Source organism: Bufo bufo, chromosome 1, assembly GCF_905171765.1.
Source record: "Bufo bufo chromosome 1, aBufBuf1.1, whole genome shotgun sequence".
NCBI classification, from domain to species: Eukaryota; Metazoa; Chordata; class Amphibia; order Anura; family Bufonidae; genus Bufo; species Bufo bufo.
In genome coordinates, this window is record NC_053389.1 from 208,582,377 (window position 1) to 208,726,555 (window position 144,179).

General features: G+C 42.5%; 1 protein-coding gene across 1 annotated transcript; it reads right to left on the minus strand.

Moving 5' to 3' along the window:
• Nucleotides 1–12,451: 12,451 nt before the first annotated feature.
• Nucleotides 12,452–83,058, minus strand: CACNG7 (calcium voltage-gated channel auxiliary subunit gamma 7). The gene is made up of 5 exons (XM_040434706.1): nucleotides 82,854–83,058; nucleotides 68,643–68,729; nucleotides 44,418–44,558; nucleotides 15,505–15,650; nucleotides 12,452–12,709 (listed from the first exon to the last, which is right to left on the minus strand). The coding sequence occupies exons 1-5, from the start codon at nucleotides 83,047–83,049 to the stop codon at nucleotides 12,452–12,454; spliced, it is 828 nt and encodes a 275-aa protein (XP_040290640.1). The 5' UTR covers nucleotides 83,050–83,058.
• Nucleotides 83,059–144,179: the final 61,121 nt, after the last annotated feature.

Sequence of the window (144,179 nt, forward strand, 5' to 3'; positions counted from 1 at the left end):
GATGTGTGGTGTGAGATTACATCTTTTTAACCGATCTGTGACCACCAATACACCTTTTTACGGTGGCCCAGCCTAAGTGGCCCCCTGTGCAGTGGGCGGCAGGAGCTAACTTCTTATATGAAAGTTGGGCTCCTGTGCTTCTGCCGATTTGGGCTGTTTAACCCCATAAATGGCGTGGTCAATAGTGTCCCTGGCATCTAAGTGGGTTAGAGGGAGGGAGCTTCCTCTTTCAGGCATCGCCATCCTACATATAAGATCATGGGGTGTCAATGTCCTAGTATGGCAGCCTAGAGGTGTAGGCTGATAGTGCTTGTCAGTATAGTACTGACAGTATGTAGTACACTTTACTACATAAGTGGTGCATTGTACTATGTGAGCGATCAAAGGATCACATGTGAGATTCCCCTTGTGGGACTAACAAGTGGTAAAAATAAGATTTAAATAAAGTTTTACTAAATAAAAAAATCTCCACATTAGAAAAGATGTTTTTCAATGGAAATAAATTGCAAAAATAATAATCCCTTCACATATTTGGTATAGCCACATCTGTAACGACCCGCAATATACAGTTATCACATAATTCATCCCACACCATGAACGTTGTATTCACAAAAAAAAGAGAAAACAATCAAAAAATGATATGATGAATTGATGATACAGTAGGTACCCCAAAATGGTAACAATGAAAACGACAAGCCATCCTGCAAAAATCACGCCCTCGCACAGCTCCATATTAAAAATATTATGGGTCTTGGGATGTGGCAATGCAAAAACTGTTTCTCTTTTTTTTAAAGGGATTTTATTGTGCGAAAGTAATAAAATGTACTATATATATATATATACACAGTTGCAAGAAAAAGTATGTGAACCCTTTGGAATGATATGGATTTCTGCACAAATTGGTCATAAAATGTGATCTGATCTTCATCTAAGTCACAACAAAAGACAATCACAGTCTGCTTAAACTAATAGCACACAAATAATTAAATGTTACCATGTTTTTATTGAACACACCATGTAAACATTCACAGTGCAGGTGGAAAAAGTATGTGAACCCCTAGACTAAAGACATCTCCAAGAGCTAATTGGAGTGAGGTGTCAGCCAACTGGAGTCCAATCAATGAGATGAGATTGGAGGTGTTGGTAACAGCTGCCTGCCCTATAAAAAACACACACCAGTTCTGGGTTTGCTTTTCACAAGAAGCAATGCCTGATATGAATTATGCCTTGCACAAAAGAGCTCTCAGAAGACCTTAGATTAAGAATTGTTGACTTGCATAAAGCTGGAAAGGGGTATAAAAGTATCTCCAAAAGCCTTGCTGTTCATCAGTCCACGGTAAGACAAATTGTCTATAAATGGAGAACGTTCACCACTGCTACTACTCTCCCTAGGAGTGGCCGTCCTGTACAGATGACTGCAAGAGCACAGCACAGACTGTTCAATGAGGTGAAGAAGAATCCTAGAGTGTCAGCTAAAGACTTACAAAAGTCTCTGGCATATGCTAACATCCCTGTTAGCGAGTCTACAATACGTAAAACACTAAACAAGAATGGATTTCTTGGGAGGATACCACAGAGGAAGCCATTGCTGTCCAAAAAAAACATTACTGCACGTTTACAGTTTGCACAAGAGCACCTGGATGTTCCACAGCAGTACTGGCAAAATATTCTGTGGACAGATGAAACCAAAGTTGAGTTGTTTTGAAGAAACACACAACACTATGTGTGGAGAAAAAGAGGCACAGCACACCAACATCAAAACCTCATCCCAACTGTGAAGTATGGTGGTGGGGGCATCATGGTTTGGGGCTGCTTTGCTGCATCAGGGCCTGGACGGATTGCTATCATCGAAGGAAAAATGAATTCCCAAGTTTATCAATACATTTTGCAGGAGAACTTAAGGCCATCTGTCCACCAGCTGAAGCTCAACAGAAGATGGGTGTTGCAACAGGAGAACGACCCAAAGCGTAGAACTAAATCAACAACAGAATGGCTTAAACAGAAGAAAATACGCCTTCTGGAGTGGCACAATCAGAGTCCTGACCTCAACCCGATTGAGATGCTCCGGCATGACTTCAAGAAAGCGATTCACACCAGACATCCCAAGAATATTGCTGAACTGACACAGTTCTGTAAAGATAAATGGTCAAGAATTACTCCTGACCGTTGTGTAGGTCTGATCTGCAACTACAGGAAACGTTTGGTTGAAGTTATTGCTGCCAAAGGAGGTTCAACCAGTTATTAAATCCAAGGGTTCACATACTTTTTCCACCTGCACTGTGAATGTTTACATGGTGTGTTCAATAAAAACATGTCCCTTAAATTACGTGGGAAAGACTAAAAGGGAGCTGAGGAGGAGAGTGGGGGAGCACCTAGGAGATATCAGACATAAACGAGACAAACCCATGGCGAATCATGTACTTGAGTTCCATGGGGGTGATCCCAAATCCCTGGGATTCCAAATCATTGATATCATTCCTCCCTCTCCACGTAAGGGAGATTGGGATAAAAAGATCTTACAGAAGGAATGCCAGTGGATATACAGATTAAAAACATATAGTCTACATGGTCTTAACGAACAATTATCGTTCGGCTGTTTCCTGTAAAATAGGTGCTCCCCCGCGCATATCCTCCGTTTCTGAACTGCCCACTTGAACACGACTATTAAGTAGGATACACATTCCACAGCGCCCACTTAACCACGACTACTAATTTTCCTATAATCATCGTCTGTTTAGGGCCTCCACATAATAAATTCTTCTTTGGCCTTCTTCATCTACCCACTTTGGCACGACTATTAAATTTATAATGTCCGGCTATATGGGGTCTTCCCTCCTGAGGTGGCCCCCTTCTCTCTCTCCAAATAAACCAACTACCAATGGTGACTCAATTGCTATCATGTGTTCTGTCATAAATTAAAATATCGGATCAGAATTGATCCTATAGTAATTATTATGGTGCCGGAAGGGGGTGTATTTTGTAAACAAGTTTTCCCCCTGATGGTTTGTTAATATTTGGTCCGGCGGTACCTTGTCAATATATAAAGAATTATAATCCCTTTTTGTGTCTGGTTTGATCTAATTCCCCCCAGACCTCCCCTTTGTGTCCCCTTCCCCCTTTGCTAATGTTTGTCAAATGTTATATCATATTATCCATCTAATGATCGATTCCGGTTGAAATAGTATACAGAATTGAATAATACATTATAAACATGCTACTTCCTGTTATTTAAACATCATGATGACTGAAAACTAACTGTACAGCCTCACTGAATCTTCTAATCGCATGGTGGAACGCAATTTGCGTTCCAGAGTGACTTCCGGTTATCGGGACAGCATTATATGCGTCACTTCCGGTTTTATACATAATTTCCGGCCTGTGGAACGCATATGCGTTCCAAATCGGCGTTCACATGCTGTCTCAATGGGATTATCAACTGTGAGGTATCTTATGATTTTACAATGTGTCTTTCCTTAAATGTGGTATCACCGTGCCTATGAGGGATACTAATTATACTAGGAGAGATTACTTTGAATATCAATTTTCATCTATTTTGGGAACTAAATTGTTTAAGAGGGGAGGGACTAAATGGGGGTGGACACTTTATAAGGCGCTGATTTTGACCAGGATTTGGGGACACCGGTCATCTATTGCCTACATCTGGGCTTCTACTCCTGGAGGGTCTCGATTGAGGGACGCCAAATTTGAAAATCTCTATTATGAGACACTGCTGTTGGAGTATTGATCTCCACTTCCCCTGACGAACCAGTCAGAAGTCATACTGACTGGGGAAACGTAACATTGGGATTTGTGTTTTTGTATCTGTATGTGTTTTTCTAGTGTGTCTATCATGTCATATATTTTTGGTCAATTAGGATAGGGTGATATAGGGAGAGCTAGTTTAGGCACGAGGACAGGGAACCTCTACCTTTAAGGGGTGTCCCTGGGCTGAGTCTGTTTAGGGTCACGAAGGGATTTATGTAGGATAGGATTGTCTCTCTTACTATTGGATATCACAGTTTTGAGCTGTACTACTGCTATCACAACCTACAGACCACCACGATTATCACTAGTGCTAAATAATCATCTGAACGCTTCTTCCACCAGCACTAGATCTCCATTTAGCTATGGAGCACTACACCCATTGACATCTGAGCTAATCATCTTATTTCATTTTTACTGGTATTTCAGCAAACCGTGAGTAACCAATTAACCTGTTTATACTGGTTCAACAATGTGTGAATAATCACGATATACATATCTAGTATTTCAGCTAACCGTGAATTATCACGGAACATATATTATGTGAACCCATGTAAATAAGGTCATCAGTGAACTATAATATATTGTTTTCTATGTTTATTGGTCCTCAGCTGTGTCCCACACATAGAGTATCTCATGTGGGGGTAATCAATCCTACGGATTGCTCACTAGTCCTGCATATACATCTATTGTAATCTCGTATAGGTGTAACTGTAGCCACTTCCAATATACCTCTTTGCCATTGTATGACAGTATTTGTATTGTATGTCGACCTTCCTTGTATTTGTAGTTCGGCTGTAGGCCAGATTTTAATAGATTATTATTAAAAGGTATATTTTAATTGGGAAGGTGTTCCAGTATATATATTCAATAAAAACATGGTAACATTTAATTCTTTGTGTGTTATTAGTTTAAGCAGACTGTGATTGTTCATTGTTGTGACTTAGATGAAGATCAGATCACATTTTATGACCAATTTGTGCAGAAATTCATATCATTCCAAAGGGTTCACATACTTTTTTTTGCAACTGTATATATATATAACACAAGTGGCACTGCGCATGAGTAATGTGAATGACGGTATGCCAGCGGCTGTATGCCAGGGGCTGCATGCCAGCGGCTGTGGCGGTTATCCAGCATTCAAGTAAATAGAAAAGAAAATTCCACAGCTCTCCCAAAGGTAGTTCAAAAGTAGTGTTCTTTAATCACCAATGCAACGTTTTAGTACTCTTAGGCCTCATGCACATGACCGTTGTTTTATTCCGTGTCTGTTGTTCCGTTTTTCGTGATTTTCTGTGGACCCATTGACTTTCAATGGGTCCGTTGAAAACTCGGCTAATGCACCGTTTGTCTTCCGCGTCCATGATCCGTGGTTCCAGTCCTTCAAAAAAATATAACCTGTCCTATTTTTTTCATGGAAAACGGTTCACGGACCCATTCAAGTCAATGGGACCGTGAAAAAACGCGGAGGCACACAAGATTGTCATCCACGTCCGCGCGTCCGCATCCGTATTTTTCCTATAATTTGCATGGCAAACTTGACTTTGACTTTTTTTTACTTTCCTTCATGTCTGGTGATCCTCCAAAAATAAAGGAAGACACACGGAAACAAAAACGGAAACGGATCACGGAACAACGGAACCCCATTTTGCGGAACGGAACACAACAACGGTTGTGTGCATGAGGCCTTAGTGGGACTTTTGTCAAGCAGTATAAAGTTATGCCATTAAAAACCATAACTTGTCTTTCAAAAAAACTATTTTGATGGAATCGATGGAAAAATAAAAAAGTTACAGCTCTTGTTATGTGATGATGAAAAAATGAATGAAAAAAAATAAATGCTTGGACACTGAGGCCCAAAACAGGTTGGTAACTATGGGGTTAAAAAGAAGATATGGACACTTAAAATCCCTGAACATAAATAAACTTTCTAATTTCCAGATTAAGCCTTACGTTTTGCTCCAAAGTGCTTGATATATCCTACTATGTTGTCTAAGCATTAAAAGGTTTTTGCTCACCTCAAATCCAGAGATTCAGTTATGATATACCGTACTTCTTTTCTGCTTTTTTTTTCTGGATGAGGGCTTCATTATCGCTAAGTCGACACTAGGTGGAGTCATGATCCAACTTGTCCTCTCTATATATACTGAAAATGTCAAGTTCCAGCAAAGGGAGTAGGTTAAAAAAAAAGTGTGGAATAGAAGATAATGTTTCAGTCTGTCCAAAACTGAATTTCATTGTTTGCTTTTTGTTTTTAATAAAAACCCAACCCAGATTGGTATGTATATAATGACTGTGTAGAAGAAAGATACACACAGTGTAATATTTGACATGCTTAGACCTCCTCTCTAATATTTTGTTCATGAAAATTGCTTTAATGTTGACAATTCAGAAAATATTACCATGCATTCAATTGAACAAGGATAATATAAAAGATTAGCAGAATGAATTCAACGTTTCAGGGTGGCAACCACCCACATTATGTAAATATTGCATTCCATACAACAGATGTCCTTTCTGCCATTTATAAACTTTTTTTTGTGTCAAATAAATGTAATACTTAAAGGGATTCTCTGAGCATTTGGTCTAATTGGCATTTGGTCTAATTGGGGCATGGTGCTAACCTGTGGAGGGAAGCTTTCTTACATAGTAGTTATCGTTCCCAGATGCACCCCATGTCTCAACCAGATGTGGCCGCCTTTTTTCCCTATTTTGCTGTATTGACTATAATGCAACTAAACAAGAAAAGAAACCACGCATCCGGTCAGGACTTAGGCAGAAGAGCTTGCAGCACGGCAGCATTGGGGTAGCGAGGGAGGGTGAGTCCTAGGTAAAAGAGCTTTTCTCCAAAGGTTAGCACCATGCCCTAATTAGACCAAATGCCCAGAGAACCCCTTTAATAGGAAATGAAGAAAGTTATTGATGCTGTTTATTCAAGGTACACAACATTAAAAGTTTTCAGGTTTTATATAAATAAAGATTATCAGTAGTTATTGCAGAAACAAAAAACTTCAACAACTGTCTAATAAACTATGTGTACGGCCACATGGGGCAGTCGTGAGTAATGAAGACTGCACTGTTTAGTCAGTCTGCAAAGTTAAGAGCTGTGTGGTACCTTCAATACCACATAGCTATTAACAATGCATATCAACTAAACAATGCAGTCTTTAAGAGCCAGGTGCAGTTCATACAACTGCACAGTGCTCAACCGAAGCACAGCCACATGACTATGTCATGTGGTCATACCCTAATGGAGAAATTCAAGTCCTTCTCTCCAGAATTCTGCTTTCAAAAAGTTGTTTAATAGGGTAATTAGTAAACCTCCATTTGTGTTTCAGTTCTTCACCATTGTAAAGATATGTTTGTTCTAAGTTGAGAACTGGATACAGTTGAAGCCAGTCTAGCCAAGGATCTAAGCAGTTGTACAAGTACAGTAGTTTACCACAATGTATCAGTCTTTAGTACAGGATATTTGCTCTCTGAGCACTGTCTAGTAGACTAGTAGTCAGCAGCCTCCAGCTCTACAGCTGTTGCGAAACCACAATTCCGGGCATGCACGCTTGCTCGGCCCATCTCAAAACTGTCATAGATTTCAATTGAGAATGTTGGGAGTTGTAGCTACACAATAGCTGGAGTGCTGGAGGTTGCTGACCCCTATCCTAGACTAACACAATTTCAATCATTTTAGGAGTTTTGCAGCCCCCTAATGTAAACAACAAAGTTCTCATTCACTGAGAGCAAACTTATATTTTGAAAAAGATGAGGAACTGAAATACGATGAGAAAGTTGTAAAATTTTTCAAAATAATTATACTTAAAAGTAGAAAAACCCTTAAAATAGTTCAATGGGATTCACGACAAAAAAATGCACAACAGGACCTAAAATTTCATAATGGTTTGCTAAGGAACACATCTACCTGATCCTTCCTCATTTACATCTGTCTATAAGATATTGTCATCTATTTCTGCCAGTTACAATGATTCCGCCCATAATGTAATCACATACTATACAGAGCAGATGTTCCTTTCACATTTATACCGAGAAGTAAATGAAATGTCTTACAGGTTAGATGATGTGATAAAAACTAGGATAACAACAATGTAGCATAAACATCACATTATAAAAAGTCCATGGATGTAATGGCTTCCAGGTGTCATTATCTTTATCACGCACAATCAAGACTCTTCTATATTTTCATATTGTAAGATTATGCAAATTGTTACCGAGTTGCCGATACAGAATGAGGTTTATTTATGATACAAAGCATAATCAGATTCTGTTTCTTGAGACGCTTTCATATGTACCAGCCATACTAATCCTAAATTTGTCTAAGTAGCCTCAGGATAAGATTAGGGAACCTGATGTATTATCGCCATAATTTCTAATAAGAATAAAAGCGCTATTACAGTGCTGGGCATCATTCACATTATCTTGTCCACAAAATACATCTCTCTGTATTCATCATTTGTTAAAAGAGCACAAAGCGATGACATTGGAGGGCAGGGGTTCGTTAGTGCCCATTTTGTTCCTTTTTTTTCCAGTTCCCTCTGAAAATTGTGATCTAACCTACAAACAGCGCACAGGCATTCGGTGGATCCTATAGGTGAAGCAAATTGACGTCATTCTGTTGTGAGGAACTGTGTTGAAAAATGTCACTCGATACAAAATTGTGAAATAGTTTCAGAACAAGCAAAGCAAATTAGGTATGGCAATATCTGCCAAGCGTACCATTAAACCTGTACACCTACGTATTAGGGCATGGATTACGTTAGAATCCATCTAGGCTCCTATGGGAATTCCTATTTCATTTCTATCATCCCGTTCTCTGCTACTGACAGAGGAGGGGTATCAACTTCACATGCATGCATAGCAGCTACCACCATTCAAATCCTTCAAAGAACCAAATAGGTTGCTCAGTCTTAAATCCCAGTAACATTTCTACAAATGCTTGAACTGTAGAAGGCGGGATCATAATACAGTTTGTAAAATGAAAATGAAGCAATCTGTTTGGTCAGTTAGAGGTATGCATCATATATTACATATAATCTATCATTTTAGTGGGGATAACTTTTTTCCTCTTTTATTCCCACTCATTCATTTAAGAAATAATAGGTTATGAAAGCTCTGCTGTAACCTAAACTATAGCAAAAATATAATATCCTTAATTAGTAAGGAGAAAATTATCTTATCAATAATGATATGTCCAGAGGTCTTTAAGGACCTAATCAAAACGATTGGCAATGGTTGGCATTCAAGTAGCAAATGGAATTGTTCATTAGGACAAAAGTTGTCTTAATGGCTTGTTAGACCTGTGGTTGATACACAGGGGAATCTCCAGACTGGGAACCCTTGTATTAGACAGAGGATAGCCACTGCATAGTCTTTAATGGTTAATTATGGAAAGCTACATTTCCAGTGGGATTCACTGGCAGCTTCCAACAGCCAGCACCCACTGATCAGTTCAGTAAAAAAAAACTTTGATTTATGTTAAACATACCTCCAGTGATTACTGGATGGGAGGAGATGACCACAGGAAGGAGCAAAGATTGGGTGCAAAAAGAGCAGGGATTACAACCTCATTGCACCACAGGTCTAATTTACATATTTACCTCCTGACAGTCACATAAAAATTGGAAAAACCCTGCCAAAATGTCACTTTTTTATTGTAGATTGTTTAATGTGTGTCTGCAGTAAATCTTGTTGGCGCACAACTCAGGGACACAATTGCATTTTAACCCTTTAGTTAATTAATTTTTGCCTTAAGGACCAATAATATTTCCCCCCTTTAAAATGTTAAAATAACATAATTTTATTATTTATTATCATTAATGCCGCATTTCTATGAATATTTTTTTTACTACTTTTCCTTTCCTCCTGCAGGCTCTCAGCTCTGCAACTCCCCCCACCTCCCGGCCCTCCTCCCCCAGACTGAAGAGGGAGGGGTGACAACTTTAACTGCTCACATCTCTGTTTTGGTACTAGCTAGAGAGCTGGTATTCCAAGCTTTTATACAACACCAGAATGACAGCAATATCTTCAGTACAGAAATCAGATGCAGTGAATGTAGCTAAAAGTGAGGTTTTACCTGCAATTATTCCCAATTCGGTTTCTAACTGATTTCTCCTGTTTAGCTTGGACTTTAGCATTTGTCATTTTGGTCTTGTAAATGAAAAAACCTGGAATGCCAGCTTTCAAACAAGACCAGTTGTATGTTTCTAGCAGCTACCATTCAGTAGAATGCAGCATCTAAAGCAGCCCACCCCCCTCCACTTCTGCCCGAGCCCAGCTTGGGCAGATCAGTTAAGTACTTTTCCCACTGCCCGAGCTGAGCCAGAACACAACGGTTAGGTGGTTAAGAAAAACCTATCAAAACTCGAGAACAGAGACTCAGATCAACAAAAGAAAAAAAGCGTTTTAATCAGGCGAACCACAGCTATGCAAACAATTTGATAGGGCGGTCACTGGTGACAAATTCCCTTTAATCACTGACTAACAGGATGTTGTTAGAAGAATAGAGGGGCTGCAGTACGGTCACAGTCACTATGTTTACGTCAGCCGGTCACAGTCAAAGTGACGGTCACAGTCACTATGTTTACGTCTGCCATTTCCCCTCCCATACTCCTACTCCACACTGCAAGTACTAAGGAGGTCATTTATGACCATATATACGACACTTTTGTGGCATATATCTAGAGCAGATTCTGTTGCATGCCATTTCTTTCCCACTCACACCAGGTCTAAAAAAGTGGGTGTGGTGTGGATGGGGAAGCAGACGGGCATGCAGGCCCATCTCATTCATCATTTTCTACGGCTGGTTTTGGCGTAGTAAATAGTCTAAATGTAAGACAACAAGGAAGCTGTCTTACATTTAGAAGCGGCGCTGGATGCGCCGAAGTTATGTAGACGCACATCCTCTGCTAGCTATGGGGCTTATTAAGATCAGTGTTTAGATGCCTTTAAGTTCCATTCTCTTCCTTCTCTGCCTTGTTTTGATAGCATTTTTCAAGCTAGATTACACATTTGACTTTACAGACCAAGACTACATTTTCTAAGACTTTGCTATGTTGATCACCAGAGGTACACTTTAATTACTTTATATGTCAAACCTACATGAAGAATTAATTTGTACTTGAATGCCAATATATGTATTTTTATATATATATATATATATATATATATATATATATATATATATTCTGTAATGGCTTCCAGACATTGCATTATTTCATCACTATATCTCATGTTATATTTTTTACATTGCATTGATATATATATCAACTATCTATATACATTTCAGTGCTCTTTAGACACCATTATATTCTGCTCACTGCAGAAACAAATGTCTTCCGTGGATGAAAGGATATACAATGGGCAAAATGCAAGCCAGGCCTTTCCAAGTCCCTGTGAAAATCACAGCATTAAAATAATTACATCAGTCTATACATAATGTTTCTGTACATTATACCAACACTTGAGAATGTGTTGTAGGGATAGTGCAACGTGGGAAGATGCCTTTGACGTAGGTTGTCAGCTAACCTTCGGTATAGTCTATCTGTTTTGGTTCAGTGTGCAAGCAAATTTAAATTAAGACAATATACAGTATATGATTACTCTGATCTCTATGAATGTGGTGAACTGTGGGCTTTGCATTGTTGTCATCATTGGCAATGCAAAGAGCAAGATGTTCTAGACTGTTGATTAAACTACAGACACATAAACTATGCAGCCATGACAGGTCTATCAGATAATCGGACTCCAGACAGTGTCCTTCGTACCTTGTCAAGGGATCTCTGCTGGAGTGATGAGATTACATTGCATACTTTGCTTTTGTTTTTTAGTTTGTGTTTTCTAATAGGTTGAACGTTAACTGACAAATCATAAATTAGAAATATATCAATGGAAAGTGACAGATTCAAATGTGGTCCATAATCTACTGTAGCTAGCACAGTGAACATAAAACAGTAGCATATTTAAGACCTTAGATGACAACTTCCAAGATACTGCACCTGAAGAGGATGGGAAAGGTAGTCTATTAGGTCCAGTTTGTGGCCATGAAACTAGATGTTGAATCCATGTGAACACCACAAATCCACGAAATTTAAAATGTTTTTTTTTTCTTTTCTGAAATTAATTATGTAGCTTTGTTTTTTTTTTTTTTCTTCAATACTCTTTGTTGCTGGAGAGTTTTCATTTTGAGCACTTTCTTCTTATCAGTCTGCTTCACACTGCATTACAATAAAATGCTACAGAAAATGTCTTCTGTTTCTATTTTCCTTACATTTGTTCCATGTGAATCATTGAGGAAATTAGAAATATTTTATATAGTCAAAATTTTAGAATTGAATATCAATCTCCTTCAAAGTACTAAGAAATTTACTTTATAGAAAACGGAAGAAAGAAAAATATTATGATAGAGAGAAAATTTCTAAATAAAAGCGAGAACACAAAGTATAAAATTGGAGCATATGATATGGCTACATTATAGATTGATGTTGTGTAGGAAAATAAAATAATCCATGAAATGGTATATGAGCATAAGTTCTGCAAAATGAGAAGTAAAGGCTCACATTTTAAACGTATAATGTCTCTAGTTTAACAGACCATAAAGTTAAACTATGATGTCTGTATGGCAAGTTTTATCACAAAGAGATGTTTAGAACTTCCAAACAGTTTCCCTTTCATGGCGCTTTTAGCAGGGTGACGTTGATATGTGTATGTGGTCTGGGTACTTGATTGCTGGTGGATAGTTCTGAGTCATCTGGATTGACACATCGCTAGAGATTTCTGATGGGCTGCGTCCACGATGCCATACTTCAGGGTGTAGAAACTGACCTGAATAGTCTGAACAGTCGCTGAGACGAGGACGGTAGAAAGCTGGATGGGGGCGATACATCTCCTCTTCTGCATAACGTTTTGTGAATAAGTATACAGACATAACACCAGCACCCTTCAAAAACATAAAATGACAGTAATAGTAAACTTGAAAACATAACATAAAAAAGTACTAAGTTTAATTAAAAGACTTATTCATTATAAATCACTTTGTATTTGATCTTACTAGGGATAAGAGCTCTGTTGTGCTAGATACATTACTAGGCCTAATTCACCCTTCATTGATTTGATCAGTGATTTCCTTCAGTGATTGTGAAGGTACAATATAACTGGACAGATTTGCACCTGTTTTGTGTTCTTTACCTGTACCTGGATTTGGCTCCCAATCACTGATGGAAATCACTGACCAAATCATTGAAGTGTGAACTAAGCCTTAGTGAATTCGGTTGATGCAGTTCATTTCATATTAGGTCTACCCTGAAAGTAACCTAAAGGAAATGTGTCACCAACACTTTTATCTGCCAGTTAAAACCAGATAGTAACACATCTCCTATTTTCTAATCTATTTTCATTTTCTGATTGTAGATTTTTTCATTGTATTTCTTGGACATTATTATGGGAGCTGCCATCTTGGCTGAGCAATTAGAAAACATTAAGAAAATTGCTTTACGGCAGCCCCATGGTCCATAGACACAGTGTCAGGAGGGGACCCTATTGACTTCTATGAGAGAGTTTTCCAGGCATGATCTGTGACCTGTGCAGAGGTCATTGTACAAGGAAAGAATAGATAAGGTTTGACAATCACCTACTGTGAATGGTGGATCCTGACTTATTTATACATAGAGATTATGTAATTACAGAAAGGATTAGAATGAGTTAACAGCAGTAAAGTGATCTGTACAAACCAAGAAGTGGCGCCTATTTTTAGACATAGTGGCCATTGCAAAAATTGCAGGATTTTTTTGTTTTAGTTTAAATATTAAAAGTGAAAAAGGAAATTAAAAATAACATCATTAAAATTATTTAAAAATATGTTAAACATAAAGTGATTTAAACAGCAGATCATTTTCTGATGATACGTTCCCTTTAAAGGTCTAGTACTAATTTTCTGCCCATTGCTAGTATATGATTCCTTTTCTAAACATTTTTTGCTTGATATTAGCAGCAATGTCTTCTCTGACTCAGACTGAAGTCTGTGGGAGCAGAGCAAATACATTTCACTAACGCTACTGTTTTGAGATTTCATGAGCACAGCCATATTACAGCTGTTTGCAGCCTTCCAGCTAAATGAATTCATAGTGTGGCACCCATAGAATGTCTATAAGGTCATACTATAGCTCTATATAATTAGCTGACTGTGAATGGACCTGCCATCTCTCATTTGGAGTTCCTGATAGCTTAGGACATGTTGTGTTTAGCAACAGTTCAGATGGTGCAGTACTGCATGGTGGCCTTTTTTCACTTGGTGCGGTGCTGCGCGGAGGCCATTGTTACTGTGGTGCTGTGCTGGTGGGTAGGTGGGGCCCAGTGCCGGGGTGGCATTACGAGGCAGCAGGGGTTCTGTTTGGCTGCTGGGTCCCACTCCCGCCGTCTGCTGGGAAGTGCTGTGGTGCTGGTGGTCGCCGCGCAGTGCCGCGCCGGATTTTGGAGGTCGCAGCGCAAGTTTAGAGTAGGTGCCACTCAAAGAGGCAACCTTGATGCGGTGAGTGGGCTTATGCCTTTTGATCAAAATGTACTCTAATGCCTCTTGCATAAGCATGCAGTATAGGAGGCAGTACACTGAATATTGTGCTGAAAAGCGAGGTTAATTAGATCAAAGCATAGCTTGTGGATGTGCGATCCAGTTCTGTTTTTCTCCATTTGAAATATGTATATAGCTCCATATGCCTTTGGTTTCATATAGAGGCATATACCGTATATGGTGCCGGACAACAATGAAATAAAAGTGGTATGCTTCATTGGATCCCATACAATGGAATTATTCTCCCTAGAAGAATTCACTTTAGGAGGGAACAACTCCACATTGTAGTGCTTTAAAGACTGGAGGCATCATGCAATGGAATATGAAGAGTCTGACACTCTTTGGTATGCAGCAATAGAGGCTTTGTGTTCAAACAGGCAATTTCCATGTGCACAACTATGTGATGAGCAAACTTTTGGAAAAATCGATTTGGCTGCTTAGCAGAATTTTTATTTTAAAATTGGTGTATAACAAATTACTTTTTTTGTAAGTAGTAAGTGAAATGACAGGGAGTGGTGGAATCTGACAACAATATTACTAGTGATGAGCAGCATAGGCAATATTCGAATTTGCAATATTTTGCAAATTGTTGGCCAAATATTCGCCAAAAATTAGCAAATTCGAGAATTTGTGATCTCCAGTCATTGTTTACTTGATTGTGAAAAATCGGCAATGTAATAGATTTGCGATAAATTTGCGATAAATTTGCGATTAGAACATTCAACACTATTTGCGAATACGAATATATAGCACTATTCGAAATATTCGCAAATTCTCGAATTGGCGATATTTGTGATTAAAATTCACCATTCGAATATTCGCGCTTAACACTAAATATTACAGTGCAAAACAAAATTTTTTGTAAAATCATACTTACCATCATCCATTTGATTGCGAATAGCTGGCCGCCACCATCCTGCTTGTAGATCCAGCACAAAATCTTGCTCGGCCCGTGATGACATCATCACATCGGCCGGCGTGGTGATATCATACATCGCATTATGTGCATTATATGCAAAGCAGTTTTGTTATATACAGAGCTTTGTTTTATACTTTGCATGTGGATAGCCCTCATTGTCAAAAACTATTTAGCACAGTTATCTGTTTCAATACATACAATATTGTATTGGTTTTAAACATTTATCATTAACAAAATAATGATTACAAACCTCTTTTAGGAGGAACGAGGAAGCTGCGAAAGCAAAAGACCACCCATATCGGTATTGGAAGTACTGTTCAGAGCTACTGGGTCTGTTCATAACTTCATCATTGATACTGGAGATATAAAGCACCAAACCTACCACAAGGGAAAGGCCTGTAATATAATCACAACACAATTATAAGTAATAGTAAAACATTTGCTGATAATCCAATACAAAAAAGACTAGAGATGAGTGAAGTTTTTAAAAAATTTGATTCAGATGTTTCGCCAAATTTTTTCAAGAAATTCACTTCATTCCGAATTTATTTGTCATGAAGCACGTTAAATCAGCTGTATTCCGGCCTGCAGGTAGAGATCACTGTGCATTGTAGCAATATGGATAGCTAGTCCTTTCTGGTAGTGAAATGTGTGTCAGTATGACAGGCAGGTATCATACAGCAGTCCCCTGCAAAACCTGTGCCAAATGACTGTTTAGTGGAATAAACGAACAACATGGAGGCAGTGGCAAAAAAGTAGTGGAGGGTGAAAAAAGGTTCTTTTAAGCCATGTTGTGGCAGTGCAAAAATATGCTTTTAAATCCCTTCTGCTAGCTGTAAAATGAATGTGCGTCACAATTAGGCTCAGTTCTCAACACTTATTTGGTCAGTTGTAGGTCAAAAACAGAATAGGTGCAGATCTTTTCATGATACTTTATCAGTAACTACTGGAATTAACAGTAACTGCTGCAATTAACTGACCAAATAACTTGTGTGAATTTTGCCTTACAGGTCAATGTTAGCGTCAGGTATAAAGTACTTAACCGCGCAGTGGCCCAAGATTATACTATAGAGTGAATGAACTGTATCATTTTACACATAGATTGCTAGTTAACCTTTTCTGTTAGACACTGATTCCACATTTTACACTGTCTGCTGCTTCCACATACATTGATATATCTATTTTGTTAGCCACTGATACAAGTAGTGGCCCAGTCACAGGGTGGGGCATGTGTCAGCAGTAATTTTGTGCTTACATCACTGTTTACTTTTCCCTTCCTTTGATTTGTCAAAAGAACCCCCCCCCCCCCCCATAAAAAATAGATCTTGTCTATTGAGCATCCCCCTTCACATGGTCAGTAATTGATCAGTATTTGTAAGGCAAAAACAGGAATGGGTCTAAAACAGAGATGACATGTGAAGGAAATATTTGCATGTCTTCTGTGTTTTGGACCCACTCCTACTTTTGGCTTCCAAATCAAGATTAAATCCTGATGCAAAATACTGACCATGTGATTGAGGCCTTATGGATGCTCCAAAGACAGGATCCGTTGTGTTTTTCATTTTTCGGGTTCGTCTGACGGATTCAACAAAAGGTAAAATAAACAGTGACTTCAACAAGGCCAAACAGGGACACTAATGGCCCCAGAACAGACTGGTGAGAATGGCAACAGCATAAGGAGTCAACATAGTTGCCCAGTCACAGAGTGGTGAGCGTGGCAACAGCATGAGGAGTCAACACAGTAGCTCAATGACAGAGTGGTGGGGAGCATGGAAATAGCAGGATGAATCAACACAGTGACACAGTCACATAGTGGGGAGGTGAGACAGTACTGTCAGTAAAAGCACATGATGGTGGCAGTAGAATAAGATGGCAGCAGAGGCAGCAGGTGTGTGGCATCAGGCAGATGGCAGCATTAGAATTGTGGCTGAAGCACATGGCTAGAAGTAACAGGCCATATTTCACAATGTTCTGGTGAGGCAGCACATTGCAGTCACCGGTTTATGGAAATTCTGGCTGACCCATGCCTGATTAATCTTTATAAAGGTTAATTTCTCAACATTTTGTGTTGAAAGGTGATTTCTCTTTGAAGTAACTATGCCCCCCACCATGCTAAACAGCCACTAAGATTCCACACCAGTGGTTGGGCAGGAAAGTTTGTCCAGGGCAAACTCTGCCAGTTGCGGCCACAATTCAAGTTTGGCTGACCAGTAGTCCAGGGGATCTTGGATCTGTGGTGACAGGGTGAACTCCTAGTATGCCACCACCTGCTAGTTCAGGTTCTGCTTCACGTCATGCTGCTGCTGTGTGGTTTCTTCAGTAGGCAGGTGAAGAAACATGCCCATCAGAGACTCAAGTTGTTGCTGATTGAGTTGGTGCTACTCCTAGCCCCCCACCCCTCCTCCAGCAGTCATGGCAGTGGAGTGTGAGCACAGAGAGCACGGTCAGACCTTTGTGAGGATGTCTTTATAGTAGTTGAGTTTATCATCCCTCTCAGCAGGTGTAAAAAAGGCCTCCATTTTGTCCTGGTAGCGAGAGTCTAACATTGTGGGGAGCCAGTAGTCACCCCTCTGCCAAATGGTGATAATGCGTCTGTCACTAAACATGCAACTCAGAATGCATCTGGCCATTTGGAAATCAGAGGGATAACCTGTCTCTATCTCCACTGCATACAGCCATACTGGTTTGTCGAGGTCATCTGTATGGTATTCCTCATCACCCTCCAGCTCCTCAAGCTCCTTCTCCTCCTGTTCCTCTCCTGTTGCTTGGGCAGATAAACCACCTTTAATACCTACAATTCTTCCTCTTCCTCCTCTTCCATTAGTTTATCCCCCACAGGGCTTAGGTGGCCATGAGATGTAGGTGCCATGTCTCCTGTCTCCTGGCCAGCCAAATTTATCAGCATCTGCTCCAGGACATGAAGGTGTGGAATGACATCATTCATCCCATAGTCCTAGCAACTGACAAATAAAGGGCCTGAGCAGACAGCAGGTGTCACGCGAAAGCTGCCACTGGCTAACTTTGAAGTTACAAATGGGAGTACTCCTGTCCGCCTGCATCATCAAGTAATCCTTCATGGCCTTCCTCTGCTCATACAGTCGGTCCAACATGTGGAGTTCTAGCATGTGGAAATGTCAAATATGAGGCGCTTTTGGGGAACACCATTATGCCTTTGCTCAAGGAGGGCGTGTTTTGCACGGTAAGAGTGGCTGACGTGAATGCACAGTTTCCTGGTCATTTTTATGACGTTTTGCAGTTGGGTGAAAGACATCAGCAACGGGGATACAACCAGATTAGAGACATGCACCATGCAGGGCGCATGGGTCTGCTCTGCTTGACGCAGCGGCAACAGAATGTTCTTCAATTTTTCGGTAACCAGGGATCCGATTTTCAGTTGGCAATGGGACAGCCTGGATTTGATTTCTTGATGAAGGATGCATAAATGCATCCCTTTGAATCCAGAGGTAAAATATCTGTCTGGTTTGAAGCTGTTTGGGAGCTTCACTTATACAAGCTGCACTTATACAAGCATGCAAACAATGTGAGTTTGTGAAAGTTTGCGTGTTTGATTTGTATTAAGTGTGTGACTTTAGATTACGTGAGGGAGTATCTGTGAGAGCTAAATAATTTTTTGCATTGCTGAATGGCTATGTCTGACTTTATTGGACTCTATACCAAGTCTATACCAAGTCTATACCAAGTCTATACCAAGTCAGAGCAGTGTAGTATAGTTTTACACTGTGACTTTCTTTTGCTGCCAGGTTTATTGCATAGCAGCTGAGAGTATACTGTGATTCCTTTTTTGTTGTTGTTCTCTTCCTTCTCCAGGGTGTTGCACAGGTGAGTAATTAGGGTGTGGCTATCAAATTAGGAGAAGTTGAATAGCCAGTCTTGAGGGCAGCTCAGTCCTTTGAATCTAGAGGAAAAAAGCAGTCTGGTTTGAAGCTGTTTAGGAGCTGCACTTATACAAGCAGGCAAACAACGCAAGTTTGCAAGTGTTCGGGTGTTTGATTTCAAGTGTGTGTTTGTATTAAGTGAGCGACTTTAGATTACGTGACTTGAGATTCAGGGGCTTTAGGAGTGGACTACAGTAAATCAGTTTCTTATCACTGCACTGTATCATATTTATTCTCTTTTATTGTGAAAAATTGCATAATCCCCATTTAGTATGTGTTCCATTATTGACAGTGCAGTCCAGTGCACATCTTGTCTAATGTATGCAGTCCTGGAACAACTGTTTGAGGGTGCATATCTTTGTTCAAAATGTGAGCAAATTGCCCGTTTGGAATCTCACATTGTGTATCTAACCGGGCGAGTTTCAACAATGAGAAGCGTTGGCAATTTGGAACAGAGTTTGTTGCTCACTGAGCAGGCACTCTATGGGACAGATGTGGAGGAGGGTGGTAGCATGGAGACTCAGGAAAGTGAGGTAGCTAGCTGGGTAACAGTTAGAAAGCGGGGTAGAGGGAAGAGTGCCAGGGAGTCTAGCCCTGATCTGACACACCCCAACAGGTTTGGAAGGTTGGTAGATGAGGGGATGTCAGTTCAGGGAGAGCACTGATGCAGCCGGATACTTTCTCTGCCAGTCAAGGGAATGTCAGCTCCAGTAAGCAGGGGACTAGGGGCGAGGTAATGGGACTGGGGGAGGAATGGAAGGAGAGACTAGAACAGTTCATAAGGAAAGGTGTAGGGTAAAAAATATACATGAACTTCTCAATTATATGTATACTAATGCCAGATGCCTGACTAATAAAACCGGTGAACTGAGACATGGCTGGATAATAGCTATGACTAGGTGGTTAACAATCGTCAAAACTGGAGAGGGGGAGGGGTTTGGCTTTATGTAAAGTCATATCTAAAGCCCACACTCCCACACTCCGGAAGGATATAAATGAGGGACTTGAACATATGGAGTCACTGTGGGTAGAAATTCATGGAGGAAAAAACTATAATAAAATACTAATAGGAGTTTATTATAAGCCACTAGGGTTGAGCGAACCTGAACTGTAATGTTCGGGTTCGTACCGAACTTTAGGATTTTTGGACCCCGGACTCGAACCCGAACATTTCAGTAAAAGTTCGGGTTCGGTGTTCGGTGATTTCTTGGCGCTTTTTGAAAGGCTGCAGAGCAGCCAATCAACAAGCGTTTAACTCTGTGCATGGCTGTGATTGGCCAGTGCAGCATGTGACCCAGCCTCTATATAAGCTGGAGTCACGCAGCGCTGCACGTCACTCTGCTGTTACTAGTGTAGGGAGAGGATGCTGCTGCTGTGAGGGAGAGAATAGGAAAGAAACTTGAATCAGAACTGAAATTGAACTCAGCGATCTACATAGATTTAGTTGTGTGGGTGCAGTGCACAATCATTTTACCCTGCCCTGAGCCCAGTGACAGAGAAAAATAACTTTTATCAATCTGTTAGTTAGGTGGGCGGCAGCAGCCATTTTATGCAAGCTCAGTGCACCAGCACAGCATATGTGCTTTTTTGACATTGAAATCCAAACTTTAAATACTGCAATAATTATTTGGGTAAAAAAAAACACACCCATTTTAGGCAATATCCTAATTCTGGTGCCTTTGCAGCCTTAGTCAGTGTGCAATTTAAGCTAGAAATACAGCTATAATTTTCTGGGTTTTAAAAAACACCTTTTTTGGGCAAAATACTAAATTTTACAGCCCTTGCTGCATCTGTACATGTGAAATTCAAGCGTTATATACTGCTGTCATATTCTGTTAGTAAAAAAAACCTCCCATTTTGGGCAAAATATTTAATTTGCGGCCTTGTCTGCATCTGTCAGTGTGAAATTCAAGCGTTATATAATGCTGTCATATTCTGGTATTAAAAAAACACCCATTTTGGGCAAAAATCATAATTTGTGGCCTTGTCTGCATCTGTACATGTGAGATACACCCTTTAGATACTGTTATTCTATTCTGCTATTGAAAAAACACCCATTAGGACAAAATACTTACAGGGAGTGCAGAATTATTAGGCAAGTTGTATTTTTGAGGATTAATTTTATTATTGAACAACAACCATGTTCTCAATGAACCCAAAAAACTCATTAATATCAAAGCTGAATATTTTTGGAAGTAGTTTTTAGTTTGTTTTTAGTTTTAGCTATTTTAGGGGGATATCTGTGTGTGCAGGTGACTATTACTGTGCATAATTATTAGGCAACTTAACAAAAACAAATATATACCCATTTCAATTATTTATTTTTACCAGTGAAACCAATATAACATCTCAACATTCACAAATATACATTTCTGACATTCAAAAACAAAACAAAAACAAATCAGTGACCAATATAGCCACCTTTCTTTGCAAGGACACTCAAAAGCCTGCCATCCATGGATTCTGTCAGTGTTTTGATCTGTTCACCATCAACATTGCGTGCAGCAGCAACCACAGCCTCCCAGACACTGTTCAGAGAGGTGTACTGTTTTCCCTCCTTGTAAATCTCACATTTGATGATGGACCACAGGTTCTCAATAGGGTTCAGATCAGGTGAACAAGGAGGCCATGTCATTAGATTTTCTTCTTTTATACCCTTTCTTGCCAGCCACGCTGTGGAGTACTTGGACGCGTGTGATGGAGCATTGTCCTGCATGAAAATCATGTTTTTCTTGAAGGATGCAGACTTCTTCCTGTACCACTGCTTGAAGAAGGTGTCTTCCAGAAACTGGCAGTAGGACTGGGAGTTGAGCTTGACTCCATCCTCAACCCGAAAAGGCCCCACAAGCTCATCTTTGATGATACCAGCCCAAACCAGTACTCCACCTCCACCTTGCTGGCGTCTGAGTCGGACTGGAGCTCTCTGCCCTTTACCAATCCAGCCACGGGCCCATCCATCTGGCCCATCAAGACTCACTCTCATTTCATCAGTCCATAAAACCTTAGAAAAATCAGTCTTGAGATATTTCTTGGCCCAGTCTTGACGTTTCAGCTTGTGTGTCTTGTTCAGTGGTGGTCATCTTTCAGCCTTTCTTACCTTGGCCATGTCTCTGAGTATTGCACACCTTGTGCTTTTGGGCACTCCAGTGATGTTGCAGCTCTGAAATATGGCCAAACTGGTGGCAAGTGGCATCTTGGCAGCTGCACGCTTGACTTTTCTCAGTTCATGGGCAGTTATTTTGCGCCTTGGTTTTTCCACACGCTTCTTGCGACCCTGTTGACTATTTTGAATAAAACGCTTGATTGTTCGATGATCACGCTTCAGAAGCTTTGCAATTTTAAGAGTGCTGCATCCCTCTGCAAGATATCTCACTATTTTTGACTTTTCTGAGCCTGTCAAGTCCTTCTTTTGACCCATTTTGCCAAAGGAAAGGAAGTTGCCTAATAATTATGCACACCTAATATAGGGTGTTGATGTCATTAGACCACTACCCTTCTCATTACAGAGATGCACATCACCTAATATGCTTAATTAGTAGTAGGCTTTCGAGCCTATACAGCTTGGAGTAAGACAACATGCATAAAGAGGATGATGTGGTCAAAATACTCATTTGCCTAATAATTCTGCACTCCCTGTATTTTGCGGCCTTGTCTGCATCTGTACATGTGAAATTCAAGCGTTATATACTGCTGTCATATTCTGGTATTAAAAAAACACACATTTAGGGCAAAAATCTTAATTTTGCAGCCTTTGCTGCATATGTCATTGTGAGATTCACCCTTTAGATACTGTTGTTCTATTCTGCTGTTAAAAAATCACCTATATAGGGCAAAACACTTAATTTTGCAGCCTTTGCTGCATCTGTCATTGTGAGATACACGTGTTAGATACTGTTGTTCTATTCTATTAAAAAAACACCCATTTTGGGCAAGATCCTAAATTTGAGAAATATGAGGAGAGCGTCAAATAAGGGACGTGGCCCCGGTTGTGGTGCTGGTGGTCGAGCTCCTGTTGCAGTGGTCGATCTGTGCCAGCTACACGCACAAGTGAAACACCTTCCTAATGCGGCTCTTCAAATGGTGAGGCCAGAAGAAGTACAAGCGATAGTAGACTGGGTTGCTGACAGTGCCTCCAGTTCCTTCACATTGTCTCCCACCCAGTCTCCTGCTGAAAGATCAGAGTTGGCACCTGCAGCCGATGTCCATCAGTCTTTGACCTCAGCCCCTTGCAAATCAGCCAAGCAGTCTGAGCCCCACGTCATGCAGCAGTATCTTCTGCTTTTTGATGACTCTGTTAGCAGGGTTTCCCATGGCCATCCACCTAGCCCTGCCCCACTGGTGCCCAACCACTTATGTTTCAAGATGAGTACATGGGAGGACCATCGCAGCACGTCTCGGATGATGACGAAACACAGGTGCCAACTGCTGGGGCTTTCGAAAGTGTGCAGACCGACAAGGAGGGCAGGGGTGAAGACTGGGTGGAAGATGATGTGGAGGACGATGAGGTCCTCGACCCCCACATGTAATCAAGGTCATGCGAGTGACCAGTGTAGTTCGGAGGAAGAGGTGGTGGTCGCACAGGGCCACCAGCACAGCAGAAGAGGGAGCAGGGTGCAAAAGCGGAGGGGCCATCCCCTCGACAGTACGCCTGCTACTGCCCACCGCAGCAAGGGACCAAGCACACCAAAGCCAGCTCCAAGGAGTTCCCTGGTCTGGCAGTTCTAAAGACAATGTGCTGACGACAAGACACGAGTGGTTTGCACTCTGTGCAATCAGAGCCTGAAGCGAGGTATAAACGTTCTCAACCTGAGCACAACCTGCATGACCAGGCATCTAAGTGCAAAGCACGAGCTGCAGTGGAGTAGACACCTCAAAAACCAAGAAAGGCCTCTGGCTCCTCCTGCTTCCTCTGCTGCTGCAGTATCGGCCTCTTCATCCTCCACTGGAGTGACAGTGCCACCTGCCACCCCGCAAACAGAGGATCTGCTAGCAACACCAACACCTGGGTCACCAAGCATCTCCACAATGTCCCACGGAAGCGTTCAGCTCTCCATCTTACAAACACTGGAGCGAAAGAGGAAGTACCCCCCCTACCCACCCACGATCCCTGGCCCTGAATGCCAGCATTTCAAAATTACTGGCCTTTAAAATGCTGGCATTCCGTCTGGTGGAGACAGAGAGCTTTAAAAGCCTAATGTGGTGGCTGCCCCACAGTATGTCGTGCCCAGCCGCCACTACTTTTCCAGGCATGCCATCCCTTCCCTGCACAACCAAGTAGGGGACAAAATCAAGTGTGCACTGCGCAAAGCAATCTGTTGCATGGTGCACCTCACTACAGATACGTGGACCAGTAAGCACGGTCAGGGACGTTATATCTCCCTAACAGCACACTGGGTAAATGCAGTGGCGGCTGGGCCTGAGGCGGATAGCAGTTTGGCGCATGTCCTTCAACCACCGAGGATTGCAGGGCGCTTCAGTTTGCCTCCTGTTGCTTCCTCCTCCTACTCCGCTTCCTCATTCTCTACCGGCTCCTCATCCGGTCAGCGTAACACCTTCACCACCAACTTCAGCACAGCCAGGGGTAAACGACAGCGGGCAGTTTTAAAACGTATCTGTTTGGAGGACAAACTCCACACCACACAGGAGCTCTGGATGGGCCTTGAACAACAGACCGATGAGTGGATGAGTGGTTGGTGCCAGTGAGCCTCAAGCCGGGCCTGGTGGTGTGCAATAATGGGCGAAATCTCGTAGCAGCCCTGGGACTAGCCGGTTTGACGCACATCCCTTGCCTGGCGCATGTGCTGAATTTGCTGGTGCAGAGATTCCTTTAAAATGACGCCGATATGTCAGAGCTTCTGCATAAAGTGCGGGCCGTCTGTGCGCGCTTTCAGCGTTCTCATCCTGCTGCTGCTCACCTGTCAGCGCTGCAGCATAACTTCGGCCTTCCCGCTCACCTCCTCATATGCGACGTGCCCACAAGGTGGAACTCCACCTTGCACATGCTGGACAGACAATGCGAGCAGCAGCAGGCGATAGTGGAGTTTCAGCTGCAGCACGCACGGGTGAGTTGCTCTGCGGAACAGCACCACTTCAGCACCAATGACTGGGCCTCCATGCGAGACCTGTGTCCCTTGTTGCATTGTTTTGAGTACTCCATGGGCAGTGCCGATAACGCCGTTCTCAGCGTTACTATCCCACTTCTATGCCTCCTTGAAAAAACGCTGCTGGCGATGATGGAAGAGGATGTGGCACAGGAGGAGAAAGAGGGATAATTTCATATAGCTTCATATGACTAGCTCATGGCCATCACTGGTGCGTGGCTGGGGGAATACAGAGGACACAGACGATACACCTCCCACCGAGGACAGCTTTTCGTTGCCTCTGGGCAGCCTGGCACACATAAGGGATTACATGCTGCAGTGTCTCCGCAACGACCGCCGAGTTGCCCACATTCAATCTTGTGCTGATTACTGGGTGACCATGCTGCTGGATCCCCGTTACAAGGACAACGTTCCGTCCTTAATTCCCTCACTGGAGCGTGATCGTAAGATGCGTGAGTACAAGCGCACGCTGGTAGACGCGCTGCTGCTGGCATTCCCACCTGACAGCAGGGGCACAGTGGAAGCACAAGGCGAAGGCAGAGGAGGAAGAGGTCGTCAATACAGCTGGGGCACCTCAGAAGGCAGGGTTAGCATGGCCGACATGTGGAAAAGCTTTGTCAGCACGCCACAACAACCAGCACTACCAGCTGATATAGAACATCTTAGCAGGAGGCAGCATTTCACCAAAATGGTGGAGCAGTAGGTGTGCACACACCTACACGTACTGAATGACGGGTCTGCCCCCTTCAACTTCTGGGTCTCCAAATTGGCCACATGGCCTGAGCTTGCCCTTTACGCCTTGGAGGTGCTGGCCTGCCCTGCAGCCAGTGTATTATCTGAACGTGTGTTTAGCATGGCAGGGGTCATTATCACAGACAAGCGCAGCCGCCTGTCCACAGCCAATATGGACGAGCTCACATTCATTAAAATGAACCAGGCATGGATCCCACAGGACTTGTCCGTACCTTGTGCAGAATAGACATGTATACCGGCATTAACCAGCCTTTGTTATACTACAGCGCAATTGCTCATTCGTGTATTTTGGATATTTCACACTCTTTTGGAGTGTACCCTAATAAAAAAATAAAAAATTTAAACCAAAAACCAGTGTTTGCTACCTCATCCTCCTCCACCGCTGCTTCCACTACACCACTACGTCCACCGCCTCCTCAAACTCCTACTCCATATGGACCTCCACCTCATAAAGTTTTTTTTTTTTCTTGTATTTTATTTTATGTCATTTCACTAATTTTTATGTAAAATTTTTGGGGGTAAATTCCCCAATTTTTGGGTGTGATATACCACTGCTATACCTAGTAGACAGGTAAAAAAAAAAAAAATCACTAATGTGTCTGTTACATTTTTGGGTGAAATTCACCAATTTTTGGCTGTGATAGACCCCTGCTATACCTAGTAGACAGGTAAATAAATTTCACAAATTTTTCTGTCACATTCTTGGGTTGACATTTTACAATTTTTGCAGTGAATAAACCCCTGCTCTGCATAGGTGACAGGGACCGAAATTTTTAAAAATAATTAGTTCCATTGGTGGGTGACATTAACCCATTTCTGGCGATGAAAAACCCCTGCTCTGCATAGGTGACAGGGACTTAAATTTTGAAAATTCGTCTTTAATTGGCCCTTTCATTCGATCCTTCTGCTTTAATAACTTGTCCCACATTTCCGCTTCATCCCATTGCAGCTATTGACCTCCCTTGGATGAGGTCTCCCTTTCTCATGCTCCCTCTCCAGCATGGAACCCTGATTCGCCGATAACTGCGATCAACATGGTAGACTCAGCAAAGAACATAGAAAGTTTATAGAGAAGATATCCAAATGGATCATGGACATCACAGGGACGTGCGATCAGGCAGAAGTTATCTAGAGTCAACAAAGCGGCAGCAGGGTCTCTCATGGCTAACGTTTCCAAATACAAAATACCCCAGTGACATTCCCTATCATTTTTTATTATTCATTCCAATAACAGGGCATCTTAAGAGTCCTGTATTGTTATTTATCGTCACTACCTCCCCGAGTTGGGAGTGGGTAATTGCCACGCGCCCCCTCCTTAACTTGGAAGCTTATGCTTCAATACTTTGTCCCACATTTCCGCTTGATTACATATAATTTCATCCATTGACCTCCCTAAGATGTGATATCCCTTTCTCAGGCTTCCTCTCCGGCCTGGAACCCTGATTCTCCGCCACCCATGATCACCATGGTAGGCGCATAAAAGAACATCGAAAGTTGATAGAGAAGATATCCAATTGGATTGTCGACATGGTGGAGCAGTATGTGTGCACACGCCTACACGTACTGAATGAAGGGTCTGCCCCCTTTAACTTCTGGGTCTCCAATCTGAGCACATGGCCTAAGCTTGCCCTTTACGCCTTGGAGGTGCTGGCCTGCCCTGCAGCCAGTGTATTGTCTGAACGTGTGTTTAGCACGACTGGAGGGGGTTATCACAGGTTATATTTCCCAATGTTTTGGGGTGTACCCTAATAAAAATAGAAAGGAGGCGGTGGATGTGGCCGCTTCCACCTACACCGCCACATCCACCGCCTCCTCAACCTCCTACTCCATATGGACCTCGTACTCCTAGATCAAGATTATTATTTTTTATTTGTACGTATTTTAGGTTATTTAAAGTCATTTCCCCTTTTTTGCAGAGCGCTTGCCATGCTCTTCACCACATTTTGATGCCATTTGCAGCCCTCTAGCCCTTTCCATGACATTTTTGCAGCCATTTTAGTGCTCAAAAGTTCGGGTCCCCATTGACTTCAATGGGGTTTGAGTTCGGGGTCAAGTTCTGGTCCCGAACTCGAACTTTTTTTTTAACCCGTCGAACCCGAACATCCAGGTGTCCACTCAACTCTATAAGCACCTAATATACCAGAGTCCACAAAAAATCTACTTCTAAACTAAATAGATGAGGTGGCAAATCATAATGAGGTCGTTATTATGAGAGACTTCAACTACCCAGACTGGGAAACTGAAACCTGTACATCTCATAAAGGAAACAGGTTCTTGGCAATAACCAAAGACAATTACCTTTCCCAACTGGTTCAGGACCCGACTAGAGGGACAGCCACACTGTCCTTAGTATTAATCAATAGACCTGACAGAACAACAGATGTGCAGGTTGGGGGACACCTGGGAAATAGTGATTATAAAGTAATAACCTTCCAATAGTCATTCAAAAGAGTGTTTCTTCAGGGAGGAACAAAAATTTAGCCAACTAAGAGAGGCCAGAGTCCTAACTAACTGGGACAAAGTCCTCAAAATTTAAAATACAGCCACAAAATGGGATATTTTTAAAAGCATCCTAAAATCTAATTGTGAGAGATACATACCTTATGTGAATAAAAGGTTAAGGAACAAGAAAAAAAAACTATGTGGATAAATAAAAATGTAAAGAAAGAAATAAAGGACAAAAAGAAAGCTTTTAATTCACTAATACAGGAGGGAAGCAAGGAAGCATTGAAAAACTATAAGGAAAAAAATAGAATATATAAAAGACAAATAAAAGCTGCCAAACTAGAGACCTTGAGAGTAATTGCCAAAGAGAGTAAAACTAACCCAAAAATGTTCTTCAATTATATACATGTTAAAAAGTATAAATATGAAGCTATCAGCCCTTTCCAGTGTAATGGGGGGGGGGGGGGGGGGGCGGGGGGTTGCAGAGAGTGATGAGGAAAAAGCAAAGCTATTAAATATTTTTTCTACACTGTATTCACTGAAGAAAATAAACTGTCATATGAAATGAAGAATGTAAAAGTAAATTCCCCATTAAAAGTGTCCTGTGTGACCCAGGAAGAAGTACAGTGGGGTCTTAAAAAAATTTAAATAGACAAATCGCTGGGTCATGATGGCATACACCCCCGTATCCTAAGAGAATTAAGTCATTTCATAGCCAGACCCTAATTTCTGATATTTAAGGACTCTATACTGACAGGGAGTGTATCACAGGATTGGCGCATAGCAAATGTGGTGCCAATATTCAAAAAGGGTCTAAAAACAGAGCCCAGAAACTATAGTCCGGAAAGTTTAACATCTGTCATGGGTAAACTGTTTGAAGGTTTTCTAAGAGATGCTATCTTGGAGTACCTCAATGAAAATAAGCAAATAACGCAATATCAGCATATAGGCAGTTTCTATGAGGACCTAAGTTCTAGACTTGACCACGGCGAATCAATGGATGTCATATATCTGGACTTCTCCAAAGCATTTGACACTGTACCACATAAAAGGTTAGTATATAAAATGAGAATGCTTGGACTGGCGGAAAATGTCTGTATGTAGGTAAGTAACTGGCTCAGTGATAGAAAACAGAGGGTGGTTATTAATGGTACACACTCATATTGGGTCACTGTCACTAGTGGGGTACCTCAGGGGTCAGTATTGGGCCCTTTTCTCTTCAATATGTTTATTAATGATCTTGTAGAAGGCTTACACAGTAAAATATACATTTTTGCAGATGATGCTAAACTGTGCAAAGTAATCAACACGGAAGAGGACAGTATACTACTACAGAGGGATCTGGATAGATTGGAGGCTTGAGCAGAGAAGTGGCAGATGAGTTTTAACCCTGACAAATGTAAGGTTATGCACATGGGAAGGAATAATTCAAGTCACCAATACATACTAAATGGTAAAACACTGGGTAACACTGACATGGAAAAGAACCTAGGAATTTTAATGAACTGCAAACTAAGCTGTAGAAACTAGCGTCAGGCAGCTGCTGCCAAGGCCAATAAGATAATGGGTTGCATCAAAAGGGGCATAGATGCCCGTGATGAGAACATAGTCCTGCCACTTTACAAATCACTTGTCAGACCACACACGGAGTACTGTGTACAGTTCTGGGCTCCTATGAACAAGGCAGACATAGCAGAGCTGGAGAGTGTTCAGAGAAGGGCAACTAAAGTAATAACTAAAATGGATGGACTACAGTACCCTGAAAGGCTGAACTGGATGTAGAAATGTCTTTTTTTCAGCCTTATAAACTTACTATGTTACTATAAAAGCCCCCCCCCCCCCCCCGTGTTACTCCGTCCACCCATGCTGGCTAAGTGCAGAACAGCATGACACCACCGTGCTCTGCATAGGTGGTATGCTAGAGGACCACTCAGAACTGTGACTACAAGAGGCTGAGGAGAAAGTGGAAGATGCGGACGCAGAGGAGGACATTGGTGTCGCAATCACAGCATGAAAACGCGGATGGCAATGCCATCACCTGGCCTAGTTGTTGGTTTGCCTGGATGGGAACCACATTTACCCAGTGGGCCGTAAAGGATATGCAGTATATTGTCCTTGACCATAGTTACCGCTCCACACGCCATGAACTGTACAGACACTGACAGACTCAAGGACTGGCCTACCTTTTGCTGTATATATGCATGCAGCGCTGGTACAGCTTTTTTAGATAAGTACTGACGGCTTGGGACTCTCCACCTTGGCTCAGCACAAGCCATCAATTCTCTGAAATGTACAGAGTCCACCACATGGAAAAGGAGGGACTTTAGTACCAGCAACTTGGCCAGGAGCACTTTCAGCTTCTGCGCTTTTGGATGTTGTTTTTTTCCAATTGCTTCGGTGATCGATTGCTGGCTAAAAGCATGACTAGGAGGAGCATCAGGATCAGTAGACAATGGGAAGAAAAGTCCCTTCTGCTGAACTGTTGGAGTCTTGACTGCTGGAGAAAGAAGTTTGGGCTGCTGGGAGATGTGTTAAGCTGTATGACTACATTAGCTCCACGGTTTTCTCTGGCCACTTTATGGTGACGCTACATGTGTTGACACAATATTTGCACCCTGGCCACGCTTCACCTCCTGGCCACAGATCCTACATATGGCCACGCTAATGTCCTCAACTGACTTAATGAAAAATTCACACATCGGCGAGTATGGCATTTCACCTCCACCACTCCATGCAGATATCCTTCCACAGCTTCTATGAAGTCAGGCACTGTTGTTTCTGGACAGGTAGGCTCCTGAGTAGCAGATGGTCTACCCCAATCATGTTTGGCTCCAGATCTCACACTGCTGCCACCCTGTTAGTTCATGGCCATGCTTGCACCTCACTGGCTCTTCTGCATGCTGCCACCTTGCCCCTGTCTCATGGGCAAGATTCTACCCTAACCCCCTGATAATGATGATAAAGAGTAAGCCCCCTATTCCCTGGCTCCTATATGCAATTGGCTACATCACCATCCACTACTGTCTGCTTGTCACTTATGTGACCCTCACCAGTCTTATGGCTGCATCCCTGACCACTGGCAACACCTGCTCCCACATGACTGTTATCATCACAACTTGCATGCCTACAGGAGGGAGCAACAGACCTCTTCTCTAAATCTGGGCTGGCCATTAGCTGTTGACTGTCCTCAATAACATCTTCTTTGCTGAAAAGCAGAGCAGAGCCGGCAGCATACATTTCTTGCCTAGCAAAAGAAGCAGCAAAGGAAGGGGGCTGGTTCAGAACAGGTAAGGGCACAGAGCTTGTTCCTGGACCATGCCAACTAAGGGTGGTGTCAGAGAAAACCATTGAGTCCTGGTTGTGAGTATCTGATGTCAGTTGATATGATGTTGAAGACCAAGTCAACCATTCCAGGACAGCAGGATTGGCTGTGGAAACATGACCGATGGATGACAGTGGCAGCTCTGGCCTGTTGCTGCACTGCTGCTACCACCCACCCCCCCCTCTTCTGCTGCTACTTCTGCTGGCTCCAGAAACATTTTTGCATTCCTTTGGAGGGTCTTGGCAACTATCTTTTGGACATACTGTACTGTAACACTAACTGTATAGTATATGTAAAATATTTTATTCATTGTCAATATTAACACCCCCTAACAGTTAACCCCTTCAGGACCGTGCTCATTTTCACCTTAAGGACCAGGCCATTTTTTGGAAATCTGACCAGTGTCACTTTAAGTGCTAATAACTTTAAAACGCTTTGACTTATCCAGGCCATTCTGAGATTGTTTTTTCGTCACATATTGTACTTCATGACACTGGTAAAATGAAGTCAAAAAAATTATTTTTTTTTGCACAAAAAAATACCTAATTTAACAAAAATTTGGAAAAATTTGCAAATTTCAAAGTTTCAGTTTCTCTACTTCTGTAATACATAGTAATACCCCAAAAAATTGTGATGACTTTACATTCCCCATATGTCTACTTCATGCTTGAATTGTTTTGGGAATGATATTTTATTTTTTGGGGATGTTATAAGGCTTAGAAGTTTAGAAGCAAATCTTGGAATTTTTCCGAAATTTACAAAAACTCAATTTTTAGGGACCAGTTCAGTCTGAAGTCACTTTGCGAGGCTTACATAATAGAAACCACCCAAAAATGACCCCATCTAAGAAACTACACCCCTCAAGGTATTCAAAACTGATTTTGCATACATTGTTAACCCTTTAGGTGTTGCACAAGAGTTATTGGCAAATGGGGAGAAAATTTGAGAATTTCATTTTTTTGTCTAATTTTTAATTTTAACCCATTTTTTCCACTAACAAAGCAAGGGTTAACAGCCAAACAAGACTGTATCTTTATTGCCCTGACTCTGCCATTTACAGAAACACCCAATATGTGGCCGTAAACTACTGTACGGCCACACAGCGGGGCGTAGAGTGAAAGGTGCGCCGTTTGGTTTTTGGAAGGCTGATTTTTATGGACTGGTTTATTTACACCATGTCCCATTTGAAGCCCCCTGATGCACCCTTAGAGTAGAAACTCCCTAAAAGTGACCCCATCTAAGAAACTACACCCCTCAAGGTATTCAAAACTGATTTTACATACGTCATTAACCCTTTAGGTGTTGCACAAGAGTTATTGGCAAATGGAGATGAAATTTGAGAATTTCATTTTTTTGCCTAATTTTCAATTTTAACCCATTTTTTTCCACTAACAAAGCAAGGGTTAACAGCCAAACAAGACTGTATCTTTATTGCCCTGACTCTGATGTTCACAGAAACACCCCATATGTGGCCGTAAACTACTGTATGGCCACACAGCGGGGCGTAGAGTGAAAGGTGCGCCGTTTGGTTTCTGGAGGGCTAATTTTGCTGGACTGTTTATTTTTTACACCATGTCCCATTTGAAGCCCCCCTGATGCACCCCTAGAGTAGAAACTCTATAAATGTGACCCCATCTAAGAAACTACACCCCTCAAGGTATTCAAAACTGATTTTACAAACTTTGTTAATCCTTTAGGTGTTGCACAAGATTTTATGGAAAATAGAGACACAATTTCAAAATTTCACATTTTTGGCAGATTTTCCATTTTAATATTTTTTTTCCAGTTACAAAGCAAGGGTTAACAGCCAAACAAAACTCATTATTTATGGCCCTGATTCTGTAGTTTACAGAAGCACCCCATATGTGGTCGTAAACCGCTGTACGGGCACACGGCAGGGCGCAGAAGGAAAGGAATGCCATACGGTTTTTGGAAGGCAGGTTTTGCTGGACTGTTTTTTTTGACACCATGTCCCATTTGAAGCCCCCCTGATGCACCTCTAGAGTAGAAACTCCATAAAAGTGATGCCATCTAAGAAACTACACCCCTCAAGGTATTCAAAACTGATTTTACAAACGTTGTTAACCCTTTAGGTGTTCCACAAGAATAAATGGAAAATAGAGATTAAATTTCAAAATTTCACTTTTTCGGCAGATTTTCCATTTTAATATTTTTTTTCCAGTAACAAAGCAAGGGTTAACAGCCAAACAAAACTCTTTATTTATGGCCCTGATTCTGTAGTTTACAGAAACACCCCATATGTGGTCGTAAACTGCTGTATGGCCACACGGCAGGGCGCAGAAGGAAAGGAACACCATATGGTTTCTGGAAGGCAGATTTTGCTGGATTGTTTTTAGACACCATGTCCCATTTAAAGCCCCCTGATGCACCCCTAGGTTAGAAACTCCAAAAAAGTGGCCCCATTTTGGAAACTACGGGATAAGGTGGCAGTTTTGTTGGTACTATTTTAGGGTACATATGATTTTTGGTTGCTCTATATTACACTTTTTTGTGAGGCAAAGTAACAAAAAATAGAAATTCAGAAATTTCATCTCCATTTGCCATTAACTCTTGTGGAACACTTAAAGGGTTAACAAAGTTTGTAAAATCAGTTTTGAATACCTTGAGGGGTGTAGTTTCCAAAATGGGGTCATTTTTTGGAGTTTATACTCTAGGGGTGCATCGGGGGGGCTTCAAATGGGACATGGTGTCAAAAAACCAGTCCAGCAAAAACTGCCTTCCAAAAACCATATGGCGCTCCTTTCCTTCTGCACCCTGCTGTGTGGCCATACAGCAGTTTACGACCACATATGGGGCATTTCTATAAACTAAAGAATCAGGGCAATAAATATTGAGTTTTGTTTGGCTGTTAACCCTTGCTTTGTTATGGGAAAAAATGAATTAAAATGGAAAATGTGCCAAAAAATAGCTGTTTTGGCACTGTTTTTATTTTTTATTATTTACAACGTTCATCTGACAGGTTAGATCATGTGCTATTTTTATAGAGCAGGTTCTTACGGACGTGACGATACCTAATATGTATACTTTTTTATTTATTTAGGTTTTACACAATAATATCATTTTTGACACAAAAAAAAAACATGTTTTAGTGTCTCCATAGTCTGAGAGCCATAGTTTTTTCAGTTTTTTGGCGATTGTCTCAGGTTGGGTATCATTTTTGCGGGATGAGATGACGGTTAGATTGGTACTATTTTGGGGTGCACATGACTTTTTGATCGCTTGCTATTACACTTTTTGTGATGTAAGGTAACAAAAAATAGCTTTTTTGACACCGTTTTTATTTAATTTTTTTTACAGTGTTCACCTGAGGGGTTAGGTCATGTGGTATTTTTATAGATCAGGTTCTTACGGACATGGCAATACCTAATATGTCTACCTTTTAATAATTTATCAGGGTTTTACACAATAATATTTTTGAAACAAAAAAAAAATCATGTTTTAGTATCTCCATAGTCTGAGACCCATAGTTTTTTTTATTTTTTGGGCCATTGTCTCATGTAAGGGCTCATTTTTTGCGGGATGAGGTGACAGTTTGATTGGTACTTTTTTGGCGTACATGCGACTTTTTTGATCACTTTTATTACCTTTTTTGGGAAGTAAGGTGGGCAAAATTTCAATTTCCTCATAGTTTTTATTTTTTTATTTTTATGGCGTTCACCGTGCGGGGAAAGTAACATGACCGTTTTATAGATCAGGTCGTTGCGGCGATACCTAATATGTGTAGTGTATTTTATTTTTTTTATTTTTATTCAGTGATAAATGTGTTTTTTTGAAACTTTACTTTTTTCACTTTTTTTTTGACCCAGACCCACTTGGTTCTTGAAGATCCAGTGGGTCTGATGTCTGTATAATACAGTACAGAACAATATATATTGTTCTGTACTGTATTTTACACTTGTCTGAACAGATCTATGCCTTTTAGCATAGATCTGTTCAGCACCATGGACAGCAGGATGCCTGAGAGGCGTCCTGTTGCCATGGGAACCTTCCCCGTCTGCTCAGTACTGGTCAGAACTGCGCAGACGGGGAAGGGTAAGTACAGGGCTGAGGGGGGCTCTCTGGGGGCTCTCTCCCTCTCCCATCGGGGGGCTGCAAAGGCACAGCAGCCCCCCGATGGGAGAGGGAGGGAGCTCCCTGCGCTGTTAACCTTTTCCATACAGCGGTCCGTACGGACCGATGTATGGAAAGGGTTAAACGGCTGACATCGCAGATGTCAGCCGTTTATACCAGGGTGCCAGCAATGTGCTGGCACCCTGGTATACCCACTAGACACCAACGATCATTGAAGGGGAGGCGGGCGGGGGATCGCGATCCCGCCTCCCGCACCTTACCGCACCGCCTGCGACACCCCCCCTGCACCACCCGCCCACATAACATCATTCAGGGGTGCAGGGGGGTGAAACATCTTTATTTTGGGCATACTAAAGTTTCTGATCACCGCGGTCAGGGACCGCGGGGATCAGAAACTGCAGAAAGCGCTACAAACCGCAGGTCTGAATTGACCTGCGGTTTGCAGCGATCGCCGACATGGGGGGGTCACAGGACCCCCCTCGGCATTGACCTAAGGTGCCCGGCTGTGTGTGACAGCCGGGATCTCAGCGCTGTCACCATGTCTGCAGACATGGTGACAGTTTATGCCATGACGTGTATACTCATCATGGCGCGCTAAGTAGCAGTGCGCCATGACGAGTATACTCGTCATAGGTGGGGAATATTTTCACACTTTCTCCTTCTCTGATCGCTTCCCTGACAGGAATTGGGGCGATCAGAGAAGGAGAAGCACATAGTCCCTCCCTAACCCCCCCTTACCTGCCCCGATGCGCTGTGATTGGTCCCTCTGCAGTAATGGACCAATCACAGCGATCGCGGGCGGGTCAGAGCTCCAATACAGCTCCTGCCGGCTTCTCTGGTTGCCTAGCAACCCCAGCACGCCGGCTTCACTGAAGCTCCAGCGCTTCGCTCCCTGCGCTAACAGTGAAAGCCGATCACGTACATGCACGTGGGGATGCGGTGAGGCACCACATTCCCCCACGTACATGTACGTGATGTTGCGTGAAGGGGTTAAAGTAGACAGGTTATTCACCCGAATTTGAGAATCAAGGTCTAATTTAATTATTTATCTAGTAAACAAGGCGAACACCCCACTAACCATAAAAGTAGACAGGTCATTCACCCCAATTTGAGAATCAAGGTCTAATAGAATTGTTTATCTATTTAACAAGATGGACATCTCAGTAACAGTAGAACTAGATAGCTTATTCATGCCAATTTGAGAATCAATGCATAATAGAATTACTTTTCTATTAAACAAGGTGGACCCTCCAATAACAGTAGAATTAGACAGCTTAGGCTACTTTCACACTAGCGTTCGGGGCTCCGCTTGTGAGCTCCGTTTGAAGGCTCTCACAATCGGCCCCGAACGCATCCGTCCAGCTACTAATGCATTCTGAGTGGATGCAGATCCGCTCAGAATGCATCAGTCTGGCAGCGTTCAGCCTCCGCTCTGCTCAGCAAGCGGACACCTGAACGCTGTTCTGAACGGATCCAAAGTCTGCATTATATGAGCGGATCCGTCTGGGCAGACCCCAGACGGATCCGCTCTGAACGCAAGTGTGAAAGTAGCCTTAATCTACTGTTATTCTACTGTTATTAGAGTAGAATAACAATAGAATAAGCTGTCTAATTCTACTGTTATTGGAGTAGAATTAGACAGCTTATTCTACTCCATAAACAGTAGAATTAGACAGCTTATTCACCCCTATTAAGCAAAGAGGACACTATTCAATTAGATATCTCTGTGCCCTATGCAGAGATTTATGCAAACTGCACTGTCTCCTTTGGGTCCCTTCAGATTCAGATTACAGTTCCTGCGCTGTCCCTGCAGACTCCCTATGTTCTTCCTACTATCTCGATACACTGTCCCTATCACAGAGGGTGGCTACCTGCTCATTGGCTGTCTGCACGGCATTGTGAATGATCTCGCATTTCTGAGCTTTTTACTTTGACTTTGTAACACGTGTAGCTGCCATGTTAGGGAATAAACATTCCGTTACCACGAAGCATGAGGAAACTCGAATTAGTTGCAAATCAAAACTTTCCTAAACTTCGTATCGAATTCCACTTTGGATGCTTCGATTCACTCAAGACTAATAAAGACAGATATAATCGGCATATTTATACACATTGTCCCTGATTTATCAAGCCTTGACTCCAGAATTCTGGCTTTAAAAAGTTGCAACATTATTTGCTTTTGAGACTTTTTTTATTCACTTGCACAAAATGTTTTCAACTTTTTGCATTCTTACACCACTCATTTCAGTTTTGAAATGTAGGTGGATAAGTAGTTGTGTTTAGCTATGTTAATCAGTTCCCCTCCAGATTTATCATTGTCATTGAGACTTTTTTTTTTAAAAGTCACAAAAAAGTCATAATCTCACTCCAGTAGGAGGTGGAATAAAAAAAACTAGAGGAGCTTTTCTAGACAAAAGTGTTAGGTTTAAGGATGAGACAGATTTATCAAACAACATACATAAGTACATAAAATGCACCAATGCACACTCAAGCTTCAAATATTACCCTCATGATAAATTCTCTATTGTCTTATACACGCTGGGGCTCATTTATTAATACCAGCGTTTTTCACATTGGTATTAAGTGTCTCTCTAAGCTATTTTCCATGTCAAAAACTGGTGTGGAAAATGATGAATAAGACGGGCCTGCTGGCCCACTCACTTTTCCACTCATGCCAAGTCCCCTTTTCTCGACCTGTCAGAAAAGTAGTGTAAGCGGGAAAAAGACACAGATTTTGCCGCAAAATGGCAAGTGACAAAATCTATGCCACTTACTGTATATCTGGTAATAAATGACCCCCCAATGTATTTTTTTGTGCATTATCACCAATCAGGGTATTTTCATCTTAGATAACTTTGCCATATTCCCAGGATATGCCATTCATTTCTAATATATGCAGGTTCCACCTCTGGCACCTGCCCCTGCTGTATCTCCTAAAAGGAGGGACTGCACCCCTGGTCCCACTTGTTGAGGTAGCCTCTTGCCACGACTGACCACCAGATAAAGGCACACCGAAACAAGTGTTGGGGTTGGCATCATCCAGGTTTGAGCAGCGCTCGATGGGTAATAGGTGATTTATGTTGTTGTTACTCAGCCAACTGGATATTTATATGCATTTGCACTTTATGTTTATGTACGTTACTTGGCATGATCCTTAAATATATAGTGCCCTGTATGTCTCCTCACCAGTGATGCTGCCATCTTTTTCCTGGATTGTTTTTTTAAATTTTTATCATGTGATAAAATTACATAAATATTATTATTGTCTGGCTTTTTTTATAGGTTTTAATAGAGACTGAACGGAGAGGCGGCTGTGCATGGGATGCATCTGTGCCACCACCTCTCAGTTCAATCACCACCTGCATGCCCCATCCAGTGCCTGCCTCAAAAGGCAGTACCCGTCTTCTGGAAATAGGTGCTAAATCCCAGAGGTAGGACCAACATCAATCAGACATTTACCCTTTGAATATGCCATAAACAACTAAGATATACATATCCCTTTAAATGACTCCTGCTCTGTGGCATTATTGTGTGCTTTAATCCTCTGTGAAATCACTGTTTTATGATGCCTGTGCTGTGACTACACTACATGCATTATTACTTAGCTCTGTTATCACTTTGTATTTTTAAACCACACAGATTAATTACCAGTGGTTTGAAATCTGTCACGAGGATCTCATATCCATTTGGACAATCTATGTAGCCTACAGGGAGGAAAATCCTCCCTACTGGGTGAGGAGAAAACTCCTGCCCGCCAGACGAGGAACATCAAAGTTGCTTAGCAATAACAGCTATGCCCATTGTGAATGTAAATTTCACCATGAGTCATATGTACATTTAGTGATTGTGTCTCTGATAATCATTTTGTCAGTGAATATCAAAGTTAAGCATCAGTTTTATCTATTCGTCATTTAAACTAGTCCAATATCCTTATTAGCTATGAGCAAAGTGAGCATCGGATCCTAGTTTAAAACTTCTGATTAATGCTGTACAGAGATCCATCTCTGTACAGTATTAAAATGTGCGTGGTGACATCATCGCAGGCACTTTGGCAGGTCCTACTGAATGAAGATAGAAGTATCTGCGATGATGTCACCGCGCTCACCAAATGGTAAGCACCGTGATCTCATTGCAGGTCCTGCTAGATAGAGGACACTGAGGCAGCGCGATCAAGTGGATGAGGTGAGTCGGTTTTTTTTAACCCCTAAATTGCCATATTCTTTTGTATTCTGTCTTAAGAATGCTATTATTTTCCGCTATAGCCATGTTATAATGGAAAATATTAAAGTGAAGTTCAGGTCCCCATTGACTTCAATGGGGTTCGGGTTTGGGGTCAAGTTCGGGTCCCGAACCCGAACTTTGACCTGAAGTTCGGCTAAACCAGCCGAACCCGAACATCCACAGGTTTGCTCATCCCTATTCACTAATCATCAGAATTGCTTGGAAACAAATGGATAATAATAATAATTAGACAGTGTTAAAGCCGTGACAATGTTTAGTTACATCGCACTATGCGCTATACCCATGTAAATTATTATATTTATTATGCCAGTTCTGTTACATCATTGTGTGAATAAGTCCTGTGCTGCAACACCACTGAGAAGCATGTGAAGAACGGCAAGGTGAGATCACAGCACAGGCATAATCCACACATTTGTATCACACCATAGGAATGATGTGCATTGTAAAGTCACAGTACAAAAAAAAAGACTATGATGATGTCATAGCACTGGAAAAATCAACAGGATAATAAAGTAAGGTGACAATGTACAAAACAATGCCAAGCACAGGAATAATCAGAGTAATGTAACAGAGCCAGCCGCAATACATGATAATGTCACACATAATACAAATAGTGACATCACAAAGCAAAAATAATGTCAACAATGATTTTATATCAGATCATTCAAAGCATAATAGACAACTTGTCAAGATGGAAAGTATTACCTGATATTAGTTTTGGACAGGAAAAAATTTACAAACTAAAAGTGAAATAAATCTCTGTCTATGGTTGCATGAAGTGCTACCGAAGTTGAGTATGTTATAGACTTGGTGAGAATTCAATTTTTCTGTGTCATCACAGAAGCAGAAAAATTAAAATGAAATTTAATCTGTAACAGAATCATCATCTGATAGACACTAGACATGAGAGAATCGATTCTTAAAAATCAATTTGTCTCATCTGCGACGAGCTGTCCATGCAGCTGAAAATGCTCCTCCTGCCACTTGACTGGCAGGCCCCGACATCTTGGCAGGCCCTTACAATCTCGCGCCTGCACAACTGTTCTGAGTAGTGGTCAAAAGTGCAGAGGCTACCCTAAAATGCGGCTCATATGCAGTTGCAATACATCAAAATAGCAGACCCTATCTGGGTAAAGGTGTACTTGAACAACAATACTGACAGAAGCCTGATCGGCCAATAACCTAGATATAGTGTCTGATTTAAACATAGCTTTTAATGATTGTATTAAAACTGCTACGTGAGCCAAAACAAAAAGGTTAAAAAAAACTGCTTCCTGTTTGTGATGCCTTCTGTCTTTATTATTAATTAGCTTGTCACTGGTTGGGATGTGCACTCTCCCTCCTGTGATCACACACTGAATGAAGACATTTGGTACAATGGCCAGATGCTTCACTGGCACCTGGTATGACACCAATAATTCAAAGTACTAATGACTAGTGGTAACACTTCTGAAAGTTAGGTATACATACACAGGAACCAGAAACCTAAAACCTAACAACTGCCCCCCGACATGTTTCACCAGCTAAACTGGCTTTATCAGGGATATTGGGCAGCATTGACCTCAGACACTATATCTGGTTCAAGATAGGTTATCAGCCAATCAGGCTTCTGTTAGTATTGTTATTCATGTGCAGTTGCTGCTCCAGTAATGGAAGGAGAGCCACACAGGTTGAGATGTCCATTTCAGTCAGTCAAGTGGCAGGAGGAGAATTTTCAGCTGTGAGGACAGCCCCTCGCAGGTGTAGAACTTTGGCTGATGAGATGAATGGACACAAACAAAGCTCAAAGGACCTCACTGACTAAAAATGAGGTCAGTTGGATTCTGTCATGGTATCCTACTTTTTACTGGAATAAATAGTGCTGCATAGTGCACCATTTTTTATAATTACTATATGGAGTCTCCACCACATCTGTTGTTATGGCATCAAAACAATAAATGGGACTAGCCAGAGTACCTTTCTTTCTCTCTCTGGTGTTTAGTAAATGAGTCCCAATGTACACTAAAGCACGAGACATACAAGATTATTTTATTTAGATTTATTTACACTATTAAACATGGCAAAAAGCACATGTTAATAAATTTTCATTGCTGTAGAGATGCTGGAGTCACTTGCTATAAAAAAAATTGCAAATTTTGGATCTAAATGTAAAAACTGCAAACACATTCAGGGAAAAAATATTCTGCGAGAAATCACACAGCTCTGTGTCATGTTGTATAAAAGGGATTTATTGAAACTCCTGTTCTCTACAGAGATATTCTGTGAATTTTCTGATCTGTAAATTTCTCTTATTTCCCATTACGAAACAGTAGTCATGCTATCTATGACAACTGAACCCTAAACACAGATCAATCTTTAATATAGAGCTTGTCTCATCTCTGACCGTAATATAACATGTACTGTAGCTGCTGCAATTAAACACTGAAGTGGTTAAAACAAATTTAAGTGGGATATGTGAACATAATCTTGGAAGTACAAAGAATCGCCAAAACCACGATTGGATTTTCTTTCGAGAGCCACATTTTTAAAACCTAAAATATTGCATCAACAGTACCAGTGAGGACTATGAGGCTCATGCACACGACCGTGTGTCCGCAAAAAAGTAGCGCATGCTGAAGTGAATGGGTTCATGATGCGTGCTGCACACGGCCGTGTGCAGCCCGCATCAAGGACCCATTTACTTCAATGGGTCCAGGATCCGGGCGCATGCACTACTTTTTTGCGGTGCATGCACTATTCTCTGAATATTATGCAGGTTACGTCTGTGAATAAACAATATATCTTTTAAATTACACATTTACACACATAAATGTGGACCTAGATTTCTAGACAACCCCTTTAAGCTTCGTGTCATATGTCAAATGTGATAGGGGGAGTCCCACTGCCTATTACAAGTATGTGCAGGGATCAGCAATCTCTGGCCCTCCAGCTTTGGGGAGACTACAACTCCCAGTGTGCTCTATTCACTTCTATGGGCGTTCCAAGCAAGGGTGCATGCTGAGAGTCGTAGTTTTTAGCGCTGCTGGAGTGCCGCAGGCTGCTGATCCCTGGCGCGTACTTGTAATAGGCGGCAGGACTCCCCCTGTCACATATGACAGAAGGCTTAAAGGGGTTGTCCAGAAATATTCTCCAGTTCCATTTGACATCGGAGGTGGAGAGACGGAGCTGCACGCTAGTTAGTCAGGTTGCCATGGCAACTTTCCGAAGCACAGCGAGAGTTGTGCACTGGTCTGCATTGAACTGAAGCTATGTACAGTACTTGCCGGCTGCAGGACGGTTGCCGTCAGGTGAGAGTACGCCCGCTTGGGCATTGCAGATGGAAAATCCGCAGAGTTTCACACGTCATAGGGTCTGTGCCCCCCCCTATTGATAGACATTGGATGTTCCCATTCACTGACAGCTAGCAGAAAAGTTTGAGTGTGGCACGTGGACTGAACGCTGACACATTGTAGTCAGCGGGCCAATTAGCTGTCCGGTTTTCCACACAGATTATTGGTCTGTGCAGAGAAGATCACTGCATGCTCTGCTTTGTTCTGACTCTTATGGGAGGCTTGCCCATTCGAGTCAATGGGTCCGCCCCCAAAAAATATATAATGGACGACGCACCGTCTCCAACCCCGTGCGGTCCGCTTTACACAGATGGCTGCAAGGAGACCTTGAAAAGAAGCGACAGCAGGAAGTACCGCCCACCCGCCAGCCCGAACCAAAGAGCCGCAGTGAAGGATCAAAAGAGCCGCATGTGGCTCGCGAGCCGCGGCTTGCCGACCACTGCCCTAGGTTAAAATTTTACCAAAGTCAACATCTGCAGAAAGTTTGTATGTTCTTCTCCTTTTTGTTTGGGTTCCTTTTGATACTTTCATTTCCTCCCACATAAAAAAAACCACATACTAATAGGTTATTTTGGAATTTAGATTGTGATGAACCCCTGTATGTTGCTGCAGAATATGTTGGCTCTATGAAAAATTTATAGAAAATAAGAACATGAAATTGCAATGTACCTGTGTAGCTTTGCTGTAGCTAATAAAGGGTTGCCTGATTTAGGAAATACAACATGATATCTGGATATTTTCTACAAAAATTTCATAATTCAACCTGAATTATTCAAAAAGTTTTGATTCTAATGAACCCAAATGTTGAGTAATTCAATTTGTGAGAGAGAGAGAGGCAACTTGGGCACTTTCAATTCAGTTCGAATTCATTCGGACTTGAGTTGAATCAAACCCAAATCGTATTTTAAGAAAGCTGTTTATTTCTACTTTCTACCACAAAAGAAGCGGGTTCCATTAGTAGAAAAAATTATGTCAAAACTTACCGGATAGTATAAAGAAAATGCCAGACACAAAAGCCAGTATTGTCCTCTGAGGTCGGATGTGTCCAATGTTGCTGATGACAAAGGCAGTAAACACAAGAAAAAGGCTGACCATGGGAAATGGTGTAGCACTACGGATGGTCTCTGCACAAAAGATAAGACACAATCTGTAAACAGAGCAATGCTTCTAGGTTTGCTTAACACATTCACTGAGGAACAAATGGTTAAACCTACATTTAAACAAGATTCATTTAAACAAGTTACATATATTCAGAAAAATAATGTATATCATACTTGTGTAAATTTTCTCTTTCTGCCACCTACAATACTGTGTTAGACATAACAACACTGTTTAAGACAGCTATAACTTCGTCATAAAGAAATACCCTAGAATACCCTTCTATGATTTTATAGTCATCAAAATTTGTTTTACCTGGATCTCACTAGAATACACAGGATTAGATTGCAGTCAGAATTTAACGACTGTGCAACAATACATATCAAATATATAATGCACTGTAATAAAAAGCAATGGTGTACATACCATAAAAGTAGACCATGCAACTGCACCTTTGGAGAAAGAGCCAAAACCTGGTATATCCCATAGCCTTTGCTATTGGGTGTCAATAACCTGTAGAGAACCAGCTCTCTCCAGAGGACTTATTGTACATGCTTAGCAAACACAAGGGTGGAAATTGGTCATGGATCATGGAAAGGATGATGTGGTAAACAAAGAGCGGAGTCTTTTGTGCTAGATAGAAACCTGTTTCTATGGGGTGCCCTGTTTTCTAAGTGCATCGAATACCATATGAGATGTCTTATCCCATTCTACCAATAGTGCCAACTATCTTTGAATCTTGATTTAAAATACAATTGATATGCTAAAAAACGAATATTTGATCATTACTGTATACTAACTGGTGCAATAACTTGGTTCCCAATTACAGCGTTTCTTTTGTTTTCATTTTTTTGGTTTCAATATTTAGATTGAAAGCTTCTATAACTGAATTTTGTACCCTAATTTTTATCAGAAAAATTATAATGCCCAATAACTAAAACAGAATAAATAAACAGGAGAGGAGATGTATTATTACTGTAAAACTTAGCTTCAATCTAGATCAGGCAGACAGAAGATAAACTAAGATGGACCTTGTTTGACATCTTGGCAGACATGTTAGACTCCTTGCGCCACCTCTTGGTTGTCTTATGTTAATTTTGACACAATTTGCTGCTTTTTCTAAGTTATGTCCCCTTTTCCAATACACTTTTTCAAATTGTCTATTGAGGTGCCTCAAGCATGATAATGTGTTGAGAAGCATATATCTAGTTGTTTTACACAATTTGATGCAGAGTTCTGGATATGCTATAAATGTCCAGGTGGGACAACTGTTTTCAGTCACACACAATGTACATAACATTATTTTCCTTCCAGAGGATATACCGTAATACAGCTTTGAAAATTCCTCATAATCTCCACATTACTATTGCTACATCTAAACTCTTTTACAGAAAAGATGAAAACCAACCTATGTATGTATCTTAATAAATTTGAATATCATCAAAAACTTTATTTACCTCAGTAATTCAATTAAAAAAAGTGAAACTCATAAATAAGTTCATTACATACAGGGTGATCTATTTCAAGTGTTTCTTTAATTTAAAGTTGATGATTATAGCTGACAGCTAGAGATGAATGAAGTTTTAAAAATAAGATTCAGCAACTTCGCCAAAGTTAGCCCAAAAAATTCAAATTGTAGTTGTATACAGTTGCAAGAAAAAGTATGTGAACCCTTTGGAATGATATGGATTTCTGCACAAATTGGTCATAAATTGGTGATCTGATCTTCATCCAAGTCACAACAATAGACAATCACAGTCTGCTTAAACTAATAACACACAAATAATTAAATGTTACCATGTTTTTATTGAACACACCATGCAGGTGGAAAAAGTATGTGAACCCTTGGATTTAATAACTGGTTGAACCTCCTTTGGCAGCAATAACTTCAACCAAATGTTTCCTGTAGTTGCAGATCAGACATGCACAACGGTCAGGAGTAATTCTTGACCATTCCTCCTTACAGAACTGTTTCAGTTCAGCAATATTCTTGGGATGTCTGGTGTGAATCGCTTTCTTGAGGTCATGCCACAGCATCTCAATCGGGTTGAGGTCAGGACTCTGACTGGGCCACTCCAGAAGGCGTATTTTCTTCTGTTTAAGCCATTCTGTTGTTAATTTACTTCTATGCTTTGGGTCGTTGTCCTGTTGCAACACCCATCTTCTGTTGAGCTTCTGCTGGTGGACAGATGGCCTTAAGTTCGCCTGCAAAATGTCTTGATAAACTTGTGAATTAATTTTTCCTTCGATGATATCAATCCGTCCAGGCCCTGATGCAGTAAAGCAGCCCCAAACCATGATGCCCCCACCACCATACTTCACAGTTGGGATGAGGTTTTGATGTTGGTGTGCTGTGCCTCTTTTTCTCCACACATAGTGTTGTGTGTTTCTTCGAAACAACTCAACTTTGGTTTCATCTGTCCACAGAATATTTTACCAGTACTGCTGTGGAACATCCAGGTGCTCTTGTGCAAACTGTAAATGTGCAGCAATGTTTTTTTGGACAGCAGTGGCTTCCTCTGTGGTATCCTCCCATGAAATTCATTCTTGTTTAGTGTTTTACGTATCGTAGATTCCCTAACAGGGATGTTAGCATATGCCAGAGACTTTTGTAAGTCTTTAGCTGACACTCTAGGTTTCTTCTTCACCTCATTGAGCAGTCGGCGCTGTGGTCTTGCAGTCATCTTTACAAAATGGCCACTCCTAGGGAGAGTAGCCGCAGTGCTGAACTTTCTCCATTTCTAGACAATTTGTCTTACCGTGGACCGATGAACAGCAAAGCTTTTGGAGATACTTTTTTAACCCTTTCCAGCTTTATGTAAGTCAACAATTCTTAATCGTAGGTCTTCTGAGAGCTCTTCTGTGCAAGGCATCATTCACATCAGGCAATGCTTCTTGTGAAAAGCAAACCCAGAACTGATGTGTGTTTTTAACCACCTCAGCCCCCAGTGCTTAAACACCCTGAAAGACCAGGCCACTTTTTACACTTCTGACCTACACTACTTTCACCGTTTATTGCTCGGTCATGCAACTTACCACCCAAATGAATTTTACCTCCTTTTCTTCTCACTAATAGAGCTTTCATTTGGTGGTATTTCATTGCTGCTGACATTTTTACTTTTTTTGTTATTAATCGAAATTTAACGATTTTTTTGCAAAAAAATGACATTTTTCACTTTCAGTTGTAAAATTTTGCAAAAAAAACGACATCCATATAGAAATTTTGCTCTAAATTTATAGTTCTACATGTCTTTGATAAAAAAAAAATGTTTGGGTAAAAAAAAAATGGTTTGGGTAAAAGTTATAGCGTTTACAAACTATGGTACAAAAATGTGAATTTCCGCTTTTTGAAGCAGCTCTGACTTTCTGAGCACCTGTCATGTTTCCTGAGGTTCTACAATGGCCAGACAGTACAAACACCCCACAAATGACCCCATTTCTGAAAGTACACACCCTAAGGTATTCGCTGATGGGCATAGTGAGTTCATAGAACTTTTTATTTTTTGTCACAAGTTAGCGGAAAATGATGATTTTTTTTTTTTTTTTTTTTTTCCTTACAAAGTCTCATATTCCACTAACTTGTGACAAAAAATAAAAACTTCTATGAACTCACTATGCCCATCAGCGAATACCTTGGGGTCTCTTCTTTCCAAAATGGGGTCACTTGTGGGGTAGTTATACTGCCCTGGCATTCTAGGGGCCCAAATGTGTGGTAAGGAGTTTGAAATCAAATTCTGTAAAAAATGACCTGTGAAATCCGAAAGGTGCTCTTTGGAATATGGGCCCCTTTGCCCACCTAGGCTGCAAAAAAGTGTCACACATCTGGTATCTCCGTACTCAGGAGAAGGTGGGGAATGTGTTTTGGGGTGTCATTTTATATATACCCATGCTGGGTGAGAGAAATATCTTGGCAAAAGACAACTTTTCCCATTTTTTTATACAAAGTTGTCATTTGACCAAGATATTTATCTCACCCAGCATGGGTATATGTAAAAAGACACCCCAAAACACATTCCTCAACTTCTCCTGAGTACGGGGATACCAGATGTGTGACACTTTTTTGCAGCCTAGGTGGGCAAAGGGGCCCATATTCCAAAGAGCACCTTTCGGATTTCACTCCTCATTTTTTCCTGAATTTGATTTCAAACTCCTTACCACACATTTGGGCCCCTAGAAAACCAGGGCAGTATAACTACCCCACAAGTGACCCCATTTTGGAAAGAAGACACCCCAAGGTATTCCGTGAGGGGCATGGCGAGTTCCTAGAATTTTTTATTTTTTGTCACAAGTTAGTGGAAAATGATGATTTTTTTTTTTTTTTTTTTTTTTCATACAAAGTCTCATATTCCACAAACTTGTGACAAAAAATAAAAACTTCCATGAACTCACTATGCCCATCAGCGAATACCTTGGGGTCTCTTCTTTCCAAAATGGGGTCACTTGTGGGGTAGTTATACTGCCCTGGCATTCTAGGGGCCCAAATGTGTGGTAAGTAGGTAAATGACCTGTGAAATCCGAAAGGTGCTCTTTGGAATGTGGGCCCCTTTGCCCACCTAGGCTGCAAAAAAGTGTCACACATCTGGTATCTCTGTATTCAGGAGAAGTTGAGGAATGTGTTTTGGGGTGTCTTTTTACATATACCCATGCTGGGTGAGAGAAATATCTTGGTCAAATGCCAACTTTGTATAAAAAAATGGGAAAAGTTGTCTTTTGCCAAGATATTTCTCTCACCCAGCATGGGTATATGTAAAATGACACCCCAAAACACATTCCCCAACTTCTCCCGATTACGGAGATACCAGATGTGTGACACTTTTTTGCAGCCGAGGTGGGCAAAGGGGCCCATATTCAAAAGAGCACCTTTCGGATTTCACAGGTCATTTTTTACAGAATTTGATTTCAAACTCCTTACCACACATTTGGGCCCCTAGAATGCCAGGGCAGTATAACTACCCCACAAGTGACCCCATTTTGGAAAGAAGAGACCCCAAGGTATTCGCTGATGGGCAAAGTGAGTTCATGGAAGTTTTTATTTTTTGTCACAAGTTAGTGGAATATGAGACTTTGTATGAAAAAAAAAAAAAAAAAAAAAAATAAGCATTTTCCACTAACTTGTGACAAAAAATAAAAAATTCTAGGAACTCGCCATGCCCCTCACGGAATACCTTGGGGTGTCTTCTTTCCAAAATGGGGTCACTTGTGGGGTAGTTATACTGCCCTGGCATTTTCCAGGGGCCCTAATGTGTGGTAAGTAGGTAAATGACCTGTGAAATCCTAAAGGTGCTCTTTGGAATATGGGCCCCTTTGCCCACCTAGGCTGCAAAAAAGTGTCACACATGTGGTATCGCCGTATTCAGGAGAAGTTGGGGAATGTGTTTTGGGGTGTCATTTTACATATACCCATGCTGGGTGAGAGAAATATCTTGGCAAAAGACAACTTTTCCCATTTTTTTATACAAAGTTGGCATTTGACCAAGATATTTCTCTCACCCAGCATGGGTATATGTAAAATGACACCCCAAAACACATTCCCCAACTTCTCCTGAGTACGGCGATACCAGATGTGTGACACTTTTTTGCAGCCTAGATGCGCAAAGGTGCCCAAATTCCTTTTAGGAGGGCATTTTTAGACATTTGGATACCAGACTTCTTCTCACGCTTTGGGGCCCCTAGAATGCCAGGGCAGTATAAATACCCCACATGTGACCCCATTTTGGAAAGAAGACACCCCAAGGTATTCAATGAGGGGCATGGCGAGTTCATAGAAATTTTTTTTTTTTGGCACAAGTTAGCGGAAATTGATATTTTTAATTTTTTTCTCACAAAGTCTCCCGTTCCGCTAACTTGGGACAAAAATTTCAATCTTTTATGGACTCAATATGCCCCTCACGGAATACCTGGGGGTGTCTTCTTTCCGAAATGGGGTCACATGTGGGGTATTTATACTGCCCTGGCATTCTAGGGGCCCTAAAGCGTGAGAAGAAGTCTGGAATATAAATGTCTAAAAAATTTTACGCATTTGGATTCCGTGAGGGGTATGGTGAGTTCATGTGAGATTTTATTTTTTGACACAAGTTAGTGGAATATGAGACTTTGTAAGAAAAAAAAAAAAAAATTCTGCTAACTTGGGCCAAAAAAATATCTGAATGGAGCCTTACAGAGGGGTGATCAATGACAGGGGGGTGATAAATGACAGGGGGGTGATCAATGACAGGGGGGTGATCAATGACAGGGGGGTGATCAATGACAGGGGGGTGATCAGGGAGTCTATATGGGGTGATAACCACAGTCATTGATCACGCCCGTGTAAGGCTTCATTCAGACGTCCGGATGCGTTTTGCGGATCCGATCCATCTATCAGTGCATCCGTAAAAATCATGCGGACATCTGAATGGAGCTTTACAGGGGGGTAATCAATGACAGGGGGGTGATCAATGACAGGGGGGTGATCAGGGAGTCTATATGGGGTGATCACCACAGTCATTGATCACGCCCCTGTAAGGCTTCATTCAGACGTCCGGATGCGTTTTGCGGATCCGATCCATCTATCAGTGCATCCGTAAAAATCATGCGGACATCTGAATGGAGCTTTACAGGGGGGTAATCAATGACAGGGGGGTGATCAGGGAGTCTATATGGGGTGATCACCACAGTCATTGATCATGCCCCTGTAAGGCTTCATTCAGACGTCCGGATGCGTTTTGCGGATCGGATCCATCTATCGGTGCATCCGTAAAAATCATGCGGACATCTGAATGGAGCTTTACAGGGGGGTAATCAATGACAGGGGGGTGATCACCACAGTCATTGATCATGCCCCTGTAAGGCTTCATTCAGACGACCGGATGCGTTTTGCGGATCCGATCCATGTATCAGTGCATCCGTAAAAATCATGCGGACATCTGAATGGAGCTTTACAGGGGGGTGATCAGGGAGTCTATATGGGGTAATCACCACAGTCATTGATCATGCCCCTGTAAGGCTTCATTCAGACGTCCGGATGCGTTTTGCGGATCCGATCCATCTATCAGTGCATCCGTAAAAATCATGCGGACATCTGAATGGAGCTTTACAGGGGGGTAATCAATGACAGGGGGGTAATCAATGACAGGGGGGTGATCAGGGAGTCTATATGGGGTGATCACCACAGTCATTGATCATGCCCCTGTAAGGCTTCATTCAGACGTCCGGATGCGTTTTGCGGATCCGATCCATCTATCAGTGCATCCGTAAAAATCATGCGGACATCTGAATGGAGCTTTACAGGGGGGTAATCAATGACAGGGGGGTGATCACCACAGTCATTGATCATGCCCCTGTAAGGCTTCATTCAGACGACCGGATGCGTTTTGCGGATCCGATCCATGTATCAGTGCATCCGTAAAAATCATGCGGACATCTGAATGGAGCTTTACAGGGGGGTAATCAATGACAGGGGGGTAATCAATGACAGGGGGGTGATCAGGGAGTCTATATGGGGTGATCACCACAGTCATTGATCATGCCCCTGTAAGGCTTCATTCAGACGTCCGGATGCGTTTTGCGGATCCGATCCATCTATCAGTGGATCCGTAAAAATCATGCGGACGTCTGAGTGGAGCTTTACAGGGGGTTGATCAATGACAGGGGGGTAATCAATGACAGGGGGGTGATCAGGGAGTCTATATGGGGTGATCAGGGGTGATTAGGGGTGATCAGGGGCTAATAAGGGGTTAATAAGTGATGGGGGGGGGGTGTAGTGTAGTGTAGTGGTGCTTGGTGCTACTTTACTGAGCTACCTGTGTCCTCTGGTGGTCGATCCAAACAAAGGGGACCACCAGAGGACCAGGTAGCAGGTATATTAGACGCTGTTATCAAAACAGCGTCTAATATACCTGTTAGGGGTTAAAAAAAACACATCTCCAGCCTGCCAGCGAACGATCGCCGCTGGCAGGCTGGAGATCAACTCTCTTACCTTCCGTTCCTGTGAGCGCGCGCGCCTGTGTGCGCGCGTTCACAGGAAATCTCGCGTCTCGCGAGATGACGCGTATATGCGTGACTGTGCGCAGCGCTGCCACCTCCGGAACGCGATCCTGCGTTAGGCGGTCCGGAGGTGGTTAATAGGGCAGGCAGCTGTTACCAACACCTCCAATCTCATCTCATTGATTGGACTCCAGTTGGCTGACACCTCACTCCAACTAGCTCTTGGAGATGTCATTAGTCTAGGGGTTCACATACTTTTTCCACCTACACTGTGAATGTTTACATGGTGTGTTCAATAAAAACATGGTAACATTTAATTCTTTGAGTGTTATTAGTTTAGGCAGACTGTGATTGTCTATTGTTGTGACTTAGATGAAGATCAGATCACATTTTATGACCAATTTGTGCAGAAATCCATATCATTCCAAAGCGTTCACATACTTTTTCTTGCAACTGTATATAACTTAGGTATACCCAGGCTACTCTGCCTTAGGGATGAGGATGGTCATCATTAAGACTTGGCCCCCTAAAGGGTTCAGGCTGTATTGTATTGGTTGGCACACTGTCACCGGAATAATAAAGGCTTCCATCCTATTGGTATTGAATTACATTTACGGCTGATGTAGGAATAAGTAAATGTAGGAATTAATAAATAACTGACAAAGCATAAGTCACCCTGCAGTCTCCCTGCACTCTCCCTGCACTCTCCTTCTCCAATATTCTTCTATTAATCATTTTCAGCAACACTGTCCCTAGTGCATGAGCACTTGCCACGTCTCGCCCTATGCTCAGCTCACAGGACAATGGCGGAGACCACAAAGGATTATGGTTTTATAGGGCTGTGACATGACAGGAAATGGCTGTGTAACGGTCACGTCCACACACACACAGGGGGAAGGATAGTGACCACTGCGCTCCACCCTCACCCCTGGCCCTGCCTTCTTGCCTCACGAGTCCTGATGACAGGGGACAACTGGACGACAGTCCCTAACTTAGGATACGTGCAGGGAAGACAGACAAGACAAAATACGGAACATGAATGGACCGGGTCAGAACCAAGAGAGCTACGTAGTACAAAGAGTAAAGCAAAGAATGGTCAGGAGAAGCCGGGGTCAAATACCAGGAGAGTAGAGAAGTACAAGACTAGTCCAAAGAGAGTAGTCAGGTGGGAGCCGAGGTCACAATACCAGGTCGGATGCGCAGTACAGGAGGAGCAGGCAAAGGATCGTCAGGGAACAGAATCAGGTGAGTATTCAGTAGTCCAACAAATAGCCAGGAACCTAGAAATTAACAGGCAACCTGTGGCTAGCAGGCTGCCTGTATTTATAGTGGGGAGTGAGGGTCATGTGACGTGGCCAGCGTCACATGACCGACAGACCAACCAGTTGAGCACCGAGTGATCAGCTCTGCGCTCAAGGCAGACTTAGGAGCAGGGAGCCACCCAGCAGTAATTCCGCCCTGGGAATGAGGTCAAACACAGATCCTCATTCCCAAAGTTAAGCAACAGTTCTGCGGGCAATGGGGGACCGAGTGCACCTTCGGAACCCCGTTACAGGCTGTCTGTGGATTGGCTGGCTGCATAGCATTAAGGGTGATCTTGCATTCTTGGGCTTCTTACATTTACTTGGTAACACATGCAGCCGCCATTTTAGGAAAAACTGATTTATTACCAGGAAGCACAAGGTAATATGGATTTGTTGTGAATCAAAGTTTTCCTAAACTTTGGAACGAATTCCACTTCAAATGCTTTGCTTCGCTCAACACTACTGACAGCTAATGAAAACTATCTAAGAAAATAGAAAAAGTTCTATATTGTAGATTCATGATGTTACACTCTAATCAGCTAATCAACACAGAACACCAGTTGTTCAGCAGACAAGGAGGTTAAAGGGCTTCTGTCACCCCCCAAACAGCAATTTTCAGTATTGGACTTAATATAATTGCTAATGTACGCAGAGTCCATATATACCCCTCTTACCTCTGGCTGTGCTTTAAATTCTTTAAAAATAGTACTTTTGTGATATGCAAATTTCTTCACTACCAGCAAGTTGGGCGGTTACTTACTGGTAGCCGCCGCATCCTCGGTCTAAAAAAAGCCCCCTCCTCCACTTGATTGACAGGGCCAGCGAGCGCTCTCCTCCTTCCGCTGGCCCTGTCTGCAGCTGAAATCCCACGCCCGCGCTGTATCGGTCCTCATTCGGCGCAGGCGCTCTGATCAAAGGACGCTCGCTTGGCTGCTCCTTCCTCAGTGCGCCTGTGCTGATGATGTTAGCCCTACACCCGTAAGAGAAGACGCCGGCATCGCTGGTAAGGAGGCGGAGAGTCTGGTGACGTCGCTGGATGCTTGATTCAGGTAAGTATTTGCCTAATAAGCTTACAGCCTCTACAACCACCAACGAAATGGGGTGCCATTATTTTACAAAAAGTATATTTTAAACCAAAAAAGGGGGTCAGTCAGCACACCAAAACGCAGGAGCACATTGCTATGGCAAGGAACAACATGAAAAGACGAAAACATGCAATGCGACAATTCACTGCAATATAGAGTATCTAAGCCTGTCTGCCAAATGTCAAGGCAATCTCTATTAGACGGGTTCCTACGCTAAATTCTGCCTGTTAGGCGCCATGACGGCTACCATACACTTCAGGTTACACTCCCTGAAGTGCATGGTAGCCGTCATGGCGCCTCACAGGTAGAATTTAGCGTAGGAACCCATCTAATAGAGATTGCCTTGACGTTCGGCAGACGGGCTCAGATTATTTTGTACAAAACGATTTGCCAAGTATCTCTCACTTATAGTGTAGCACTTGTAATTTTTATGCAATTTTGTACTCTATATTGCAGTGAATTGTCGCATTGTATGTTTTCGTCTTTTCATGTTGTTCCTTGCCATAGCAATGTGCTCCTGCGGTTTGGTGTGCTGACTGACCCCCTTTTTGGGTTTTTCTTTGCAGTTTGTACTGGAGGTGTGGCTGCCTCCCCAGTCATGCACTCCTGACCTTACAGCCTGATTTTAATTACTGTCAGTACATAGTCAGGCCTGCTCCCCTTCACTCACTAAAGCCATGGCACCAGGAGTGAGATAGTTTGTGGACTCTCACTGCAGTCCTTGGTATCCAATGGCGGTGGTGGTGTTGTGGAGTGGGCCTGCTGTGTAACCTACACTCCCTGAAGTGTATGGTAGCCGTCATGGCGCCTAACAGGTAGAATTTAGCGTAGGAACCCGTCTAATAGAGATTGCCTTTTGGTGTGCTGACTGACCCCCTTTTTTGGTTTTTCTTTGCAGTTTGTACTGGAGGTGTGGCTGCAACCCCAGTCATGCACTCCTGACCACCCTGTCTGCCTTACAGGCTGATTTTAATTAGTGTCAGTACATAGTCAGGCCTGCTCCCCTTCACTCACTGAAGCCATGGCACCAGGAGTGAGATAGTTTGTGGACTCTCACTGCAGCCCTTGGTATCTGTTGTGGAAATTTTATTATGCGGACATTTTACTTTAGGATGTGTGTGTGTTTTTATAGTTTGTCATCTGTCTCCCTGTGTCTTGGAGAAATGTCTGCTTTTAAGACATGCATATCTGCCTTGTCGGTATACTAGTACCGTATACTGACAATAGCTGTAGCAATGTCTCGCAGATAATTTCAAACCTATGGGAACCAGTAGAATGATCTTTATTAGACACTGATCACCTTTGAGCAGTATTGAATGAGGTCCATGCTGACAGGGATGGGGCGTGTGCATTGTCTGCCTAGCCACATTGATTGCCCCGCCCTGTCCTTTGACATCACTTCCTGCATGTTATAACTTCCTGTATCCTTGTCTTGGGCCAGCCCCTTTTACACCTTTTGTTAGTAAATAAAAGGTGAGCAGACTGGGGAGCGCGGAGGGAGTCTCTCAGGATTTTCAAGGAAGATGGTAACCTGTGTGTTTGTCTCTGACTGGGGCTGAGGCAAGGGGGACTCACCTTTTTCCTTACACAAACTTTGATGCGAGATGATTACAACTATTAATATTTACCACAACAGTTGGCGACCACGAATTAGAAAGCTAATTTTTTTCCCCGTTATTAGCAGAACTTAAAGGAGACACAGCTTAATTTTCAAAAAGCAAAAAAGGCCGGCATAAGGTAATATCCTTTTCCTTACTCTCATTGTTGAGAAAGTTTTGCTCTTTGGGAATTTAAATCTGCGTACTCCAATCTGCTGATATCAGGAAAGAAATCTACTTAAAAAGAACCTATTGTGTATATGGTTGTTATCTGCTGCATCAGGGGGTGTGTAAGTGTTTTTCCCTTGTGAGTTGATTGTACAGAGGTTGTATGATGAGATTGTATGATGAGAAGTAGACAGGGTATTGTGTTTTTTTGTAACTTCTTAACTTTTGTTACTTTGATTTTGTAAGAGGCAATTTTATAGAGGTTTATAGAGGCAGCAATTGGTTTTAGTGTTTGTACATTAGAGACAGCATTTAGAGTATTTTTATATTGTTAACCTGTAAATCACCCACAGAGTGGAGGTTGTGCTCTGGTTTCAGGGAGTAGGGAACAGGGAATATAGAAACTGTTTTTATTGTTGCATTTTGTACACACTATATTGATTTCCTCTGTGTGATGACCATGTGCTTGGAGGCCATCTTTACCATGTGCTTGGAGGCCATCTTTACCATGTGCTTGGCGGCCATTTTAGTCAGTTGACTATGGAAAGCGATCTGATTGTTTTTGCCTGAAATGTTAGTTTTGTCCAGAATAGTTATCTTGTCTTTTTGTAACCTTTCTATGTACAGTTTTATTTTGTGTTGATAAGTTTTATGCTGGATATCGGTTGAGTGTTCGGTTATGTTATAGCTCAGTGACCAGTCTGACACAGGAATCCTTGTGTGAGCATTAGTGGCAGTTTAGTGGTGAAATCGTCCTATAGTTGATGATTCTGCTTAATGTTTGTATATCTGTGGCTGTTACACTGAATTGTAGACTTGTTTGGCATAATTAATACGGGTACTACAGTGTAGAAAGGTTCTGTGCCAAAAGTATTGGGACAACTCCTAGAAATTGGTACTAGTGTTTTGTTTTTTGTATCAACCATTGTGGGGTTTGTTTTTGTGCAATGGAAAGTATTTTTAAAGAAGTAGCAAAGTTAAAGGACACGGCGGCCATTCTTCAGGCTATGCAGGGATCTACTGATCCATGGCTGCAGGCCCAGAATTGTGTAGCAAACCTGATCGGTACCAAAAAATGGCGCAAAAGGAAAGGCAAGTATGCTCTGATTTTTGCTGCTGGGTGGATAGCAGATAAATATCAGGAGTCTTGTAGGCTGAAGCTGAGTTTGGAAGGAGAAGTGGAAGATTTAAAAGTGGAAATTGTTAAATTGAGAACTCTTGTCCAGCAGGCAGCTGAAGCCAGCGCTAATTATGAATGTACTGTGGGGTGTAATACTGAGCTGCGCAAGGAGAATGAATGTTTATCTGAACGCCTGATGCAAGCACAGGGTGCTGTAAGGGAATTGCCAGAGTTATTGAAACAACCGTTGGAGAGTAATGTGTCTGGGATTGGAGGCAATGTATGGGCTGTAAGTATGGAGAAGTCTGAGGATTGTGGGTCAGATAGTGGAACCGACTCAGGGATGGAGATGGACAATGTGTCTGACCCCGGAGTTGAGCGTATTAACACAAGGCCAGAAGATTCCTCAGATGAGTCCGTGGTAAGTGGACTCAATATGGTTAATGTTGTGCGCCAAATCAAATCGCCATGTGCCCAGACAAGGTATTATGCAGGGAGGCGAGGTATTCTTTGTTTTGCATGCAGGGAATACGGGCACATTGCACGATATTGTAACGTTGCTAATGGCAACAGACACAGGTTTGTTAAGTACCCCAGAACCACACCTAGAAGTAAAGTGGTTTATTCAACACGATGGGGCAATGGTCCCAGACATGCTTCTTTGCAAAGGCAGAGACCCCAGGAACAGCCGAGGTCATCTGTCAGTGAGGTGGATTTTAAATCACAATATGAACGGTTAAAATGTGAAAGAAACCGGTTTTGGGACCTTGTGATGTTAAATCCTGCTTCTCTGGTAAAATGAATCTGAAGCTGTTTGGGGCTGGGGGCAAATTAACATTTCAATTACTGGGTGGGTAGAATTTCTCCTGTACGGTTTCAGGGGAACCCTCTAAGACATTGATTTGTTAATTCAGTCCTATACAATTGTATGTGTTCCTAAGGTTTTAGTTTTTGTATGCGTTTTGGGCTACGGTAAAATTAACTTTTTACTGAATCTCAATGTATATAGCAGGACTGTCTGTAACTGAAGTTTGTTATATCTGTTTTTCTCTCCTGTTTACAGGTCTTCTTATTTTACTAATCCATTTATTTATTTATTTTTGGTTTTTATTGAAGTTTCTTTCAGTTTTTCCTTATTTACCGACCCATTTTTATTTTTTAGCCTATTAATAGTTGTAATCATCTCGCATCAAAGTTTGTGTAAGGAAAAAGGTGAGTCCCCCTTGCCTCAGCCCCAGTCAGAGACAAACACACGTGTTACCATCTTCCTTGAAAATCCTGAGAGACTCCCTCCGCGCTCCCCAGTCTGCTCACCTTTTATTTACTAACAAAAGGTGTAAAAGGGGCTGGCCCAAGACAAGGATACAGGAAAAAAATTTATTGGCACAAGTCACTTGAGGATCCGCCCGGACGCCCTATTGTGTCCGGGTCGGACTCCATCTTTAGTCGCATCGCCATCTTCCTTGACAAGGTTTTGCATGACTTTGCTACAGGGGCTGAGTCGTATATACAAGATACGACTGATTTCCTGTGCAAGTTGGATAAGATTGATTTTGCTGGTGTCCATGAGGTCCACCTGGCATCCTTTGATGTCACCTCTTTATATACCTCGATTGATCACGATCTAGGTATAGGTGCCATTGAACGTATGCTGGGTTCCTCAACTCACTCCACAGCTGCTAGACAGTTCATTATTGATTTACTACAGATCAGTCTAAGACAGAATTATTTCCTGTTCCAGGAAACGTTTTTTCAACAAAAAAGGGGCGTGGCGATGGGATCGAACGTAGCACCCACCTACGCAAACATCTTTATGAGGTGCTTTGAGGAGGATGTCGTCCATGTGTCACACCACCGCAGCCATTTGCTGCGGTGGTGGAGATACATCGACGACATCTTCCTCATATGGACGGGTAGTGTTGCCCAACTCGATGAGTTCCATCTGTTCCTTAACAGTGTCAATAGGGACCTTCAGTTCACCTTGGTCCATTCTGACACTGTGTTACAGTTTTTAGATACTACAGTCATCTACAATCAGGGCAAGTTGCATACACAGTTATACACTAAGCCCACGAATAAAAACACTCTCCTTTGTTACAACAGTGGTCATCCACGTAGCATGCTGAAGTATTTGCCCTTTTCCCAATTCCTTAGGGTCAAACGCATAGTTTCTGAACCTGAACAGGTGGATCTGGCTTTGGATAACATGGCCAGGAAATTTCAAAAACGAGGGTATCCCACCCAACTTCTTGATTCCCATATACACAAGGTTCGTGGCTTAGATAGGACCAGTACTTTGGAGAGGGGGACGTCCGATAGATCTACTTCTCGGATTCCCTTTATCTCCAAGTACACTGAACAGAGTGAGGAAATCAACCGTATTATTAAACGACATTGGGGGATTTTGGGTGGATGTCACAGTGAGATCTTAGAATTTAGATCCCCTCCCCTTTTTTCGTACTGCAGGTCCAGAAATTTGCGTGATCAACTTGTCCGAGCAGATATTGGACCTAGGTCCAAGTCTGTTCAAACCTCTCTAACTGTACATGGTAAGGGTAGTTTTCCCTGTCTTTGCTGTATTGACTGTAAATATATGGGTAAGGGCAGCACTTTTGTCCATCCTATTACTGGTATTACATATCCGATTCGATTTCACCTTACTTGCAATTCCAATTACGTTATCTATGTTTTAATTTGTCCATGCAAATTATTATATGTGGGTGAAACGTCGACGGATCTCAAAACGCGGTTGAACAATCATAGATTGTCTATACGCAAAAAAAGAAAGGACCTCCCTGTTGCCAAACACTTTACGGAGTTTCAACACTCCGAAAAAGACCTTAAATGTTGGGCTATTGACCATGTACCCATGCCAAGACGTGGGGGCAACAGGGTGTTGATCCTTAGAAAAAGAGAGCTCTTTTGGATCTACACTCTCAATAGTTTGAGACCTAATGGGCTCAATGTGGATTACAATCCGGGGATATATGCTTAGAGGAGTAGTTTGCCCCACATTGTCATTTATGCGATATTTGTCTTTCTTCTGTTGATACATAGTGTATTATGAACACTATTAAGCCATTTCTTTACTTTCTGTTTTTATTTTCACAGACAAGAATGATGCTGCGGGTTGGAGAAGTGAGACGTACCCGGTGGTTACCGTATTTGTTAATATGCCCTTATTCTGTGATGGTTTTTATTTTATTTATATATTTTTTTAGTTATGCCTGTTACATTTTGCCTCCTATTGTGTGTCCTATACTATATGTGTCCCCATTGGGGAATAGTGGCCTCTATGCGGTATGTCCGCTGCGGTTTCTGCGGCGTGCATTATCTCATTTCATCCATCTGTGAGGTTAGGTGCAGCTTTTCTTAGCTGCAACTTTTCCACTGTCCCCCATGGGTACACATTTAGGTACACGGCACTGTCTCCGTGTTGCGCTATCCTGTCTAACACTAGGTTATGCGCACACACATCGATGAGGCATTTTGTTTTGTTTAGTCTTATTATGGCTGACTAAGTGTTTTTTGTCTTGCTTGTACTCTCGTCACCATATGTGAGGACAATACATTACATTATACCGCTGATGCGGGTTGGTATTTGTGTTCTCCTCTACATGTGGGCATCTGTACCTTTTCCAAGATGGCCGACGAAGCCTTTCCACACTTGTGCGCATGCTCCGGTTACGTCATTTGAGGTAGTCACATCGTGATCTTCAGGCGACTTGGCGCCTGCGCACTGTCTCCAGCCGAACGCCGGACGTGGCGGTACATGACATGTACGGTATGGATAATGGAACCGGGTATGTCGTCGCTTCCCCCACCTTCTGGCATCATTTCTTTTAGTCCCTCCCACTTTATGTGCACCTGATTTTTATTAATTGATCATTATATCTCTATGTGATATTATATTCACTTTATTATGTATTTTGCATACACCAGTGTTGTATTTTGACACTGTTGTATATGTCACTGCTATTTATATATGCTGTTTTTTCTATATATGCACTATCTGCACTTTATGTACACATGTTCACTAATTGATTATTTTGTGATGTAATAGGGGTTGGACCATATATACCCCACTTTTACACTGTGTTCATTGCTTGAAAAAGGCTCTTGTATGAGCTGAAACGTTGCCATCCACATGGGTGAATAAACACCACTATCTTTTATCTGGAGTGCTGTCCGTTTTTCATCTCCTATAAATATATATATATATATAAATATATATATATATATATATATATATGTGTGTATATAAATTTATATATATATATATATATATATCACACATATATAAATATATGTATATATACACTCACCTAAAGAATTATTAGGAACACCTGTTCTATTTCTCATTGATGCAATTATCTAGTCAACCAATCACATGGCAGTTGCGTCAATGCATTTAGGGGTGTGGTCCTGGTCAAGACAATCTTCTCAACACCAAACTGAATGTCAGAATGGGAAAGAAAGGTAATTTAAGCAATTTTTGAGCGTGGCATCGTTGTTGGTGCCAGACGGGCCGGTCTGAGTATTTCACAATCTGCTCAGTTACTGGGATTTTCACGTACAACCATTTCTATGGTTTACAAAGAATGGTGTGAAAAGGGAAAAACATCCAGTATGCGGCAGTCCTGTGGGCAAAAATGCCTTGTGGATGCTAGAGGTCAGAGGAGAATGGGCCGACTGATTCAAGCTGATAGAAGAGCAACGTTGACTGAAATAACCACTCGTTACAACCGAGGTATGCAGCAAAGCATTTGTGAAGCCACAACACGCACAACCTTGAGGCGGATGGGCTACAACAGCAGAAGACCCCACCAGGTACCACTCATCTCCACTACAAATAGGAAAAAGAGGCTACAATTTGCACAAGCTCACCAAAATTGGACTGTTGAAGACTGGAAAAATGTTGCCTGGTCTGATGAGTCTCGATTTCTGTTGAGACATTCAAATGGTAGAGTCCGAATTTGGCGTAAACAGAATGAGAACATGTATCCATCCTCTGATGGCTACTTCCAGCAGGATAATGCACCATGTCACAAAGCTCGATTCATTTCAAATTGGTTTCTTGACCATGACAATGAGTTCACTGTACTAAAATGGCCCCCACAGTCACCAGATCTCAACCCAATAGAGCATCTTTGGGATGTGGTGGAACGGGAGCTTCGTGCCCTGGATGTGCATCCCTCAAATCTCCATCAACTGCAAGATGCTATCCTATCAATATGGGCCAACATTTCTAAAGAATGCTATCAGCACCTTGTTGAATCAATGCCACGTAGAATTAAGGCAGTTCTAAAGGCAAAAGGGGGTCCAACACCGTATTAGTATGGTGTTCCTAATAATTCTTTAGGTGAGTGTATATATCACATATATTTATTAATTATATATATATATATATATATATATATATATATATATTAATTATGGGTTTATTATTTATAAGCGTTGGTGGTATAGTGTGTCTAAATATACTTTTTGTAAAATAATGGCACCCCATTTCGTTGGTGGTTGTAGTGGCTGCATACTAGGCAAATACTTACCTGAATCAAGCATCCAGCAACGTCACCGGACTCTCCGCCTCCTTGCCAGCGATGCCGGCATTTTCTCTTCCGGGTGTAGGGCTGACGGCATCGGCACAGGCGCACTGAGGAGGGAGCAGCCAAGCGAGCGTCTTTCTCTCAGAGCGCCGAATGAGGACCGGTACGGCGCCGGCGCGGGATTTCAGCTGCAGACAGGGCTAGCGGAAGGAGGAGAACCCTCGCTGGCCCTGTCAATCAAGTGGAGGAGGGGGCATTTTTTTAGACCGAGGATGCGGCGGCTACCAGCTAGTAACCGCCCAACTTGCTGGTAGTGAAGAAATTTGCATATCACAAAAGTACTATTTTTAAAGAATTTAAAGCACAGCCAGAGGTAAGAGGGGTATATATGGACTCTGCCTACATTAGCAATTATATTAAGTTCAATACTGAAAATTGCTGTTTGGGGGTGACAGAAGCCCTTTAAGCCACAAAAAGTCATGGATAAAAAAAGTTGGCTGTTCACAGAGTGCTATATCCAATTATATAAATGGTAAGTTGAGTGGAAGGAAAAAGTGTGGAAGAAATTCAGTATGGTGCACAGTAGTGTTGAGCACAAATATTCTAATAGCAAATTTTTATCGCGAATATCGCCACTTAGAGAATTTGCAAATATTTAGAATATAGTGCTATATTTTCGTTATATCGAATATTAGCCATTTTTTATCATCTGAACACGATTCCTCCTTGCTTCTTGCTTGTGGGCCAATGAGAAGGAAGCAATGTCAAGTTCACAACAATACTTAGTGCACCAATCAATAAATCTGTAGTCAGACCTGCTAAAATGTGAAGTTGCGAAAAAATATTCTAATCACTGCCGATTAGCGCAATCGCAAATATATTGGAGCACTTGACTCTATCTGCATATAAAGCTATTCTAATATTCTACCGTGCCAACTATTTTCTCCAGTCTCAGGAAAATTATACTAGCTTGAAAAATGTAGCCAAAGTGACCCACGCCTGTACTTCGCGTTACGAATTCGCATTACGTAATTTTTTCATTGCCGATTCTTTGCATTCAATAAAATAATCTCGAATTCTCGAAATTCACAAATGTATGATAGATATTCTACAAAATATTAGTAAAATATCGCAAATTCGAATATAGCCCCTGCCGCTCATCACTAGTGGATAAGAAGCAGCAATAACCACAGCCTTGAAAGGATTGTTAGGAAAGTGCTAATGAAGAGCCTTCACAAGGATTATCTCAAGGACTAGACTATGGTTGGAGTCAGTGCTTCAATAGCCACCACAAACAAGTGTATCCAGAACATGGGCTACAACTGTCACATTCCATGTGTTTAGCAACTCATGACCCAATGACAATGTCAGAAGCATCTTACTTGGGCTAAGGAGAAAAAGGACTGGACTATTGTTCAGGAGCCAAAGTCCTGTTTTCAGATTAAAGTAAATTTCAAAATCAAGGTCCCAAAGTCTGGAGGAAGAGTTGAGAGGCACACAATCAAAGTTGCTTGAGGTCCAGTGTGTAGATTCCAGTCAGTGATGGTCAGTGCAGCTGTCTAGCAGGAAATTTTAGAGAACGTCATGCTTCCCTCTGCTAGAAAGCTTTATGGAGATTCTAATTTCATTTTCCAGCAGGACTTGGTACTTGCCCACACTGCCAAAAGTAACAATATCTGATTTAGTAACCACGGTATCACTGTGCTTGATTGACCAGCAAACTCGCCTGACCTAAACCCCATAGAGAATCTATGGGGTATTGTCAAGAGGAACTTGAGATACACCGGACCCAACAATGCAGAAGAGCTGAAGGCTGCTATCAAAGCAACCTGGGCTTCCATAACACCTCAACAGTGCCACAGGCTTATTGCCCCCATGCCATGCCATATTGATGCAGTAATTCATGCAAAAGAAGCACCAACCATGTATTGAGTACATATACTGTACATACCTTTCAGTAGGCAAACTTTTCTGTATTAAAAAAATATTTTTTTAATTGGTCTTATATAATACTGTCATTTTCTGAGATACTAACTTTTGGGTTTTCATTAACTGTAAGCCATAATCATCAAGATTAAATGAAATAAGCATTTAAAATAGATCTCTCTATTTATAATGAATCTATAGTATACAAACCGGATTCCAAAAAAGTTGGGACACTAAACAAATTGTGAATAAAAACTGAATGCAATGATGTGGAGATGGCAAATGTCAATATTTTATTTGTAATAGAACGTAGATGACAGATCAAACGTTTAATCCGAGTAAATGTATCATTTTAAAGGAAAAATACGTTGATTCCAATTTTCACGGTGTCAACAAATCCCAATAAAGTTGGGACAAGTAGCAATAAGAGGCTGGAAAAAGTAAATTTGAGCATAACGAAGAGCTGGAAGACCAATTAACACTAATTAGGTCAATTGGCAACATGATTGGGTATAAAAAGAGCTTCTCAGAGTGGCAGTGTCTCTCAGAAGCCAAGATGGGTAGAGGATCACCAATTCCCACAATGTTGCGCAGAAAGATAGTGGAGCATTATCAAAAAGTTGTTACCCAGCGAAAAATTACAAAGACTTTGCATCTATCATCATCAACTGTGCATAACATCATCCGAAGATTCAGAGAATCTGGAACAATCTCTGTGCGTAAGGGTCAAGGCCGTAAAACCATACTGGATGCCCGTGATCTCCGGGCCCTTAAACGACACTGCACCACAAACCGGAATTCTACTGTAAAGGAAATCACTGAATGGGCTCAGGAATACTTCCAGAAACCATTGTCAGTGAACACAATCCACCGTGCCATCCGCCGTCGCCAGCTGAAACTCTACAGTGCAAAGAAGAAGCCATTTCTAAGCAAGATCCACAAGCTCAGGCGTTTTCACTGGGCCAGGGATCATTTAAAATGGAGTGTGGCAAAATGGAAGACTGTTCTGTGGTCAGACGAGTCACAATTCGAAGTTCTTTTTGGAAATCTGGGACGCCATGTCATCCGGACCAAAGAGGACAAGGACAACCCAAGTTGTTATAAACGCTCAGTTCAGAAGGCTGCATCTCTGATGGTATGGGGTTGCATGAGTGAGTATGGCATGGGCAGCTTGCATGTCTGGAAAGGCACCATCAATGCAGAAAAATATATTCAGGTTCTAGAACAACATATGCTCCCATCCAGACGTCATCTCTTTCAGGGAAGACCCTGCATTTTTCAACAAGATAATGCCAGACCACATTCTGCATCAATCACAACATCATGGCTGCGTAGGAGAAGGATCCGGGTACTGAAATGGCCAGTCTGCAGTCCAGATCTTTCACCTATAGAGAACATTTGGCGCATCATAAAGAGGAAGGTGCAACAAAGAAGGCCCAAGACGATTGAACAGTTAGAGGCCTGTATTAGACAAGAATGGGAGAGCATTCCTATTTCTAAACTTGAGAAACTGGTCTCGTCGGTCCCCAGATGTCTGTTGAGTGTTGTAAGAAGAAGGGGAGATGCCACACAGTGGTGAAAATGGCCTTGTCCCAACTTTTTGGGGATTTGTTGACACCATGAAATTCTGATTCAACATAGTTTTCCCTTAAAATGGTACATTTTCTCAGTTTAAACTTTTGTTCCGTGATTTATGTTCCGTAATAAAATATTAGAAGTTGGCACCTCCACATCATTGCATTCAGTTTTTATTCACGATTTGTATAGTGTCCCAACTTTTTGGGAATCCGGTTTGTATATGAGTTTCAGTTTTTGAATTTAATTACTGAAATAAATTAAATTTTCAAAGATATTCTAATTTATTGAGATTCACCTGTGTATAATATATACAGAACAGGCAAATCCAATTAAAGGCCTCACGCATGTTAGCAAATGTTCTCAGTCAGTGTCATACCCAAAAATAGACTGATCTAAAAGATGCTTTAATAATGTAATAAAGGACCACCTAGATTTATTGGTTTATAAATGGAATACAATCATTTTTGCTTTGTCTTCCTCCATAGCCACATGTCCTAGTTTTTAAACTATTGTATGAAACAGATCTATCGCCTTTCTGCTTATTCATTGTGGAAAAAATTTAATTGTACGTTACTATAAATTGTAATTTACAGTACTTAAACACATTAATGGTATTATTTGAGGTTAGCTATTTGCTTGTACTGACGGGGCGTACACTAGAGAAGAAGACAAGACGAATGATTCTTCTGTAGAGCATGCTCAGTACTGATGTACTATATTAAAAATGCTGATTATAATTTTCAAGCTGAAATCAAGTCTAATTTGGAATTGCAGTTTACTTGACACATGAAATAAAACTATGCTTTCATCAATTCATAATATAAATATGTAACAGCCATATGACCATTTTTCAAGAAGAACTAAGATATCTCTAAAATAATTCATGAATTTTCAATGCAGTATCTTACATCTGAATGAATTTTAACTAAGTGTGCACTCATATTTTATTCTTCCTGAACCAACATGTATATATTATAAATCTAATCCCTAGTAAATAAACCGTTTGAATGGGTCAAAACTTTCTAAAACAACCAATCGATTATACCAGTGGCATTATTTTTTATTTCCTTATACATAACTCCTCCAAGATACTAACCTATCCCTACTTAAAAACACTATACAATCACCTATTTGACACATAAAACTCTATATACTATATGTAATAATATCAAGCCAAGTACAGCAAATTATGCGGATAGGATCTACACCTTTGCTGGACTTTTTTTGCTATATTACATTTTTATGTGTCAAAGATATTAGGTACAAAATGTAAACACCTGTGGTACAATGTCCAAAAAAGTGTGGACCACATACAGTATAACCATGCAGAATAACAACAGATATACAGCATAATAACCATTATAAGCATATATCAAACACAAACACCACCACTTAGACTTGAAGCTGTCATCTTAAGGCTCTCTGTACCTGACCTTTCCTCAGAGTAGAACTTTGAATTGGGCAGAAGACTAGCATCATACACTACTCTGAAGATCGACTGGTCTGTGGTGGAAGAAAGAATATATGTCAGATAGCCTCTTGCCTATATGCATTATTTACATTATTATATCTGTGATCTTAAAAATACATATGATCTTCTTTTGTCCTAAAAAATGCCCAGTTCAACCTCAATGTTGAACTTTTCAGAAGTCATTAGGGGGATCTAGACACTGGTACATAGTGTGTCTTTTTTATACACAGTCACTCTCTTCTGAAATTAATAGTCTTCTGAAATGTCATAAAAGAAATTATTTTTGTTACGTTTCAATCGTAATACAAATTACGTTTTTAAATTTACAGACTGAGGTTTTTCAACTTACTGAGTATATTTGCTGTGTTTTCTGTCACTATATCTGTATCTGGTCCATGAAAAAATTCTGAAGCAACACACCGACCCTTTTCTCGACCTGCAATAAATACAGTTAAATATTCATTAGTCACAGAAATCACTAGTAAGAACTGACCCACTTGCCAAATAGAACCAATAACTGTCTATCTTTTATCTGCCTCGGATTACATGGCATGAGTAGGACAGCATGCAGTGTTATTTAGCCCTTAAAAATGACGAAGACAATGTTAGAACCACAACAGGTTCCCACAGTAAGTCAGTGGGGTTCATTGTCATTGACTATGCATTATAAACGTAAACCATGTTGCAAATGAGAACAGAAACTAAGAAAGCTAAAGTTTGGTCAGCTCTCCTATCAAACAATTTTGATACTTTTCCGCCCATTTTGGAGTGAATTTAGGTAAATTGTATTCTGCTTTTGACATATTCTGCATATCAATATTCTGCATATCAATATTCCTACTTTCAAGGTCTATTCATATTGATAGGTAGTCAGGGCTCGGATTAGGGTTGTCTAGGAGGTGACCTGTTTCTTCCCTAGTTTCAAGGCCCAGTTACTGTTCCTCTTCCTCCTGTGTTCAGTGTGGAGTTCCCCCCCCCCACACTGATCATGACATTATCTACCGCCATAAAAAATGCCATTTCGTTCAGGTCAGTGCAGCTATGGTTCCTATGTCTGCACTGGTCAAACAGCTGCAAGGACTGTCATTGGAGGTAGCTGACCTCCATGCGACAGTCTTACGGATTCAGAGACCACAGACGGCTGGTTCCGATGGTGGGTACCAGGCCTGCCCTGAACCTTTGGTTTCCCTCCCGGACAGATTTTCTGGGGGTAGTGACAATTTCACTACTCTTCTGGAGATGAGTGTCAACATGTGGGTAAGATCATTTCTTTGCTGAAGGATGATGCACAGTTTTGGTCTTTTTCTTGACCGGATCACCATCCCTCCAGTCAGTAGATGCATTTTTTTAGAGCCTTGGGTCTTATTTATGATGACCCGGATCGGATCTTTCAGGCTGAGACCAAGTTACGTGGTGTACGGCAGGGAGAGCTCTCAGCAGAAATCTATTGCTCTGAACTTAGGAGATGGGCTACGGATACGGAGTGGAATGATCCTGCTCTCCATAGCCAGTTTTGTCACGGTCTATCTGAGAGGCTGCAGGACGCGTTGGACTTTCATGAAAAAGCTGAGTCATTGGAAGCAGCTATGTCCCTTGTGGTAAGTCTGGATAGATGCCTAAGTGGAAGGTCTAGGGATCCTCACCCTCAGGACGCACTGTCAAATAAGGTGGCAGCTTCCTTTGACACTTATGGTAAAGAGACACCTGTGGTTACACCTTGTAAAGAGCCTATGCAGTTGGGGGGAGCTACTCCTGGGACTGCTGGTAAGAGCTCTGGTCATATGAAGGGAGTCTGTTTTTTTTGTGGAAAAAAGGGACATTTTGTGAATATTTGTCAGTGCCAAGGTGCAAACAAAAGAAAAACTCCTACCGATTTCTACCGATTTCTCCTGTCTGCCGAGATGGCGCTAGAGTCCAAAACTGTGGAAATCGAAGTATTTATTGTCTGGGGTTAACCTGATTGATGGATGGACAGTTTGTTCGTATTCATGGGTTGACTACTAGTGCACTAGAGAGAAGCATTTCTGTCTTTGCAATTGATTCTGCACCGTCGCTGGTGGTAAATGACATCCATTTAAGAGTGGGTGATTTCCATCAGGAATATGTCTCATGTTATGTGTTGACTGGTCTGCCTGCACCGATGGTTTTGGGTTTGCCATGGTTAAGCAAACATAACCCTATAATCGACTGGCAAGCGAGACATATTCTCGATTGGAGTGATTTTTGCATAGATAACTGTCTCAATGCGTCTTTCTCTGTGGTCACCACTAAAACTGTACCCTCGTTCATTTTCAAATTTTCTGATGTGTTTTCTGAGAGTGGTAACCAGGAGTTACCCCCGCATCGGGAGTATGATTGTCCCGTCAATCTTATTCCTGGAGCTAAACTGCCCAAATCTCAGTTGTATAGTCTTTCGGAGCCCGAAAGAAAGGCTATGCGCGAGTAGATCACTGAGAGCTTGGCGAAGGGTCATATCAGACCATCCAAATCCCCAGTGGCGGCTGGGTTTTTCTTTGTAAAAATAAATAAATATGGTACCCTTAGACCATGTCTGGACTTCCGTGAGCTCAACCGTATTTCTGTCCCTGATGCGTACCCCCTTCCTTTGATTTCAGATTTGTTTGATCAAATTGTCGGTGCCAAGGTGTTCTCTAAATTGGATCTGAGAGGGGGACGAATGGAAGACTACCTTTAATACCCCTGAGGGTCATTTTGAGAATCTGGTCATGCCTTTTGGGTTAACCAATGCTCCAGCGGATTTTCAACACTTTATCAATAATATCATCATCTGGTGGGGAGATTTGTTGTTGTATATCTGGATGACATACTAAATTATTCTCCAGACATGGAGACTCATAAGGATTATGTGAGACAGGTGTTACAGATCCTACCATAGATTGTATGCGAAGATGGAAAAATGTGTTTTTGCTGTTCAGGAAGAACAATTCCTGGGCTACCTGCTCTGATCCTCAGGTTTTCGTATGGATCCCGAGAAAGTCTGTGCGGTGTTGGACTGGGATCGACCCGAAAATCTGAAAGCACTTATGCGTTTTTTGGGATTCACCAACTACTACCGTAAATTCTTCTTGAACTATTCAACTGTGGTTAAACCTTTAACAGACATGACTAGGAAGGGGGTCGATTTCTCTGTTTGGTCTGAGGTGGCATTACAAGCCTTTTCTGCTGTGAAGGAATGTTTTGCTTCAGCCCCTATTTTGGTGCAACCGGATGTGCCTCAGCCAATTATTGTAGAGGTTGACGCATCCGAGGTAGGGGTGGGAGCAGTTTTGTCGCAAGGTCCTTCACCTAGTAAATGGCGCCCATGTGCTTTTTTCTCTAAAAAAAACTCTCGACTGCTGAAAGAAATTATAATGTGGGTAATAGGAAATTGCTGGCCATTAAGTTGGCTTTTGAAAAATGGCGCCATTGGTTGGAAGGAGCAATTCATTCTATTACGGTACTTACTGATCACAAAAATCTGGCTTACCTTGAATCAGCTAATCGACTGAATCTAAGGCAGGCCAGATGGTCGCTGTTTTTCACCAAATTTAACTTCATTGTCACCTACCGGGGGTCACCTGGGGTTAAGTACGTCAAGGCGGATGCTTTGTCGCACAGCTTTCCTGGGGGGGGGGGGGGTGATTCTAAAGATGCTAGTCCTATTTTGTCTGAAGGGGTAGTCATATCTGCCCTATATCCTGATCTTGAGGCTAAGGTGTTGGAGGCCCAAGAGGTTGCACAGGACTCTAGTCCTCCAGGGAAATTGTTTGTTCCTTCAGACTTACGTCACAAGGTATTTGAGGAACATCACTGTACTGTCTTGGCTGGACACCCTGGGAGTAGATGCACTGTCGATCTCATCTCACACAGATTTTGGTGGCTATGTGTCAGCCTGTTGTACCTGTGCTCATGCTAAGGTGACACATACTCATCCTTCTGGATCGCTTCTTCCGTTACCCATCCCGTCCAGACCTTGGAAGCATTTGTGCATGGACTTTATCACGGATTTACTGAATTCTTCGGGAAAAACTGTGATCCTGGTGGTAGTTGATCGGTTTAGCAAAATGGCGCATTTTATAACATTGCCTGCTCTACCTTATGCCAAAACTCTTGCACAGGTGTTTTTCGATAACATCGTGAAACTACATGGCATTACCTCTGATGTGGTGTGTGATCAGGGGACTCAGTTTGTTTCCAGATTCTAGAAAGTGTTCTGTACTGGACTGGGGGTACAATTTTCCTTTTCTTCGGCTTTTCATCCTCAGTCGAACGGACAGACAGAACGCACCAATCAGAATCTGGAGACTTACTTGAGATGTTTTGTTTCGGAGAATCAGGAGGAGTGGTCTTCATTCTTGTCGTTAGCTGAGTTTGCCATTAATAACCGTAGACAGGAGTCCACTGATAAGTCGCCGTTTTTTGGGGCATATGGATTCCATCCGCAGTTTGGCACATTTTCTGGTTCTCAAACTTCCGGTATTCCTGAGGAGGAACGATTTTCCTCTTCTTTGTCTTTGATTTGGCAGAAAATTCTAAATAACCTGAAAAAGATGGGCAACAGGTATTAGAGTGTGGCTGACAGGAGACATATGAATGGTCCGGACCTGAGAGTGGGTGATTCTGTGTGACTGTCCACAAGAAACATTAGGCTTAAGGTACCTTCTTGAAAGTTGGTCCCAAGATTTATTGGTTCATATAAGATTACTGCCATTGTTAACCCTGTAGCCTTCCGTCTTGAACTTCCTCAGGCTTTGAAAATTCATAACATATTTCATAAGTCTTTGTTGAAGAAATGTGTCAAACCTGTTGAGCCGACCTCCTTGCCTCCTGCTTCTGTGATAGTGGACGGTATTTAGAATTTCAAATCAGCAGGATTGTGGATTTCTGATTTCTCCGTAGATCCCTCCAGTAACTCGTCCACTGGAAGGGTTACGGATCAGAGGAGAGTATGTGGGTGCCAGCGGCCGATGTTAATGCGAATCGTTTGGTGAAGGCCTTTCACAGAGCCCATCCTGACAAGGTCGGACCTGGGAGCCTGGAGGTCACCAGTAGAAAGGGGGTACTATCACGGTCCCTCAGGTGACTGGTGGAGAAATCTAACTGCCTCCTTGATTTCTCTTTATTCAGTGTTGATAGGGTTAATGACCACTTCCCTTTTCTCAGCTGTTGCTCAGTAGTCATCACTTCTACCCTTTATAGTCTGACCTCTCCCTTCTGACTATGCAGTAGATAGCTTCATTTGGGTTTGGTTGAGCTGGTGTGAGGTCTTCTCTGGTTTTCCTGTTCTTCCATCTCTACAGAAGTTAAGTGTTGCGTTTGTTTGTATTTGTTATATTCCCTGTTATTGTATCTGGGCCTGAGAAAGAGACTTCCATTTGTCCATCTGAGGAGGGATAGGTTGTCTCTGGTCCTAAACTTATTCCAGGGCCTTATAGGGAAATCAGGGCCTAGGTATCCTGCATATGAATATTCCTACCTTTAAGGTCTATTCATATTGATAGGTAGTCAGGACCCGGATTAGGGTTGTCTAGGAGGTGACCTGTTTCTTCCCTAGTTTCCAGGCCCAGTTACTGTTCCTCTTCTCTCCTGTGTTCGGTGTGGAGTCCCCCCCCCACACTGATCGTGACAATAGGTTTAAGTGGAGAGGGCACATGCAAAGGTTACAACTTACGGGAGGTGCCAAGGGCTGATTACAAAGAAAGACCTCTGAGGGAGAAGGAGCAGTATTTATGAGTTGTATTTGAAATGATAAAGGAACAATCAGTTTTTTTAAAACCTTTAAAATGGACTTGAGGGGAATGTGGGATCCAATTCCATTAGCCCCTAGAGAGAATTGTACTGCTGCTTGGTTCATTGATATTACTGGATGCTTTGATTTTGAAAAATGAGCATTTTAGTTTCAGCTCCTTTGGATGACGGGTTATTCCAGAAACCACAAGAAATGAAAATTTATAAGTTATAAACACTGAAAAACAAAAACCTACCATCACAGAAAGCGCATTTTTCATCTATTTATACAGGTATTCTTTGCAAATCACAAAGAGCGTATTCAAACACATTTGAGTAGAAAAGTTGCAAATTTTGTTGTATGTGCAAGTTTGTAACAAAATGTGTGACTTTTTAACTTTTTGCCACACAATTGTCACTTTACCAAAAGAGGGAGTGGGAAGGAAGAGGTGGGCCCTGGGCAAGACCTCTACAGTCCAACTCATATAACAACATGTGCCCCAGAAAGCTGATACATTACACCAGAAATCTTCTGCTGGTGTAAATTTCAGTTGTGGCACACAAATATGCAACACATTTATTAAGACAGGAAAAACATGGATGGATCCAGCACTCATATAAAAAACTAATTCTTTAATTACTCAGAACATAGTTGAAAAATATTAAAACCACTGTTGCTTAAGCATTTTGGGCATGCAAGCCCTTCCTCATAGCAATTTATTAAGAGTTATGCGCCTCTTAATAAATTGTTTAGATCTTCCTCTACTAAGATTGTCGTGTGAAATTGTCGTGGGAACATGGAACCTATAAGCAGAATGAAATATTCCTAGAAAAGTCTTCACTATAAAAATGGTTGAAGTAAATATAACAATTCACTAACACTATGACGCAAGCACATTCAGTTATACACAATGGAACAAATTTACTAATATGATATATAATATGTTAATATTCAAGAAGTAGAATGCCATCATTTTAGCTTTTTAGAACAGCAAAATACATTGTAATTATTCCAGTAAATAATGGCACAAAGTCACATGGGTGGATGGCAAAATTTGCTGCACTTCAGATGCATAATTTTGCATTAAGTTTTTGAGCTATAAATGCACTGTGCCTAGCTTGCTTGCTTCTGTTGTAAAACTTGAAAAAAGAGGGCGGCTTAACAGAATGGACATGACTTTAGATGCAAAACAAACAAACTTTAGATGCAAACACACATATTAGGTGTATTTCTGGTGCAGATTGTGGCGCAAAGGTTAGTTTCCCCTCAATCTCTAACTTTTCACTGCTCATGCTAGGTCTAAAATAGAAGCCGTAGCGTGGGCAGGGAAGGGGACGGGCCAGCAGGCCCATCTCATGTTTTAGGTGTAAAAAATGTAAGCCAGCAAGAAATGTCGGTTCCTCTACGTAACTTTGGTGGATACACTGTCCTCTAAAGGGCTTCTTAAGACCGTCGCCTAAAATGTTGGTCTTAATAAATTACCCCCATCATTTTTGTGCAAAGTACACCAACCAATAGTTGGAGTAAAGCCTAACAAATGGGCCTATCCATGCACCAAGTTCATCACACAGTGATATATTTGGCACTATAGATTGACGTCCTATACTGTCTACTAGAGATGAGCAAAGTTTTGAAAAATTTTATTTGGTAGCTTTGCTGAATTTTCACAAGAAGTTCCATTTGTAACAAATTAATTTGTCACAAATTGCTATGTTAAAACCCTATTCAGCCTATTAATGAATGGGACCATTTTTAACGGCCACGTAGACAGAAATACACCCGTCTAACGGCCGTTAAAAACAGTATTATGCTAGTACACTATGGCCTTTTTGTTTAAAAAAAAAAATCACCTCATTCACTTGCTTGTACCAAGGCAGTCGGCTCCTCTCTTGAGTGATGACGCCACCACGTGATCACGCTGGGAGCACGCTGTCATCACGCTCAGTGTCCTTCGACAGGTCTTTTTCACTCAAGAAAGGAGCAGACTGCCTCTGCGTGAGCAAGTGGATGAGGTGAGTATTTTTTTTTACTTTTCTTTCTAAGACAACTCCAGCCGCCATTTTAGGAAAATTGATAAAAAGGGTTTAATTCGGGTTTAGAGCTGAATTCGGACATACCCATATTTTCAACCATGCAGCCCCACCAAGATGAGCAGGTCAAAGGCATTTTCTGGAGATCCAGCTCTCCTTAGGGCTACCAGGCGGAGGCTTCCGCCCAGCAGTGAGCCCGGTGATGTCGCCAGGCACTGATGGCGCGAGCTTTAGCGGCGATGTCAGAACCGGTGACATCACCTAACACACTGCTGGGCGGAAGCCTCCACCTAGCAGTGTGCCTAGGTAAACAAACAAGCCCTTGCCCCGCGTGATCCAGTGCAGGGCAAGGGAGAGCATCGGAACATGAAATGCTCCGATGCTTATCTTAGTGGAGCTGTCTGGGTGAAAATATGGGTATGTCTGGGTTCACCTCTGAACCCGGACAACCCCTTTAATTACCACGAAGCGTGAGGAAATTGTGGCAAATCAAATTTTTCCTAAACTTGGATTGAATTCTGCTTCGGATTTTTCAACTAGCTCAACACTACTGTCTATATTTTAAACAGGATTAATAACTTTGCCCCAGTATACTATATCTGTTTACTTAGCATAGACAAATTATAGTACCAATCCAATAAAGTATTATCCAGATGGTGGATTATCATTTTTAATGGATTACTAAAAATTAATCTTTTGGAAGCATGATCCTCCTGCAAATAGAACATAGGAAAAAAAATCTTGATAAAAGATTTTGAAATCGTAGAAAGTGATGGCATTGTACCAGGATATGTCATAATTTTGTGATCAGTGGGGGTCTGACTGATGGAAGCCACACCAATCCTGAGAAGAAAGGGGGTACAATGCTGGTTTATAGCCACTTCTTGTTCATTTTTTGCTGGCACACTAACGCTCCCTGTCACCTGTTGAACTGGGCTGTAAGTGCCTCAGTGCTGAGAAAACTGTGAGGAGCCTTCATTCTAAGGAAATACATTAAAAATATCTATCATGGGACTTTGTATCATTATCTATTGAAATAATGAAAATGTATTTTACTATACTAAAGAGCTAAAATAATGGGTGTCCAATTCTTGACCTATGCAATTAAGCACTATGTGAACTAATCCTTAAAGGGGGTTTCCTAACTTATCCGCTGGATATGTCATAAATGTCTGACAGATGTGAGCCTTATATCAAGAACAAGGGCCCCTTGGCCCCATCCTAAAGCTCCTGTGAATGGATAGGTGAACGCCCATGCGTGGCCATCTCTATTCAGTTCTATGAGAGTTGCTAAATCAGCCAAGGAAGCCTGTATTCAACAATTTGAAATCTATAGTTTGTTACGTTTCAATAGCATAGAAATAACATTGTACAGTATAAGCTCAGTATAATTTCCTGCAGATAAATAAGCTTCCTTATCTGATGTCAGATGTCTGCTTTTGATGGGGATCTTATGACATTGTTACTCACATAGGCCCATGACAATTTCAATAGCTAGCTCGTTGTTAATTTGCCATATGTCCATTTTGCAGCCTCCTCATTATCCTAATTTAACTGTGTGCTATTGTGATGCATTCAGCATCCAGCCCATAAAACCCCTGACATATTAATACGTGATACAGATCTGTCAGAGAGCTACTGCATGGTCGATTGAAGCAAGGAAATAACAGCACGCACTGCACTGCAGCTTACAATGCTGCAATGCTCACTATTCAGAGGCTGTGATGACTTTGATATGTGAGATTAAATAATTACCAGCTCAGCCAGCATTTTTTTATCTCAGTCAATTTCTTCACCATTAAAGCTGCTATTGTCAGTGTCCCCCACAAACAGTAAGGGACTAAAATTACAATACGAGGCACAAGCAAATTACAACTCCAAACAGCATCATACTGTATTATGCACCATCTTTTTTTTTTTTATATTGACAATTTTTATTGTTTTTTTTTTCAATTTTTACAATCAATAGTCATAATAAAGCATTGACTGATATACAAAGTATAAAGATATTCATATGCAGTATCCATGTCTAACAGTCATAAATACACCTTGCAGATGTAAATGCAAAGAGAGGCCAGTGTGGCCACATAAAGGCAAGTGTCAAACAAAGATGAACAGTAACACTAAATTAGTTTAACTTTGTGACAGGGTACTAAGATAGCACTGAGATCAGACTAATATAAGACTGATGTAAGACTGATATAAGGCTGACATGGTGTAAGCGTGAGAGACGTTAGAGTATAATTAAGGTATTGTCCCAGAAACAGTGTAATGGGGGGAGGTATCTAAGAGAATTTCCTAGAACCTCTCCAAGGAGACCAAATCTGAAGAAAGCATGTCTAGTGCGAGATTCCCAATGAGAGATTTCTTCCATTCTGTAGATCTGATCCACTCTATTAATCCAGTGTTCCAAGTTAGGGACCTCGGAAGACAACCAGTGAATTGGTAATAGCAATCTAGCAGCAGCTATCAAAAGTGAGAAGAGTGAGGACTTAGAAGGGTTAACTCCATTCATACCCAAGGATAACAGTGCTAAATCTGGTGAGCAGGAGAAGGAAGTCTGGCAGATCTGGTTGCTTAATTTTATTATGCTATGCCACCATGGGTTAATAAGTTCACATGTCCACCAGATGTGAAAAAACGAACCCCTGGCTTTGGAGCAGCGCCAGCATATATCAGTAGCATTAGGTTTATATAGGCATGTTATATCAGGGGTTCTGTACCATCTCATAAGGACTTTATAACTATTCTCCTGTATACGAACGCATCTGGAGATCTTATGAGGGGCAATTAAGGCTTTAGTTATTTCAAGAGGTGTCAGGGTTCGCTGGAGATCTCTTTCCCATAAACCAATCACTGCTGGTTTGAGTGCTATAGGGGGAGATATCAGATTTTTATATATTGTGGAGATGGTTTTAGAGGGATATTTCTTACAGCTTATTAATTCCTCAAACCAGCATATAGTGTTGGAAGAGATTCGGTTCTGATGAAGCGCATGAGGACCGGGTTATGGATCTGTGTGGTTAGTACTTTACAGATTTCTGGGTCCGGGAGTATACATCCATTTGGATCCAGTAGTTGAGAGACAGAAGTTTCAAGAGATCTTAAAGCCAGGGGACAGCTATCTCTCAAGTCTTTAGGTGCCAAATTAATGATATCCTTTATCTGAAGAAGAGGGGAGGGCAGGTTTAAGATCTTGGAGCAAGGTGAGAAGTTCCTCAAGACTTTTAATGTGTTGCGAATGAGAGGGTTTGGAATGGTACCAAGTGAGGAAGGTAGTTTATCTGTTAATAAGAGGGCTCTAATGGGTGAGGACAGGAAAGCATTCTCTATTATGGGCCATGATTTATGAGGTGGTTCTTTTATCCAATCAACTACTCGAGAGAGTTGTATGGCTTTCATATAGGCCTCCGGGTGTATTATGCACCATCTTAAGGATGGATAAGAAGAGCTTAAAAACCTAGGAAATCAATATTGATGGGTAATTTTACCTCTAGTTAAATAGACTTTGAAGTTTTTTTCAGGGAGTAGAATACTGATTTCCTATCCTTAGGATAGGTTATCAGTATTTAATCATGGGCGTCCGATTCTGCAGGTTGACTAACCACCCCATGTTAAACACTAGGCATTTATCCTCCCCTCTGCACCAGAAAAATGGCACCAAAAAGTTGCAAACTGTAGCGCATACTGCTATTGTGCCAAATTTTGTGACTTTGAATGTTATACTTACTGCTCACCACTTTTCAAAAGGGTAAAGAATAAAGACCATTTTGTAAAACACCAGTCTTGATACATCTTTCCGAATATGTTTTATTTTGTTTAATATAAAAGAATAGATCAGAAGACTGAAAGTTATTACACATTAGGTAAAAGCTATTTTTCTGAAATTCCATCCGTGAGTGTCCATAGTAAAAAAGTAGCATAGTTTGTAATGCTGAAAAAACACATAAGTCCATCCAGTTTAGCCTGTTATCCATCTTGAGATAAATAGAGAACAAGTTTGATTTCCCCAATATTCAAGCTCTTGAGATCTGTAAATTTGTTGTTTTTCAGTATTTCAATGTATTGATGATGGTCTATTAAATTGATTGTTTTCAGTTTAAAGAAACCAGTATGCATGCTGCTTTGGATATTTTTTATTTTTTATTTTTATATCCATTGATGCTGGGGTACCATAAGTTATCAGGCATGCAGAACATATTTTGTAGCTTGTTCATGGTGTTATACGATCTAGTAATAACACTTTATACATTATGTTGTCATGTAACATATCTGCTTTTGTTCTTCTTGAAATACTTTTTATTTTTCACCAAACATACCCCTGGTGATTGTAGACAAATAGTTCAATCTTTGTTCGATCAGAACACAGCTCATGATGCCAAAGTACGGTACCTCAATTTTATGTTGTGGAATACTTATGTTGGCATATTTTCTTCTGGTGATGCTTGCAGATGGATTATATTAGTTTAAGCAATTTTGCACAGCAGAACAATGGTCCTGGTAAATAAATGTTCCTACAAGTCCTTGGTTGTGGTCCGGTGGTTTGCATACCTGACCTATCTACAAGTAGATTTATCAAAGATGTCCATGTTTTTCCAGATCTTGTCTTGGCTACAAATGTTCCCCTTTAAAGTGTTTTCCGAGAATAAAATATTGTTGGCTTGTCCTTAGGATAGGCCATTAGCATTTTATTTGAAGAAAACTCCTTTAAAGGATTAGAAAAAACATGGCCGCTTTCTTCCAAGAACAGTATTCCAACTTCCAAAGGTTTGTGTGGTTTTTCAGCTCAGCCCCAAGAGAAAAGTTAAGGAAGAACAAACAGAACTAATATTAGTTCTGTACAGTTTTCACTACCTCTAAAGCCATGCACCCATACTATAGAAATAATAAATTCTACATACAATAGTCAATACATTATACACATCCATTATTCACTTGTAGACCTATATGTGCCTAATCATAGGCTTGGACAAACCATTCGCTTAGACTATGCATGGCAAAATAGGCGGAGGAAATGTCCTACATGCACTCTTGGCCTTTTTCTACACCCCCTTAAATACTCGTTTACTGAGCAAATACAGTATTTGATCATGCTGCCAAAGGTTTTTCTAAATCTACCAAGCCCTTTAAAGGCATCAATGGCTGGTTAATGTGAGTTCAACACCATGAGAAGCTTGAAAAGTCAAAAAATTTATCATGAAACTGAAAATAAAACTCTCAAAATGAAATCACACAGAAAAAAACGTAATATTTGGCTTGATCAACATATCTGCCATGTAAATGAAGTCTCAGAATTTATCCTTATGTTATACAGCACTGAACTTACAGTATTTGCCTTCCAAAACCAGAAGGAGCAATCTATAGCTGGAAGAATATTACATCATTTCAAATCCAATCATATTGCTCACTTATGCCACTGGTTTTCCTCCACACCAAGCAGCATAATCCACTCAAGCTAAAAGGTGTCATAGGAAATTGAAGCATCACTTCAAGTGCAATAAACCAATTTGAAATGTCATAGACAACCTCCCCATGTTATCACATTAAATTGCTTATTACTTGCCAAAGTGTCACTCTGTTTGAGGATCTTTACCCTTCCCAATCATAAGCAAATCACAGATACTTTTACCGCTAGATAGTTCAGGCTGACTGTGACCTGAAAATATTTTCATTTCTAATGTAGTCTACTTTTAGCTGATCTTGTGTCCTACTGTTCCTGTTAACATCTTATTTTTCTACCGTCCTGTTCAATCTTTGCTTCTGCATTAAAAGTTCTATTATCTGAGTGCCTACAAACCCCCTTTGCATAGTATGTTATGTCGCTAGAGAGGGTACTGATTTAGTAGTCACAACCATATTGTTGTGCCTGACATGGTCCAAAGGCCACTCTGCTTCATAAGAACTAGTATAGACAGTACTATATTCGAATGATACATAGAAATGTAATTTGTGTGAATATTTATATGGAGTGTAGTCAGCAACCAGAAGAAAGCTTAAAGAGGTTCTCAAGGATTAGGGTATTTTTACCTAGCTCCCAGAGTATGTAGTACCTATTGAAAAACTCATACTTACCTGCTCCACACCATTTTATTCTGGCTCTCAGACTCAGTTCTGTGATCTTCCAATCCCAGCTCTGTTTACTTCTATCCACAGTATGGATGTGGTCAAATGTACTGTTGCAGTCAATGGAGTGAAGTGTCTCTAGGTAGCACATCACTGCTGGGTCACATGCCACTTGGGGATACATCACCGCTGAGGCCAGTCATTGGCTGCAGTGACGTATATGACCCCATCCATACCCTAGCCAGAGGTAAACAGACTGGGGACCAGGAGATCACAGAACTGAGCCAGTGCACCAGAACGGAGCTGCTCAAAACAGTCATAATCTTGAAAAAAACAACTTCAAAACGTTTGACCTGGATTGGACAATCCCTACTTCTAAGACAGTAGGCAGATCACAAAGTGACCCCCCCTCCCTGTGGAACCACCTGCAATGAGCTGTGATCAATGGGGAAATCTGGATTATTACAGGCTTACAGTAAGGGAATACACTATTGCACTATATATATATATATATATATATATATATATATAAATAAAAATAAATATATATATATATATATATATATATATATATATACAGTATATACCAGAAATCTGGTATTTACTATTACAAGAATATACAGGTAACCATAATAAAAATATATCATTCTTGAAACTATGGAAGGTTGCATATGATCATTTTCAGATTCCAATTTGGCTCATGCTTAATAGTTACATACATGCATTCTCAACATCTTACCAGCCACAAAACACACTCTCCATAGTCCAGCATGTAATGCCATCTTGACTTCAGTAGTTTGGTTTTGAGGTAGGACAATTCCTTCTTCTATGTAAAGCCAGTAGTCAGTGCTGACAGCTATACCAACCAGAAGGAGACCACACGCTCCAAAGACACTACTGAGTAGGGTCAATGCACGACTGCTGCAGTTACTCATCCTAGGGCCTAGGAGGAATCCAATAACTTTTTTTACAGTTACCTGTAGGGAAAAATAAAACAATGTAAATAGCACTAGTAATGCAACTGGTGGTGAAGTTTAACACTTTCATATTTTGAACCTCTGGTTGCCAGGACAATTTTCACACATAGACATTTGCAAATGAAACCTAAATACTAAATATTAAAAAAAAAACATAATAGCCCTCCCAGACCCATGCATTATCTGAAAGTAGACCCCTAGCATGTCAAATACCCCTCAACACATGTCACGTTTTGGAGTGGGAGGAATACACCACATGAGCGTAAGAGGGAGGGGGAAAACAGGGAATCAGGTCTGAGAACTAGGGAAAAAAGATGGACACCTCCTATTAAAACCCTAGCTAAAATCCTGACTGACTACCAGTATGAACAGACCCCAGAGGTAGGTGTATTCATACACAGGAATACCTAGAGTCCTATATAGCCCTATAGGACCCTGGTACTAACGGCAGGGACGAGACTACCTGTTCCTCCAAATAAAAGGACGAACAGGAGTTTCCTTCAGGCCTAATACAAACAATAGGGAAAAGCAACAAAGATAACCCAAACAAAACACAAGAAGGGAAAGGAAAGACATAAAGGGGTTGTCCGGGTTCAGAGCTGAACCCGGATATACCCTTATTTTCACCCAGGCAGCCCCCCTGAGCCTAGCATCGGAGCATCTCATGCTCCAATGCTCTCCCTTATCCTGCGCTAGATCACGCAGGGCAAGGGCTCTTTTGTTTATCATAACACACTGCCGGGCAGAAACTTCCGCCCGGCAGTGTGTTCGATGACATCAACGGCTCTGATGGGCGGGCTTTAGCGCTGCCCTAGCCCTTTTACTGGCTAGGGCAGCGCTAAATCCCACCCATCATTGCCGGTGATGTCACTGGACTTCCTGGCTGCCCCATGGAGAGCCCCAGTATGTCTCCGGATCTCCAAAAAATGCCTCTGCCCTGCACGGTTTAGCGCAGGGCAAAGGAGAGCATCGGAGCAACCCCTTTAACTTCAAAGGAGCTATGGAAGCACCAGAAACTCCGCCGAGATCCATACACCAGCAATCCAGAACTGAAACTGAAGCTATAAACCGCTCAGCATAGTGGGAGAAGCAACTATAAATAAGGAAGGTTAAATTACCACATTAGCAACACCTGAGGCAAGGGGTGTGACCATACCAGAAACAACACAGACGCCGTTTGATACACAGGGAAAACCTGTCTGATAAAACCATGTGTTGCCAGTCTCACCGATCTCCTGCCACCTGTCGCAGGAACATGACAACACACAATTACACATATGTAATTTTCATAAAAATTTATATTAGTGGCTAAGAAATACAGGCTTTACAAGCTATAAAATACAGGAAAAGCAGACAACTGGATGATTGCTGTTGACAGCCATGTCAACCTTCAAGTAACTCTAAAGATGTGTCCACCCATACCTTTGCTTGAATTTGGTTGTAACAGACTAGGAGAACTCTTCATAGTTTTCAAGTCATAATACAACTACTGGGTGGATAGGCACACAGACATATACATATACAGTAGCATATACATCTCGTGACAGAGTATTATGACATCATAGTTTAAAAAAAAAAAAAAAAAAAAAAAAAATGGTCCTGCCACATGTTGAGCCAAGCGAAAAGATGAGGAAAGAAACATCTGCATGGTAAACATGCATTGCACTCAAACTCAAATCCAAGCAGAGCCACATAAAAACAATGTTAAAAATAATATAGAGGTGAGCAATATATATCATGTATATACATCAAGAAGAGCCTGTGCCCTGAAAAAGTATGTGAACCCTTTGGAATGATATGGATTTCTGCACAACTTAGTCATACAATGTGATCTGATCTTTATCTAAGTCACAACAATAGACAATCACAGTCTGCTTAAACTAATAATACATAAAACAATATTTCAAAAAAGGGCTGGGCACTCTCTATATCTGGAGTATGTGGTACTTTATTACATAAAATCCAATGTTAATAGTTGATACTCCTAAAATAACACTACAATCAATAACAGGTCTGGCCAGACTAAAACAATACCTATTAGACAATGCTAATATTGAATAATGCCAATATTAAAACAATGCTAGATTAAGAACAAGGTGCTCCTATAAAACTCATTGGTAAGTCTTCGATCCAATGTCCAGATTTCACATAAATAATCGCAGGATTAAAAATGATGTTAAATATTCGAGATTCTCCTATACAGCTTGCTTGTTAATATTCAATCCAATGTCCAGAATTGTGCACAAATAGTCGTGAAATATTCGAGAAATATTCGATATTGCTCCGATTTTTTTCAATAGTTTATAGTCTGTTAGTGAACAAGTCGAAAAATGTCTTACTGTATATTCGAATAGGACTATGTGTCTATTATATTTTTATCGCAAATACTTATTCCATCTCTAATTGTGTTGTCTACTCACGAAACAGATATACGTAGGCGGATCCAATGGACGGTCTGCAGCGTCCCGCGTGGTAATTCAAGCCCAGTCTTCCGCTGCTGCTTATTCACGTGAGTGTCGACTTAAACGAGGAATAGTAATATACGACTTTTGCTAAAATGTCAAGAATATCTCGACAACAGATGTTCTTTGCCATTCACTTTAACAGATTAGGTTTTCACTTACTGGCGCCAGTAGCTCCTTTATGTTTTCGATTTCACAGATTCATGCGGTATATTCTCGATAGTTTTTCTTTAAAACATCCAAAGTTGTGAAAGCTGGTGGTCCTTGTGTTGAATAGGGGGGTCCAGTTTCAAACACGTTTCGAGGCTCTAAGTGACCTCTGAGGAAGGGGCCACTTAGAGCCTCAAAACGCGTTTGGTACTGGACCCCCCTATTCAACACAAGGACCACCAGCTTTCACAACTTTGGATGTTTTAAAGAAAAACTATCGAGAATGAATCTCTGGAGCTACTGGCGCCAGTAAGTGAAAACCTAATCTGTTAAAGTGAACGGCAAAGGACATCTGTTGTCAAGATATTCTTGACATTTTAGCAAAAGTCGTATATTACTATTCCTCGTTTAAGTCGACACTCACGTGAATAAGCAGCAGCGGAAGACTGGGCTGGAATCACCACGCGGGACGCCGCGGACCGTCCATTGGATCCGCCTACATATATCTGTTTCGTGAGTAGACAACACAATTAGAGATGGAATAAGTATTTGCAATGAAAATATAATCGACACATAGTCCTATTCGATTATACAGTAAGACATTTTTCGACTTGTTCACTAACAGACTATAAACTATTGAAAAAATTCGGAGCAATATCGAATATTTCTCGAATATTTCACGACTATTTGTGCACAATTCTGGACATTGGATTGAATATTAACAAACAAGCTGTATAGGAGAATCTCGAATATTTAACATAATTTTTAATCCTGCGATTATTTATGTAAAATCTGGACATTGGATCGAAGACTTACCAATGAGTTTTATAGGAGCACCTTGTTCTTAATCTAGCATTGTTTTAATTTTGGCATTATTCAATATTAGCATTGTCTAATAGGTATTGTTTTAGTCTGGCCAGACCTGTTATTGTCACGGAACCATAAACCAGACGTACAACAAGAGATAAGTGAAAATAAGAAGGCTTTATTGAAAATAAAGCTGTAAAGCAAAAGTCCAAACGGATGGTGAAACCGAGCAGAGTCTTTGCGAAGCAAGAGGTCAGGAACCAGAAGGGTAGTCAGACGAAGCCAGGATCAGGAACCAGCAGGGTAGTCAGACGAAGCCAGGATCAGGAACCAGCAGGGTAGTCAGACGAAGCCAGGATCAGGAACCAGAAGCAGCAGCAGTCTTAGAAGCATGTGAACACAAGAGGACCAAGCAAGGAACTGAAGCCACAGACCTCCTATATATATGAGCTAGGCATCCAGCTCCTCCCAGTGGGAAGGAGGAGCCGCAGGGTGGAAGGCTACAAGAAACCCAGAAACCAAGATGGCCGCCAGCACATGTCAAACGAAGGAGAACAGCAAGAAGGTAAGACCATGACAGTTATTGATTGTAGTGTTATTTTAGGAGTATCAACTATTAACATTGGATTTTATGTAATAAAGTACCACATACTCCAGATATAGAGAGTGCCCAGCTCTTTTTTGAAATATTGTTTTAGCTTATAGATTGGGTGAATCTGTTGGCTGAGAGCACCCATCCGGGGAACCTCACGCAGCGGTGCGGCCTAATTTTGGTTTTAATCAAGTCCTAATAATACATAAAGAATTAAATGTTACCATGTTTTTATTGAACACACCATATAAATATTCACAGTGCAGGTGGAAAAAGTATGTGAACACCTAGACTAATGACATCTCCAAGAGCTAATTGGAGTGAGGTGTCAGCCAACTGGAGTCCAATCAATGAGATGTTACAGCTCCCCTGCCCTATAAAAAACACACACCAGTTCTGGGTTTGTTTTTCACAAGAAGCATTGCCTGATGTGAATGATGCCTTGCACAAAAGAGCTCTCAGAAGACCTACGATTAAGAATTGTTGACTTGCATAAAGCTGGAAAGGGTTATAAAAGTATCTTCAAAAGCCTTGCTGTTCATCAGTCCACGGTAAGACAAATTGTCTATAAATGGAGAAAGTTCAGCACTGCTACTACTCTCCCTAGGAGTGGCTGTCCTGTAAAGATGACAAGATGCAAGAGCACAGCGCAGACTGCTCAATGAGGTGAAGAAGAATCCTAGAGTGTCAGCTAAAGACTTACAAAAGTCTCTGGCATATGCTAACATCCCTGTTAGCGAATCTACTATACGTAAAAAACACTAAACAAGAATGGATTTCATGGGAAGATACCACAGAGGGAGCCACTGCTGTCCAAAAAAAACATTGCTGCACGTTTACAGTTTGCACAAGAGCACCTGGATGTTGCACAGCAGTACTGGCAAAATATTCTGTGGACAGATGAAACCAAAGTTGAGTTGTTTGGAAGAAACACACAACATTATGTGTGTAGAAAAAGATGCACAGCACACCAACATCAAAACCTTATCCCAACTGTAAAGTATGGTGGTGGGGGCATCATGGTTTGGGGCTGCTTTGCTGCGTCAGGGCCTGGACGGATTTATATAATCGAAGGAAAAATGAATTCCCAAGTTTATCAATACATTTTGCAGGAGAACTTAAGGCCATCTGTCCACCAACTGAAGCTCAACAGAAGACGGGTGTTGCAACAGGACGACGACCCAAAGCATAGAAGTAAATCAACATCAGAATGGCTTAAGCAGAAGAAAATACGCCTTCTGGAGTGGCCCAGTCAGAGTTCTGACCTCAACCCGATTGAGATGCTGTGGCATAAGCTCAAGAAAGCGATTCACACCAGACATCCCATGAATATTGCTGAACTGAAACTGTTCTGTAAAGAGGAATGGTCAAGAATTACTCCTGACCGTTGTGCACGTCTGATCTGCAACTACAGGAAACATTTAGTTGAAGTTACTGCTGCCAAAGGAGGTTCAACCAATTATTAAATCCAAGGGTTCACATACTTTTTCCACCTGCACTGTGAATGTTTACATGGTGTGTTCAATAAAAACATGGTAACATTTAATTCTTTGTGTGTTATTAGTTTAAGCAGACTGTGATTGTTCATTGTTGTGACTTAGATGAAGATCAGATCACATTTTATGACCAATTTGTGCAGAAATCCATATCATTCAAAGGGTTCACATACTTTTTCTTGCAACTGTATACTGTACAATACAACTTAATTATTAACCCTTAGAATACTGGATTTTTTTTTTTTGTTTTTTTTTCATTGCTCGTCATCCTGGAGGCATTACTTGTTATTTTTTCAATCACATATCTGTATGAGGGCTTGTTTTTTTGCGGGAATAGCTGTACTTTCTAATGCCACCATTTAATACGGCATACAATCTAGTGGAAAGCCCAAATGGGGTGGAATAAAAAACAAATAATAATAATTCCTCCACAGTTTTATGGGTTTTGTCCCTATTGCGATCCTTTTGCAGTAAAAATAACCTGTACCCTTCATTCTCTGCATCAGTAAGATTACAACAATGCCACATATGGATAGGTTTTAAATACTGTAAAACAAAATTATAACTTTTTTTTACATCACCATATTCTGACCAACATAACTTTTTTATAGCTATGTCTACTGAGCTGTGTGGGGGCTCATTTTTTTGCAGGATGATCTTTTTTATTGATATCATTTTGGAGCATGTGTGACTTTTTGATCACATTTTATTCCATTTTTTCAGTAAGAGAAGCGATGGAAAAATGGCAAATAGGCCATTTTGATGCTTTTTTCTATTATGCCATTTGTCATATTGGGAAAATATTTTTTATATTCAGATGGCGTGATGCCCATGATGTTTATATTTTTTATTATTTTTTTTTTTATTGTAAGGAATTTTTATATATATTTTTTTTGCTTTTTTTTACTTTTTTTTATATGTTTTTGTATCCCCTCTAGGAGACTACAATGTCCACTACTTAGTTTTTTTCATAAATAATTTCTACACTCCCATAGGGTGTATAGTATTAAATGAATTGCAGATTTTTTATGTTGGCCTGCTGCCTGCTGTCCAACATAGAAATTGCTGCTCTAATACGATGGGTCTCTTCAGAGAGACCCAGCCTATTACAATTCATTAACGACCGCCGCACGGTGTTACACACTTGACCCTGGCATCTAAAGGCTGTAATGACCGTGATCAGCATTACTGCAGGTCACTGACATAAGCCACAGGCCTCTGCTGAAGGGTATTGACTTAAACCTGTTGTATTGAAGGTCATATAGCAGCTAGACATAAGGGAAAGTTGTTTTAAAGCTAAGAATCATGGCTAACAATTACAGTTACAGCTATTATACAACCTGAGATAGAGTCCAGTCTAGTTCTAAAGCCATTTTTGCTGCTGTAAAGCCTGAGATAGAGCCATTAGTAGATCAGTTCTTCTTTTTCTGTCATATGTAGCATGATCCCTAGTGTTGTAAAATTCCAGCACATAAAATAGCATGATCAAGAGTGTGTCTAGAGGAGTCCAATCTGTATTGATGGACAATTTAGTTAGGTGTACTCCAAGAGGTGGCTCTACAAATGCATTCTACTGGAAGCTGTGTTAACTCTGCCATCACGATTATGGAGAGTGCCTAAACACCTACTAAGGGAGAGAGATCTTCAAACCCATATCATAAAGTAATCATATCCCTTAGCCATCTGGTCATTGGGGGTTTGGAAGCTTGGAAACCCTTTCTTTGTTTGTGCTTGAGCACAGACAAATAATCTCATATAATAGTCATATCAAATTCTTTTGCCTGAGAAAGATAAATCCTAAGGCAATGTCATACATTTAGGGTTTGAAGCTGTCTTCCTCTGAAGATGGATTAGTACAGAATACTTGAATGACTATCTTTTGACTGAAACAGTGTTCATGAAGGAAGAATACTTTGGTTTGAAGTTTTAAATGAATAATATTAATAATTAAAATAAATCAGTATGACTTTATGTGGAAAGACAGGTATGATTCCTTGGAGGCCAAGTCCTTCAGTTCATTCACCTGCTTTGTTGATGGCCACCAGAAAAAAACACTTTGCCTGATAAATTAACTACATCTTGATCTTCATAGGATTAAATGGCTAGTCACACCATCTTATAAGTACTAGCACCAGATCCCAGATAGAAAATGGATTAAGACTCCTAGGTCTAATTTTCTGGACAGCGACCCCAAATCTCCTAACTAGAGGTTCTTTAGCTAAAGGAAAGCTGATACTGCCAAGACTTGCAACGTGATGGTATTTGAGCTCAGCCCTTTATCAAAATTATCCAGGATTAATTTAGAGGATATCTCAAAGAGAAGCCTTACCTGGTTGCTATCTCCTAGAACACACAAGCTCTATAATTTGTTAATGACACAAACACTCTATTGGTTGTTGCTGATCTAAAGAACATCAAGGTGAAAATTACATTATACAGACCCAGAGATCCTAATAAGGGTTTGTCAATCTCCAGCCCATCAGACAGGATACTTTAACATTCTTTGATAGCTGGCCATTATGGAACACCAAGCCCAGTTTCAGCAAAATCCTTAAATTGGTTCCATGACCCATCTTCAGGAGCAAGGAAGAGCATTAGTGATGATCGAGCATGCTCGGCCGAATACTAGTTTGGCTCGAGCATCTCGATGCTTGGCACATGGCGGTATTCGGCCAAATACCGCATGTGCCCGAGCGCAATGCTCGAGTCTCCGCCCCGCACGTTTCTTGGTTGCTACGCAGCCAATAAACGTGCAGGTAAGTACTGCTCTCACTGTAATCCTGTAGCCATGTTGGTTGCTGACATTACAGTGATTGGCTGGCCGAAACGCGTCATTGGGTGCTATATAGCACCCGATGACGCATGTTCGGCTCAGTCTTAGTCAGGGAGAGCTGTGCTGAGGAAGGGACAGACAGTGTAGGGAGTGATATAAGAATATTTTTACCACCAAAACTTTTCAGAGACCCAAAACTCCTTTTAAAAACTATTGTGTGAGGCAGCAGCAATCTATAGTTTCATTGCAACCTGCGCTAAATTGCTAAAACTTTACAGACCCAAAAGTCCTTCTAAGGACTATTGTGTGTGGCAGTAATATCTATTTTTAGCGCATCCTGTGCTAAATAGCGTACAATAGTTAGGCCGCTGCAAACAGCGACATTAGCTGCGCCACATCTCCAGTGTTAAGTGTGCGCATCCCCAAAAAAATCTGTGACATCCAGTGTACTTTTTCCGTAGACGGTGTCCGCTGCGGACAGTGACATTAGCTGTGCCACATCTCCTGTGCAAAGTGAGCGCATCAAAAAAAATCTGTGACATACAGTGTACTTTTTCTGTAGACGGTGTCCGCTTGTGACAGTGACATTACCAGCGCCACATCTGTAGTGTAACGTGTGCGCTGAAAAATGTATCTGTGACATAAAGTGTACTTTTTTCTGTAGACGGTGTCTGCTGCAGACAGTGACATTACCAGTGCCACATCTGCAGTGTAACGTGTGCGCTGAAAAAATGTATCTGTGACATACAGTGTACTATTTCAATAGACTGTGTCCACTTCTGACAGTGACATTACCAGCGCCACATCTGCAGTGTAGCGTGTGAGCTGAAAAAATTTATCTGTGACATCCAGTGTACTTTTTTCCGTAGACGGTATCTGCTGCGACAAGTGACATTACCAGCGCCACATCTGTAGTGTAACTTATGCACTTAAAAAATATATGAGGATATGGAAAGGAATCGGAGAGTTGCACGCAGAACCACGTAGAAATAAATTGTTAATGTTTTTTTCTTTTTTCTTCTTTGAATGAATTGAGGGGAACGACAGCCAATGGGGGGGGGGGGGGTATAACGATGTTTATGATTTATATATTATATACATGGATGTGATGGCTATGTCATATACTGTTATATTTTATACACTAATGTGATTGACACTGGTCTATGTACTAATTTTATGTGTTTTCTAAAATTAAAATAAAGATAAATAAAATAAAAAAAAATGTATCTGTGACATACAGTGTACTTTTTTCGTAGACGGTGTCTGCTGCGGACAGTGACATTAACAGGGCCACATCTGCAGTGTAACGTGTGCGCTTCAAAAATGTATCTGTGACATACAGTGTACTTTTTGAATAGACGGTGGTACCTCTCCTGTATAACGTTTCCTCATCCCAAATACCTGTGACATTCCCTTCCATAGAGGCAAGGGGGGCAATTGCCCCTGGGCCCCCGAGTCCTTAGGGGCCCCCGAGTCCTTAGGGGCCCCCTCGCGCCGGCCCGCAACTAACTTTAGACAGGCAGGACAGTCAGTAGGAGATGAGCGCTTCCATTGTGAAAGCGCTCATATCCAGTCATCTGTATCGCAGTCCTCAGGACAGCGATACAGATGGCTGTGCGGCAGGGGAGGGAGAGGTGTGTCCCTTTCCCTTCCTCTGATAGGCTGCAGGCACTAGACCGGCAGCCTATCAGAGGCCGGCGCAGGTGGTGCGATGACGTCATCGCGCCGCCTGACCCCTGAGCCGTACACAGCGCGGGACACAGGCCGGAAGAGGCCTGCATCGCATCGCTGCCAAGGAGGTAAGTATAAGTGTTTTTTTTCTTTTTTTTTCTTTCTGTACAATACGTGGGGGGGCGGCTGGCTATGGCTATGGCTAGTGGCACATGATGGGGGGCCACTTATGACTACTGGCAAATGATAGGGAGGGGCCCTATGGCTACTGGCAAATGATAGGGGGGGCCCTATGGCTACTGGCACATGATAGGGGGGGGCCGCCTATGGCTAGTGGCACATGATGGGGGGGCCGCCTATGACTACTGGCAAATGATAGGGGGGGGGGCTATGGCTAGTGGCACATGATAGGGGGGGCCCTATGGCTAGTGGCACATGATAGGGGGGGCCCTATGGCTAGTGGCACATGATAGGGGGGGCCCTATGGCTACTGGCACATGATAGGGGGGGGGCCGCCTATGGCTACTGGCACATGTTGATGGGGGCTCAGGCTACTGGCACATGATAGGGGGGCCCTATGGCTACTGGCACATGATAGGGGGGGCCGCCGCCTATGGCTACTGGCAAATGATAGGGGGGGCCCTATGGCTAGTGGCACATGATAGGGGGGCCCTATGGCTACTGGCACATGATAGGGGGGGGCCGCCTATGGCTACTGGCACATGTTGATGGGGGGCTCAGGCTACTGGCACATGATAGGGGGGCCCTATGGCTACTGGCACATGATAGGGGGGGGCACCTATGGCTACCGGCACATGTTGATGGGGGCTCAGGCTACTGGCACATGATTGGGGGACATCTATGGGGGCACTTCTTACTGGCACATTATTGGTGACACTATAGGGGCATCTACTGAGGCCACAAAGAATGGTTATTTTATATGGGGGGCTCTGTATAGGGGCATTTTATACTGGGACACATTGTGGTGGGTACTATGGGGAAGGGGGGAGAGAACTACTATGGGGTCATCTACGGGGGCACTGAGAAGGGGTATTTTATGCTTACAAATTATGAGGGACACTGAGGGTATCTACTGGTGCACTATATATCGGGCATTTTATACTGGTACATTATGGGGGGCACTAGGGGGGAGAGGAGCACTATGGGGGCATTTACTGGGGTCACTATATAGGGGTATTTTACATTGGCACATTATGGGAGCACTTTGGGGACATTAGCTCAACTGGGGGCATTACAAGGGGGTATTTTTTGCACATTATAAGGAGAATTATTTCTACTGGGGGGGCATTATGATGGGCTTTATTACTCCCCCATGGTGACCCCCTAGTAGCAGCGCCATCCTCTCCCTGCTCTGCTATCCCTCTGCCCCTTCTCCAAATCCTTATTATGAAATCTTTCTCATTAGGATAAAGCACAACATCAGCTCCGCCGAGCCCCCGGCCAAAGTGTGAAAGTGGCGTCCGAGATCCCCAAGGGTCAGGTAACTGTAAGTGTTCATGTGAAATATGTTTATGTTATACACATATAGCCTCCACTGTGCCCCAAAATATACAGTTTCTTCTGTAAAAGTCATCAAGTGTCATGGGGGGGGGGCCCTTATTGTTTTTCGCCCCAGGGCCCCATTTCACCTAGAACCGGCCCTGATTCCCTGTAATTTTTCATTAGCTGCTGGTGACAGCATTGACATTATCTGCGGGATATCTCCTGTGTGACGTTTCCACATCCCAAATACCTTTTTAAATGTGTTTGCACATATACTTCCAAATCCTACGCTACTTTACGTGTGACAGACTTTCAATCATATATAACATTTAATATGAAGAAGGTGAGCAGTAAGGCACGGGGCAGTGGCCGTGATGCTTATGGTGCATGCAGAGGCCGTAGCCCTGGGCACGGTGAAACTATTTCTGCTGCCAGAGCACAAGAAAAACAATCATCCACTATACCTAGCTTCATGTCTCCGTTTGTAGGGCGGCACAGGACACCACTCTTGAAGTCAGACCAGTGCGACCAGGTGGTCGGTTGGATTGCAGCAGATAATGCTTCCAGTCAGTTAAGCACCACCCTGTCTTCCACCAAGTCCAGTCTCAGTAGCTAAGAATCTGCTCAACCCAATCCTTGCCCTGATCCTCCTTCCTCCCACCATGGAGAGTCTGGGCAAACAAGTGATCCCACACTTAGATAGATATTCTGAGGAGCTCTTTTTAGCACCATTCCTTGATTTGGCCCTCTCGCCAAGCAGGCTTGAAGAGGGACAGATCTTGTTCCCTGATTCCCAAACTCTTGAGAATCCACAATCACAAGAAAATGATGGTGGGGTGAGGTGGATGATGATGAGACACAGTTGCCAATAACTCAACAGCAATTACTGTGTCAAGAGGTTGAGGAAGAGGATGAGACATAGTTGTCAATCACTGAGGTAGTGGTTAAGTCAACAAGTCAGGAGGATGAGCAGAGTGAGTCAGTGGAAGAGGAGGTGGTGGAAGATGAAGTCATTGACGCAACCTGGGAAGGTGGAAAGCCGAGCGAGGACAGCAGTACAGAGGGGGAGGGATCTGCTGCACCGCAACAGGCTGGAAGAGGCAGTGGGGAGGCAAAAGGGCAAAGGCAAGCCACACCAAACAGGCCCGCAACTGTTTCCCGGGGCACCCCCCTGCTGAAATCTCCCTTGCCAAGGAGTAGGTGTTCGGCAGTCTGGCGCTTTTTTGAGGAAAGTGCGGACGACAAAAGAATTGTAATTTCCAACCTGTGCCATACAAAAATGAGCAGGGGCGTGAACACTAGCAACCTCACCACCACCAGCATGATTCGCCACATGGCATCAAAGCATCGTAATAGGTGGGCCAAACTCCTGGGTCCACAATCTGTGTCTGAGGGTCACACCACTGCTTCCTCTTCCCCTGTGTTACGTGCTGGTCAATCCCATATCAAAAGGCACAGGCCCGGATACCTCCCGCCCTGCACATGAACCTTTGCAAGTACCATCAGCGACCACATCCACTTCCGTGTTTCAGTGCAGCGTACAAATGTCCTTACCCCAGGCATTTGAACGCAAGCACAAATACCCAACCACCCAGCCGCCATTATTTTTCAAGGTGTGCAGTGCCCCCTTACACCAACATGTGTCCCGTAACATCACACGTGCCCTGACCAACGCAGTTACTGGAAAGGTCCACTTAACCACAGACACATGGACAAGTGCATTCGGTCAGGGACGCTACATTTCCCTGACGGCACACTGGGTGAATTTTGTGGAGGCCGGGAGTGAGTCGTACCCTGGGATGGCACAGGTGCTACCGACACCAAGGATTGCGGGCCCTACGTCGATCAGGGTTTCTGCCAGGACCTACGTTAGTGGCTCCAACCCCCACTTCTCCTCCTCTGCCTCCTCCTCCTCCACTTCCACTACTGAATTATCCGCGTGTAGCACCAGTCAGTCATCAGTCGGTAGCTGGAAGCAGTGTAGCACTGCAGAGGGGAAGCGACAACAGGCCGTGCTAAAGCTAATATGCTTAGGTGACAAACAGCACACCACCGCAGAGCTGTGGCAGGGGATAAGAGACCAGACTGAGTGGTGGCTCTTGTCACTCAACCTAGAACCAGGCATGGTTGTGTCTGATAATGGCCATAACTTGGTGGCAGCTTTGGAGCTCGGCAAGCTCAGACACATCCCATGTCTAGCCCACATTAGCCCACATCTTAAACTTAGTGGTTCAACAGTTTCTCAAAACCTACCCCAATTTGCCTGAGCTATTGGTGTGCACATTTCCGCAAGTCATCGACAGCTTTAGCCGGTCTGTCAATGCTGCAGCAGCGCTTACAATTGCCAGCTTTTGTGCGACGTGCACGTGCTGGAACTTCACGTTACACTTGTTGGCCAGACTTTGTGATCAGCAGAGGGCAGTAGTGGAATACCAGCTGCAACATGGTCGTCGCCATTCCAGTCAGCTTCCACTATTCACAAGCGAGGAGTGGGGATGGATGTCTGACCTCTGTGACGTTTTAAGAAACTTTGAGGAATCAACACAGATGGTGAGCGGCGACACTTTTGTGTCTACTCAAACGCTCGCTGCTCACAATTAAGGACGACGCTTTGCATGTGGAAGAGATGGAAATGGGGGAAGAAGACATTACACAGGGTGATAGCCAGACCACCCTCCGTCTTCTCAGTGCAAATTGGACGATGAGGAGGAGGAGGAGGAGCAGAAGACGGTTGCCTCTGCTACAGATGGTAGTACCCATGGAAGTTTAATTCCATCTGTTCAGCATGGGTGGGCAGAAGAGGAGAAAGAGAATGAGGAGATGGACAGTCATACTCCTGATGACGACAGCGAAGTCTTGCCTGTTCGTACTCTGGCACACATGGCTGACTTCATGTTAGGCTGCTTTTTCCGTGACACGCACGTTATACGCATTTTAGACAACTCGGATTACTGGCTGTTCACACTTCTCAACCCCCGCTACAAAGAGACCTTCTCATTCCTCTAGTGGAGAGGACGAGCAAAACAGTGCAATACCAGAAGATCCTTGTTGAAAAATTACTCCAAAAATTTCCATCTGACAATGCTGGCGGCAGAGCCCATAGTTCCTTGACCAACTGAGGAGGGGAGACAAGGGGAACACACAGCAATTTAAACAGAAGCAGGGCAACACTCTCCAAATCCTGGGACAGTTTCATGTGTCACACAGAGGGAAAAATTTTGGAAGATGGTGAAGGAGTACATTGCAGACCTTTTCAGCGTCCTCAATGATCCCTCATTGCCTTACCACTACTGGATGTCTAAGCTGGACACGTGGCGCAAACTGGTGCTCTATGCCTTGGAGGTGCTGGCCTGCCCAGCGTTTTGTCTGAGCATGTATTTAGTGCTGCTTGTGGCATTATAACAGATAAGTGTATCTGCCTGTCAACTGAAAATGCTGACAGGTTGACTCTTATTAAAATGAACAAGGCCTGGATTGACCATGACTTCTCAACTCCCCCAGAGGAAAGCTGATGAACATAAAGGCACTTTAAAAGTGTTGTTTATTATGTACTGAATACATTGTATTCCCATGCACCCCTTCCACCACAAATAAGGGTATATGGATAAATATTCCTTTTCTCATCCTCCTCCTCCTCTTCCATCATATCAACATGCTTATTTGTCACATTTAATGCCCTCGCATATATGCCCTTCGCATATAATGTTTTACAGGGTCAGCTCAGCTACAGGCCCTCGCATATAATTTTTTAGAGGGTCAGCTCACCAGTAGGCCTTCACCTACAACCTTTTAGATGGTCATCTCACCAGCAGGCCCTCACCTACAATCTTTTACAGGGTCAGCTCACCAGCAGGCCCTTGCATATAATGTTTTACAGGGTCAGCTCACCAGCAGGCCCTCGCATATAATTTTTTACAGGTTCAGTTCACCAGCAGGCCCTCACCTACAATCTTTTACAGGGTCAACTCACTAGCAGGCCGGCACCTAAAATCTTTTACAGGGTCAGCTCACAAGCAGGCCCCCACCTCAAATATTTTACAGGGTCAGCTCACCTGCAGGCCTGCACCAAAAATCTTTTACAGGGTCAGCTCACCAGCAGGACCTCGCATATAATCTTTTCCAGGGTCAGCTCACCAGCAGGCCCTCGCATATAATGTTTTAGAGGGTCAGCTCACCTGCAGGCATGTGCATGATTCCCTCCTTTATGTGTAACAAACGGTGTATTGGAGTGCCAGTTCCTTGTACTTTTTGGCAGCCCTTTCACTTAGCGCATATGCTTTATGAGTGTAGGAGTCCCACTTCATGAACAATTGTACCACAATGTAAATGAGGCCCTCCTTTATGGGATATTCAGGTTGTATTGGAGTGCCTCTTGCTTGTAATTTTTCTCTAAAATCAATTTTAGCTTTGGTTTTGTGCGTATTATTGTCATTCTGTAAAAGTGGCGTACTACTCGGGCAACATCGTTCCCATCAGCGACCTTGGAGTCCAAGATGCATTCAGACATCCTCTCCATGCTGTTCCAGAACCATTTTGGTGGTGTTTCCATCAATTTATGACCTTTCCCTATGCACCAGGCACCCTCCACTCTTCAGAGCAGGGGGTTCCTAGTTAATGCCCGGGTTCTCCCATTTACTTCCATTATACTCGGGTACTCGGTAGAGCACATGAGCATCCCGATGTGTTCGGACAGAGCACCCGAGCACTTTGGTGCTTGATCAACGCTAAAGAGAATGCTCTTTTTGGCAAGAATGGGATGACTGCTATCATAGAGACTTGTCTTGCCTGACCTTTGCCAGGACTCATGAGACCAAAAGCACTGGAGGAAACAAAGAGCAAGTTAAATATTTGATGGAATGGAGAAGGCATAAAAAAAAATATTCACCTTGATCTTGCTGTGGGTTGCCATCAGGTCAATCTTCATCTATGCCCATTGGCCCACCAGTTGAATGCATACAAAACCACATTCACCCAGAAATTGCTAAAAGAGGTAATCAGCCGAAATGTTGAGTATTCCTCAAATATGAATGACCGAGATTTCTTCTGCCTATGCCACCACCAAGGTGAACACCCTATTAATTTCTGTTAGAAGGGCCAAGCACCTTGTGGTACTATCTTACAGAAATCTTACAAATCTGGTCAACAGCAACTGATGGAAATGGTGGAGTGTCTTGTATACTGTGAATTGCTTAATAGGATTGGATTATACAACACTCTATGCAGGCGTCCAGTGACCCATTGTTGCCATGCTTTAGATCCATCTACCAATGTATAGATTTCCTAACCCTTTCTGAAAGAATACAGAACCGATCCAGTGAATTGTTCTGTCCATTCCATAAACTCCATCTGGTCCAAGGCTCCAGTTTTATGACAACAAATCTGAGGCCACATGGCTTGGCATAACTTTACCAGTCAAGCTCCAACAGACTACAGACTTAGGGAAGAAAACCTCTCCAGGATCACAAGATGAGTCATCCTCTCTCAATCCAGTAAGAATCCCGTAAACTGCTAACTCCTGGCAGGAGTAAGCCAGTATTTCTTAAAGATTTACACTCAACCATGGGAAGAAAGGGATGAGACGACACATTATGTGTGTTTCTGTAGCAGAAAGGTGGATACTACCTTGATCAGCTTGGCTATCATGGCCAGGACCAGCTTGGTAAAAATTCCAAAGGTTTAAATATTTAAAATGGGAGAGCCTGAAGTTGAAAATGCATAAACTGGTTTCCCAGTCCGACTGCAATACTCAGAAACTTCTTGCTGCCAATAAATGCATGCACTAATGTAGTGCAAAGACAGCTCCACATAACCAACATAGTGCCTGGAGTACCTCACTGCAAAGAGCATGAGCTGAACCAACAAGGCATCAGGCACATTCAGAGCAGGAAAGTCTGCATTGAGGACCCCACAAAAGACCCAGAAGCTTACACTAAAGTACCAAGCTGGAATATTGACACATGCAGATACAGAGATGACAAGAATAATGGCCAATGAAAACCAAAAGAAACATCTATGGAAGGAACCATAACTGCAAGTACAGTAGGACAAAATAAAAACACATTGTTGGGTAGATGCAAGGAGTTCTTTATACAGTCAGTGAGGACAAGAATAGGACATGTTATATTTTTTTTGCAGGGCGAGGAAACGGAGTGCTGTCCGCATCTTTTGCGGCCCCATTAAAGTGAATGGGTTCACATCCGAGCCGCCAAAACGGCGGCTCGGATGCGGACCAAAGAGCGGCCGTGTGCATGAGGCCTTAGCTGCAGACAGCTAGTCATGCAGAATGCACACAGTGTTAATATTCATGTTTTACATGTATCAGGCCCTTGTTTGTGCAAGATGTTTATGCTGCTTCAAGCTCAGCAGATTGTTTTCTGCATATTTTTATTTTCTTTAAACCTTTATTACATTTTTTTCAACCATTACAAAAATTATTCAACAATCAATTTATTCTTACATTGTATATAGTTCCCCAACCCCCATCCCTTTGCACGCCGCTTGCCCCTTCTCAAAATGAAGAAAGGGAAAAAATAAATAAAAAACTATATATATATATATATTTAACTCTCCTCTTCCCCATCTCGAACTCCCTCCTCATATAATCTCCCCCACCTCCCATGGACCCAACTCTCTCTCCCCAGGACTCAGTTTTTATTTATCCATTTCTGCCATAACCTGGCAAATCTATGTTTTTTCTTGATCCCAACCAAATGAAATTCCTCTCTGGCAAGCGAAACTCTGGTGAGATTCTCCCATTCTTTAACCGTGGGCACAGCACTCCCCCCCCCCCCCCCCCCCCAGTGTCCAACAATACACTTCCTGGCCTGAAACAGGAGTTTAGTTGCTATCTCTCTATGTTGGGGGGCATCCGCTCCATCCATCACCCCCAAAATACATTTCTCCAAATGCCTAGGCACTTTAAACCGGTGGTATTCCTCTATTTTTTCAATAATCTTTACCCAGTACTCTTGAATTTTTACACATGTCCATAATATATGTATATCGTCCACTCCTATCTCTCCACATTTTTGACAAGTAAAAACTTTAGATTTGTAGCACTTCATTAACATCTTGGGAGAGTAGTAAAGACGGTACAATATATTAAATTGAGTTATTCTATGGGAAAAGTTCCTTGAGACCTTATTCTTTGCCTGTATAGCCAATACCCAAAAATCTTCACGTTGGGGATTCAAGACCCCCTGCCATTTATACATTAGACTGTCAACTGCTCTTCTGTTATTCTTTTGGTATAATAGGCATTGGTATATTCTTGAAACCAGTTTCCTACCTCGTATTAATTTGGTGATATTAGCGAAAGGCTGCGGTAGGACAGTTATTTGTGTGCCTTTCCCTAAGATCTTATGCAGTGCATGTTTTAGTTGTAAGTAGAAAAACCTAAACTCTATATTTTTCAGTTGATATTTTCCTTTGAGCTCTTCATAGGGGATTATATCCCCCTCTTCCCATACCTGGCCTAGTTTATATATTCTATGTTTCCACCAGATTTTCTGTTCAATTAACTTTAATTCTGTGAGATTAATATTATCCCACAGTATGGTATCGGCATGGAAACCAGTCTGGGACCACAGTTCTTTTGCCACCTTCCAACTTTTAACCATCAACGCAAATAAAGGTATCTTAATACATCCCTGTTGGACCACAGTGCCCGCTTCCAATATTTGCAAAATATTAAATTTTTCCAATCTTTTATTTATCCCTGCTATTATATTCTTATATCTTTGCGTATTGCTCCATGTTATCATATTTTTTATAATCCCAGAAATGAAATAAAGTTGCAAATCTGGTACAGATAGTCCACCCTACTTCTCATGGATACACAATATTTGTGCCTTTATCCTCGGTTTTTTCCCTTGCCATATTAAATCCGTTAATAAACTGGCTATTATTTTGAAAAATCTTTTGGGGATTATCACCAAAATATAATTCAAAATATATTCCACAAAATATATTCCACAAAATATAATTCAAGGCGGGTAATAAACACATCTTCACCAAGGAAATACGACCTGCCATCGAAACATACAGTCTTTTCCATACCTCTATCGAAACATTTCAGTGAAGCTAAATTTAGTTACAAATAAATTAGCTTGAGGTCAGCACTTTAAACACAGGTATATTGATATTCATTAGTGTTGATAGCTGGGATAGAGTTTACAACCACTCGTTCATTTTTCATGAAAAAGTAGGTAATTGTACATGGTGAAATAGTTGTAAACGTTGAAGCGTGTAAAAATCATGCCTGACAAAACTTTTAAATATTGCATGGGTAAAACAAAGGAAGAAGAATTTGCATAATACATACTACTGATATAAAATGCTGCAGATATTTGAACAAGTAGAAACGGAAGAAGAAACACATGAATCCATTTAGTACAGAGCAACATTATGGCTTTTAGTAAAGAAATTAATATTGCACAACATATACAGATACATCATACTTCATTTTGTCATCCATAACTAAAGTACAAATTATGCAGGAGTCAGAAAGTGACATCTGCTGCTGATAATAAGCAGGGGACACCCATTTCACCTGCTAATGATCTGTCTCTCAGCAAGGTGCCATAATGATGACAATCTGCAAGACAAAATAGCAATATCTGTTGCTAAACAGTACATGCCTGAAAATAAATGCATCCGTAATGTATTCATCGCAGCATCAAATTCATATTTATTTCTACAGGATGAATAAGTATACCTTTTCTATCACCCAGTCACTGCTCACAGTGAAATAACACCATCCCACCATATGATTCGCAGTGAAAGTCATGTAGATGTGTTCTTCCTTACTTTACCTCTTGGCTCAACATATCTGTGATGTGTTTCATGAGATGACCAGCATTTTAAGAAAACTTTTAAGATGTCTATCCTATGTGTCTACGTGCAGCCTACAACAAAGCAAATGATAGAGGCAGCTCTCCAAATATCTTGCAGAAAGTGGTTTTCCTTTATGTCAGATGCAACATATTGGCTGTCATAGCCATATCATACTATGAAGGCTGTGATAGCCAAAATGTTGCATCTGATATAAAGGAGAACCACTCTTTCCAAGATATTTGGAGTGCTGCCTCTATCCTTCACTTTGTTTTGAAAATTCAGATTTTAGGGGTGAGTTGGACCAAACCTCATTACAGGGTGTACCCATACATGTTGGGCACTAGGAATGCTGTTTTCTTTTCAATTTATTGGCAGTGATTTACAGTCTGTCAAGAGTTTTGCTAGCATGTTGTGGTATTGTATTAAATAGATTTCTTGAAAATCTGAGTCCTTAAATTGGTTTCATAGTGATTTTTTTCTAAACACTGCATATTTTTGCCCCATATACCACTTTCCAAGTCAGCATTTTTATTTTCCTGTTCTTGGCATCGCTAAATCCTGGCAGGATCTTTACATGCAGAACTTTATGGTTTCATCAGATTCCTGATGGATTTTCTGACCAAACCCAGCATGCTTTGCTATGCAATGTTTCACAGAGCTTGCCCTGCCTAAACATGGAGAGGGGAGATATAGGGCATAACTGCTGCAGATAGAACAGTTTAATAGGTGGAGCAAGCCCTAAGGCTCCATTCAGACGTCCGTACTGCATTGCAGATCCGTAATTTGCAGAACCGCAATGCAGTGCAATGCAATTACGGATCCGCAATACACCCGGCCGGCACCCCCATAGAACTGCCTATTCTTGTCCGCAATTGCGGACAAGAAAAGAACATGTTCTATTTTTTTGCCGGAGCCGCGGATCGGAAGATCGGGGTGGTGGGGGGGCGCTCCGGAAATGCGGAGGTGGAGAGCACATAGTGTGCTCTCCGCATCCATTCTGTCCCCATAGAGAATGAATGGATAGGCACTCGTTCCGCAATTTGCGGAATGGATGCAGACCCATTATACGGACGTGTGAATGTAGCCTAAGAAACATGAAAAGTAAGGATAAAATATAACATGATCTGTTGTGATCAACCATGATAAGTAGAGAGGAGCAAAGCATTCAAAAATTCGATTTGGTCGCTTCGCAGAATTTCTCCAAGAAATTTGCTTTGTTACCAATTAATTTGTCACAAAGTGCGTTAAATCAGGTCTATCCTGGCCTGCAGATAAACTTCAGGGAGAATGTATCTTGTTGTATATCACTGTGCAGTGCACCAACATGCATAGCTAATCCTTTCTGATAGCGAAATACTTAGGCCCCTTTCACACGGGCGAGATTTCCGTGCGGTTGCAATGCGTGAGGTGAACGCATAGAACCCGCACTGAATCCGGACTCATTCATTTCTATGGGGCTGTGCACATGAGCGGTGCTTTCCACGCATCACTTGTGCGTTGCGTGAAAATCGCAGCATGCTCCTCTTTGTGCGTTTTTCACGTAACGCAGGCCCCATAGAAATGAATGGGGTTGCGTGAAAATCGAAAGCATCCGCAAGAAAGTGTGGATGCGGTGCGATTTTCATGCACGGTTGCTAGGAGACGATCGGGATGGGGACCCGATCATTATTATTTCCCCTTATAACATGGTTATAAGGGAAAATAATATCATTCTGAATACAGAATGCATAGTACAATAGGGCTGGAGGGGTTAAAAAAAAATTAACAATAATTTAACTGACCTTAATCCACTTGTTCGCGCAGCCGGCATCTCTTCTGTGACCATGTGATGAGCGTAGTGACATCATCAAAGGTCCTTTTCCTCACAGATGAAGACAGAAGAGATGCCGGCTGCGCGAACAAGTGGATTAAGGTGAGTTAAGTTATGTATTTATTTTTTAACCCCTCCAGCGCTATTTGACTATGCATTCTGTATTCAGAATGCTATTATTTTCCCTTATAACCATGTTATAAGGGGAAATAATACAATCTACACAACCTTGAACCCAAACCTGAACTTCTGTGAAGAAGTTCAGGTATGGGTACCACATTCAGTTTTTTATCACGCGCGTGCAAAACACATTGCATCCGTGCGATAAAAACTGAACAACGGAACGCAATCGCAGTCAAAACTGACTGCAATTGCGTACCTACTCGCGCGGGTTTGCCGCAATACACCGGGACGCATCCGGACCTAATCCGGACACGCTCGTGTGAAAGAGGCCTTACTGTGTATCAGAATGACAGTCAGGTCACATATATGGATGTACACATCATTGTGCAGGCGACCAACAGTCCTAGCTAACCCCTAGCTTAACCAAAAGAAAAGCATACAGCAACCTTCAGTAAAGCAAAACAATTTGGTAAATTTGAGTCAAAATATTTCATTTTTATTTATAAAAAAATACAAAACTTGCAAAAAATTTGGAAAAATTAGCAATTTTCAAAATGTCAATTTCTCTGCTTTTAAAACAGATAGTGATGCCTCCTAAAATAGTTATTACTTTACATTTCCCATATGTTTACTTCATGTTTGGATCATTTTGTAAATTACTTTTTCTTAGAAGTTTAGAAGCAATTCTTGAAATTTTTCAGAAAATTTCTAAAACCCACTTTTAAGGACCAGTTCAGGTCTGAAGTCATTTTGTGAGGCGGATATAATAGAAACCATCCATAAATGGTCCCATTTTAGAAACTACACCCCTCAAGGTATTCAAAACATATTTTACAAACGTCATTAACCCTTTAGGTGTTCCACAAGAATTAAAGGAATATGTAGATTAATTTTCCGAATTTCACTTTTTTGGCAGATTTTCCATTTTAATCCATTTTTGTTCCTCTAACAAAGCAAGGGTTAACAGCCCAAACAAAACTCAATATTTATTCCCCTGATTCTTTAGTTTACAGAAATACCCAATATGTGGTCGTAAACTTCTGTACGGGCACACGGCAGGGCCCAGAAGGAACGCCATATGGATTTTGGAGGGCAGATTTCACTGGGATGATTTTAAGATGTCACATTTGAAGACCCCCTGATGCACCCTAGAGTAGAAACTCCAAAAAAATGACCCATTTTGGAAAATACACCCCTCAAGGTATTCAAAACTTCATTAACCCTTTAGGTGTTCCACAAAAATTGAAGGAATATGTAGATGAAATTTCAGAATTTCACTTTTTTGGCAGATTTTCCATTTTAATCCATTTTTTCCTTCAATATTTATTCCCCTGATTCTGTAGTTTACAGAAACACCCCACATGTGGCCATAAACTGCTGTACGGGCACACGGCAGGGCGCAGAAGGAAAGGAACACCATATGTTTTTTGGAGGGCAGATTTCACTGGGATAATTTTAAGTTGCCATGTCACATTTGAAGACCCCCTAATGCACCCCTAGAGTAGAAACTCCCAAAAAATTACCCCATTTTGGAAACTACGGGATAAGGTGGCAGTTTTGTTGGTACTATTTAAGGATACATATGATTTTTGTTTGCTGTATATTACACTTTTTGTGAGGCAAGGTAACAAAAAATAGCTGTTTTGGCACAGTTTTTATTTTTTGCTATTTACAATGTTCATCTGACAGGTTAGATCATGTGGTATTTTTATAGAGCAGGTATAGACATGACAATACCAAATATGACTACTTTGTTCTATTGTTTGTTTCAGTTTTACATAATAAAGCATTTTTGAAGAAAAATATTATTTAGTGTCTCCATATTCTGAAAGTCATAGTTTATTTTTATTTTTTGGGCAACTGTCTTATGAAGGGGCTCATTCTTTTTGGTATGAGATGATTTGATTGATACTATTTTGGGGTGCATATGACTTTTTGATCGCTTGGTATTACACTTTTTGTGATGTAAGGTGACAAAAAAATTGCTTTTTGGACAAACTTTTTTTTTTTACGGTGTTCACCTGAGGGGTTAGGCCATGTGATATTTCTATACAGCAGGTTCTTATGGATGCGGCGATACCTAATATGTTAACTTTTTTATGTATACAAGTTTTACACAATAACAGCATTTTTAAAACAAAAAAAAATCATCTTTTAGTGTATCTATATTCTGAGAGCCATAGTTATTTTTTGGGTGATTATTCTAGGTAGGGTCTCATTTTATGCGGGATGAGATGATGGTATGATTTTGGGGTGCGTATAACTTTTTGATCGCTTGGTATTACACTTTTTGTGATGAAGGTGACACAAAAATGGCTTTCTTGACACACTTTATTTTTTATTTTTTTTGGTGTTCACCTGAGGGGTTAGGTCATGTGATATTTTTATAGAGCAGGTCCTTATGGACGTGTCAATACCTAATATGTACAGTATACTTGTTTTATTTATTTAAGTTTTACACAATAATATCATTTTTGAAACAATTGTCTTAGGTAGGGTATCATTTTTACGGGATGAGATTAAAATGACGGTTTGATTGGCACTATTTTGGGGTGCATATGACTTTTTGATCGCTTGCTATTATACTTTTTGTGATGTAAGGTGACAATAAATGACTTTTTTTTACATTTAACACAATAAAAGCATTTTTGAAACAAAAAAAAATCATGTTTTAGTGTCTCCATAGTCTGATTGCCATATTTTTTTTTATTTTTTGGGTGATTGTCCTAGGTAGGGTCTAATTTTTTGCGGAATGAGATGATGGTTTGATTGGTACGTTTTTTTACATTATTTTTTTTTTACTTTATTTTGGGAAAAGGACACTTTTTTTTTTTTTTTTACTTAAAAGTGGAAACTTTAATTTTTTTTTGTAAAACTTTGTTTTTGTTCCACTCTGGGACTTCAACTTTTGGGGGTCTGATCCCCTTTAAAATGCATCACAATACTTTTGTATTGTAATTCATTGGCTGTAAGTGTATTACACACTGTAATACACTTCAGCCTGCTTGCCTGTGAGATCCAGGGGGCTGGATCTCACAGGCTGTCACGGAAGGCAGCTACGATGCCTAAGGAAGGCATCGGGCTGCCTTCCGTGCCATCAGGTCCCTGTCATAGCAGCGCGGGGACCCGATGGCCACCCTGCACCCAGCATGATCCCGCACGTGACCGCGGCAGTGCAAGAGTTAATGCACTGGCATCAGTGTTTTCACCGATGCTGGCGCATACAGCAGGGGTCCGGCTGTCAGTGACTGCTGGACCCCTGCTGCTGATCGGGCGGGTGCAGCTCCTGTACCCACCCGATCAGTCCGCCATACATGTACGGCGCTGGTCCTTAAGCCACGTCCAACAGTGGTGCACATGTACTGCGCGGGTCCATAATGGGTTAATTCATGTTGTGGCAGTGCAAACACATGCTTTTGAATCTCTTCATAGCTGTAGAATGACTGTGTGTCACTATTAGGCTCAGTTCACATAGTTATTTGGTCAGTTATTCTCATCATTTATTGCTGGCCAAAAGCAGGTGCGGGTCAAACCCACAGAACAGGTGTAGATCTATTCATGATACCTAATCCGATAGTAGGCTTGGATCCTGAATTTGGCTCACAAAAACTGATGACCATGTGATAGAAAAACTGACCATGTGATAGAGGCCTTACGGACACTCAAACGACAGGACCCATTTTTCTCCATTATTTTTCTATTCTTCTGACAGATCAGAACGGAAAAATAAACTGTGATGTCAACACTGTTAAACAGGAACACTAGTGTCCCCAAAACAGAGTGGTGATGGTGGCAACAGCATGAAGAGTCACAATAGTGGCACCATAACAGACTGTTGAGGGTGGCAACAGCATGAAGAGTCACAATAGTGGCACCTGAACAAAGTGGTGAGAGTGGCAACAGCATGAAGAGTCACAATAATGGCCCCATAACAGAGTGGTGAGGGTGGCAACAGCATGAAGTGTCACAATAGTGACCACATAAAAGAGAGAGAAGGGTCGCAGCAGCATGAAGAGTCACAATAGTGGCACTGGAACAGAGTGGGGAGGTGGGGGGTAAAAGCAGTGGCAGTAACAGCACAAAATGGTAGCAGATCACAGTAGAAGCAGATGGCAGTAGAGGCGGCAGGCGTGTTGCATCAGGTGGTTGGCAGCATCAGAATACCAGCAGCATGTAGCCAGAACGGGCCATCAGTCAGAATGTTCCATTGTGGCAGCAAACTACAGACAGATCATTACTGCCAGAATGATCTAGGCTTTTGCATCAGGTCTGAAAATCCTGGTGGATCTAGGGTTGATTCAGTTTTGTGTTAAGGCTGGCCGCAGGCTAGCCTGGATTTGTGGGAGGGGCCGGTACCTGTCTCAAGCAGTCTGGCTCTCCCAGGCAGCCTGGATTTGTGGGAGGGGCCGGTACCTGTCTTAAGCAGTCTGGCTCTCCCAGGCAGCACGTCGGCATTCGGACGTCTGCTACTTCCGGGTGTGACGTCATCAGCAAGCGTCCTGCACGAGTCGGATCTCAGAGAAGCCGGGTGTACCTTTCACTTCAGTCTGCAAGCTGTTCAGGTCGTTTTCCATGATAACTGCTTTGTTCGGGGAGCGTGGTAACGTGGAGGAGGGTAGGAGGGGGTGTAGAGAGGGGGAAGTGTGCCAGAGGATCGCTTCTCCTCACTGCGTTCAGGCACATGCAATTCAAGTTTTGGCAGCATTGTCACATAGTTGGAGCTCATTGCCTGTCTCAGCATAACCTGTATCTAAGTTCATACAGGGGCTGCGAGTCATCTGGGCTCAGCAGGTTAAACTCTGGCAGCTGGGTCCTGGTGCCATTACTGAGTTGATTACTTACAAGGTTGCTGCTTGTGCACATGTTTGACACTCATCACATACACTACATACATACCTTAGACACATAGTTCGCACATCAGGCAGTTTGACGAAAAAAAAAAAAAAAAAAGGGTACAAGTGGATTGTTAAATAAAGAAAAAAAAAAAGTGGGTTGTTCAAGTAAAAAAAAAAAAAAAAAACTTTATCCACCAAGCTTCATCCATACACCTCTAGCATAGGTACATCCGCCAATACAGCTACACGCTCGCACGACATACACACCCCGTTTCATCTCGTAGACTAGTGTCATACGTCATACGGTCTGTTTTCCACAAATCCTATACTTACATACATCACCTACCACGTCTGTAGGTTCTTTAGCCCGCAGTATTCGTTTTTAATTAATCTGCCACGTCACAGATTCACACAAACTCGGGCTCGCTTCATACGTCAGTGGAAACGACTATCATACTCCCTGTCAGCCTCGAAGGCTTTTCGTTCAATCGTTTCACGCTGCTGGGGGGGGGGGGGGAAGGGAGGGGCTTAGATTCCGTCAGCTGGGTCCTGGTGCCATTACTGACTTGATTACTTACAAGGTTGCTGCTTGTGCACATGTTTGGCACTCATCACATACACTACATACATACCTTAGACACATAGTTCGCACATCAGGCAGTTTGACAAAAAAAAAAAAAAAAAAGGGTACAAGTGGATTGTTAAATAAAGTAAAAAAAAAAAAAAAAAACTGGGTTGTTTAAATAAAGAAAAAAAAAAAAAAAAGTGGGTTGTTCAAATAAAGAAAAAAAAAGAAAAAAAAAAACCTTTATCCACCAAGCTTCATCCATACACCTCTAGCATAGGTACATCCGCCAATACAGCTACACGCTCGCACGACATACACACCCCGTTTCATCTCGTAGACTAGTGTCATACGTCATACGGTCTGTTTTCCACAAATCCTATACTTACATACATCACCTACCACGTCTGTAGGTTCTTTAGCCCGCAGTATTCGTTTTTAATTAATCTACCACGTCACAGATTCACACAAACTCGGGCTCGCTTTATACGTCGGTGGAAACGACTATCATACTCCCTGTCAGCCTCGAAGGCTTTTCGTTCAATCGTTTCACGCTGCTGGGGGGGGAAGGGGAGGGGCTTAGATTCCGTCATCTTGTTTGTCAGCTTACGGGCAGCAGGTCGTAGGGTTAACAGGTTGTTTTTTTGTTTTGTTTTTTCTCTTTTTCTTTCTTCGTTTTTTTTTTTTTTTTTTGTTGTTGTTTTGTGGTGTTTGTTGTGTTGTTTGCAGTGGTCTACGCCATCTGCAACTTCAGCCAGTGCAGGCTCCTGCATGTCTGTGCCACATGTTTTAGGGCACATCCGGTCACGGTCTGCACATTGAAGCCGGCGTGACTGAGCCGGGTGAATGTGGAGGCACTAGACCAGCTGCTGCGGCTTCATCCGGTTCAGCCGTTCCGTACATTCCTGGTGGAAGGGTTTTCACGGGGATTTCACACTGGGCTCATCACCTTGCCCCAGCAGACTCATGAATGCCCCAACTTGCAGTCGGCTTCTAAACATGCTGGTCTGGTGGATTCACTCTTGGCAGTTGAGCTGGACAAGGGTTTCATCATTGGTCCTTTCCAGTCCCCTCCTTTCTGCACTTGGAGGGTGAGCCCGGTGGGGGTGGTGCAGGGAAAATATTCCAATAAATTTCGTTTGATTTATGATTTGTCTGCTCCACATTCTTCCCACGTTCCTAGTCTCAACTCGTTGATTCCGTCCGAGGAATTTTCCTTGAAGTATACTTCCGTAGACCAGACTATCCAGGTCATTCTTCAAGACAGGCATGGGGGCTTGGCTGTCCAAAGCAGATGTCTCTGATGCGTTCAAACTGCTGCCCATTAGCCCATCTCTCTGGCAGTGGCATGGCATCAAATGGAGAGATGCGTACTATTTCGCCACCAAGTTGACGTTTGGTTCCTAGAGCAGCCCCAGTCTGTTTGACAGGTTAGCGCAGGCACTGGAATGGATTTTGTTGGAACAGGGTTGCCAGAATGTCATTCACTACCTGGATGATTTTCTGTTGATCGAAGAACCCTCACAGGCACCTGTTGACTTGCAGGTTCTCTTGCAGGTCTTCAAGGAGTTAAACATTCCAGTGGCCGAACACAAAACAGAAGGGCCTGCGCAGGTTGTCACGTTCTTGGGGATCTCTCTGGATTCACGTGCCATGTCAGCCAGTCTGCCACAAGACAAACTCGACAGAATCAAATCAGGTGTCCGTTCCTTGCTCATGTCTCAGGTTTGCAAGAGAGAATTGCAGTCTCTGTTGGGCATGTTATACTTTGCCATGAGGATCATTCCTCAGGGTAGAGCATTCATTTCAAGATTGCTAGTCTTATTACAACAGACCAGTGATTTGGACGCATCAGTGCATCTTAATGCGAACGCCCGAGCAGATCTGTTCATGTGGGACAGATTTCTCAGTGGGTGGAACGGCATTTCCATGTTTATTCCGAGGGCCACTTCCGATTCTCCACACGTATTTTCAGACGCGGCTGCCTCGGTAGGTTTCGCGGCCATATTTGGCTCACATTGGTTCGCCGGCTCATGGCCCACACACGTGCTACAGTTGCCGGGGTTTTCTCAGATGTCGGCATTGTTCGAGATCTATCCTATCGTAGCAGCTGCTATAGTCTGGGGGCATAGGTGGTCGGGTCACACGGTGGTTTTCCACACTGACTACATGGCGACCGCAGAGATCATTAACAAGGGCAGATCTAAATCGTTACTTATCATGTCTTTCATGCGTAGATTGACCTGGGTAGCTCTGGAACGGGGGTTTCATTTTCATGCCCGGTTTTTGGACGGGGTCAGCAACGTTGCAGCTGATGCTTTATCTCGTTTTGATTTTTCTCGCTTTTTCTTACAGAACCCAGAAGCAGACTCAGTGGGCACCCCGGTACCGGACTGGCGGCTGCTGGTCTTGGATTAGACTCTCTGATGGTGGTCGCCAGTTCACTCATTACCAAGTCTTTGTCGGCCAGTACGTTGCGGTCGTACCGCCGAGCGTGGGTGGTTTTTTCGAACTTTAAGTTGGCATATCCTAGAGGTGACACAGGTCAGGTCAAGTATATGGTGGCTTTCGTGCCTTATTGTCATTCGGTATTGGCTGTATCCTACAACACCATTAGGCTATATTTGGCTGGGGTGTAGCATTTTTTGGCACTTCAAGAGCCAGACAGACCCTCTATATTTTCAGCTCACCCGATCAAGGCCATCCTCAGAGGCATTCAAAAGAGCCAGGTCACGGTCAAGTCGGTCCGTCGACCTATTAAGGTGGACACGTTTCGTAGCCTGTCGGAAGTTCTCACATTCTCACCATTCAGAGTCCTTCCCAGCCTGGTGATCAAGGCGGCGATGTACTTGGCGTTTACGGGTTTTTAAGACCAGGTGAAGTGACACAGGCCAGACAAGGGGCGGTGGCTCTCCGCAAGGGAGATTTAGTCAGGATGGGCAGTAACTCATTTGCAGTTGCCTCACAACAAAACAAGGCAGGTAGGTCCCGGCCATGTAGTTAAGTTCTTCCAGACCACAAACGCATAGTGTCCAGTGACAGTCTTGGACAACCTCTTGCTGGCCCTTAGTCTTCACAGCCCCACTGACCCATTACTTCCATTCCCTGTTGGTCCACTGACGTCCAGCCAGTTCATCAAACATATTCGCATCCTGTTGACCAGTGTAGGATTGAATCCGGCTCAATTCTCGGGGCATTCTTTCCGCATCGGTGCTGCATCCGCAGCGTCCAAGCATGGAGTCCCTGTGCATATCATTAAACACTTGGGGCGCTGGCGCTCGGGGTGCTTTGTACGGTATATCCCGAAGCCACAAGCGGAGCTGGTCCAAGCATTCAGTACATTGGCAGAGTAGCACCTAGCACCTCAGGCCTATCCTTCCCTCACTGGTGGGTTTTGCCCCCTTTTTCAGGCATACCGACCTAGTGAGGCCAAGGCACACCTCAGGCCAATTAGGTAGGGGGGTGGTGGTTGGGCATCTTCCACTCGTTTAGGTCCTGACCACAACTGTTAAGGCTGGCCGCAGGCTAGCCTGGATTTGTGGGAGGGGCCGGTACCTGTCTCAAGCAGTCTGGCTCTCCCAGGCAGCCTGGATTTGTGGGAGGGGCCGGTACCTGTCTTAAGCAGTCTGGCTCTCCCAGGCAGCACGTCGGCATTCGGACGTCCCCTGCCCACCCATTCCCATTCTTCATTCAGTCATTCAACCATCACATTCAGGGTATGCCCCCTTTTTCAGGCATGCCGACCTAGTGAGGCCAAGGCACACCTCAGGCCAATTAGGTAGGGGGGTGGTGGTTGGGCATCTTCCACTCGTTTAGGTCCTGACCACAAATAAAGGTTAGTCTCTCAACATTTTGTGTTGAAAGGCGATCTCTCTTTAAACCCACTAAACACTCGCTCTGATGCCACACTACTGGCCAGGCAGGAAAACTTGCCCAGGGCAAACTCGGCCATTTGCGGCCACAATTCAAGTTTGGCTGTTAGTTGCCCAGGGGATCTTGGATCTGGGGTGACACAGCATAGTCCAAGTATGCCATCACCTACTGGTTCAGGTTCTGTTCCATGTCCTGCTGCTGGGTAGTTTCTTCAGTAGGTGGGTGAAGAAAAGTGATCAGAGACTCAAGACTTAAGTTGCTGCTGTACCTGGTGCTGCTCCTGCTCCCCTCCCACCCCTCCAGCAGTCATGGCAGTGGAGCGTGATATCAGACAGTCCCCCTGGTGAGATCTTCATGAAAATGCCCGATGGCGCAAGTAGGCAGAGACCAACCGACTACAATGGATGTCTCAATAATAATTGAGTTTTTCATCCCTCTCAGAAGGTGTAAAAAAGGCCCCCGTTTTGAACCGGTAGCCAGGGTCTAACATTGTGGAGAGGCCGTAGTCATCCCTCTGCCGAATGGTGATAATGCAGCTGTCACTACTCAAGCAACTCAGCATACATCTGGCCATTTGTGCAAGGTACTTAGAGGGACTCCTCTCCCTGCCTCCCTCTCCACTAAATACTGCCATGGTCTGTCAGGGTCATCTGCTTCATCTTCGTCGTCACCCTCTAGCTCTAGTGATGAGGGAAGTGAGCTTAGTTCAAAACTTTGGATTAATGCTGTACGGAGATGAATCTCCGTACATTATTAAAATGTGTTTTTCCATTTTTAAAATCAATAACTGAAGTTCTGCAATGAAGTGTCACACAACTTCACGAATAACTGACTTTGGTTCATCAGAGCTCGTATATTTTAATATTTTAATGCTGTATGGAGATGGATCCCCGTACAGTATTAAACCAAAGTTTTGAACAAAGCAATTTTGGATGCAGCATCTGAAGCTTGCTTCACTCATCACTATCTAGTAGATAAACCACCTAGTTCTGTGTAGAATGCCTGGGCGTTTATGTCCTCCTCCTTGTCCTCATCATCCTTCTGTGCCAATTCAGCCAACATAGGACTCATGTGGCCATGAGATGTCCCCTCACCACTCAGATTTATCAGCATCCCCTCCATGACGTGAAGGAGTGGAATGACAATCATTGATCCTGTAGCCCCCATGGACTGACAAATAAAGTGGCCTCCTCAAAGGACCTGAGCAAACCGCATGTGTCACAGATGAGCTGCCACTGCCTAACATCAAAGTTACACTGGTGAGTAGTTTTGTCCATCTGCATTATCAAGAAATCCCTGACGCACTGCAGACAGAATGTTTTTCCCGTTATCGGTGACCATAGTTCCTATCTCCAGTTGGTGAGGAGATAGCCAGGATTTGATTTCTTGGTTGATGACACGGAGCAGTTCTTCCCCGATGTGACTCCATTCACCCATGTTGACCAAGTGCAGAACCACTTAACAACACTGTGCTTTACATAGGTAATATGCTGGAGGAACACTCTGAACTGTGCATACAGTGGAGGCTCAGGACAAGGTGAAAGATGAGGAGGCAGAGGAGGACATTGACTCAGAAATCCCCCAATTACAATGCGGAGGCGGCATTGCTATCACCTGGCCAAGTTGCTGGTTTTCTGGGCTAGAACCACATTTACCAAATGGCCTGTAAAGGACATTCATTATCCTTGACCATAGTTACAGCTCCACATGACAGTTCTGGCATAAACTGTACCAGACGCCAACAGACTCAAGGACTTGCACACCTTTTACTCAACATACGTGTACAGGGCTGGTACAGCCTTTTTAGAGAAGTAATGACAGCTTGGGACTCTCTACCTTGGGTTAGCTCAAGCCATCAGTTCAGGGCCGCTGATAGAAATCATGGGGCCCCGTACAGCATACATGATAGGGCCCCCTTCAGCTCCACCCCCTGATCCCTCCTTCAGCCACACCCCTGGCCCCGCCCTTGGCCCCTCCCCAGACGCCGCCTTGAAACAACATGCAGATTTGTCTACAAGTGATATTTATTTTTCTCCAGCCAGTTATAAGTTTTATTATCCAAAATAAATACTGTTTTCAGATGAGAACAGACCTCTTTAATATCAATATGTAATAAAAAAACATTAATGAATAAATGAAGTGGTATTTTGAAAAAATTAGGAAGATTAAACAAATGATAAAGGTGGAAAAAAAACAACAAGCCAGGTCTCTGTAGGCTTCTGTAAGCCCTGTAAGGCTTCATTCAGACGTCCGGATGCGTTTTGCGGATCCGATCCATCTATCAGTGGATCCGTAAAAATCATGCGGACGTCTGAATGGAGCTTTACAGGGGGTTGATCAATGACATGGGGGTAATCAATGACAGGGTGGTGATCAGGGAGTCTATATGGGGTGATCACCACAGTCATTGATCACGCCCCTGTAAGGCTTCATTCAGACGTCCGGATGCGTTTTGCGGATCCGATCCATCTATCAGTGGATCCGTAAAAATCATGCGGACGTCTGAATGGAGCTTTACAGGGGGTTGATCAATGACAGGGGGGTAATCAATGACAGGGGGGTGATCAGGGAGTCTATATGGGGTGATCACCACAGTCATTGATCACGCCCCTGTAAGGCTTCATTCAGACGTCCGGATGCGTTTTGCGGATCCGATCCATCTATCAGTGGATCCGTAAAAATCATGCGGACATCTGAATGGAGCTTTACAGGGGGGGTGATCAATGACAGGGGGGTAATCAATGACAGGGGGGTGATCAGGGAGTCTATATGGGGTGATCAGGGGTGATCAGGGGTTAATAAGTGACGGGGGGGGGGGGGTGTAGTGTAGTGTAGTGGTGCTACTTTACAGAGCTACCTGTGTCCTCTGGTGGTCGATCCAAACAAAGGGGACCACCAGAGGACCAGGTAGCAGGTATATTAGACGCTGTTATCAAAACAGCGTCTAATATACCTGTTAGGGGTTAAAAAAACACATCTCCAGCCTGCCAGCGAACGATCGCCGCTGGCAGGCTGGAGATCAACTCTCTTACCTTCTGTTCCTGTGAGCGCGCGCGCCTGTGTGCGCGCGTTCACAGGAAATCCCGGCTCACGCGAGATGACGCGTATATGCGTCGCTGAGCGCAGGGCTGCCACCTCCGGAACGCGAATCTGCGTACAGCGGTCCGGAGGTGGTTAATTGGTTATGTCGAGGCTGCCCGGGCCCCCCTGCCAGCCGGGCCCGGTACAACTGGGCCAGCTGTTCTGGCCTATCAGCGGCCCTGCATCAGTTCTCTAAAATATTCAGAGTCCATGATAAGGGAAGGGAGAGACTGTAGTACCAGCAACTTGGCCAGGTGCAGCTTCTGCGCTGGTGGATGAGTGCACACATACTGTTGTCTCTTTGCAATTGTCTCGGTGATCGGTTGCTGGCAAAACACGTGACAAGGAGGAGGAGGAGCATCAGGAGCAATAGACGGAGGGAAGGAACGACAGCTTCCTTTTGTTGAGTTGAAGGAGTCCTGACTGCTGGAGAAGGTGTGTGGACCACTGGGAGATGCAGCGGTTACTGCATCAGGCTGTACCATTACATTAGTGTCACAGTTTTTGCAGGCCACTTTATGGTGATGCTCTGTGTTAATGCACCCGATGACAGGTGGTTCGGCTTTTCTTAGTCAGGGAGAGCTGCTGCAGAAGGGACAGATAGTGTAGGGACAGGAATTGTTTAGTGTTGAAAGGTGTTAGAGACCCAAAAGTCCTTTTAAGGACTATTGTTTTATCTGGCTGCAATATACAGTATATTATTAGCGCAACCTGCGCTAAATTGTGTGCAATTGTCCTAAATATCTGTGACATTCAGTCTAATTTACTTTCACATACACTTACAAAACCTGCGCTACTGTATGTGTGACATACTTTCAAGCATATACAGTTGCAAGAAAAAGTATGTGAACCCTTTGGAATGATATGGATTTCTGCACAAATTTGTCATAAAATGTGATCTGATCTTCATCTAAGTCACAACAATAGACAATCACATGTAAACATTCACAGTGCAGGTGGAAAAAGTATGTGAACCCTTGGATTTAATAACTGGTTGAACCTCCTTTGGCAGCAATAACTTCAACCAAATGTTTCCTGTAGTTGCAGATCAGACGTGCACAACGGCCAGGAGTAATTCTTGACCATTCCTCTTTACAGAACTGTTTCAGTTCAGCAATATTCTTGGAATGTCTGGTGTGAATCACTTTCTTGAGGTCATGCCACAGCATCTCAATCGGGTTGAGGTCAGGACTCTGACTGGGCCACTCTAGAAGGCGTATTTTCTTCTGTTTAAGCCATTCTGTTGTTGATTTACTTCTATGCTTTGGGTCGTTGTCCTGTTGCAACACCCATCTTCTGTTGAGCTTCAGCTGGTGGACAGTTCTCCTGCAAAATTTCTTGATGAACTTGGGAATTCATTTTTCCTTCAATGATAGCAATCCGTCCAGGCCCTGACGCAGCAAAGCAGCCCCAAACCATGGTGCCCCCACCACCATACTTCACAGTTGGGATGAGGTTTTGATGTTGGTGTGCTGTGCCTCTTTTTCTCCACACATAGTGTTGTGTGTTTGTTCCAAACAACTCAACTTTGGTTAGATCTGTCCACTGAATATTTTGCCAGTACTGCTGTGGAACATCCAGGTGCTCTTGTGCAAACTGTAAACATGCAGCAATGTTTTTTTGGACAGCAGTTGCTTATTCTGTGGTATCCTCCCATGAAATCCATTCTTGTTTAGTGTTTTACATATCGTAGATTCGCTAACAGGGATGTTAGCATATGCCAGAGACTTTTTTAAGTCTTTAGCTGACACTCTAGGATTCTTCTTTAACTCATTGAGCAGTCTGCGCTGTGCTCTTGCAGTCATCTTTACAGGACGGCCACTCCTAGGGAGAGTAGCAGCAGTGCTAAACCTTCTCCATTTATAGACAATTTGTCTTACCGTGGACTGATGAACAGCAAGGCTTTTGGAGATACTTTTACAACCCTTTCCAGCTTTATGCAAGTCAACAATTCTTAATCGTAGGTCTTCCTAGAAACTCTTTTGTGCGAGACATCTTTCACATCAGGAAATGCTTCTTGTGAAAAGCAAACCCAGAACTTGTGTGTGTTTTTTATAGGGCAGGGCAGCTGTAACCAACACTTCCAATCTCATCTCATTGATTGGACTCCAGTTGGCTGACACCTCACTCCAATTAGCTCTTGGAGATGTCATTAGTCTAGGGGTTCACATACTTTTTCCACCTGCACTGTGAATGTTTACATGCTGTGTTCAATAAAAACATGGTAACATTTAATTCTTTGTGTGTTATCAGTTTAAGCAGACTGTGATTGTCTATTGTTGCGACATAGATGAAGATCAGATCACATTTTATGACCAATTTGTGCAGAAATCCATATCATTCCAAAGGGTTCACATACTTTTTCTTGCAACTGTATACCATTTAATATGCTCAAGGCGAGCAGTAAGGGACAGGGAAGTGGCCGTGCTGCTGATGGTTCACGCAGAGGCCGTGGCCCTGGGCGCGGTGAAACTGTGTCTGCTGCCAGAGCACAAGAAACACACTCATCCTTGATACCTAGCTTCATGTCCCAGTTTGCAGGGTGGTGCAGGACACCACTCGCGAAGTCACACCAGTGCGACCAGGTGATCGGTTGGATTGCAGCAGATAATGCTTCCAGTCAATTAAGCACCACCCTGTCTTCCACAAAGTCCAGTCTCAGTAGCCAAGAGTCTAGTCAACAGAATCCTCACCCTTATCATCCTTCGTCCCACCATGGAGACTTTTGGCAAACAAGTGATCCCACATTTGGATATTCAGAGGAGCTCTTTTCAGTGCAATTACTTGATTTGGCCCTCTCTCCAAGCACGTTTGAAGAAGGACATGAGGAGATGTTGTGCACTGTTTCCCAAACTCTTGAGCATCCACAGCCAGAAGAAGATGGTGGGGAACGGCAATTAGTGTTTCACAAGGTGGATGATGATGATAGAACACAGTTAACAATAAGTCAACGGCAATTAGTGTCTCAAGAGGTTCATGATGAGGATGAGACACAGTTGCCAGTAAGTGAGGTTCTTGTTAGGTCAACAAGTCAGGAGGATGACCAGAGTGAGGACGTGGAAGAGGAGGTGGTGGAATATAAAATCACTGACCCAACCTGGGAAGGTGGCAAGCCTATCGAGGACAGCAATACAGAGGGGGGAAGGATCCACAGCACCGCAGCAGGCTGGAAGAGGCAGTTGGGTGCACCCCCTTGCAGCAATCTCCCTTGCCAAATGGTAGGTGTTCCACAGTCTGGCGCTTTTTTAGGAGAGTGCGGACAATAAAAGAATTCTAATTTGCAACCTGTGCCATACAAAAATTAGCAGGGACATGAACACTAGCAACCTCACCAGCATGATCTGCCACATGGCATCAAAGCACCTTAATGGGTGGGCTAAATGCCTGGGTCCGCAATCAGTGTCTGCGGGTCACACCACTGCCTCCTCTTCCCCTGTGTTACGTGCTGGCCAATCCCCTGTCCAAGACGCAGGCCCGGATTCCTCCTGCCATGCGCCTGGACCTTCGCAAGCACCATCAGCTAGCACATCCACTTCTGTGTCCTAGCGCAGTGTACAGATGTCCATACCCCAGTCCTTTAAATGAAAGAGCAAATACCCAGCCACCCACGCACAGGCCATGGCACTAAATGCGCAACTTTCCAAATTGCTGGTCCTGGAAATGTTGCCATTTAGGCTTGTGGACTCTGAGGCTTTCCGCAGCCTGATGGCGGCGGCGGTCCCTCGTTACTCAGTCCCCAGCCACCACTATTTTTCCCGTTGTGCCATCCCCACCTTACACCAGTATGTGTCCCGTATCATCACCCGTGCCCTGACCAACGCAGTAATTGGGAAGGTCCACTTAACGACTGACACATGGACAAGTGCTTTTGGCCAGGGACGCTACATTTCCCTGACGGCACACTGGGTGTATGTTGTGGAGGCCGGGAGCGAGTCGTACCCTGGAATGGCACAGGTGCTACCGACGCCAAGGATTGCGGGCCCTACTTCCATCAGGATTTCCGCCGCCACCAACATTAATGGCTGCAACCCCCCCTTCTCCTCTTCCACCTCCTCCTCGACTTCTACCTCTGAATTCTCATCTTGCAGCACCAGTCAGCCATCAGTCAGTAGCTGGAAGCAGTGTAGCACTGCAGTGGGGAAGCGGCAACAGGCCGTGCTGAAACGAATTTGCTTAGGTGACAAACAGCACACCACCGCAGAGGTGTGGCAGGGTATAAGGGACCAGACTGAGCTGTGGCTCTCGCCACTCAACCTACAATCAGGCATGGTTCTGTCTGATAATAGCCATAACTTGGTGGCGGCTTTGGATCTTGTCAAGCTCACACACATACCATGCCTAGCCCACGTGTTCAACTTAGTGGTTTAGCGGTTTCTCAAAGCCTACCCCAATTTGCCTGAGCTACTGGTGAAGGTGCGCCGCGTGTGTGCCCATTTCCGAAAGTCATCTACAGCTGCTGCCGGTCTGTCAACGCTGCAGCAGCGCTTACAATTTCCAGCTCACCGACTGTTGTGCGACGTGAGCACGTGTTGGAACTACATGTTCCACATGTTGGCCAAGATTTGTGAGCAGCAAAGGGCAGTAGTGGAATACCATTCAGCTTCCGCTATTCACAAGCGACGAGTGGACAAGGATGTCTGACCTCTGTGAGGCTTTACGCAACTTTGAGGAATCAACACAGATGGTGAGCAGCGATGCTACTATTATTAGCCTAACCATCCTACTTCTGTGTCTACTACAAGGCTCACTGCTCACAATGAAGCGGACGCTTTGCTTGTGGAAGAGGTGGGAATGGGGGAAGACAGTACACAGTGTAATAGCCAGACCACCCTCTCTTCGTCTTCTCAGGGTGAATTGGATGATGATGATGATGAGGAGGATCAGGAGACAGTTGCCTCTGCTACAGAGGGTAGTACCCATAGCAGGTTTATTCCATCTGTTCAGTGTGGATAGGCCGAAGATGAGGAAGAGGATGAGGAGATTGAGAGTCATCCTCCTGATAAGGGCAGCGAAGTCTTGTCTGTTAGGACTCTGGCACACATGGCTGACTTTATGTTATGCTGCCTTTCCTGTGACAATCGCGTTATACGTATTTTGGCCAACACCGATTACTGGTTGTTCACCCTTCCCGACCCCCGCAACAAAGAGAACTCTTATCTCTCATTCTAGTGGTGGAGAGGACTAGCAAAATGGTGTAATACCAGAAGGTCCTTGCGGAAAAATTGCTCCAAAAATTGCCAGCTGACAACGCTAGCGGCAGAGTACGTAGTTCCTTGGGCAACCGAGGAGGGGAGACGAGGGGAACACACAGCAGTTCCAACAGAGGCAGGGCAACACTCTCCAAGGCCTGGGACAGTTTCATGACACCCCGCCAGCACCCTCACCCTAATACGCAGCCTAGTGTCACAAGAAGGGAAAAGTTTTGGAAGATGGTGAAGGAGTACATAGCAGACCGTGTCAGCGTCCTTAGTGATGCCTCTGTGCCTTACAACTATTGGGTGTCCAAGCTGGACACGTGGCACGAAGAGGCGTTCTAGATGGTCAGATCAGCAGCAGGCCCTCGCCCCTAATGTTTTAGAGGGTCACCAGCAGGCCATCAATCCTCATTTTTCAAGGTTGTGTATGATGCAATCCTGTATGTGTAATAAAGGGTGTATTGGAGTGCCGGATCCTTGTAATTTTTGGCAGCCCTTTCACTTAGTGCATAGGCTTTATGAGTGTAGTTGCCCCACTACCTGAATAATTGTACCACAATGTGAATGATGCCCTCCATTATGTGATATACAGGTTGTATTGGAGTGCCTCTTACTTGTAATTTTTGGCAGCACTTGCACTGTATATACAAGTAAATATACAGGAAATAATTCTCCTAAAAAAATTTCCTCTAAAATCAATTTAATCTTCGGTTATGGTGCATATTATTGTCAGTCTGTAAAAGTGGCGTACTACTCGGACAACATCGTTCCCAGCAATGACCTGGGAGTCCAAGATGCATCCAGACATCCTCCCCATGCTGTTCCCGAACCATTTCAGTGGTGTTTCCATACATTTTTGACCTTTTCCTGTGAACCAAACACCCTCCCCTCTTTATAGCAGGGGGTGCCTGGTTTAATGCTCGGGTTCTCCCATTAACTTCCATTGTGCTCTACAGAGCACCCAAGCATCCCAAAATGTTCTAATCAAACACCTGAGCACCGAGCACTTTGGTGCTCGATCAACACTAGTGCACCAGGACCTCACTTCATCTGCTAACCACATACTGCGTACCACCATGCTAATGTCTTCCAGAGACTTGATAAAAAAATTCCCACACTCCCAAGTATGGCATTTTCACCCCACCACTCTGTGCTGACAGCCTGCCACTGCTTGTATGAACCCGAGCACTGCTAGTTGCTTCCTGACAGGTAGGCTCCTGAGTACACTGGGCACGTTTGGCTCCAAATCTCCCACTGCTTCCACCCTGTAGCTGTCTCAATTGCCTGCTGCCACCCTCAACCCCTGATGATGATGCTCCCTCTTCACCCAGCTCCCACTTTTGATCAGCTACATCATCATCCACTACTGTCTTTTCATCACCTTCACCAGTCTCATGGCCACATCCCTGACTGTTCGCAACTAGAGATGAGTGAATCAAAGTTGATGAAGTGGAATTCGATCTGAGTTTTAGGAAAAATTGTATTTGCACGAAATCTGAATTTCCTCACGCATTGTGGTAACGAATTGCATTTTTTCCTAAAATGGCTGCTGCCTGTATGAGGACATAGAGCAAGGAACTCTGGGAACAAGGGATAACCCCTAATCCCATGCATGTAGCCAATCAGGAGCCAGCCCTGTGATGTCACAGCTCTATAAATAGCCTCAGCCATCTTGGATTCTGCCATTTTCCATTGTACTTAGTGCAGGGAGAGACATCAGCAGGCGCTATGGACAGTGATAGAAAAAACTTCATTGTGCTAACAAACGATTTAAAAGTTCAGGGAAAGATTATTAAAGGTGTAGGGAAAGGATAGGGAGGAATCATTCCACAGAATTCATGTGGAACAGGATTCAGTAGGGGAGGTTAAAGCCTGGGTAATAGGAACAATCCAATTACACCTTGCTGCACTGACTGTGGATCCAAATTGCCATTATACAGCTCTGTAATTCCAGCAAACCGTTCTTCTTATTGCGGTGCAAGTGCTGTTTGATACAGCCATTAATAGGGTTTATTACAAGGACATATTTCTACGTCTTATTTGCCCTTGTGCGGTGAAGTTATAAGTTCTAAAGCATTTTTTGGCTTGTATTAGTAAAAAAAAAAAAAAGTGCGAAAATTACAGTTCTTTTTGCCGTTCAGTGGTGCAGTTATATGTTCCAAAGCCCTTTTTGTCGGGTATTAGTGGCAAAGGAAAAATACACTGCTCAAAAAAATAAAGGGAACACTTAAACAACACAATGTAACTCCAAGTCAATCACACTTCTGTGAAATCAAACTGTCCACTTAGGAAGCAACACTGAGTGACAATCAATTTCACATGCTGTTGTGCAAATGGGATAGACAACAGGTGGAAATTATAGGCAATTAGCAAGACACCCCCAATAAAGGAGTGGTTCTGCAGGTGGTGACCACAGACCACTTCACAGTTCCTATGCTTCCTGGCTGATGTTTTGGTCACTTTTGAATGCTGGCGGTGCTTTCACTCTAGTGGTAGCATGAGACGGAGTCTACAACCGACACAAGTGGCTCAGGTAGTGCAGCTTATCCAGGATGGCACATCAATGCGAGCTGTGGCAAGGTTTGCTGTGTCTGTCAGCGTAGTGTCCAGAGCATGGAGGCGCTACCAGGAGACAGGCCAGTACATCAGGAGACGTGGAGGAGGCCGTAGGAGGGCAACCGCCCAGCAGCAGGACCGCTACCTCCGCCTTTGTGCAAGGAGGAACAGGAGGAGCACTGCCAGAGCCCTGCAAAATGACCTCCAGCAGGCCACAAATGTGCATGTGTCTGCTCAAACGGTCAGAAACAGACTCCATGAGGGTGATATGAGGGCCCGACGTCCACAGGTGTGGGTTGTGCTTACAGCCCAACACCGTGCAGGACGTTTGGCATTTGCCAGAGAACACCAAGATTGGCAAATTCGCCACTGGCGCCCTGTGCTCTTCACAGATGAAAGCAGGTTCACACTGAGCACATATGACAGACGTGACAGAGTCTTGAGACGCCGTGGAGAACGTTCTGCTGCCTGCAACATCCTCCAGCATGACTGGTTTGGCATTGGGTCAGTAATGGTGTGGGGTGGAATTTCTTTGGAGGGCCGCACAGCCCTCCATGTGCTCGCCAGAGGTAGCCTGACTGCCATTAGGTACCGAGATGAGATCCTCAGACCCCTCGTGAGACCATATGCTGGTGCGGTTGGCCCTGGGTTCCTCCTAATGCAAGATAATGCTAGACCTCATGTGGCTGGAGTGTGTCAGCAGTTCCTGCAAGACGAAGGCATTGATGCTATGGACTGGCCCGCCCGTTCCCCAGACCTGAATCCAATTGAGCACATCTGGGACATCATGTCTCGCTCTATCCACCAACGTCACGTTGCACCACAGACTGTCCAGGAGTTGGCAGATGCTTTAGTCCAGGTCTGGGAGGAGATCCCTCAGGAGACCGTCCGCCACCTCATCAGGAGCATGCACAGGGAGGTCATACAGGCCACACACACTACTGAGCCTCATTTTGACTTGTTTTAAGCACATTACATCAAAGTTGGATCAGCCTGTAGTGTGTTTTTCCACTTTAATTTTGAGTGTGACTCCAAATCCAGACCTCCATGGGTTGAAAATTTTGATTTCCATTTTTTTTATTTTTGTGTGATTTTGTTGTCAGCACATTCAACTATGTAAAGAACAAAGTATTTCAGAAGAATATTTAATTAATTCAGATCTAGGATGTGTTATTTTTGTGTTCCCTTTATTTTTTTGAACAGTGTATATTTGCCGTTCAGCAGTGCATTTATATGTTCTAAAGCCCTTTTTTTTTGTGTATTAGTGGCAGGTGGATTTGATTTAAATCAAAATGATTTAAATCACGATTTAAATCATGATTTAAATCACTAGTCAGTAAGGCTTGATTTAAATCATAGTTTTCTACATAAAGACTAATTCTTGCTGGTATAACTTATTGTAGAATGTACTAATAGAAAGTAGATGAAGATTTTTATAATAACAACTTTTCATATTAGTTTGATTTGGTTGATTCTGTATTCATAGGTTTGTAGAAGTTAGGATTAAGGTATTTTTCTCAACTCTATTCATGTTATAACATTTTTGCTGTGAAGAAGAGGCATGAGATCTCTGCTGAGTCAAATTCAGTTTTGAGAACTGCAAAAGTAAACCAAGCATCTGTGATAATATCTTGTAGGCAGAGAAACTGCCCAATAATCTTACAAAAAGCTCTGGAAGAGCATGAAATTGTGAATGGATTAATGGAATTTATTTACCAAAAAAATTACACATATAGAAACATAGAATGTGTCGGCAGATAAGAACCATTTGGTCTAGTCTGCCCAATATACTGAATACTATGAATAGCCCCTGGCCCTATCTTATATGAAGGATGGCCTTATGCCTATCCCATGCATGCTTAAACTCCTTCACTGTATTTGCAGCTACCACTTCTGCAGGAAGGCTATTCCATGCATCCACTACTCTCTCAGTAGAGTAATACTTCCTGATATTAATTTTAAACCTTTGCCGCTCTAATTTAAAACTATGTCCTCTTGTAGCAGTTTTTCTTCTTTTAAATATTCTCTCCTCTTTTACCTTGTTGATTCCCTTTATGTATTTAAAAGTTTCTATCATATCCCCTCTCTCTCGTCTTTCTTCCAAGCTATACATGTTAAGGTCCTTTAATCTTTCCTGGTAAGTTTTATCCTGCAATCCATGTACTAGTTTAGTAGCTCTTCTCTGAAACTCTCTCTATGTTTCTATGCTTCTATATTTCTATGTTTCTATGCTGTAGGCTAAGCTCCACTATACAGCGAGGACGAGCTACTAAAGGACAGTCAGCAGCTACTGGTCAGCCAAGATGTGGAGGAGACATCCACCGCTTCCTCCACTAGGTGGGCAAGTAGTGATAAGGAGATTGGCGTGGGAGCTGGTGTTGCGAGCGGTGAGGCTCCGTACCCAGAGACAGTTGAGGAGGACATCAGTGATGATGATGTAGCTGATTGCACTTGGGAGCTGGGTGAATTAGGGGTTTCATCATCATTGGGAGAAGATGGTGGCAGCTTGACTGTGAGGCTGCGGCAGAGCCAGCAAGTCACTACCGTGGTCGGGAGTCAGCAGGGTAGCATCAGTGGGAGGACGGTAGCCAAATGTGCTCGGGGTAGACCACCCTCTTTGCTGGAGCCTACCTGCCCTGAAAGTAGTGATGCGTGGGTTCACAGAAGCAGTGGTGGTAGCAGTCAGTCAGTGCGTAGTTTTGGGGGTAAAATCACCTACTCGGCGGTGTGGCAGGTTTTTTTTAGGCCGCCGGAGGAGGTAAACATGGCTATATGTAGAATCTGTGGGCAGAAGGTGAAGCATGACCAGGGTGCCAATGTTGGCACCACGGCCCTGCATCAACATATGCAGCCTCACCATAAAGTGGCCTGGGAAAACCGTATCTACGATATGCTGGTCCATCCTGGCACAGCAACCGCTGCATTACCCAGTGGCACGCAGCGGTTTCAGGCAGTCAAAACTCCACCACCTTAGCCGAAGAGAGCTGTCTGTCCTTCCCATCATCTGCTTGTCCTGATGCTCCTGCTCCTCCTCCTCTTACTCCTCATCAGTCATTCCATCAGCAATTGATCACTGAAGTGATTGCCAAGAGACAACAGTATGCATGCACTCATCCAACGGTGCAGAAGCTGAATGTGCTCCTAACTGATGGCTTGTGCCAAGCCAAGGTGGAGAGTCCCAAGCCGTCCATTCTTTGCTAAAAAGGCAGTTCTAGCCCTGCACACACATGTAGAACAGAAGGTGGGCCAGTCCTTGAGCCTGTCAGTGTCTTCCAAAGTACACGGCAGTGCCGACGCGTGGAGCTATAACTACGGTCAGGGACAATACATGTCCTTTACGGCCCATTGGGTGAATCTGGTTCCTACACAGCCACACCAGCAACTTGGCCAGGTGACTCCGCTTCCGCTTCCACGTTGTCACGCCGCTGGTCCTGCGACAATGTCCGCCTCTGCTTCCTCATCCTTCACCATGTCCTCAGCCTCCACTGCAGGGACAATTCACAGTGCCACTCCAGCATACCACATGTGCAGGGCACGGCGGTGTCACGGAGTTACACAGGGGAGGAACTGCTCCGTGTCTTTCATCAAGAAATCGAATCTTGGCTTTCTCCACGACAACTCAAAATCGGAAACCATGGTGACCGACAACAGGAAGAACATGGTGTCTGCGCTGCGTCAAGGAGGCTGAGCCATGCGCCCTGCATGGCACACGTGTTCAATCTGGTTGTCAAGCGGTTCCTGAAGTCTTCCACCCATCTGCAAGCCATCCTAAAAATGGTTAGGAAACTTTGCATGCACTTTAGCTACTCGTACACCGCAAAGAACACCCTCCTTGAGCTGCAGTGGCAGAACGGCATCCCTCAACATAGGCTGATATGCGACGTTTCTACCCATTGGAATTCCACACTCCATATGTTGGACCGACTATACGAACAGAAAAAGGCCATAAACAATTTTTTTATGATCCAAGTGGACAGGAGTACTCCCCTGTGTAACTTCAATGTCAGCCAGTGGCAGATCATGCGTGACACCTGCCGCTTGCTCAGGCCCTTTTAGGAGGACACGTTATTTGTCAGTCGCCAGGACTACGGAATGAACAACATCATTCCACTGCTTCATGTCCTTGAACAGATGCTGGTAAATCTGGCTGGTCACAGGACTGGTGAACTGGCACCTAGCTCTCACAGCCACATTAGCCCTGTGGGGGCTGAACCAGAAACACTGTGGCAGTAGGCAGTGAAGATGGAGGCAGGTAGTCCCTCCGAGTCACTTGCACAAAAGGCCTGATGCATGCTCACTTGCTTGCGTAGTGACATTCAAATTGTCACCATTTGGCAGAGGGATGATTTCTGGCTCTCCACCTTGTTGGACCCTCGCGACCGGTCCAAAATGGGGGCCTTTTTTACACCCACTGAGAGGGAGGACAAACTGAACTACTATAGAGACATCTTATGTAATCAGTTGGCCGCTGCCTATCTGCGGCATCGTCCATCCTCTCTCAGGTCTGACCAGGGGGACCCTCTGCGCTCACGTAACTCTACCATAGATTCTATGGCTGGGTGGGGTGATTGGAGCAGTTCCAGCTCCATCAGCAGCAACATGAGTCTAGAGTCGCTGATTAGCAGCTTTCTTCATCGTCTAGTGAAAAAACTACTCACCAGCAGTAGCAGCTAGACCTGGAGCAGGACTTGAACCAGCAAGAGGTGGCATACTTGGACAGTACCCTGCCACCCCACATTGAAGATCTGCTGGACTTCTGGGCAGCCAAACTGGATTTGTTTCCACAACTAGCAGAGTTTTCCCTGGAAAAGCTGTCCTGCCTGGCCAGTAGTGTGACATCAGATTGGGAGCTTTGGCCTGTTGCTGCAGCTGCTGCTGTCACCACCCCTTCTTCAAATGCTACTTGTGCTGGCTACAGCAACATTTTTGCCACTGCCCATTCCTTTTGAGGGCCCAGGTAACTTTCTGTTTTTCATAGTGCACAGTAACTGAATCAGTAACAGATTAAGTATGAATGGCACAGAACGTGTAATAGATAGGCACACCTATATATTAGACCACCAGTTATGACTATGTTTGATGCTTGGTAAGTCTATTTTTAACAGAACAGACTAAGTATGAATGGCACAGTAGGTGTACTAGATAAGTGTGCCTATATATTAGACCACCTGAATCTGATGCAAAGTAAGTCTAAGCATAACAGAACAGATTCAGTATGAATGGGGCAGTAAGTGAACTAGATAAAAGTGCCTATAAATTAAACCGCGGGTAAAAGGGGTTATCCGAGAGTATAAAATTCCCCCCATATGCCTAGACCACCCACACTGAATATACTTACCCGACTCCCCGCTCTCTGTGGCACTCCTGGTCCCCGCACCGCCACTGCTGCTTCTCTGGTTTCGGGGGGGGAGCAGCCAATGGCAGGCGGGGCCGAGGATGAGCCTCCCTAGCAAGAGAGGCTCTGAGAGCGGGGAGCAGGGTAAGAAAATTCACTGTGAGGGGCCTGGGCATATGGGGAGAATTTTATACTCTCGGATAACCACTTTAAGACTAAGTCTGATACACAGCATGTCTATGTATAACAGAACATATTACGTATTAATGGTTCAGTAAGTGTACTCAATCAACACACCTATATATTAGACCACCTGTTGACAATGAATCTGATGCACAATAAGTCTATGTTTAACAGAACAGATTAAGTATTAATGGCGCAGTAAGTAAGCTAGATAAACTTGCCTATATATTAGACCACATGTTGATAATGAGTCTGATGTACAGTAAGTCTATGTATAACAGAACAGATTAAGTATGAAAAAAAACTATTTGTTACCACAAAGCGCAAGGAAATTCGGATTTGTGGCGAATTTTTAAATTCGGATCAAAGTCAATTTGTATCACTTTGATTTGCTCAATGCTAATAATAAGGCATCCCTAGCCATTTTCCTACTAAAGTTTAGTGAACTCTTATTACAAAACTGATTAAAAACTGATGCAGACTGATCAGTTTGTCATCTGTGGTCCTCATTGACAGAAAACAGAACATGATCTATAATAATGAACTAGATATTGCATGACACATTGCTTTTGTGTATAATAGATAGTGGTCAAATAGTAGGAACCCTGGTATGGCATTCATAACTAATTGTGATGATCAGTAGGTAGATTCACCATATTCCCAGAGACTGACACTAGTAGTCCTCATTCTAAAACCCATGAGTATGGGCACTTCTGTATATGATTTGCTGCTTGCAGCCCTTGGAATTATCTCTAAAGGAACAGGTCTTGGTCAGCTGAAGCAAAAAATCTGATCAGCATGATCATGTGATTATCCAGGTTGTGTTACACTACAGGACAAATATTGTAATGTCATAATCTGGTTTGTGGAACACTCAGCTATGAAACTAGCCAGGTCAGATACAAAGTACTAGAGATGAATACAAAGTAGAGCTTGAGCAGATAAGCAAAGCCTTAGAGGTGCAAAAATAATCCTGAGTATTCCCCTACTGGCCCTTTAAGAACAGTACTTGAATCATGTGTGATACAGGGGCCAGAGATGCCCAACAAATAATGTGGCTTCCCCCCAAAAAAAGATGTGCAATCAATAAAATGTTTCCCTTAATCATTTCTAATCCTATAGAACATTGTCATACTGCAAAAATTGTAAGAAAAAAAACATGGTAACTTTCTCTCTGTAGTGAGTACTGTGCTGTAATGTAGAACGACAGTACTAGTAGAACTGCTGCCAAAAGTAAGACAGAGGCTCTGAGGTGACTGCTGGCCATAGATTAACAGTTGTGATGAATTTATAGTAGTAACCTGACTGAAAGCATCTTTAGAGCCCAGGCAAAAGTAATTAAGCAGGATTCAACTTTTTACACTCATAGTGAGAGGTAAAAGAACATAAAAAATGTGTAAGATACAAATCAGCACTTGTATTTGCATTTTTACACTGTGTTATGTAAATTTTCCACCTAACACTTCTCTGAATTCACACATTGTGCAACACGTACTATGAAATGCAAGAATCTGTGTCAGTGGAAAATAAATAATGGACAGGAGAATATATACACCTTAAATCTTAAATCACCTTATATAATATCATATAAACAAACAATCAGGTATTGTGCCTCCTTGCTTTTACCCTCAACAGGTACTTGTTTTTATTAAAGGGAATCTGTTACCATGATTTTGGTGTATTATCTGCAGTACTTTGTGAGTAGTACTGCAGATAAGGAATCCAGATTGTGATTTTTTTTTCCGATGTCCACGTTTCCTAAGTCCACAACTACCAGAACGAGGAAGAAAATCTCACAAAGCAGTCAAAAACACTTGAACTGCTAGGAGAAATATTCAGAAAGCTTCTCAGAAAGACCATTAGCTAATAGCTTGCTGAATTCTCAAAGTGCTGCTTTTATAAGTGCATTTGAGATATTCAGGAGACTAACTTAGACTAACTTAGAGCTTTTCCACTGTAGCAGAACTTCAGCTGTGTTTTTGGTGGATACTAAGACACTGCTTCAAAACAGCAGAACTTCAGCTGTGTTTTTGGTAGATACTCAGACACTGCTTTAAAACAGGTAAGGAATTTGTTAGACAGGTTCTCACTATTGTCTGATTGCAAATGAGCATAGGTGATTAAGGTGTTAAATTTGTTGTTGGGGAGGAGCTTTTGTGGGAGTGTGTGTATATATAGACACATAGTATTAGCTTGCCTAATTATAGCTTGCTGCATTCTCAAAGTGTTGCTTTTATAAGTGCATCTGAGATATTCAGGAGGTAATCTGAAGGTGGATACAATTTAAACAAAGTAAGATTTGTTTGTTTAAAATCTTTCCCCTCTTTAAAATGGCAGACCTGGTTCAGTGCAGGAATTGTTGTGCTTTTATTTCAGGTTCCACTCTTCGGAGGTTTGGATGCTGTCTGATCTGTAGAAAGCTTTCCATAATGCAGCAGGGAATTGCATTTTTGAAATATGAGATTTGTAAATTAACTGTTAAACAAACTCAGGCTGGGAATGTTGCAATGCCACTGCCACAGAGCCCCCCTAGAAATGGAAGATGGGTTACTGCAGGTTCTGGTAGACTGAGAGTTGTTCATAGAAGACATGTCCCACAGTATGTGGCTCTCCATAATTCATTTGCAGCACTTTTAGAGTGCAAGAGAAACATGGAGGGTGGCTCAAGCACAGTGGGTGAGGAGCAATCATCTCCCATGCCTAAAGTATGCAAGACTACAGCCAAAGACAAAAAGGATAAGGTAAGTTCTGATAGTAAGCAGCTGTTGGTGGGCGATTCTATCATGAGAGGAGTGAAGTTTGAGGAAAATGGTGTTGTGAGATGTCTCCCTGGTGCTACCGCTAGCAGGGATAGACGACGTATCCTTAATATTGTTAGGCAAGCAAAGCAAGAAATGGAGGGAGATGTTATTGTCCATCTTGGGACAAATGATCTGGCTTGCAATGAGGTTTCAAAGGTGAAGGAAGCTTTTCACACACTTAGAAATGATATACAGGAGGTTGCATCAACTTTTTCATTCTCTGCAGTTTTACCTGTGCATAACCTTCAGCATGACAGGAAGATGCACATTAAGGAATTCAATGTATGGCTTGGTGAATGGTGTCTGAACTAAGGGTTTGGCTTTGTGTCTCATGTTAGCTCTCGTTGGAATGGAAAAGAACTGTACAAGAAAGATGGTTTGCATCTTTCTTTCAAGGGAACGAATGTCCTCAGTGAACAGTTCAAAGTATTTGCTAAGGAGCATTTCAACTAGGAAAGGGGGGCAAAAAGGTGATAATCCAGCAGTCCGACTGCCCCCGGAACAATGCCAGAAGATGCCAGCAGCACATAGGTTAAGTAATTGACAAGCTCAGAGTCTTGTATATATAACGTGTGGAGGGGCACTCAAATATCAGGGAGCACCGGACAACAGGGAAAGTGTGGAATAAAAATATTTAATAACCCTGGGTATGGCACATATTACAATAAAAACACAATAAAGCACAATAAACACAAATAGCACCGCACATACAGTACAAATCAGAGGTAGTGGATACGTGATGCGTGAGTCCCTAAGGATCGGATTGGGTGTCACAATGCATAGGGATTCCAAACGTGGGTGGATCCAAAGAAGTCACTTGAATCCGTGGCACCTGTGATGTGACCAACGGACTAGCTAATGCAGCAGGTAGTCCATGCAATCTCACTAGCAAATGGATATGCCCAAGTCACTAAATACCGGCCGTCTTGTGGCAAAATGGTATGGTACAAGCGTGATACATAAACATATAGGAGGTGGTTCAGGCACAGTGGTGGTGGGAGAGAGAAATAGACAGATGTAGCAGAGCTGTATATGAAGTGATTCCAACAAAGTGCTGATATTGGTGAATAATACAGATGTAGCAGAGCTGTAAGAGAAGAGATTCAGGGAAGACAGAGCAGAGCTGTATATGCATATATACAGATAAAAGGTCTAAGGTTTATACATAACTGTAGTAGAGCTGTATTGGATAAAAATCTGCGTCAGTGGGGGATGGCATGTTTTATGGGCGTCAAAAGCACAGATCCTACGGCTACTGGCTGACAAGCTTTTGAGCTAATGTATAGTAGTGAATCATTGTTTAGCTGCACAGAATGGGTTTGTAAAAGATAAGACAGGTTCTTTGTGTAAAACTGTATTAGGGTCCATTCACACGTCCATAAGTGTTTTGCGGATCCGCAAAACACAGACACCTGCCATGTGCGATCCGCAATTTGCAGAACGCACATCACAGACACTATAATAGAAAATGCCTTTTCTGGTCCGCAATTGCGGACAAGAATAGGACATGTTCTATTTTTTTCAGGAACAGAATTGCAGATCCCGAAAAAACAGATGCGGATCCCGGATTCGCATCCGTTCCAGCCCCATTGAAAGTGAATAGGTACGCAAATTGCGGAACGAATGCGGACCCAAATTACGGACGTGTGAATGGACCCTTAGACTGCAGGACAGAACATGTAAGAGTAATGGGGCGCCGAAGGCGCACTCGGTCTCCCATCAGCCGCAGACCTGCTGCTTAGCTTCGGGAGAGAGGATCTGTGTTTGGCCTCGTTCCCAGGGCGGCCTTGCTAGCTGGGAGGCTCCCTGCTCCTAGGTCTGCCTTGAGAGCCTCACTGAACATGTGCAGGGTCTTGCTCAAATAGTACAGGAACTTGGGGAGAGACTACAAGTTCAGGAGACCGTCTGAACTCCCCCTATTCTTGCTCCCGCCACCGTTCTGGTGGAACCTCACATTAAATTGCCCGATCGGTTTTTGAGTGACCACCGAAGTTTTTTAGCTTTCACTCTTCCTTCCGTGACCCACAGAGGGTTGGTATTATCATTTCCTTGCTTCAAGGGGACCCCCAGGAATGGGCCTTTTCTTTACCACCAGATTCCCCTTGTCTTAGCTCTGTGGACCTCTTTTCCAGGTGTTAGGGGTTCTTTATGATGAACCTCTGTGGCAGAATCCAATCTTAAGGCCCTCACTCAGGGAAATCGTCCCGTGGAGGATTATTGTACGCAGTTTCGCAAGTGGTACGTTCCTTCGGGCTGGAACGAACCAGCGCTCAAATGTCAATTTAGGGCAGGCTTGACTGAAAAGGTTTGTTATCCCTGTCCTGACTCTTTAGTGGAGACCATGACGCTAGCCATCAGACTAGATAGACGGTTTAGAGAGAGTAGCGGGAGCATTTGTTTTCTCCTCATACCCTTCTTCAACCTGAGACTCCTCCCCTTGAACCCAGGATGGAAGCCCACTCGGACGAGCCCATGCAACGCGGGATGACGCGAAGAGAACTACGTCGTCATGGCGGCTCTTGTTTTTATTGTGGGGATCCCGAACACTGGATCCGTCAGTGTCCTAAAGCTCCGCCTTCTGGAAAATCATCCAAGTCTGAGGGATTCAAGGACAAGTGTAACATCCCGGAGTATGTCACTAAACTCTTTCTCCCCTCTACAACATGTCAGGTGCATATGTATTGTCATCTTGTGTAGTCTAACATTGCATTTTCCGTTATATGTATTTTCCAAGCCTGTTATATACATATTTGCTGTAATTTCCATGTACACCAGCAGGTGGCAGCAATGTGTTTAGTTCAGTTTAGTATAGCTAGCCTGGAATAGTTCATTCCAGTTTTAGCTCCCCCTCCTCTGTGAGCAGAAGTAGGCTGGCCCATGTCCTGCCTCATGGGGAGGGAAGGAAAGTTCTAGTTAGAGTGTACCAGCCACCCTGGCTAGGGGAAGGCTGTGTTAGTAGGAGCTCCCAGAAATAGGGATCCCAAGACAGGATCGAGCCTCGGCTAAGGCCAAGATCACTCTTCCCAGCCTGAGCCATCAGCCTCAGCTGGTTGACAAGAAAAGCAGCCATCTCCAGCCTCCAGGAAGAAGCATTCCCTGTGAGCCAAGCTGTGAGTACATATCCAGAGACCAGGAGAAGCCATATCAAGCAGAAGACAGACAGAGCAGAAGATAAATACCTGCCAGATTCTCCGGGCATATAGTATAGGAGCAGAAGAGGCATTAACCCCTGCCATACATTGCCAATACCTGCTGGGACCTAAGGACTATTGCTGTACCTGTGTGGATTTATGGTGCACCCATTAAGTAAAGACAAGTTGGATCATATTACCTGTTTGGATCTCATTCATTCCTCAATTACTCCTATTAACTGCACTCAATTTATTGCAAGTGAGCCAGGATCCAGGAGTCCAGCCGTACCCAGGTAGGCGACACCGTTGACACTACAATACCTATTACACAGAGACATTATACCCCTCTGGCATTCCTCACCTGGTACGTGAGTTGCAACATCTTAAAGGGCCCTGTGACTATAACCTGCGCACATTGCAATTGGCGTCACGAACAAAAACTATTAATATTGCGCCAGTGTGCATCAGTCCCAATCCGGCTTACTGCACAAGGTACTCCCGAAGGTGGTAAGAAGTAAACTATTGCTGCCGGTTTCTATTGCCTTTGGGGTCTTAAAGGGGTCAGGAAATGTCTTTGTGGATTCAGGGTCTGCTTTTAGTTTTATTGATTACACATTCGTTGATCAGATGGGAATTCCTATACTAGAATTACCTACCCCGATCCAGGTTGTCTCCATCAATTCTAACCCCCTGCTAGGGGGCACAGTAAAACTCCGTACTCCGAAGGTTACCCTATCTGTAGAGATCTGCCACTCTGAGAAATGCTCCTTCTTTGTTTTAAAGAATCTTCCAGTTCAGGTAGTCCTTGGTATGCCCTGGTTTCAGCAACACAATCCGGTCATTAACTGGAGTTTGGGCAAGTTAAAGAGATGGGGGCCTAACTGTAATTCTTGCTTAACCGTAGTTCAAGCTGGGGTCTCATCAGATATTCATCATTTTATTGCTGATTATTCAGATGTTTTTTCCACCTCTGAGACAGATACTCTCCCTCCCATAGGTCTTATGACTGTGTTATTGACTTGATACCTGGATCCAAATTTCCTAAAGGACGGATTTATAATCTGTCCGGTCCTGAGCACAAGTCCATGAAAGACTACATCCAGGAGAGTCTCAAGAAAGGACATATTAGGCCCTCAACCTCTCCCCTGGGAGCAGGATTCTTTTTTGTTAAAAAGAAAGACGGTGGTCTCAGGCCCTGCATTGACTACAGAAATTTGAATAAAATTACTATTAGGAATCTGTATTCAATCCCGTTGATTCCTGATTTGTTTAACCAGATTTTGGGTGCTTCTTGGTTTTCTAAATTTGATTTGAGAGGAGCTTATAACCTAGTTCGTATTAAGGGGGGAGATGAGTGGAAAACTGCTTTTAATACTCCAGAGGGACACTTTGAGTATCTGGTTATGCCATTCGGTCTTTGCAATGCCCCAGCTGTGTTTCAGAATTTCATGAATGATATTGTTAGAGAACTTATTGGCAAAGTTATGATTGTTTATCTCGATAATATTCTTGTATTTTCACCTGACTGGGATTCTCATGTGTCTCACATCAGACTGGTTCTTAAAACTTTCTGTGTGAAACTTCTTTCAATCTATGTCCAGCACAAGAAGTTCACACAGTTTGAAAAAAAATGCACCTTTATCTAGTCAAACTACTATAGAATTCAATATTACTTTCTCATTTTGTATCTATGGAGCCATTGTGTAGAATGTTTGGTAACTAAAACAATGAAGTGATCCAGTACACGATGAAGGACCTTGTATAGGAAGGGATTCCCCAGAATATTCTGCAACCAGTATTACACACCTCAAAATAGCATTTGTAGTTGTGTGTAAGTAAGCTCTCCAAGAGGCCAAGAATCTACGCTGATAGAAAATGGAGTGTTGGTGAAGGGATGTTATTTTATATTGTTTAGGGAGCAATCTATTCACTATATATATAATGAATGCCTAACAGTTTTAAGAACTCTATGTTGGGCCATCATGCTAATGAGATAATTAAGACACAAAATCCAACAGAGGAGGGTAGTGAGGATTCTTTAGAACAAGGTAAAACCACAATGAATGATAGACATTATATAAAGAAACAATTCCATGGCGATAAAATCATGCATTCAAATCCCATTATTTTTCCCATACAGCATTTGTTTCCAATAGTTTGAATTATTTAGACTGGGCAAGCATTGGGACTTGAGTTCAGATGAACACTTTATTTATTTAAATAAACACATGATTTATTTAGTGACCTAACCTATGCACGTTTTATGGGGTTAAATAATAGCAATGCAGTCAGGTGATCCTGTTCGAGAAAAATTCCTAAACATTTTGGACAAAAAATCTATAAAGATCTATAAAACCTCATATAGCTCAGACCAATGCAAACCGTAAGATACCCCCTAATATAGGCTTTAATATTTCTTTACGCTGCAACTACTGCTTTACAAACTGCATTCTGTACAGATTGTCTATGGGCATCTAAGTCTCTGGAACGGTGGGGGAGTGTGATTTTTAATCTCCTTGCTGTTAAGATTGCTTATAGTAGAGCTGGATCTTAATCCGACATTCTCTAATGATTCTCCAAGGCTCACACATGACATGAAAAGTCAGCCCACACTAAGAAGCCTAGTAAGGTCAGTAATTTTGTCAGTTTTTTTTATTTTAATTAAAAACATATATTCCTAGAGATGAGCAAATATTTCGAAAAATTTGGTTCGATCCGAATTTATTTGCTGTGAATAGCGTTAAAAAACTGCTATTTCCTGGCTGCAGAGTGCCTTTATAGTGGTGTAGAACACTGTGCCTAGCATTAACACGCATAGGGAGTCTGCTGTGGTTGCGAAATAATACTGTGAGTCAGTATGACATGTAGATGACAGGCGTTGCTCTTAGAGTCACTGCACACTTCACTTATTTGGACAGTCACAAGGCCAAAACTGACCAAATAACTTAAGTATGAACTCAGCCTTACAGGTCGATGTTAGCGTCAAGAAGAAGCGCACTCCTTTTACACAGTCATCACCTGATTGCACTTAGATGTCTACAGAACCTGTTCTATTAAACGCTTATACAAGTAGAGCCCCCTGACAGAGTGGAGAGGGTGTCAGCAGTAAGTTTGAGTTGACTTCACTGATTATTTTGCCCTTCCTCTGATCCATCAAAACAATAACCCCCAAAAAACGGATCCTGTCTGTTGAGTATCCGCCTTCACTCGGTCAGCATTTGGTCAGTAATCCATCAGTATTACTAATGCAAAAAAAAACAGGAGTGGATCCAAAACAGATGACATGTGAATGGAATATTTGCATGTCTTCTGTGTTTTGTACCCACTTCTGATTTTGGCTACCAAATCACAAGCCAATTCTGATAGGACCATACAGGCCTTACAGCTGCTACATAGACATTATTCATTGTGCAGAAACTTAGATACATTAGAGAAAGACATTATGTACAAAAAATGTAAAAAATTAAAACAGCTCAATACTGGTGATATTCCCGACACGGCCGTGGGGGAATTTATCAGTAATGAGCATGATACAGAGTTTCCTAGACTACAAAGAAATGGTGATATGAATAAAAAGGGAGACATAAATCACTAAAATGTCCCAACATCAAATCGGTATTAGTCACTCTCATCACCTCTTTTTTTAGATTACACCCCCCCCATCACAAAACAAGAATAAGAAAACCCCGATCACCTACCCCAATAAGAGACAACACGAGGGAACAGAGGCAACATCACCAGTACAATTTAAGACACCGACACACACCCAAGAGAGACACATCACAGAGGTACAATCACAACCATCACTATCCCAGACAGAATTATCACTCATCATGGAATCACTATCCCTCACAGAATCAGGAGGGGAGAACACACATAAGGACACAATCCCACAGGGGAGAAGAAGGATTAGAAGAGGTAGACACTGTAAGAAGAAACAGGTACAACAAATAGAGAATACATCATGCATAGTGAACTTAAGTAACACCCAACTTTCAAATGCACAGGTCACTTTATTGAACAAAGGCTTAAAATACGCCCCCACAACCAAATTGGATAAATTTTCCACATATATAGGCGTGGAAAAATTCATTAGAAAACTCTGCCCAAAAAAAGTATTATATCAAGAATTCGATAATGGAGACTAATGGTAATTCAGAAAATAATCAATATGTACATACAAGTTTGAGAATAAATTCAAAAAACTACCCGAAACAAGAAATAAGCCAACATATGGCAACTTTTAAAAAATGTGTTGAGGATGACTTGAGGAAATTGAAGGGAAATAACCTGAGATATAATCTATCCAGGAAGGAAATAGAGGCAATTAAACAGCTACAATCCAGTAATGATATAACAATAAGACCAGCTGATAAAGGGGGGGCGATTGTAGTTCTTAATACAAATGACTATATAGAGGAATGCCTGTGACAACTAAATGAAGAGTCCACATATATTAAGTTAAAACGAGACCCCACAGAGGACTACTTCAAACGGTTAACACAATACTGCAAAAAAGGTACCACCTCGGGAATCTTGTTAGAACAAGAGGCAAAGTACATTATGAATACAGAAAAGAGAATGCCAGTAATGTACTGTATTCCTAAGATACACAAGACCCTAACGAAACCCCCAGGAAGGCCCATAATATCAGGGATAAATTCCATTTCCTCCAATCTGTCAAGATATATCGATCAATTGTTACAACCGATTGTAAAGAATATACCATCATATATCAAAGACACCACCGAAGTGATTAAGATGTTAGAAGGGATTCAATACAAGGAAGGATATATACTGGGTACACTAGATGTTAATTCCCTATATACCATAATAGATCATGAACAGGGCATAGGGGCATTGCGACAACAATTGACTCAGAGTGGAATTATGAATGAAGAACAAATTCATTACATAATAGAAGGTGTCAGATACATATTGACGCACAATTATTTCTCCTTCAGTGGTGATTTTTATGTTCAATGCAAGGGCACCGCCATGGGTACCAGATTCGCCCCCAGCTATGCCAATTTATTTATGGCAGAGTGGGAGTCCACTGTCATTACACCTAGACTGGGGGCGGATCTGGTACTGTGGCGTCGCTATATAGATGACATCGTGTTCATATGGCAGAACACGATGCCATCACTCATCACCTTTTTGGAAGAAATAAATATGAATAATTTAAATCTAAAATTCACTTTCACTATAGACATGAAGAATATCCAATTTTTGGATCTTGATATCAAAGTTGAGGGGGATAAATTAATGTGTAGCACACATCGCAAATTGGTGAGTAAAAACAGCTTTATACTATACACGAGCTGCCACCTACCAAGGTGGCTCATCAATGTCCCCAAGGGCCAATTTAGAAGATTAAAACAAAATTGTACACAAGATCAACAATTTACAACAGAGGCAGAAACTTTGAAACAACAATTTATTGATAGACAGTATCCAGTCCATTATTTGGAAAAGTCATTGGAAGAGGTCAAAATGTTGGATAGAACGGATTTTTTTGCCCCTAAACAAAAAAAGATGAATGATGAAAAAAATAAGAATGATTTTACCATTTCATGCCCAATATAGGAGTATGGAGACAATTATTGCGAAGTACTGGCACCATTTACTTGGAGACAAGATAGTTGGGCCCATACTTACCAATACACCCCAGATTACATATACTAGAGCCTCAAACTTGGGATTGAAGGTAGCGCCATCTATAAAGAATAAAGAACATAAGACACAGAAACAAAACTGGCTATCCTTTAAAGGATTCCATAGATGTGGTCGTTGCTCCAATTGTAGAATCACCACATTTCCTAAAAAGATTTTGAAAGCAATCTCAACTCAGAATTCATTTTTCCTGGATATCAAAGAGGGTTTAACATGCGATTCCACTAACGTGATTTATCTGATAGAATGTCCATGCCATAAACAGTACATAGGACGTACAAAACGTACCCTAAAAAAGAGGATATCAGAACACGTAAACAACATAAAAAAGAAATATGAATTGCACTCTCTATCAAAACACTATAGGGATTACCATAGGAGTGACCCATCTAGTTTGATATATATGGCTATAGAGAAAGTTGAACAACCATGGCGAGGTGGGAACCATATCCTCCGTATGTCTAGAAATGAATCCAAGAGGATCTTTGAGTTCGACTCCCTTATCCCAAGGGGTCTGAACGCAGATCTATAACTCTTCGCATTCCTGTAGAGGGTCGTTGGTCTACCTTGAATGGGACATCTGGTGTCAGGCTGTGTTATCAGCACCCAGATCTCTCCTTCTAGGTAGGCCCGCGCCCCTATAACAACATAATCAAGGTCAATCACAAATATGGACACTATGGTTGGACTTTACTGTGTTGTGCAATATAGGAAATGCTCCCATATATCCTTATCATTACCCTCAGCTCATATTGAGTGTTTTTAGCAAAAAAAAGCACCAAAAACGCACCAAAACCGCAGGTGCGTTTTTTGTGAAATTCAAAATATCGGAAGTTTTATTACATATAGACATGTTTTTAATACAATACTATCAATATTTATTATTTTAATTGGTTGAATGTTTTCTCTATATATCAAATACTGTATGTGCAAATTTAATGTTTTTGATGAGAAAAGCTTGACAAACATATGAAATCATTGATTTAAGAGTGATACCATTGATCTACCATTATTTTTTTTTTATATGTTTTTAACAATTTGGTGTAAACTTATTGAAGACGCATCAAAATCGCTGGTGCGCATATGCGTTTTTTATATATGTCATATTTAGAGTTGAGCGAACACCTGGATGTTCGGGTTCGAGAAGTTCGGCCGAACCCGAACCCCATTGAAGTCAATGGGGACCCGAACTTTTCGGCACTAAAAAGGCTGTAAAACAGCCCAGGAAAGAGCTAGAGGGCTGCAAAAGGCAGCAACATGTAGGTAAATCCCCTGCAAACAAATGTGGATAGGGAAATGAATTAAAATAAAAATTCAAAAAATAAAAATGAACCAATATCAATTGGACAGAGGTCCCATAGCAGAGAATCTGGCTTCACGTCAGCAGAGAATCAGTCTCTTCATGCCATAGCAAAGAATCTGGCTTCATTTCAGCACAGAATCAGTCTCTTCATGCCATAGCAGAGAATCTGGCTTCATGTCAGCACAGAATCAGTCTTCATGTCATAGCAGAGAATCAGGCTTCACGTCACCCACCACTGGAACAGGCCACTGTCACACATTTAGGCCCCGGCACCCAGACAGAGGAGAGCGGTCCCGTAACAGAGAATCTGGCCTTATGTCAGCGCAGAATCT

Excerpts from the sequence above, each read along its gene's own strand:
- CACNG7 (XM_040434706.1), bottom strand. The coding sequence starts at position 83,049 with ATGAGTAACTGCAGCAGTCGTGCATTGACCCTACTCAGTAGTGTCTTT. Across the intron at positions 44,559-68,642 it reads AAACACAGCAAATATACTCA|AGACCATCCGTAGTGCTACA; the intron begins GTAAGTTGAAAA and ends TCTTTTGTGCAG. Across the intron at positions 12,710-15,504 it reads CCTCGTTCCTCCTAAAAGAG|GGTGCTGGTGTTATGTCTGT; the intron begins GTTTGTAATCAT and ends ATGTTTTTGAAG.